The sequence below is a fragment of the Choloepus didactylus genome, chromosome 8 (assembly GCF_015220235.1).
Source record: "Choloepus didactylus isolate mChoDid1 chromosome 8, mChoDid1.pri, whole genome shotgun sequence".
Lineage (NCBI taxonomy): Eukaryota > Metazoa > Chordata > Mammalia > Pilosa > Megalonychidae > Choloepus > Choloepus didactylus.
In genome coordinates this window covers 8211735-8355913 of record NC_051314.1, presented here as the reverse complement: position 1 = coordinate 8355913, position 144179 = coordinate 8211735, and the positions used below count along the sequence as shown (strand labels likewise).

Below are 144179 nucleotides of genomic sequence, written 5' to 3'. Positions count from 1 at the left end.
TAGGCAATAAAGACCATTCCTCCAAAACCTAGGGGAGTGCCATCTGATTGTTGATCACTGCTTTGGGTCAGCTTCTTTAGATAGCTGTTGGGCCAGCTCTGAGGCCAGCTATTGCTCCAACCCTGCTCAGGGAAAAGTGGCAGAGAATTTTTAAATGGGCAGTACCTATTTTAAATTTTTCTCTTGCTCTTCACACTTCCCATTCCCCATTTGGCAGGAAAAGTAGTTTGGAAACAGTGCAAATTGACAGCTCCAGATGTCAACATCAATAACAATGGAAAAAACACTTGGGATCCTAGGGGACTGGAAGAACTAAATCTTCAGAGTTACAACAATATGATACTCAAAATGTCCAGTAATCAACAAAAAAGTATAAAACACATCAAGAAACAGAAAAGTATGGCCCATTCACAGGAGAGTAAGAATTTGCCGGTAATCACCTCTGAATGAGCTCATACATTGTAATTATTAGTCAAAGACTTCAAATATACCATCTTAAATATGTTCACTGATGTAAAGGTATCAATTTACAAAGAACTAAAGGAAATTAGGAAAATGTCATCTGAACAAAATACAGAGATAGAAATTGTTAAAAGGAACGAAACAAATTTTGGAGGTGCAAAGTACAGTAATTGAAATAGCAACTCTCATTACATGGATTCAACAGCAGATGTGAATAGGCAGAAGAAAAGATCATGAAACTTGAAGATAAGGAAATAGAAATAATCTAGTACAAGGAGCAGAATGAATAAATAATGGAGAAAATGGACAGAGCCTGAGGGACCTTTGAAACACCATAAAAATTAGCAACATAAACACCATTGGAGTCATAGAAGGACAAGGGAGAGAAAAAGGTACAGAAGAAATATTTGAAGAAATAATGGCTGAAAGCTTCCCCAGTCTGATGAGAGACTAATATAAATATCCAGTAGCTCAATCAACTTAAAGCAGGATAGACTCTGAAAGATCTACACCAAGACATATTGTAGTGAAATTGTCATACTCTAAAGCAAATTGAGGATTTTGAAAGTAGCAAGAGAGAAGCAACTTGTCACATGCAAGAGATCCCCAATATTAATAGTTGATTGCTCAAAAGAAACCATGGAGGTCAGAAGACAGTGGGATAGAATATTTAAATTCTTAGATAAAAGAACTGCCAACCAAGAGTTTGATATCTGTCAAAATTGTCTTTTAAAAATAAAGGAGAAATTCAGACATTTATAAGTAAATAAGAGTTGAAAGAGTTCATTGCCAGAAAAAATGTCCTATAAGAAATGTGAAAGGTAGTCCTTCAGGCTGAAACGAAATGGCATGAGACAGTAGCTTGAAGCCATAAGAAGAAATAAAGGACACTGATAAAGGTAACTACATGGCTAAAAATAAAATTCTGTATGTTTATTATACTTTTGGTTTGTAACTGTCTTCCCCTGTATATGATTTAACAGGAAAATATGTGAAAAAAATTATAAATCTGTGTTAATGGGCAGACAATGTATAAAAATTTATTCTGAGACACTACGGATATAATTGGGGAAGGACAGAGATATATAGGAATAGAGAATTTGAATACTCCTAAAATCGGTTGGTACTATCAACCTAGGTTCTTATTAGTTTAAGATGTCCAGTGTATTTACAAAGATAACTACTAAGAAAATATCTAAAAAATACAGAGAAAAGGAAAGAAGAAGGGAATCAAAATAGTACACTACAAAAAAGCAACTAAACATCAAAAAGGCAGTAAGGGAGAAATTGAGGGAAAAAAAACATAAAAAAGACATAGGGAAAACAAATAGCTAAATGGCAAAAGGAAATTCTTTCTTCTCAGGTATTACCTTAAATGTCCATGGATTAAACTGCCTCTTAAAAGGCAGATATTAGCAGATTGGATGAAAAAGTATGAGCCATCTACATTCTGTCTACAAGAGACTCACTTTAGGTACAAACACACAAAGATGTGAAAGAAAAAGTGTGGACAAAGATATCCCACACAAACAGTAATCAAAAGAGAGATACATTAGCTATAGTACTCTCAGACAAAATACATTTTAAGAAAAAAATATTATAAGAGACAAAAAAGGATATTACATATTGATAAATGGTTCAAGTTAGAGAAAAGATATAATGATTATGAACATATGCACATCACAAGAGAGCCCAAAATATATGAAGCAAAAAAATGTTCTATACTAGTTTTAAACTTTAATACACCCATTTCAATAATTGGTGCAACACTCTGTAAAAGATAAAAAAGGGAAATAGAGGACATGAGCATCACCACAAACCAATTAGACATATTGGACATAGATAGAACACTCCACTCAACAATAGCACATTACACATACTTCTGAAGTAGAAGATAGAACATTTTCCAGGATAGACCATGTGTAAGGCAACAAATTGCATCTCAATAAATTTTAAAATACTGAAATCATACAAAGTATCTTCTCAGACCATAATGGAATACTGCTAGAAACAACACAGAAGAAAAACTGTAAAGTGATCAAACATGTGGAAATTAAAAACACGCTATTAAATAACCAATTGGTCAAAGAAAAAATCAAAAGGGAAAGTAGGAAATATCTGAGGAGAATGAAAACAAATACATACAAAAACTTACTAGGTATAGCAAAATCAGTCCTCAGAGGAAAATTTATACCTCTAAATGCCTACATGAAAAAATAGGAAAGAACAAAAATCAGTAATCTAATTTCACACCTAAGGAAAATAGAACAAGAAAAGCAAAGTAAACCTCAAGTTTATAGAGGGAATGAAATAGTAAAGTTTAGAGTAGAGATAAATAAAAAAGAGAAGAGCAAGAGAATAGAGACAATCAAAAAACCATAATCTGCTTCTTTGAAAAGATCAATAAAATTGACACACTTTCAGCCAGACTGACAAATCAAAGGAGAGAGAGGACACAAGTAACTAAATTCAGGAATAACTGTGGGGAAATTACTACTGACCTCACAGAAATAAAAAGGATTATGAGAAAGTATTGTGAATAATCATATGTTAAATATTAGAAAATCTAAATGGAATGTTCAATTTATAGAAATATAGAAATTATCTAATCTGAAACAAGAAGAAATGGAAAATTGCAACAGATCTACATCAAGTAACTAGGTTGCATCAGTAATCAAAACCTCCCAACAAAGAAAATTCCAGGACCAGGTGGTTTCATTGCTGAATACAACTGAATATTTAACACAAAACTTTCTCAAATTCTTCCAAAAAAATAGAAGAAGAATGAACACTTTCTAACTCATTCTTTGAGGCCAGTATTACCCTGTTACCAAAGTCAGCTAATGAAAGCACTGAAAAGAAAAACACAGACCAGTATTCCTTATGAATAAGGATGCAAAATCCTATATAAAATACTAACAAACAGAATCCAACAGTATATTAAACAGTTGAATTACCATGTCCAAAGGGATTTATTCCAGGAATGCAAAGATGGTTCAACATTAGAAAATCAATCACTAAAATACACCACATTATTGGAATGAAGGCAAAAAACTACCTGGTCATCTGAATTGATGCAGAAAAGGCACTTGGCAAATTCCAACATCCTTTCATTTAAAAAAAAAAAATCAGAAAACTAGAAATAGAAGGGAACATTCTCAATATGATAAAGGGACTTTGTGAAAAACCCTCAGCTAATATCATATTCAATGCTGAAAGAGTAAATGCTTTCCTGCTAAGTAAGATAGGGAACAAGATGAGAATTCCTGCTGTCTCCATTGTTATTCAACATTGTACTGGAAGTTCTAGCCACAGCAATCAGACAAGAGAAAGAATTAAAAAACACCCAAATTGGAAAGGAAGAAGTCAAATTACACCTATTCACAGGTGACATGATCCTAAATGCCAAAGAATCCACAAGGCTATGAGAACAAATAAATGAATTCAGCAAAGTGGCAGGATACAAGATAAGCATACAGAAGTTAGCTGAATTCCTATATACCACTAATGAACAATCTGGGAAAAAATATTAAAAATCCATTTACAAAACCGTATGAAAGAATAAAACAACTTGGGATAAATTTAAAATATGTTATGGATGAATTATACAGTGAAAAGTACAAAATATTGTGGAAAGAAATTATGGAAGACATAAATAAATGGAAAGATATACTCTGTTTATTGATTGGAAGACTTTATATGGTTCATATGTCAATTTTGCCTAGAGCAATCTATAATCAATGCCATCCCTACTAAAATTCCACCAGTCTTTTTTCTTTTTTGCAGAAATGGAAAAGATTATTCTTAAATTCATAAGGAATCACAATTGCAAAGGACTTCAAATGGCCAAAACAATCAGGAAAAAGAGGAACAAATTTGGACAACTCTCACTTCTTTATTTCAAAACTTACTACAAAGCTATAGTAATTAAAAGAGTGTGACACTTGTATTAGAATAGACATATAGACCAGTGGAACAGAATTGAGAGTCCAAAGAAGCCAGCTGACTTTTGGCAAAGATGCCAAGTCCATTCAATGGGGATAGAATAGTCTCTTCAACAAATGGTGTTGGAGATAGTGGAAATCCACATTCAAAGAATGAATGTGTACATTAACCTCTCATTATATACAAAAATTAATTCAAAATGGACCAAAGACCTGGATATAAGAGCTAATACTATAAAACACTTACCAGAAAATATAGGGATATATCTTCAGGACTTTGTAGATGATATATTTTCAGATTTTAGACCAAAAGTATGAGCAACAAAAGGAAAAATGGATAAGTGGGAATTCACCAAAATTAGAACTTTTGTACCTTAAAGGACATTAGCAAGAAAGTGAAAATATAACCCATGGAATGGGAGAAAATATTTGGAAACCATGTATTTGATGAAGTTTTAACATCCAGAATATGTAAAGGACGCTTATAATTCAGCAACAGAGACAAAAAAGTAAATTTAAAAATGGGCCAAGGATTTCAACAGATATTTCTAAAAAGTTGATATTCTAATGGCCTCTATGTATAGGAAAAGATGCTCAACATCAGTAGCCATCAGTGAAATGAAAATTAAACAACAATGAGGCATCACTTTACACCAAATAGGATAGTTATTAATTAAAAACTGAAAATAACAAGTGTTGTCAAGGAAGCAGAGAAATAGAAACACATGTACATTGTTGGTGGGAACGTAAAATGGAGCAACCACTGTAGAAAACAGTTTGGCAACACCTCAGAAATGTAAATATAGAATTACCACATGACTCAACAATTCCACTCTTAGGTATAACCCAAAAAATTGAAGGCAGGGACTTGAACAGATATTTGTACAGCAGTGTTCACCACCAATAGCCAAAAAGGGGAAGCAACTTAAGTGTCCATCAAGAGGTGAATGGATAAACAAAATGTGGTGTATCCATGCAATGGAATATTATTTAGCCATAAAACAAAGTGAAGTGCTGGTACATGTGACAACATGGATGAACCTGGAAGACATAGTGTTAAGTGAAATAAAGCAGACAAAAAAGACAGATATTCAGATGTGGCCTCAGTCACTCTAAGCTCACTTGGCAGGTAACCTCACTGTCCTCCCCACTATGTGGGACCTGACTCCCAGGGGTGTAAATCTCCCTGGGAATGCAGTACATGATTCCTGGAGATGAGCCTGAACCTGGCATCAATCGAGATTGTCTTCTTGACCAAAAGGGGGAAGTGAAATGAAACAAAATAGTTTCAGTGACTGAGAGTCACAAATGGCATTGAGAAGTCATTCTGGATGTTATTTTTATGCACTAAATAGATACCCTGTGGGGAACTGAGTCTTCCATGTTGCCTGAGGCATATCTGGGGTGGTGGCTTAGAACGCTGAGCTGCAGGCCTGCATAGAATGCCATGCAGGCCCGCCCTGTAAAGATGTGTGTCTTGTGACTACCATTGTCTTAAACCTAGATTGTATGCACCTGATGTAAACATAAGTAATTGGTGGGCTCTCCCCCACCTGAGCACCTTTAGCATATACACCTGATCTTCTGAAATAAATAGCTGGAGCAAGGCTGCATTGTCGTCCACTTAGCACGAGATGCAAGTGGGCCCCCTGCTCCCTTAATTCTTGGCTTTGTGTCCGTGTCTCATTCCTGCGTCGCCCTGTCAGCAATAAGTGGCGCCCGAACAGGGACTCAAGAACCGGACCTGGTTCCTGACAGAAGAATCGCTTGAACGAAGGAGGTACAGCGGCGCTGGAACTCGGGTGGAGGTAACGGCCGTGTTTGTATGCGTTCCATTGTAGAACGACCCCGAGCATTATAAGCAGGGTAATGGGTAATGTTGAAGGACACAATAAATATGTTTTCTGTATTTCCCTCTTACGGCAGCTGCTGCGGGCCAGCGGTGTCAAGATGGGGGAGTCACAAATCTTAGAATTGCTACAGGTTATTGAAAAATACTGCTCTTGGTTTCCTACCCTTGGCTCCCTTGAACTGCATGACTGGGAGCGGGTAGGTAAGGAATTGAAACAAAAACATATGCAAGGAGTTGATTTACCTGTTACTGTTTGGTCTACATGGTCTTTAATTAAGTCTGTTCTTGAAACTTTAAAAACTGATGATCACGAGGAAGAATATGAGTCTGATGACAATACTGGTCACAATCCTCTTTTTGATGATGATAAGAGTAAAAAAGATCCAGTAAAATCTCAGGTTTTTTGTTCTTGTCGGTGCCCCGGGCCTCCTTCTGTGCCTTGCTGGGATGAATGGCCCCCGCCTCCTCTGCTGCCTCTTCCTGTACATAGCTGTACCCCGGTAGTTAAACCTGCCCACCTCTCTGGCATACAGCAGGGTCTGGCAGAAGCCAGGCGGCAAGGAGATTTAGAGGCCATATGTTGTCCTGTTGCCTTCCCTGTTATGGTTTGTGAGGAAGTGCCTCCTGGACAAGACGCTAATTATCCTGATGGAGTTTATACTTACTTCCATGAGCATGTCCCATTTGCAGTTCTTAAAGAATTGAAAAAAGCTGTACAAACGTATGGGGTTCATTCCCCTTTTTCAGTTGGCATATTGCAAAGTTTAGCTGAAGGTTCTCGTCTAATTCCCATAGATTGGACCACATTAGCCCGTACAGTCCTTAGCCCAGGAGAATATCTACAATTCAGGACTTGGTGGACTGAGCATGCAGAACAACAGGCTGCACATAATTGGCAACAGAAAGTAAATATAAATCTAGATCAATTACTGGGCCAAGGAGCTTATTCCACTGTTGAAAATCAGTCTGTTTATAATGATCAGGCAATTGAGCAGATTCGTCGTTGTTGTTTGCAAGCTTGGAACAAAATTGAAGCTAAGGGTAAAGCTGCACAATCCTTTCAAAAGGTTTTACAAGGGCCAAAAGAATCATATCCAGATTTCATTGCCTGGCTCCAAGAGGCAATACACCGGCAGGTTACTAGTTCAGAGGCTGCTGATGCTATTTTGCAGCTGCTAGCATATGAAAATGCTAATAAAGATTGTCAACGAGCCATTGCCCCATTTAAAGGTAAAGCTGATCTTACTGGCTATATTCGTTTATACCAAGATATTGGGACTGAAGGTTATAAAGCAGAAATGATGGCTCAAGCCATGGCTAACTTGAGAGTTGGCTCTTGTTTCCCAGGAAAATGCTTTTCCTGTGGAAAAGTGGGTCATACCAGAAAAGAATGCAGTCACTTTAAAAATAAATCTCCACAAAAGCAGCCTGGTATGTGCCCAAAATGCCAAAAAGGTTGACACTGGGATAACCAGTGCCGATCTGCTTTTCATAAGGACAGCACCTCCTTTTTGGGAAATGGCAATTGGGGCAGGCTCCCAGCCCCTCACAGAAAGGGAGCGCAGCAGTAGACCTCGCTGCCAATGCTGAGGTATGTCTTCTCCCCAATAATCCTGTTAAGGTCCCCACTGGCTATTATGGCCCCTTACCTAAAGGGACGGTGGGTCTTTTGCTTGGACGCAGTTCTCTCAATCTTAAGGGTGTTCGTGTACACACTGGAGTCACTGACTCTATCTATACTGGGGAAATTCAGGTGGTCATGTCTTCTTCTATTCCATGGACTGCCCATAAAGGTGAAAAAATTGCTCAACTCTTATTATTACCTTATGTACCTGTTGGTTCCTCCTCTAAAAATTGGGAAAATGGAAGTTTTGGTAGCACAGGAAAGGCAGGAATTTTTCTCACAGAGGCTCTGCAGGAGCTGTGCCCTATGTGTACTCTTACAATTCATGGGCATAGCTTTACTGGACATATAGATACAGGTGCAGATGTCTCTATTATTAGTCAACAACATTGGCCTTTGCAAAAGGCATGAATTACTGTTGTGGGCCTAGGCTCCCCTCAGGGACTTATGCAAAGTGTTCGTATTTTGCCTTGCCTTGGACCTGAGGGACAGAAGGCCACTTTACAACCTTATGTAGCTGCTCTGCCTCTTAATCTTTGGGGCAGAGACCTACTTGAACAATGGGGTGCTACTGTACATATCCCTCCTCCTAGTGGAGTGTACAGTGTTCAAAGCCACAAAATGATGGCAAATATGGGGTATGCCCCTAGCTGTGGGCTTGGTGTACATTTGCAAGGTACTCCTTCACCCACCCAAGTCTCACCAAAATGTGACCAATTTGATTTAGGATATAAACCTTTATAGTGGCAGCTGCTGTTCATTCACCTCCCCAACCTGTCCCATTAGTATGGACTACAACAAAACCAGTATGGGTAGAGCAGTGGCTGCTTACAAAAGATAAATTAGAGGCTTTACATAAATTGGTTCAAGAACAATTGTCCTTGCAACATATCGAAGAGTCTTTTAGTCCTTGGAATTCTCCTGTGTTCCCAATAAAGAAAAAATCAGGAAAATGGAGAATGTTAACTGACCTAAGAGGTGTTAATGCTGTCATTCAGCCCATGGGACCTTTACAACCTGGGCTCCCCAATCCTAGCATGATTCCTGAAAACTGGGCTTTAGTGGTCATTGATATTAAAGACTGTTCCTTTTCCATCCCTTTAGCTGATCAAGACAAGAAAAAATTTGCTTTTACTATTTTGTCCCTTAACAATAAAACCCCCTCTAAACGATATCAGTGGAAGGTTTTACCTCAAGGTATGCTAAATAGTCCTACAATATGTCAATATTATGTCGACTGTGCTTTACAGCCTGTCTATTTAAATTTTCCTAAAGCTTATATAATCCATTATATGGATGATATTTTGTGCTCTGCACCTCAGGAGACTGAAGTAGAAGCTTTGTTCTATGCTGTTCGAAAAGCTTTACAGAATGTAGGATTGCATATTGCTACTGACAAAGTGCAAAATACCTGTACAGTATTTGGGTTCTAGTATCAATAGACTTACAATTCAACCCCAAAAAGTACAACTCCGCAGAGATGCTGTTACCACCTTAAATGATTTACAAAAACTACTAGGGGATATTAATTGGTTTTGCCCCAAAGTAGGTATAGCTAACTATGAGCTTTCCAACCTATTTTCTCTCCTTTGTGGAGATTCTAAATTAAACAGCCCTAGATCTTTAACTTCAGCTGCAGAGAAGGAATTACAATTAGTGGAAGCTAAAGTTAGACAAGCTCAGATATCCTGTGTTGAGCCTACACAACTTTTATCTCTACTTACCTTTTCCACTCCCAAATCCCCCACAGGCTTGCTTTTGCAAAATGATAAGCTTGTAGAATAGATCTTCTTGCCCAATTCTTCTGTAAAATCCATTTCCCCTTATCTAGAACTCTTAGCTACTTTAGTTGCTTGAGCTAGAAAAAAGGCAAAACAACTCAATGGTTTTGACCTTTGTTTAATTGTGCTCCCTATAACTGCTAAAGAACTCTCAGTTATTTTGCAACAACATCTAGCCTGGCAAATTGTTCTAGCTGACTATGTTGGCCAGGTGGATAATCATTATCCAAAAAATGATCTTTTCCAGTTCATTCGACATACACAATGGGTACTTTATTAACATGGGGAAGAGGTTATGCTTGTGTTTCTCCACGTGATGGACAAGCACCACTTTGGATACTGACCCGATGACTGAAGCCGTACCATGAACCCAGCAAAGAAAAGAAAATTCCTATGGGACATCGAGCCACCAGTGATGCAGTTCCAGGGTCTGACACTGAAGACAACAGTGATCAGGCCAAGACCCCGAACTAGGGAAACCCAACATCCAACTTGGGGGCAGATAAAGAAATTATGTAGGGATGCTGAAAAACAAGTCCAACAAGACAAGCTGCCTATGACAGGTTCTAACCTAATGGCAGCAATGTTGGCCCTTATTGCTATTGCTGTGAGTATATCTCTGGCATGTGCTCATTCTGAAAATTATACCTATTGGGCTTATATTCGTAACCCCCCATTGCTGCAACAAGGCAACAGTTCGTTCAGCTTTCCCTCCTCCTTATTTTGGCTGCCTAGGTCCAAGCCATTGTTGGACATGGAGGCCACGGGGCATAGGCTGTCAAGGAGACAAAACTAACCCTCTTGGGGGGCATTGCCCCTCCCTTACATCACCCTGTATGGCCCCAGAGGATGGCTGGTTAGCCAGAGACAGGTAAGATTCCTCAGGGAAGGAACAACCTAAGACAGGCACAGTTGCAGAGGGGCCATCAGGAGAAAACTTGGGGGCCAACAGAGGTGGGGCACAGAACCTCACCCCCCCAGCTTTGTGAGGGTCTGAACCCTCACCCCTTTATAAGGGAGGTCTCCTGCCCCCGTGGCTACTTTGTTTCCCATGCCCAGCTCAGATCGGAGCCCAAGTGGCAGACAGAGATCTGGCCAGCAGCTAAAATAAAAACGGGGATATGTGGGGAACTGAGTCTTCCATGTTGCCTGAGGCATATCTGGGGTGGTGGCTTAGAACCTTGAGCTGCAGGCCTGCATAGAATGCCATGCAGGCCTGCCCTGTAAAGATGTGTGTCTTGTGACTACCATTGTCTTAAACCTAGATTGTATGCACCTGATGTAAACATAAGTAATTGGTGGGCTCTCCCCCACCTGAGCACCTTTAGCATATACACCTGATCTTCTGAAATAAATAGCTGGAGCAAGGCTGCATTGTCGTCCACTTAGCACGAGATGCAAGTGGGCCCCCTGCTCGCTTAACTCTTAGCTTTGTGTCCATGTCTCATTCCTGCGTCACCCTGTCAGCAATAATACCCCTTTGTAGTTTTTTACTGTATTGGAATAGCTAGAAGGAAATATCTGAAACTGTTGAACTGCAACTCAGTAGCCTTGATTTTTTAGATGATTATATAATTATATAGCTTCCACTGTGTGACCATGTGATTGTGAAAACCTTGTGGCTCACCCTCCCTTTATCCAGTGTATGGACAGATGAGTGGAAAAATGAAGACAGAAATTAATTGAGAAATAGGGTGGAATGGGGAGGATGGGATGTTTCAGGTGTCTTTTTTAACTTTTACTTTTATTCTTATTTATATTTTCTTAGAGTAATGAAAATGTTCAAAAATTGACAGTGATGATGAACCACAACTACACAATGGTGTTGTGAACAACAGATTGTAAACTGTGGAGACTGTATGGCATGTGAATATATCTCCAAAACACTGAATTTAAAAAAAAAGGCAGATATTGTGTGATCTCACTAATATGAAATAATTAGAATAAGCAAATTCATAAAGACAATGCAGAATAGAGGTTATAATGGTGAGGGGACAGAGAATGGAGAGTTATTGCTACAAGAGTATGATTTTGAGTTTAGGATGATGAAATAGTTTGGAAATAGTGGTGAAAGTTACACAGTATTGTTAATGAAATTCATGTCAATGAATTGTCCATTTAAAATGATTAAAATGATTTTTAGGTTATGCATATTTAACCACAATTTTAGAAATAAATTTTAAAAAGTGATATAAATAGTTTAATATTGTAAAATATTCCTCAGACTCCGGGTACAGATGTTGCCAATACCACCATATATCATGGATTCCTGAGGTTCCATGAATGAGAACAGGAAGGACCCTTGGCCTGCCTGGGAAACAATGATGCAGCAGCAAGACTCAACTGCACTCCCTTTATCCAGCATATGGATGGATGAATAGAAAAATGGGGACAAAAAAACTGAATGAAAAATGGGGGTGGTGATTTGGGTGTTCTTTTTTACTTTTATTTTTTATTCTTATTTTCACTTTTTCAGGTGCAAGGAAAATGTTCAAAAATAGATTGGGGTGGTGAATGCACAACTATATGATGGTAGTGCGAAAAATTGTACACTTTGGATGATTGTATGTTATGTGAATATATCTCAATAAAATTGAATTAAAAAACTATTTGGGGAGGATAAGGTACTGATTAAATAATTATTGGTAATTTATAGTTTCTATTTCTTCTTAAGTCAGTGTTAGTGTTATTTTTAAGTACTATAAATGTTTTTTTTTTTTTTTTTTGTATATTGTTTATCTATTGAATTTCTGCAGTAATGTTCTGGTAAAAAAAAAAATAGTATTCCTTAAAAGAAAGTCTCAGGGCATACATATGATTTCTGGAAAATTTACTTTAAAAATAGCATATTTACTCCAATTATGAAAGTAATACATAATTCTTTAAAGAGAATGGAGACTTCTTCTTTGGCTTCCCAGTGAAGCATTTCCTGAGGAGTTCATCGAAGTTGCCGGTTCATTTCCTGAGGAGTTCATCGGACATCTTCCTTGTAGTTGACAGTTTGTTGACTGCTCTACAGAATTTGGACTCATGCATACCCACAGTTGTGAGCGAGGCAAGATGGCAGAGTGGTAAGGAGCAGAATTTCATCTCTCCCCTAGAGCAGCTGGCAATTACCCAAGAACTATATGAAATAGTGTTTTCAGGGTCTCCAGTAACCAGTCACACATCAGGCACAAGCTTAGAATTAGAGGAAAAGCTGAGATCGCAGCGAACATTGTAAGTTCCCCGGACCAGGAGTCTGGCGCCCATCCCCACCCAGACCTCATGGACTGTCTTGCTGCTGGCTCCCTGAAAGGGGGGGAGAGGACCAAAAAACAGCAATCTGCTTAGGGCAAGAAGGGAGGCTCAACCCAGCCTCAACTGCAGAATTAACAAATTAATTAACTAATTTTAGGAGCTGGGGTGCTAAAGAAGGGCTGAGCTCTGAGAAGTGGGGGCACGTAAAAGCGGGCACCCATTCCCAGACTCCAAAAAAGCCATTTTTTTTTCCCTACATTTTGTCCCTTCTGGCTTCTCACTGATAATTTATCTTTTTGCATTTCAATAGCCCCCAGCAGAGGTGTAACTGAAGCTGTTGGAGAGTAATTATCAGACAACAGCCCAAAGCACATCTTTAAATGCTCTACTCTGACACTGACAAAACTTCCAGGCTGGGGAAAGACTTTTAAAAGAGACTCTCTTTTTTTCTTTTTTCTTTTTCTTGTTTTTCTTTTCTATTTTTTTTAACTCTAAAAGTAATATATGTGGTTATTTTCTAACAGAAAGCCCAGGTTGAGGCACTAGGCTGGGCTTGGGTGGAGACAGACTACCACAGTGTCTTTGAGTTCTGTATTCACTACTGAAGGTCTCCACCCCCGTCTTTAATTGACAACTCAGGCTGACCAATGAATCTACCTTGAGAGGCCCCAAAGAGGAGAGGGGAGAAGGGAATAGTGCTCCTGAGAGACAACTGGAGTTCTGAGGATTGGGAGAGTGGAGGGAGGTCCAGCTCAACTGGCAGTCCTCCTTTTGGGAACTGAGACCCCAGGGGCTGGAATTCAGATTCCAGCTTCAGTCAGCTATGCCCCTGACAGGATCAGAGTCACCAGGAGAACTAAAATCTCCATACCTCCTTACACTGGTGGGGGAGCTGCGGGCTGGCAAGAGCCACCTGCTGGACAGGAGAGGAAAAGCACCAATTCTAAAGGCCTCATAGGAGGCTCTCATTCTCAGGAAAACTCCATACTCTCCCAATGAGACCTAGGCCTCACTAGACTGGGAAAATCTGACTAGGGTCAACCATATCTGAGGAGACCCACTCACAAAAAGGTTACATAGAGGCAGAGGAAGAAACAGAAAAAACAAGAGGGGAAAAATTCTGATCAACTAAATAGAACCTAAGTTAGAGGTCTAGAATAAGTTCAACTGAATAATAGAGACCAGAGAACAAAGCCAACCAACAAGAAAACCACTAGGTAAAAGATAGAAAACAAGCTCCAAAATAAACTAATCAAGAAAATCAGATGCCTAGACAACTTAAGATAACAAGCCATAGCAGGAAACATGAAAACATGGACCAGCCAAAGGAACAAATGAAAGCTCAGCTGAGATACAGGAGTGGAGGCAACTAATGATAAATAAATTTGATGAAATGAAGGAAGATATAGCAAAAGAGCTGAAGGATATAAAGAAGATACTGGCTGACCATAAAGAAGAATTCATAAACTTAAAAAAACAAATGGCAGAACTCACGGGAATGAAGGCCACAATGGAGGAGATGAAAAACACAATGGAAGGACACAACAGTAGATTTGAACAGGCAGAAGAAAGGATCAGTGAACTGGAAGACAGGTCATTCGAATTCATACACACAAAAGAACAGATGGTGAAAAAAATGGAAAAGTATGAGCAGGGTCTTAGGGAGCTGAGTGACAACATGAAACGCACAAATATACATGTTATGGGTATCCCAGAAGGAGAAGAGAGGGGAAAAGGGGCAGAAAGAGTAATAGAAGACATATTCACTGAAAATTTCCCAACTCTTATAAAAGACAGAAAATTAGAGATTCACGAAGTACAATGTACCCCAAATAGAATAGATCCCAATAGACCTACTCCAAGACAATTACTGGTCAGATTGTCCAATGTCAAAGACAAAGAGAGGATTCTGAAAGCAGCAAGAGAAAAGCGATCCATCACATACAATGGAAGGTCAATAAGACTATGTACAGATTTCTCTGCAGAAACCATGGAGGCAAGAAGACAGTGGCATGATATATTTAAGATACTGAAAGAGAAAAACTGCCAACCAAGAATTCTATATCCAGCAAAACTGTCCTTCAAAAATGAGGGAGAGATTAAAACATTTTCAGACAAACACAGTGAGAGAGTTTGTGAATAAGAGACCAGCACTACAAGAAATACTAAAGGGAGTTCTACAGGCTGATAGGAAAAGACAGGAGAGAGAGAGTTGGAGAAGAGTGCAGAAATGAAGATTATCAGGAAAGGTAAAAGGAGAGGAAAAAATAAGATATGACATATAAATTCCAAAAAACAAAATAGTCATGGAAAGTACTGCCCTTACAGTAATAACACTAAATGTAAATGATTAAACTCCCCAATAAAAAGACACAGGCTGGCAGAATGGATTAAAAAACAGGACCCATCTATATGCTGTCTACAAGAAACTCACTTTAGGCAGAAGTACAAAAATAGACTGAAAGTGAAAGGTTGGAAAAAGATATTTCATGCAAACAACAACCAGAAAAAAGCGGGAGTAGCTATATTAATATCAGACAAGTTAGACTTCAAAAGCAAAAACAATTAAAAGAGACAAAGAAGGACACTATATATTAATAAAAGGGTCAATTCATCAAGAAAACATAACAATCATAAATATTTATGCACCAAACCAGAATGCCCCAAAATTCATGAGGCAAACACTGCAAAAACTGAAAGGAGAAATAGATACCTCTACAATAATAGTTGGAGACTTCAATACACCACTCTTATCAATGGATAGAACATCTACATAGAGGATCACTAAAGAAACAGAGATGTTGAATTGTATGATAAATGAACTAGAATTGACGGACATTTATAGAACACTACATCCAACAACAGCAGGATACAATTTTTTCTCAAGTGCTCATGGAACATTCTCTAGGATAGACCACATGTTGGGTCACAAAGCAAGTCTCAACAAACTTAAAAATATTGATATTATACAAAACACTTTCTCAGACCACAATGGAATGAAGTTGGAAATAAATAAAAGGCAGAAGGTCATAAAATTCACAAACATATGGAGGCTAAACAATGCCCTCTTAGAAAACCAGTGGGTAAAGTAAGAAATTACAAGAGAAATTAGTAAATACCTAGAGGCAAATGACAATGAAAACACAACTTATCAAAACTTATGGGATGCAGCAAAGGTGGTGCGGAGAGGGAAATTTATTGCCCTAAATGCCTATATTAAAAGAGAAGAGAGAGCAAAAATTGAAGCATTAACTGCTCACCTGGAGGAATTAGAGAAAAAGCAGCAAACTAACCCCAAAGCAAGCAGAAGGGAAGAAATAACAAAGATTAGAGCAGAAATAAATGCAATTGAGAACAGGAAAGCAATAGAGAGAATCAACAAAACCAGAAGTTGGTTCTTTGAGAAAATCAATAAAATCGATGGACCACTGGCTAGGCTAACAAAAAAAAAAAAAGAGAGAGAGCAGATGCAAATAAATGCAATCAGAAATGGGAAAGGAAATATAACTACAGACCCTGCAGAAATTAAGGAGATAATGAGAAGATACTATGAGCAACTATATGCTAATAAACTAGACAACTTAGATGAAATGGACAACTTCCTAGAAAAGCATAAACAACCAACATTAACTCAAGAAGAAATAGATGACCTCAACAAACCAATCACAAGTAAAGAGATTGAGTCAGTCATCAAAAAGCTCCCAAAAAGGAAAAGCCCAGGACCAGATGGTTTCACATGTGAATTCGACCAATCATTCAAGAACAAATTAGTACCAATCCTGCTCAAACTCTTCAAAAAAATTGAAGAAGAGGGAAAGCTACCTAACTCTTTCTATGAAGCCAACATCACCCTAATACCAAAACTAGACAATGATACTACAAAAAAAGAAAATTATAGACCAATTTCTTTAATGAATATAGACACAAAAATCCTCAACAAAATACTCGCAAATCAAATCCAGCAGCACATTAAAAGAATTATACACCATGATCAGGTAGGATTTATTCCAGGTATGCAAGGCAGGTTCAACACAAGAAAATCAATTAGTGTAATACACTACATCAATAAATCAAAGCAGAAGAACCACATGATCATCTCGATTGATGCAGAAAAAGCATTTGACAAAATTCAACATCCTTTCCTGATGAAAACACTTCAAAGGATAGGAATAGAAGGGAACTTTTTCAATATGATAAAGGCAATATATGAAAAACTCACAGCTAACATCACCTTCAATGGGGAGAGACTGAAAGCTTTGCCTCTAAGATCAGGAACAAGACAGGGATGCCCACTATCACCAATGTTATTCAACATTGTGCTGGAAGTTCTAGCTAGAGCAATTAGGCAAGAAAAAGAAATAAAAGGCATCCAAATTGGAGAGGAAGAAGTAAAAGTTTCACTATTTGCAGATGACATGATTCTATATGTAGGAAATCCAGAAAAATCTACAGCAAAGCTACTAGAACTAGTCAATGGATACAGCAAAGTAGCAGGCTACGGGATCAACACGCAAAAATCTGTAGTGTTCCTATACACAAGTAATGTGCAACAAGAGGAGGAAATCAAGAAAAAAATCCCATTTACAATAGCAACCAAAAGAATCAAGTATTTAGGAATAAACTTAACCAAGGACACAAAAGACCTTTACACAGAAAACTATAAGAAACTGCTAAAAGAAATTGAACAAGACCTAAAAAAATGGAAGAACACACCATGTTCATGGATTGGAAGACTAAATATAGTTAAGATGGCAGTTTTACCTAAACTGATTTACAGATTCAATGCAATACCAGTTCAAATCCCAACAACTTACTTTACAGAAATAGAAAAACCAATAACTAAATTTATTTGGAAGAGTAAGATGCCCCAAATAGCCAAAAATATCTTGAGAAAGAGGAGTGAAGTGGGAGGTCTCACACTACCTGATTTTGAAGCATATTACAAAGCTACAGTGCTCAAAACAGCATGGCACTGGCATAAGGACAGATATACTGATCAATGGAATTGAATTGAGTGTTCAGAAGTAGACCCTCGCATCTACAGACAACTGATCTTTGATAAGACAGTGAAGCCGAAGCAACTGGGAAAGAGCAGCCTGTTCAGTAAATGGTGTTTGGAGAACTGGATATCCATTTCCAAAAGAATGAAAGAGGGTGTCCATCTCACATCTTGTACCAAAATTAACTCAAAGTGGATCAAAGACCTAAACATTAGCACCAAGACCATAAAACTCTTAGAAGAAAATGTAGGGCAATATCTTAAAGATCTTGTGATAGGAGGTGGTTTCTTAGACCTCACACCCAAGGCACGAGCAACCAAAGAACAAATAGACAAGTGGGATCTCCTCAAAATTAAACACTTTTGTACATCAAAAGACTTTGTCAGAAAAGTAAAAAGGCAACCCACACAATGGGAGATGATATTTGGAAACCACATATCAGATAAGGGTTTAATATCCCAAATATATAAAGGAATCCTGCATCTGAATAACAGAAAGACAATCCAATTAAAAAATTGGCAAAAGACATGAACAGACATTTTTTTGAAGAGGAAATACAAATGGCTCATAAACATATGAAAAAAAAAAACACTCAACTTCACTGGCTATTAAGGAATGCAAATCAAAACCACAATGAGATATCATCTCACACCCACCAGAATGGCCATTATCCAAAAAACAGAAAATGACAAATGCTGGAGAGGATGTGGAGAAAGAGGCACACTTATTCATTGTTGGTGGGAATGTAGAATGGTGCAACCACTCTGGAAGACAGTGTGGAGGTTCCTCAGGAAGCTAAATATAGATTTGCCATATGACCCAGCTATTCCATTTCTAGGTATATACTCATAGGAACTGAAACTTAAGACACAAACAGACATTTGTAAACTGATGTTTATTGCAGCATTATTCACAATTGCAAAGAGATGGAAACAGCCCAAATGTTCATCAAAGGACGAGTGGATAAACAAACTGTGGTATACACACATGATGGAATACTATGCAGCTGTAAGACAGAACAAAGACATGGATCATGTAATAATGTGGATGAACCTTGAGGACATTATGTTGAGTGAAGTTAGCCAGAAACAAAAGGACAGATTCTGTATGGTCTCACTAATATGAACAGACATTAATGAACAAACTTTGGGAGTTAAAGGCTGACAACACAGGTGACCAGGAGATAGAAAAAGGATAGAGACCAGCCATTTGACGCTGAAGGACTACAGAATGTTTAGGGTTGATTGCACAGATCCGGAAATAGATGGCATAATACTGTGTGATGGTAGCATGGTATTGTAAGTACACTGAACAAAGATGTCTGTGAGTAAAGCTGAAAGAGATGGGATAGGAGAATGTATGACACCAGAGGTAAAGATAGATGATAAAGACTGGGACTGTATAACATGGCAAAAACTGGAGTGGCCAATGACTATTACTAAATATACAAATATAAAAATGTTTTTGCAGGTGGGAAAGCAAATGAATGTCAACCATGTAGAGAGCTGAAAAGGGGATGGTATTCGGGAAAAAACATAATCAAAGCAAACTGAAGTCTATGTTCAACAGTAACATTGTAATATACCTCCATTAAATTTAACAAAGGCAATATGCCAATGCTAAATGTATATGAGAGGGGAATATAGGGGAGGAATGTGGGATTCTTGGTAGTGGTGTTATTTGCTGTCCTTACTAGTATATTGTATTGTATGACATGTTATTTTTCTTTTCATCATTTTCTTCTTATTGCTAAAGAAAACAACTTTTCTTGTAGTAATCAATATGTTCAAGTGCTGATTGTGGTGATAAATGTACAACTTTATGATGATACCATGAACAACTGATTGTACACTGTGTATAAATGTATGGTATGTAAATATAACTCTATAAAATTGTAGGAAAATATATATATAGGAGTAAAAGTGTTGGAGAAAACATGGTGAGAGGGATGGTGCCTCACCAATATGGACTAACTATAATGTGTAAAATCAGAATTGAATCTTAGAACATAGCCTAATGTGGAAATAATTATTGTAATAGTCCCTAGCTTGTAAGCTCATACAGCAGTTAATTCTATCCCTGAATTTTAATGCCTATCTCTAAACTTTGAGATGCTGATCCCCTAGTGTATAACCCGATTGGTCTCTGGAACAATGCATATCTCTGAGACACCTGAAACTCAGAGCTAGAGCTCGGCAGATATGAATGTTAGTATTAGTGCATACAGCCACTGTCAAAAAAAAAAAAAAAGCTGAAAAAGAGCCCAGACTTCAGTTAGTGATATGAATGAAGCAGGTCTGGTTAAGACTAGGGCAAGCCAGGCCAAAGGGTAAAGGTTGAAACTGATTGTGTTTTAAAACTTCAAATTCCATATGACACCAAGGGAAAAGATATCTATTTGGTACAGGATCTAAATTTTCTAAACAGTACAACTCTACAGTTGATTTGTTCAAACATCACAATTGCATGGAACTTTGAATAGGAAGTGAGATACGGTAGGTTAGTATAGGCTGGAGTGAAATAGTGACACATCCCAGAGTAATTTGGGCAGATAATAAAAAATATATTTATAGACTTCCCCTCCCCAGCCCTGAGGATCTGGGGGAAGTTGCGGATGTGTTGGACATCCTCACCTGGGCTGGTGTTGATGTCACAAACATTGGGACTGGTGGTTTGATGTGCTGAGCCCTCGATCATGGGACTTGCCCTTATGAAGCTCCTTACTGCAAAGGAGAGTCTAAACTTGCATGTCTAAAGTTGTATGTAATGGTGCCTAAGAGTCTCCCCCTGAGTACCTCTTTGTTGCTCAGATGTGGCCCTCTTTCTCTCTAACTGAGCCATCTTGGCAGGTGAACTCGCTGCCCTCCCCCCTACATGGGACCCAACTCCCAGGGTTGTGAATCACCCTGGCAATGCAGAATATGACTCCCAGGGATGAATGTGGACCTGGCATCGTGGGACTGAGAGTATCTTCTTGACCAAAAGGGGGATGCAAAATGAGACAAAATAGTTTCAGTGGCTGAGAGATTTCAAATGGAGACAAGAGGTCACTCCGGTGGACATTCTTATGCACTATATAGATAACACCCCTTAGGTTTTAATGTATTGGAATAGCTAGAAGTAAATACCTGAAACTATCAAACTCCAACCCAGCAGTCTGGACTCCTGAAGACAATTATATAATAATGTAGATTACAAGGGGTGACAGTGTGATTGTGAAGACCTTGTGGATCACATCCTCTTTATCTAGTGTATGGATGAGTAGAAAAATGAGGATAAAAACTAAAGGACAGGTGGGGTGAGATGGTGGGATGATTTGGGTGTTCCTCTTTCACTTTTATTTTTTATTCTTGTTCTGGTTCTTTTTGATGTAAGGAAAATGTTCAGAAATAGATTGTGGTGATGAACACATAAGTATATTATCATACTGTGGACAATGGATTGTATACCATGGATGACTGTATGGTGTGTGAATGTATTTCAATAAAACTGAATTTAATAAAAAAAAGAGAATAGAAAAATATGAAGAAAAAATCACCCATAATTCAGTCATCTGAAATAAACCACTGCTAATATCATCATGTATCTCCAGTCTTCTTCCCCATATATGCATTTAAGGAAACAAATTTGATATTATGCTTCACATACTGTTTTATATCCTACCTTTTTTAAACTTAACAATGTCATAAGCATTTTCCCATGACACTGCTTTTCTGAAGATGATTAATTGCTCATAGTATTTGTGTATTGATGTCACCAATCCCCAATTAATGGGTATTTTAGGATACAACCAATATATATATATATATATTTGCTATTGTAAAAAACCAATGAAATAAACAGTCTGATACAATAAAAAACAATCCATTGTATCCACACTCTCTGATAAGGATCTGATGAGTCAGACTTTTTTCTTCCTTAAGTGTGTCAGCTGCCAGTCCTCCCCCTTCTTCAAAGCAAAGTCTGTCGAATGTGATCAGAGGATCACACCAGGGAAGCAGTGGATCATGCCAAGTGCAGCCGACTGTGAATAAGTGTCAGAACACAAAGGCCTGGGGACAATGGCAGGGCCACCAATCTGGGGCCAGCTGGCACAGCCTCAAATTCCATACTGGAGACCTGAGCCCACTATCCTTAGTCCTAAGGAAAGCCGTTCTCAGCAAGAGGGATGGGTGAGGCAGGATCAAGAAGTCCCAGGTTGGGAGATGGAAGCCAGACACCTGCCCCCAGCCAGCCCTGCCCCCAGCCTTTGCTGCATCCAATACGTGTTGATATTGTGTTACTGTTTTCATTCGACTCAAGATATTTACTGATTTCTTTTATAATTTCTTCTTTGACCCACTGATTTTCAGAGTATGTTCTTTAACTACTGTATATTTGTAGATTCTCTGCCTGTTGATTTCCAATTTCATCCAATTATGATCACAGAAGATGCTTTGTATAGTTTGAATCTTTTTAAATTTATTGACATTTGCTTTGTGACCCTATATGTGGTCTGACTTGGAAAATAATCTATGTGCAGTGAAGAATGTATATCCTGCTGTTTAGGGGTACAATATTCTGTATATGACTCCTAGGACTAGTTCATTTATCATATATTCAAGTTCACCATTTTGTTATTAATCATCTGCCTTGATGGCCTATCTATTGCTGAGAGTAGTGCACAGAAGTCTCCTACTATTATTTTAGAGTTGTCTATTCCTCCCTTCAATTTTACAAAAGTTTGCCTCATGAATTTTGGAGCAATGTTGTTAAGTGCATAAATATATATGATTGTTATTTTTTCTTTGTCCACTGTCCCTTTTTTTTAAATATATAGAGTCCTTCTTTGTCTAACAGTTTCTGACTTAAAGTCTTCTTTGTCTGATATTAGAAAAGCTACCCCAGCTCTTCCTTGGATAATCTTTGCATGGAATATCTTTTTCCATCCTTTCACTTTCAACAAAGTTGTGGCTTTCTGTCTAACGAAGTCTGTTGTAAAAAACATAGAGTTGGATCAATCTTTTTCATCCATTGTGCCAATCTGTGTCTTTTGTTTTGTGAGATTAATCCATTAACATTCAGGGTTATTAACATAAAGGCAGAACTTACTTCAGCCATTTTATCCTTTGGTTTTTATATTTCATATTTTTTGTTATCTCTCCATTCTTTCTTACAACCTCATTTTCTGTTGATATTTTGTGATGTATCTGACTGATCCCTTTATCATTTCTGGTTCTGAGGATATTATAAGTACTTTATATGTAGTTATCCTGGGGTTTATATTATAAAATCTACATCTATAAGCTATCAATTTTAAGACATACCAATTTAGTTTTAATAGCATACACATTCTCTACTCCCATACCCATATGGTTCCCACATTACCTCTTTATATTTTGCATGCCTATTCTCAGGAAATATGCCTTTTTCTTGTTCAGTTGTGTTCTAACTCTTATAAGAATTAAAGAGTAGAGTTGTACATTAAAGATAGAGTACTATTGGGTTTTAAATTTACCCTTTAAGTTACCCTTACTGAAGAGCTCACTTCTTCACACTACTCCATGCCAATATCACGTTTCTTTTCTTTCTATTTGTGGAACTCCCTTTAGTAATTACTATTGGACAGGTCTTTTGTTGGCACCCTCACTCATTCTCTGTATCTGGGAATATTTTAAACTCTCATTTTGAAGGACAAGTTTGCCACATAAAGAATTTTTGCCTTGCAATTTTTCTCTTTAGATACACTAAATATATCACAACTCTGCTGTCTCACCTCCATGGTTTCCAATGAAAAATGGGCACTTAGTCTTATTGAGGATCCCATGTAGATGATGAATTGTTTCCTTCTTCCTGCTTTCAGGACTCTCTCTCTTTGGCATTTGACATTCTGGTTAGTATGTGTCTCACAATAGGTCTATTAGGATTTATTCTGTTTTGATTATGTTATACATCGTGGACTAGTCTAGTTAGGTCTTTCATAAAAATTAGGTAATTTTCAGCCATCATTTCCTGAAATAGTCTTTATGCCCTTTTCCTCTTTTCATCTCCTTCTGGAATACCCATAACACAAATGTTTGTGTGCTTCAAATCCCTGAGACACTGCTCAAGTTCTCTAATTCTTTTTTCTGTCTGTTCTTCTAAATGAATGATAGGATTTTCTTGTCTTCTAGTTCACTGATTCTTTCTTCTGCCTGTTCAAATCTGCTGTTGGATGCTTCTAGTTTATTTTTAATTGCTATTAGGGTGTATTTCATCCCCACAATTTCTGTTTTGTCCCTTTTTAAATGTTTAAATTCTTCCTAATGCTCTTTTTAATATCCTTTAGCTCTATATCCCTATTTTCCTTCAACTGTTTGAACTGATTCAGGAGATTTGTTTGAACTTGTTTGATTAGTTCTTCCAAATACAGTGTCTCCTCTAAAGTTTACTGTGTTCCCTTGACTGAACTATATCTTCCTGTTTCTTAGAATGGCTTATAATTTTTTGCTGAAGTCTTGGAATCTGACTATTTTGATGCATTAACTTTTTATTTATTTTTTTATTAAATTCAGTTTTATTGAAATACATTCATATACCATACAATCATCCATGGTATACAATCCACTGTCCACAGTATGATAACATAGTTATGCGTTCATCACCACAATCTATCTCTGAACATTTTCCTTACATCAGAAAGAACCAGAATAAGAATAAAAATTAAAAGTGAAAAAAGAACACCCAAATCATCTCCCCATCCAACCCCATTTGTCCTTTAGTTTTTATCCCCATTTTTCTACTCATCCATACACTAGATAAAGGGGATGTGATCCACAAAGTCTTCACAATCACACTGTCACCCCTTGTAATCTACATTATTATATAATTGTCTTCAGGAGTCCAGACTGCTGGGTTGGAGTTTGATAGTTTCAGGTATTTACTTCTAGCTATTCCAATACATTAAAACCTAAGGGGTGTTATCTATATAGTGCATAAGAATGTCCACCAGAGTGACCTCTCGACTCTGTTTGAAATCTCTCAGCCACTGAAACTATTTCATCTCATTTTGCATCCCCCTTTTGGTCAAGAAGATACTCTCAGTCCCATGATGCCGGGTCCACATTCATCCCTGGGAGTCATATTCTGCCTTGCCAGGGAGATTTACAACCCTGGGAGTCGGGTCCCATGTAGGGGGGAGAGCAGCAAGTTCACCTGCCAAGATGGCTCAGTTAGAGAGAGAGAGGGCCACATCTGAGCAACAAAGAGGTACTCAGGGGAGACTCCTAGGCACAATTACATGCAAGTTTAGACTCTCCTTTGCAACAACGAGCTTCGTAAGGGCAATTCCCATGATCGAGGGCTCAGCACATCAAACCACCAGTCCCAATGTTTGTGACAACATCACCCGTCCAAGTGAGGATGTCCAACACATCCGCAACTTCTCCCAGATCCTCCAGGCTGGGGAGGGGGAGGCTGTAAATATATTTTTTATTATCTGCCCAAATTACTCTGGGATGTGTCACTATTTCACTCCAGCCTATACTAACCTACTGTATCTCACTTCCTATTCAAAGTTCCATGAAATTTTGCTGTTTGAACAAATCGACTGTAGAGTTGTACCATTTAGAAAATTTAGATTCTGTACCAAATAGATATCTTTTCCCTTGGTGTCATATGGAATTTGAAGTTTTAAAACACAATCAGTTTCAACTTTTGCTCTTTGGTCTGGCTTGCCCTGGTCTTAACCAGACCTGCTTCATTCATATCACTAATTGAAGTCTGGGCTCTTTTTCAGCATTTTTTTCTTTTTTTGACAGTGGCTGTATGCACTAATACTGACATTCATATCTGCCAAGCTCTAGCTCTGAGTTTCAGGTGTCTCAGAGATATGCATTGTTCCAGAGATCAATCAGGTTATACACTAGGGGATCAGCTTGATGCATTAACTTTGAAGGTCAGTTTTTCTCTCCTTTCTTGAGTTGTTGATTAGCTTTGGGTTAAGGCTCTTCTCTATTAGTTTAACTTATTCTGGACCTTCAGAGTAGCATGTTTTAAAACATCCACAGTTTCTCAGGTCTTCATCATCTTATTCTTGTCCTAGATATTTGGTACAATTTTTAAAATTGTTCTTTTATGCAATCATTTCATGTCCAGGAGAAAGCTTCCTTTCCTCACTTCCTTCTCCAGTGATCTTTATGTGTTCTGATGATATTGTACACAATTTTCTCCCAAGTTAATATGATTTGCTTAAATTCTTTCCCTCCTTGGTGGCCCATTTTCCTTACAATTTTTTGATTCTGGGATGTTTCCTACCTTACAGGAATTCAGTTACACCTCCCACTGATTATTTTTTATTTTCCTTTAAGACTTTTTGACCTCCAGTTTTTTCTGTTAAGGTATCCCACCTTGGGAACACAGATATGGTCAATCCAGAAAGGTAGGTCAGTAAAAGAAAGTTCATTTTGAGTTTAGGTGTTTTAGCAAACAGAGGCTGGACTCACTGTGTACACCTCTTTCCAAGTGTTCTGCCTCAGTTTCCTGTTTTATTTATTATAGATTTTTTGTCCGGGGCAGGGGTACCTTTTGTATGCAGCACTCCTTAGCTGCTTGTGTTTCACCCTCAGTCTCTGCAGACTTGGGTCCCTATGCCTGGATAGCATGGGGTTCTAACTCACTGCTATGAGTGACTCATATTCTGCACCTGTGGCTGAAATACCTTGGGCTATGCTGCCACTGTGAGACTCCCAAGCTGTGCAGGACCAAGGAGGGTCACAATCTGAACTGGCAGATCAGGAAGGACACCTCCTGCTAATCATGGAGATTACATTTCTTCTTCTTTGATTCATAGTTTGGGGGCATACAACTCCAGTCTCTATCACCCTTTAGAGTTCCAAGCAAGTGGATACTGAGGGAACTTTTACAGGGGATGCTTTATGTCTCCAACATGATTTTTTTTTGCCAAGATTTTGAAATCAGATGCACATTTTACACATCTAAGTTTGGTCTAGACATGTAACAAGGGTTCATTGGCCACATCTGGCTACTGATGACTGTATTAGACAATGAAGGTGGAGACAAAGGCTGTCAGTCTCCTCAATGTTTGGCTTTAACTGCCATAAAGCATACCATGTCTCCTGTGTGGTACATTTTTCTCTATAATTGTCTCCCACCACCAGAATGTACTATACACATACTGACAGACCTAGCCCAGAGAACCAGGAAAAGGAAACTTAGCATCTTCTACCCATCCTTCAACCTAAGCAAGAACCGTAGAGAGTATCTCCAGGAACACCTCCCAACCAATGTCCACCAGCTTGTCTCTGGAAAACTGCACCACACTCACCAGACTGGCTGACTGGGAAAGTGTGCTGGTGTCTGATTTTCAGTCAAAAGCTGAACTTGTGGATGCAAGTTGTTTACTTCACTGGGTGTTGCTAAGTTACTCTGTGAATTAACACAGAGTGGGATGTCATATTTACCTGATGTCTCTCATGAGATGCAAAGGGATTTCTCTGCATGTGATGATGATTTCGTGCATGACTCAGAGCTGTGTGGAACCTGTGTGCCTCAGGTGGTACTTTCTGTAACATCTGTAAACTCTGAATATTCCAGGACAGATTCAATTTAAAATAATCCATACCCATCCTTCAAGACTAGGTTCATGACCACCTCCTCCAGGGAAAGTTTCCAGACTGTGTCGCTCACTCTGACACATTTTACACATGTTCCATCATGAGGAGGACTTCTAGAGTGAGGACCCACAAGTGTGGGATCATATCTACTTTGCCTCTGTCCCCAGGGCACAGCACAGAGAAGATAACCTGCAATATCAAACTGCCGTTTAATTTGGCTGATGGTTGTTAACATTGGACTCTACAAGACAGCAATCTTGCTTATGGAACAAGCATCCCAGAAGCCCTCTTTTGTCCTTTCTTGTGTACAGAATCTTTTGCTAGGCAGCCCACACCTGTCCATTCCCATAGACTACCTATCAGTGAATCAGTGTCCTATTTTGCTTACTTCTTTCCATCACAGTATGACCCAAAGCCTGGTCCTTCCGTAAGCAGCAGCAACATCACTTGAGTGTTCTTAGAGATACACGCTCTATGGCAACCACCCCAGAACTCCTGGGAGGAGCCTCGAATCTGGCTGTCAGCAAGCTCTCCAGATGTTTTCATGATCATCAGCATTTGAGAAGCCCGCAGTCTAGCCCCTTCTCAATCTGTTAATGAGCCAGTAACACTTGGTCCTGTCTCCAGTGGCTAGCAAGGCTCTGTTTGGGGAAACAGAGGCTGGAAGTTTAAGGCCAACACAGGCAATGTTGTTAAGGAGCTTATAGTGTAGGGACAACCCAAATATCTAAAATCCAAGTCCAACATTGGTTCATCATTCACTCAATCCATTGCTCAAAGCACCTCCTCTGTGCACACAGGACTTTAAGCTTCATTGCCTGCTTGTTTGGAGAAGGATTATAAGAGGCCCAGGGAAATAAAAGGCAGGCAGATTCTGTTCTCACCAGTGGATTCACTGCCTTCTGTCTTCACAGGTCTTGGTTTGTTCCTGCTTCATCCCTTTCTACAGTGGCTTAATCCCTCCTACCTTCAGAAGTGTGGTAAGTCTCCCCTACAGGGGTTGCTAGTGCTGATTCAGGGTCCCTGGGCTTACACTTAAAGGTGTGATTGCACATCTCCTTCCTGCAAGGCACCAGGCTCAGCAACTCCTACCCATGCCCTACCCCATCCTAGTCCCCAAAAGGCAGAACCTTGTGCTTCTCAGCCTTTCACAGGAGAAGCCATAGGTGGCTCCCTTCCCAGCCTCCTGGGCAGAAAATGCAACTTTGTGTATAAAAATTAATTACCTGGGTACCTGTTGGGTAAGTTGGATGATTTAATTCATGTTTACTGAAGCATCAAAGATTGGTTCCCAGTGGTATACTTAAAGTATAAGATGCTTTCCAATGCATTACACATGTAAGGGATAGCTTGGTTCTTAGAGGCAATAAAATAATACATTTTCTTAAGCAAAAAGTCTGGCCTTACATAGGTTTGTGTCTTAATTTGTTTTGCCATTATGGGTTGTAAGACATGAAGTTTAGTCTCTACAATATTAGCATTTATAGCTGGCAGTGAATTCATGAGAAGAGTAGAATACTTGATAAAAATCCTGTTTGTAGTGTAAGCAGAACCAGGTTGCAAATAGAACTCATATTTATGAACTACCTAGTATAAGCCAAGTATATTCAATTCTCAACACTCACAGTAGTTATGTTCTATGAAGTCTCTGGAGAAGTGAACTGGCCAGTAATAAACCACTGCCCCTATAAGAAATGGAGAGATAGGTTCCCGGGGAGCCTCTGGTTACAATAATCCCTCAACTTTAACCTAGTTTTATGTGTTTTTTGTTTAAAGTCACCTTATCCCTTTTGCTTCCTCCTTAAATGTACATATAGTGATTCCCTGGAAGTTCTTTGATTCACTGCCTTTTGGAGACTGTCCCACCTTGAATCCAATCTACAAACAGTATTATTGCTCTCAGGACATTTTAGAGCAGCATTTGAACAAGGCCTCCAAATATAAATTTAAGAAAGTTTAATCATCAACCCCAAGGGGAGGGGGAAGGTAATTGGAGTCCTTTAAATAAGATATTGATTCAACACTGAACTCACAGCCAACAGCACTGAAATTCAGGACTGAACAAAGCTTCTGGTTCACATGTATTTTCTCCAAAGAGCACATCACAGCTTTCTTGTACTCAAGAACACTAGAAAGCATTTCAACACTAGGCTGGGGATGGGGGGCTTATAAAGAGGAAATACCCAGAAAATGAACAAAAATGTGAAAAATGTCACTAAATACTCTGTGGAAAGACACTTGATTACACTATGAAAGCTGAGGTAAGGAAGCCGAGTGCCAGCTTCCTCAACCTCAGCTTGGGAACATGCACATGGTCAATTTGCCTGCTCTCTGCATATCCACAAATGACCACAAAAGTTCCAGGAACAGGAAACCATGATTAATGAGGATTGACACTACTTCATAGGAATTATCTTATTCATTCCATGCCACTAAAAAGAGATGCGTTTACTAATTCCATGTTACTGGTATAAAAACTGAGAATGTTAGGATCCTGTTTAATAGTGTACAGGGCACAGGACAGCCCCAAACACATTTATCTGACCCAGAAGACCATAGTGCCAAGATGCAGAAATGTTGTAGTAGGGAGAGAACTCATGAAAACTCATTGTGTGAGAGCATGAAAGCACTTCAGAAGCCCTCTGTGTTCCCACTTTAATAGAGACATAGAATACATAGGCATTGTCTTGTTCAGTTCTCTCAATTAAGGGGAAATGCAATTTTTTATCCCATGTGACTTGAGGGGGAAAACTGAGAATCAGGGACACCCAGTGACTGACCACAGTCCAGGCCCTCAATCAGGAAGACTGGAGCCTGTGCTCCACCCCTAAACAGGATGAGGCCTAAATTAGTCCATGTGGAGGGCAGCTGGTCTCCTCTGCTCCCAGTCCCAGCAAACATAGGGCTCCACAGGGAGTGTCCTCCACAGAGTGCCCAAAGCAATGTCTAGCTCCTGTTGTTGTCATGACATGGCCTGGCCCAAGCACAGTTCCTTTTTCTTCCAGTGGCTGCACATGAATGTTGTTTCTTCCCCAGATCTAGAAACCAGTGTCCCAGTAGCCTCCTGCTGGTGGCCTCTGACTGCTCAGTGCCCAGTTCTGGCCCTTCCTCCTGGTTGAGATTTTGAGTCCCTTCAGGATCTGACTCTGCTTTTTTTAATCAAAGGTTTTGATTAGAAGCTGCTGGTAGTATTTGAATTTGGATGAATTCAATAACTAGATGTACAGGCTGATTCCTGGGCCATACCAGGGACAAGGAAAGAGGAGTCCATTTGAAATCCAGGTTGTGGACTAGGCTTAGTGTCTGTGCTGGGCTACTTGGCAGCATTCTTCCAGGCAGTGGTTGTCAAGTGCAGATGATTCTGTACCTCCCACTACAGCTGCCATGGCCACTGGATTGTCACAACTGAGGGACTGCAACTAGCATCTAGTGGATAGAGGCTGGGGATGCTGCTCAACATTCTGCAGGACACAGGACAGCCCATACCACAGGCTTACATGACCCAAATGACCATAGTGCCAAGACCAAGAATCCCTTTTAACTCTGTTCCAGGGACAGGTCATGAAATCCCACTGTCCAAGAGCAGGAAATCACTTTAGAGACCCTCTCAATTCACACATTAATACAGGTATAGGCCATATGTCTGCAGAACAGAGACATTTATTTACACTCTCAGAGCTCCACTCATGGCCCAGATGCACTCTCATCCCCATTTACAGGGAGGAAACTCAGGTCTACCAGGTGGATGTGGCCATCCCAAACCTTCACAGACTCTGCATGACACACAAGCCTAGAACTGAATTCCTGCTCTCCCACTTATGAGATGGGCCACTTCGGACAAGTGTCTTAACCTTTCTGAGATTGACTTGCAAGGTGTGGATTTATAGTAGCACAATATCATGGAATTGTTTTAGAATTGAATATGATAAGGCAGATAAAGTGCTTCACACAGAGTCTGGTATATAAGTGTTTGGTAATGCAGGTTATGATGTTATTACCTTTCTTTTCCTCCAGGCCACTCTGGCCATAGCTGTTACACAATCACCCATCCAATATACTCACTTAAGCCCTGCTGAAAAGTACAACAGGTCATTCTTGAGTGTCCCCTGAGCATTCTCAGATTATTAGTGCAGAAAACTTCAAAATGGAAGGAAAACTTTTATGAGGCAGAGAAACAATTAGATTTTGGAATATTCCTTAAATGAAAAATTGTCCACATGGCCTTCTGCCTCCTCAGTCTTAATAGGGATTTCTTACATCTAATTCAAAGTTCTTTATGGCAGTGAGATTTCAATACTTTCCTCCAGCTTCCATAGAAATTGTGTGGCTATGATTTTGAAGATGTTACTGTGTATCTATCTGGTAATTGCTGGATTCAAGAGAAGTCTCCTTTAATGGCCAAAACATGACTAATAATAGCTAATAGTTTATGGACATGTTTTCAGCCAATGTCTGGAAAGTTCTGAAATTTGGAAGGAAGAACATATTCCCTTCTTAGTGTTTTGAAATCATTCTTCTGAGGGCATCCTGACAAGAAAGTGGGCTGGCTGTGGTTTGGGAATCATTCTGGACACCAGTTGCCCAGGTTCAAATTCTATCCAAATTGTAACAGCACTTGCCTGTCCCAGCTTGGCTGTGGACAGCAAGATTATTCAGGATATAGAAGATGGAAAACTCATCCTCAGCATAACTTGTTCAAATGCTGCTTTTGAAGTTGGAGGATAAAAGGACATCTCCTGCAGGGCATCTGCACCAGAGTCACTATTTCATATAAGTCTCAGTGTCTCTCAAGATGATTATCTCCATTTTTAATTTATGGAGGGAAATACTCACAGTGGTTAAGTGTCCTGTCCAAGATTTCCCAAGCACCAAGGAGATTTGCATTTGAAACTGTGACCACCTGTCTCCTCTAGGGCAGTAGCCAGGTCTCCATCAACTCTCTCCCCAGTGCCCACAGGACCCCTCATTTACATGCCACCTTTATGCACATTATAAAAGGCACTCACATGGGCACCCACCTGGGCATAGGACTTGGCTAGCAGATGGTGGGTGGCCTCCAGCCTCCATCTTGCCTCTTGGCCAAGCACCTTTGTACACTGAACAAACTACACAACAGCTCAAGGCAGCCCTGGGTGCCTGGCATGGTAATACTCAACAAAGATTTATTGAAAGATTGACTTAAGTGTGATTCCAAAACCCCTAGTCTCCCACTGCATCACCTGCTGGCAACTCTGAGAAGCCTTTATCCATAGTAACAAAAACATATGAAACTCTTGCACAAAACATCCATCAATATGTGCCCTGGTTTCATCCTTTAACAGTGATACATCAATGGAGGTTTGACTGACAATCTGCCCTTCTCTGATGATAAAACAACCATCTCTGTGTCCGCATTGTTTGGGGAGCACTACATCTGCCCCAAGGTCAAGTCAACAAGCTTTCTTCATTTGAACATGTTCAAGTTCAGTATGCATGTCTGCTCAGAAAATGCCTACCTTATTTTCAGAGGATTCTTCCCCTTGGATCCCAAGGTGAGTGGTGCAAGAAAGAGTTGTGTTTGTGGTGTGCACATATGTCTGTGCAGGCCTAGTTCAGTTCTCCTGCCTTCCTGCCTGCAAGGAGATTTCAGTGGTTCCATATACAAATGAACAGAAATAGTCAATGAAAAGATGAAAAACAAATAGCTTGTCCCAGAAGCTCAGAGATTATCAATCCTGCTGCCCATTGGAAGCACCTGAAACATTTAAACACTACTGAAGCTCAGACCCCACTCCCAGTGATTGTGATGTAATTGGCCAGGAATGAGGCTTGGGAATCAGAATCTTTGTTTCAAGTTATGCAGAAGATTATTATTTGAAGCCATGGTCAAGCACCACAGAATTCAGTGGTTTAACCTCTTTAGGTCATTTTTGTTTGATTGTGACTTCCATTTGGACATAGGGCAAGGTGTAGACTGTGACCACTGACTGTAGGTCTTCTGGAAGAGAAAGAGGTTTGTGCAATTCTCTGCATACCACCAAGAGCTGACACTCCCAGTAAGAAGGAAGAATGTCCAAAAGAACTGTTTTTCTTGTGTGGTTTATAGAAGTCAGTCTTTAATAGGACCTCACCCCCACAGTTGCTGTTCTTGGCTGCAGAGAGCAGGGGAGTGTCATTCAATCAGAAGAAGAGACAGCTACTGTTGGACCAGTGATAACTAGGACAGGTTCTGACATGTTTCAAAAGGGAGGCTTGTCCCAGGGAAAAAAGGGATCCCAGAAAAACAGCACCTGTCCTGCCTGGGCTTCCACCAAAGGCTCCATGGAGGAGGTGACATCTGTGCCATGTGTGCAGATTAGAGGAAATGCTGTCTCCCAGGAGCACAAAGCCCTCTTTTCAGCTTCACTGAGAACCTGATAGGCACTCAGAAGGGCTCAGGAATTAAAGGGTCCTTCACTGCATCTCAACTGTCTTGAAGTGGTGTTTAATAAATGGCACTTTATAGATTCCTCTGTGCAATTACTTTATTTGATTTGCTCCCAGGAACTTGGAGAGATATGCTTCCAAGGATATTTGGACACCCTTAGATTCTTGGAAGAGCAGGGAATGTATGGGGCAGGAGGTCAGATGAACCACATTAGCAGGCTCTTTTGTTGGTGGTCTTTGGTATCAGAAGATTGAACCTCAGTTACATCTGCTGGGACTCAGCACTTTCACATCACTCTTGCTCAATCCATGCATTGCTAAATGAAATAGGAAAACATTTCCCACTTTATAGATGAGGAAATGGAAGCATGAAGAGATGAAAAAAGACCACGTGGCACTAAGGGGAAGGGCTGGAATTCACCTCAGAGTGCCTCCTCCCACAGGGTCACCTCATCTATAGGCTTTTATGATTATTTTGCTCTTCTGCTTGAACCAGAATGAACCTTTCATTTAACAGGGAAAGAAATTGGAGAGAGTTAAATTCTGTTGCAAAAATGATGTAATCAGAATGGTTATCTCCAGCCAATTTGTGGTCATGCCTGGTAAACTAGTTCTCCTACCCAGGGCAGGATGGTACCTTTGAGTCATCCCAGCTCTTACAGGCTGTAGAGGCACTAGAACAGAGTCCAACATTGGATGTCTTTGGAGCTACTTTTCTGCAGTACTAAAGGTTGGTTGGATTGTTTATTGATTTACTAGTCCTCTGGGTTAGTTTTTGGCCAAAATAAAGGAGGCACTGTGGTTAAAATGACCTGTAAACAATTTGCATTCTCCATGGATTCTGAGTTTGCAAATTCACCTGCTTGCTAAAATGTGCTAATAACCTGAAAAGCACTACTCATGACACTTTAGAGGTCATGCATGGCACAAGAGTTGGAAGATTTGAGTGGACTAATGCACATGATCCCAGCTGAGTTCAAGCAAGGTGATGCTTGGCTGTCTTCTCACCTCATAGTGCAAACAAGTTTCCTTTTCATGGTCTTTTAATGCCAAGTCTTATGCATTTTTATGCTTATTTTGGAGATTTCACTGTTTAAAATTTCCCCAAGTGTAGTGCTGAAGAACTGTCTAGACTACTGAATGTGCACCTTCTGTGATGGACCTTATAAGGAAAATACATGGTTTAGATCACCCTTGTTCAGGCATGAGTTCTTATGTGGTTGGCCATGAGTGCAATGTTAGCAAATCAACAATATATATTGCATAATGTCTTTAAAGAAAACCAAACATAAAACAATCTTATGGATTGATCTGTTGATGAAATTGTTGTGAGTAGAGACTTGCGTGGACTTAAGCCTGTACTTCCCCAGGAGCAAAGTTTCAATATACACTAATTCTGTGCCATCAGCAACTTTATAGAACTTTAATGTGAATAAAGAAAATCAACTGTGTACCTATTTCTCCACTCAGGAAATAGTCTATCCCTGTGGATTGCTAAGCAAGTGGCTATGTGCTAGGGTTACCCCAGTGAACAGAGGGAAGTGGCCCCTGCCTTCACCTTGCACTGTTATGGGAAGACAGGTAGATAAGACAGTAGAATTGTGATAAGAACTTGGGCAGGGAGATGCAAGACTCTCACAGAGGAGGGATCTCACAAGCAGGGGAACTAAGGCTTCCAGGAGGATGTGATATCCAAGTTGAGAACTTGTAGATGAATAAAAGAGTTTTAGGCACAGGGACATGGGTGTAAGACCTGCAGGCAACATTATGTGGCCTGTTAGAGGGAAGGAAAGAAGCCTTGTTGAGCAAGTGGCAGGGAGTGGGGAGGCACAGAGAGAGATGGACAGAGAGGAGGCAGGACAATGATGAGTGGAATCAGAGGGCCAGGCAGGACCCATGAACATGGCACTTTCCTTTCCAGAGCAATGGGAAGCCATAGAGGGTTGATGGCACAGGAGTAAGAGCATCAGATGAGTGCCACATCTCTGCTGCAGTGTGGAGAATGCTGGGAGAGGGTGAAAGAGGCATCCAGGAGGTGAATGGGGAGACAAGATGCTTAGCCAGGGTCAGCAGGGAGGACAGCAACAGAGAGACAGGTTCATTGGGGCCCAAGCAACATAACTTGGGGAAAATCAGAGGCTCAGGAAGAGGGAGACTCAAGGGTGGAGTCCCCACTTCTGGCTCCAGCAGCTGTAGGCCCCTCAGAAGGGAGCAAGTTTGCAAAGAAACATGATGTGCTCTGTGTGGTATGAATGGAGAAAGAGGTGCCCCAGGAGTATCCTTGCATGACAGGTATTGGAGTCTGGAGTTAGGGAAGGAAATCAGGGCTAGGGATGAAATTAGCATTACAATGCAAGTGGACTCAGCTCTGCTGTTTCCCAACTCAGTGACTTTGGACAAACCTTTCCCTCCCTGGGCCTTGGGGGCCACATCACAGAAAAGGAAGTTTGGAATAAGGATGTATCAGTAATTCAGAATAATTGTGGAGACTGACTGGGGACCAAGCCCACATAGTCTGAGCTCAGTTTGGGTATAATGATCAAAGCAAGATTCCTGACCAGGCTGGCCTCTGCTCTGCAGAGGACAGACAGCTGCTGTCCTGATGACCCATCCCTCTGGGGGTGGAATCTTGAAACATATCTGCAGGAAAGTGATATCTCAGAGGGTGAAGAGTGTGGTTAACAGAGTCCCAGGAATGTCTAGGGGGAAGCACACAAGTGTGGTGTAATTTGGGGAGCAAGGTGTGGGCATTTGGGAGCAGCCCCTGGTATATTGACCCTGAGGCTGCATTGGAGAGATGAACCAGGTGCAGCCTTGGGCATTTCTGACTACCTGTCAGTAAGCACTTCCTGGTGTTGGCTGCTGGGCCTCAGCACCTAGGACAGTGCCTGTCCTGCACACTGCTCCCTTACCTACTGCTCCTTCCATTTATTTCATCAGTAGGTGACTGAGTGACAAGGCAGTGTGAAAGAATAACATTGTATCAAGGATGTCAGTCCTGGGTTTATTTCCTGGCTCTGCCACCTACTAGCTGTGTGGTCTTGGACAAGTCACTTAACCTCTCTGTTTTTCTGAGTCTTCAGCTGACATGAAGGTGATGGTAATGATAATAGTCAAATGGGTGCTATCAAGCCTATGATGTTCCTAGCTTAGGGCCTGAGACAGCTTAACCAGTGGGTCAGTTATTAGAAATTAACTATAACACCTATCTTTCAACTTCATGAATCCAGGTGTGGATATGGAGCCCAAATGGCTGATGAGTGAGGGAGTCAGGAGTTGAGCTCATAACTGTTTGGCTTCAAAGACCTTCATTACTTTCTTTTCATCATAAATGTCTGCCCATCCTTGAATTTCAGCTAAGAACAGGACTGCACTTTCCCTCATGTTTGCTTCCTTATGCTCTAGCTCAGTGGGTGAGAAGGGAAAAATCTCTGTTTCCCAAATTATCCTGATGGGTTTCTTGTCCCATGCCCTAAGTAGGCATCTGTGTCAGTCCAGTGCCAAGTCTGAAATTAACCTCTGAAGAGAGAAAGTCTGAGGTCACTCCTCCCTGCAGGGAAAACATGAGCCTGGAGGCTCCCTTGGAGGCAGGTGCCTTTGAGATGAAACCCAAGGTAGCTGAGCTGATGGAGACCCTGTCCCCCAAGCTTGCTAAAGGTACTGGCTGATTGGGAGGTGGGGACAGGTGAAGGAAGTTGTTTTCTGGGATGTTTTGAGGAGAAAAGGGTTTTTTTCCTGTGTGTTGTGTAGGAGGATGATGCAGCCTAGTTGGGAAGAGATGGGGCAAAGCAACCAGGGACAAGGTTAGCTTATGGCCACCACCTCCCACTGGCACAGGCTAAGCTCAGAGATGCCAAAGCACACTAGACACAAGCCAGACCCCGGGCCACCACTTCTCACAGGCACAGACTGAGCTCAGGGCAGCCATCACACACCAGCACAGTTGTCCCCCTGTCTGGTTTCCTTGGCTTATAAGGACTTCAGCCTCATTGGATTAAGGTCACCCTCATTAAGTTTGGACATGTTGACTAATGACAGCATCTTCACAAACACAGGGCTGGGAGTTAGGATGTCAACATGCTTTTGTGGGGATACATTTCAATTCCCACCAGGCCTTCAGGAATATTTCATAGAAATTTCAAGCATTACTAGCTAAAAGGGCTTGGTTTTCACACTGCTGGGAGACATATCTTACATGGAGTGACCTTATTTCTTGTTCAGCACTGAGAGAAGCAAAGAAGGACAGAGGTGGCTACATGAGCAAGATGGGGAGCTTTTTCCCCTTGAGGATAATGTCCTGTATGATGCTGCCCTGCACACTGTCTCTGGAGTCTGCAGTTACTCTTATCCAGAGGTGAGAATTTCATGTGCTATGTGTCTTCCTCAGGGGTTGATGTGAGGATGAAATGAGATAGCACAGGTCAGGCCCTCAGCCAGGTGTGGCTCCTGGCCCATCAGGACAGACAGAGTCCCTGCTGACCAGAGCACACAGTCTATATGGAAGTCCCTGGAAAGTGGCCCTCTTGCCCTCCTGGCTACCATGAGCACCCTGTCAGCTGGCACAATCTCAGAAATCAAATGGAAGGCTTGATGAACCCAGTTGTGACCACACAGCATCTGCTCCCATCCCTCATTATAACCTGGGGAAATTGAAGCTCAGAGAGGTTGGAATCACAACTCTGAGGGCATAGTGCTGACAAGAATGTTAAACCAGGCTAATGTGTCAGAGTGCAGGCAATCCTTCTTTCATTCTAGGTATAGCTTATGTGATTCACCATCAGCAAAGGAGATGAAAAGGTTAAAGAAAGATGCCCCTAGAACTTGCTGCTTGGACATGGTCAGGCATGTAGCTCAGGGGTGGAACTGCCCAGCTTCAAATCCTGGCTCCACCACTGACAAAGCTGTGTGATCCATGAGAGCTGAATTTACCTCTCTGTGCTGCAGTTTCTTCAAGTAGAAATCAGGGGTGATAAGAGAACACCCTTTGACCAAGCTTGGTCAAGAGAAAAAATGGGTTGGGAGGTGCAAAGTTTGTATCATTGTAGTTGATTTTTATTTTCATATAATAGTAATGATAGCAAAAAAGCAGGCAACAAGAGAGTATGGGCTTTAGATATATATAAGTGTGCTGCAATATGACCTCAGAGAAGTTAACTCACCTTCAAGTATCTGTTCTTTCATCTGTGGTACCTGGATAAGAAAAACTACCTTGAGGGCTTGCTTGAAAACAGAAAGCACTTGATTTAAAAAAAATCTATTGTTCTGACTGACTCCAAATCTTAGAAATAGCAAGAATAGGGGCAGGGGGTGTGGTGGAACTATATGCTGTGGGAATCCAGGAAAGGGAGACTAAAGACCCTAAAAGTATGAAAAGGTGGAAGTGCTGTCTGCCTATTGGGAAGAGCCTGCCAGACCAGTGAGCTTTCAGTGGACTTGACTTTTAGAAATCTAACAGGTAACCAGTTAATCTCAGACTTAGGCTCCTCAAGGAGTAGGGACTTGGGAGTCCTGAGAAAATACTCCTGAAAGAGAGAATAAGCCGACCTAGCAGCAGGATTTTGAGGACCACCTGGAAGTTCCAATTCTCCCATTTGTCCTGGGACCTCTCTCCCAGCACCCTCTGACCTCTGGCTCCAATCTGGCCCCTTGGTCTGTGACACAGCCTTATCCTGTGCTCTCGTGAGTTGGAATCACTGTTTCATGGATCCCAGTCTTCCTTTTTCTTGGATTAGTCCCTCATTTTTCTGGAGTAGGGACTCAAGCAAGAAAATATTTTGAAATTGTGTATATCAGGAAAGGTATTTATTTTCCACCACATTTGGCTGATAGTTTGGCTGCGTATCAAATTTTAGGATGAAAATAATTTCCTCAAAGAAAATTGAGCCATTGTTTCATCCAGAATTGCTAATGAGTAGTCTTGATTTTAGGATTTTTATACCCATTATAATCTGAAATTTCATGAAGTATGTCTTAATGTGGCTCTTTTTTTTTCCATTCATTCAGCTGGATATTCACTGCAAAATTTCAATTTAAACTCTTTTGCCTATTCCTCAGTTCAGGGAAATTATCTTCTGTTATTTCTATAATTTTCTCTTCTCCATCTGCTTTCTTTTCTCTCTCAGGTCTCATATTATTAACACATTTAATGGTTTGTATTAGAAACCTGCCTCTGTCTCTGATTTCCATATTTTTCACTTCTCTTTATCACTTTAACTTTGTTCTGGGAGTTTTTCAAGTTTGATTTTCCAATTGCTCCAAATAGATAACTTTTAATTTCAGTAAACATAATTTAGTCTCTAAGAGTCCCTTATAGTCACTGTTTCTTCCTTTTTCTTAGCATTAACTACTTGTTTAATGGATATAATATTCTCCTGGAGCCCCTTTTGCTGTTCTCTGAATTATCTTTTCTCTTTATCTTTTCTTTTTTTCTTCTTGGATCACTTTTTCTGCTTATAATCATCATTCTCTTTTATGCTACTTGTTCTCTGTGTGTGCCTGGTGATTCTCAGTTGACATACACACACAGAGGAATGTCTGTCTAGAGTTTACTGTGATGACAGGTCTGGTTTCCAGTGATAGAGTTTGATGTGAGAATATTTGGGGTGCCACTTTGCAGAGTTCTCTTTGGTGGGAGGAGTTAGGCAGTGACCCACAGGCTGAGGGCCTCCCACTGACATCCAGAGGGAAATCTATTCAAGGTACCACCTTCGTACTAGAAGCCTTGCTTTTCCCCAGATTGTTGGGTGGTTTCTACAGAGAGGAACTATCAGGCTTTGACCTGGCATTAAATGCCAGCTCTCTGTGATTAGTGCAGAGGTTGGCATACAGGGTTCTTGCTCTGCATGTTTCACTGTCAGTGCCACACCTACTGTGTGGGTTCTGGTGATCTATTGAACTTTCTTGCTCATTGGTGAGCCCTTGTCCACCCACCTCTATTATGTTTTGCAATTATAGATATGTCCCTTCTTTTGAGTCTGCATTTTCATTTCAGAATGAACATAAGGCAATGAAGTGTACATTTTAGAACATGAGCATTTATTTTCCCTCAGATTTTCTTCAAATTTTCATTGGTGTTTGCTTCCTTTTTTGTAAGCTGGTTAGTCTGGGATATCCTGCAGTACATTTCTAGATTCCATGCCCCCTTCAAATTCCAACTCAATTCTCTTCCACTTGGTAAATCTTCCCAATCACTTCCTCACCCCCACAGAATAAGCTGCCTTTGTGCTACAATTGGCTTCCTAGGAGTTGGGGTGGGGTGGGTCAGGCATTTATTGAACATTGCCATGTGGGGCTTTTGGTGTTTGGGGGTTGAGATCCTGTGGAGGGTCAGGTCAAGCCTTCCTCATGGGTTGCCTTGGTGGGCTCACACAAGATCATTCAGGGTTTGAAGAAGGGGGTAGTATTTTGACTACAAGATACTTTCCATCAGCTGCCATCTTGCCTCATTTCTCTTTAAGAAAGTTAGAAACCAGCAATGCCCAGGCTTTTTTCTTTTATTTCCATGTAAATCCCTTGTCCTAACTTGTATCAAAGTGGCCTAACTTTGTTTTAGGGCTTTCTGTTGAGGCTTATCTTTGGCTTCAAGTTGCAAATTCAATCTCTGGGAACTCATTGGATTATGGTTAGAGGTGACTCTGACAATTTACCCAGACTGATGGTACTGTTGTAAGAGTGCTGCACTTGATTTGGGGTGGTTGTTTTCTTCATTTTGTTTTTTGGTTTTTGTTTCCCTGACTTTTTTAATGCTGATATGGTGCACTTTGTGTGTGTGTGTGTGTGTGTGTGTGTGTGCGCGCGCGTGTGTATGAATGTATATGTACATGTTTGAGTGTGCTGGTGACAGTTTATTCCCATAGGTTGGTGAAGTGGTTGTGTCTTTGTGCATGTGTGTGTGGGTGTACACACATGAGCAACCTACTGATGCTTTGGGCTTTATTACCTCAGGCTGGTAATGTGCTTCCTATATATTCCTGATGGCATCCAGTGGCTGCAGTGGGCAAATGCCCAAATTTATTTCTGTGATGGCTTGTCTGCTCCCCACTTCCAGGTAAATCATCTGATTGTGAGTGTGGGGCTGCACAGACATCCTGTTCTTCTGATCAGACCACCATGATAATCCTGAAAATTTTGCTGAGCACTGATTGGCAGTGAGCACCCTGTCCTCTAGTGGAGGGAGCTTCTGCCTTAGAGTGGCATCTGAATAAATCAGAGGTTACAGTGCTGAAAATGAGAATCAGGAGGGCACAGGGTGCATAGGAGTCCACAGAGAGGTGTGGGAAGCCTTCCTATAGGAGGAGCCCTATTAAGCACAGAGTAGGGTAGAGCAGGGAGATAAAGCAGGGAGAAGGCCATCTCAGGCAGAGGGAGCAGGATGAAGGTCAGTGAGTTTCAACAGCCTGTGCTTTGCTTAGATGATGCAGCCCTAGATGCCTGCAGCTCAGTGAGTGAGGTGTGAAAGGGAACATGCCAGGCTTCTCAGGATGGGTGAGGGGGAGCCAGCTAAAGTGGAACCTGGCAAACTGAATCCTTAACAAGTGGCCTACCCAGGCAATGCTGCCATATTCTGAATTCAGAAAACTGCTGATGTAGAGCAGGAAGGCCCTTGAGATTTGGGGCCTGAACCTTATCCTGAAAATTGTGGGCTTCTATTCCTTACCTGAGGAATTGGAGACTTATTGCTGTTGTCCTTGTTGTTTTTAGTATTATTGGCATCCATGAAAGGGTTTAAAAAGGGGAGCATGAGGATTTGGTTTGCACTGGAAGTGGAGGGTGGATTACAGGGCCCACCTGGCAGCAGAGGCCCCAGCAAGGGGGCTGCCACCATGCCTGGTCTGCATAAAAGGATGGGGGAGGCTGCCATAGACTTTAGGGACAGCCTTGGGGCAGTTGCATTCTGAGGGAGTGGGGACAGCCAGCCAGCAGGAATCTGGGGTGGTGGTGGATGGTGGCAGGCTGCAATGTGGTACCTGCTGGTGAGCTGGTTTGTGTGGATGCAATGGATGGACCCTGTCAATTACTGGGGATGCCTGTGGATATTCAGTGGGTGATGTCTAGGGACTGAGAGAATGGAGATGGTGCTGTCACCCCAGCAAGTGTGGTGGCAGGAGATCTGGGTGGGGGCTCAGCCTCCCTGCACTACCCAGAGTGTGCATGGCCAGGAACTCAGCTCCCAGCAGGTTGGCTGACTCTGTGATGGAAGACATCAGAGCTGCAGGAACAGTGGCTAAGCTATCTTTCTTCCTGTGGTTCAGATGCCGAACTCCACCACCAGAACATCAGGCTTTCACACAAGAACTGAAACACGACTGATGCTGATGGCCTCCCCATATCCCCATATCTCTGGACTGTCCAGGAGGGCTCAAGCTGAGGTCACCCAGTGATCCATGCTCCAGCCTGGCCTGAGCTTCTACTCAGGCAGCAAAGTAGCTGCCAGGGTGGGATGACTGGAATAGAGTTTCTCAGTCATTTTGGGAGAAGAGTTTCAGAATTTCTTTAAAGGGTGATAAACCTACCCAACCTTTGTGATGTTACCTATCCTGGGCCTTTTAATGAGCTGATGCTTCAGATGTACAGAACACTGGCTTCTGCACTCAATTTATTGTTTATTGAAGACACATGTAATGGAGTTCTTTATATTGAAAAATAGGAAGATATTTTGTTATAAGTGGAAGTCTATCTTTTCTGGAAAGCTAACATGTAAGTGTGCATGTCAGTTGGGTCAGTTGCTTGGAACATGTCACCTGGGGGGCAAGAAAGGAGGGTCCATTGTTGGCTTTGCTTCACAGCCATCTTAAAGGACTGTCCAGTGTGAGGGTCCTGAATGGCTAGTGTTTGAAGTTGGGGTCTGCCTGGCTGGGGACTGGACTGTCCCTGGCTTTTGTGTACTCCTGGATTTGGAAGGAAGAGAGTGGCATGATTCTACCTTCCCATATAGGAGAGGCTCTGGGCAGCATGAGGGGTTGTGATGCTTCTCCAAGTAGGGCTGCCTGCAAGTCAGAGTCCTGTCTGTCAGGGTGTATTAAAGAGACAAATTATTTACATTTGAGAACACTTATTTTGACCTAGCCAAAATATTAAAAGATTTTGTATAAAAATTTAAGGAAATTTTATGATATGTTGGGTTGTGTATTTGTGAAGCATGAAATGTTAATTGAGTAAGACTTCAAAAAACCTTATCAAGCAGACAGTCATCCTGGCATGCCAAGCTTAAGTGAAATACAAGCAAACCATCAACTCTGCTTTCCATTTGTCCTCTAAGATGTGAAACTGGCTCAATTCCCATGCCTTCTGACCTGTGTCCTTTTCTTCCCATCTCATCCTCTCATAGCATAACCTTCTCTCTGTTCTCACTAGTCCTCCAGGTTTATTGGCAAAGAACACTTGAGTCAGCGAACACACCTTTGCCACAGGTGTAATGAATTATTAGCAAACTTAAGGTAATATTACTCAAGGTGAAGTGGGTGTGCTTTTTCTTATTTATGCACTTGAGTAGAACAATTAAAAAAGGACACACTTGAACTCCTAGGTATTGGCAAAGAGAGTCACAACTCTCACTTGTATTGTGTAACAAAAGAAAACCAATTGGGAAATTCCAAAGCAAGAGGTTCTGATAAAGGTGTGGTAGTACATGTTCTGGAATATTCCACTATTAAGATTAACCAACTTCTAGTACATTTGAAGTCAGGCATCAATAGTTTTTGTTTGGTTGACAAACAGATTGCAAAACTTGAAGAAGGATATTGGCCCTGTTTTGTTAAAAATAAAATAAAATAGAATTTTATTGGTGCCTATCTATATATGAGGGTATATAGATAGATAAAAGACTAAAAGGATATATTCTGGAATATTTACAGTGGTTATCATTTTGATTACTCATATTTTACCCTTGGCCACTTTAATTGTTTTCTAGATTTCTATAATGAACATGTATTACTTTTATAATCAGAGTATAACTCACAATAAATGTTTTTTTAATAAAAATAATTGTTTATTTATTGAACCTGGGGTATATTAGATATACAACCAGTTTCAAATTCACATCTTTAATTCAATTTTGATGTGTTTTCACACAGTCAAAAATAATTGGCATCCAACCGTTGTCCTAAGGTGAAGCAACAGTCACCTTATCAAAAAACTGTTGCAATTATTTTCACCCAAGTGAAAAAAAATGTTTATCCTGTACAAGAAAACCTGTAACAAATTTAAATTAATTATATATAACTTATTGGTTATATATAATTAATATATATTAATATATAAGTCACCCAGAACACCTTGCAAAGATGCAAAAAATATTACAAGTAACTAATAAACATCAGTCACAACATAATCCAGTATCATCCCCAGACCAAACCAGATCCTCCTTTAATTTTAAACCCATCATCAGAGACCAAGAGAGTCATTTCATTTTATGCAAATTCCATGTGCCAATAATGAAAGACCCAAGAAAAGCAAAAACAAAACCCTAGGACTCACACTAGTGTCCAGTATGCCAATTAAATTGTGGCCAAAATGCCTCTGGTCAAAAATAAAATAGTGGCTGTGTATCAGTGAAATTAAATCCAAGAGGTTTTAATTTAATTTAATCCTTTGGCATTAGAAATCCAGATTTTCCAATTACATGAATACACACTTCCTATATGGCAAGAGCAAGTGGACATGCCAGCACAAAAAGGAAAAGAGCTACCATTTGCTGAAACACCAAGAGAATTGGCTTTAACAGGGATTTCTTATAAGGTTAGGCAGAAACCAAAAAACTGGTTACTAGCTGCTTGTGTCATCAATTTTAGTGGAGGTGACTGAGACTTAAAGTTCAATTTAAAAATTTAGGAGGGAGGAATGTATGTTGCAGCAAGTCTTATCTTTAAAGCAAAACAAGAAAGAACATATAAAAGTACCCAGCCATGGTTATCTACTCCATAGTCAGAAAGCTGTGACATTAATGTGGGCAGAAAATGCCCAGATGCAGACTGGTTGTTTCTTGTAAGAAGTCAACAAAACTACTTGAACTGCAGGAGAGTGTACCAAAGAATGCAGTCATTTTAGTGGAGTATTATCAGCCCCTGTGCTGATTTCTTGAACAAACCACATTCTATTATGAAGACAAAAGAAAAAGAAGACATAGAAAGGACCGTACTCTTATGTTTCATTTATAGTGTTTGAGTTCTGGAAGGACTGTATAATGGAAGCAGAAATCAAATAAGAAATGATGCCAGAGGGAGATCTAAGATGGTGGCATAGAGAGGAGTGAAAGCCAAGTAGTCCCCCTGGAACAACTAAAAACAAAACAGAAACAACCAGTAAATAAACTAGAATAACTGTGGGGGGACAAATGTGACCATCCACTCATCATGCACCAACCTGAAATGGGAGGAATGCCCAAGATCACAGCATAAAATCTGTAGTAAAAACTTTGGACCCAGATTTCTGGAAGATGGTGGTTAGGAGAGACAGGGCAAACAAACACCTCTGTGAAAAATACTAGATAAAAGCCAGAAAGTCACCCAGAACACCAGTTCCAGTGATGCACCAGCTGGACAAGGTCTGCTAAATCCACAGGGACCATGCACTTGGTGAAACCAGGAGCCTGCATTCTTTTTTTTTTTTTTTTTAATCTTCATTTTATTGAGATATATTCACATACCATGCAGTCATACAAAACAAATCGTACATTCGATTGTTCACAGTACCATTACGTAGTTGTACATTCATCACCTAAATCAATTCCTGACACCTTCATTAGCACACACACAAAAATAACAAGAATAATAATTAAAGTAAAAAAAGAGCAATTGAAGTAAAAAAGAACACTGGGTACCTTTGTCTGTTCGTTTGTTTGTTTCCTTCCCCTATTTTTCTACTCATCCATCCATAAACTAGACAAAGGGGAGTGTGGTCCTTATGGTTTTCCCAATCCCATTGTCACCCCTCATAAGCTACATTTTATACAGTTGTCTTTGAGATTTATGGGTTCTGGGTTGTAGTTTGATAGTTTCAGGTATCCACCACCAGCTACCCCAATTCTTTAGAACCTAAAAAGGGTTGTCTAAATTGTGTGTAAGAGTGCCCACCAGAGTTACCTCTCGGCTCCTTTTGGAATCTCTCTGCTACTGAAGCTTATTTCATTTCCTTTCACATCCCCCTTTTGGTCAAGAAGATGTTCTCCGTCCCACGATGCCAGGTCTACATTCCTCCCCGGGAGTCATATTCCACGTTGCCAGGGAGATTCATTCCCCTGGGTGTCTGATCCCACGTAGGGGGGCAGGGCAGTGATTTCACCTTTCAAGTTGGCTTAGCTAGAGAGAGAGGGCCACATCTGAGCAACAAAGAGGCATTCGGGAGGAGGCTTTTAGGCACAATTATAGGGAAGCCTAGCCTCTCCTTTGCAGCAACAGTCTTCCCAAGGGTAAAACCTATGGTAGAGGGCTCAACCCATCAAACCACCAGTTCCCTATGTCTGTGGTCATGTTAGCAACCATTGAGGTGGGGTAGGCCAATACCCTGCATTCTCCACAGGAGCCTGCATTCTGAAATGAGTGAGTAAGCCTACTAAATATCTGGCAGCCATACTGCAATGTGGGGGAACCATGGGTTGGTGTTTGGAGTCAGACTAGCTCTTTTTAAAAACCCAAAAGCAGCTGTGAATATGGCAGTGAGAACCACACAGGGAAGCATGGCAGGAATGGCATCTCCACAACCTGTGAGTATACCTCAATATCTGGCTTGGATGATAAACTTTCATGCACCCACTGCTAATTGTCTCAGAGGTAGGAAGGCAGATGTGAGGCCAAAAGATGGCCTCTTAGCCATCTTTCTGGTGGGCTGGGAATGCTCCTGCCCAGCACCAGCAACACAGCCCAGAGCTGTGCCAAAAAACCCAGTGTGATGGAAAGTGTTTCCAGCAATGCATGCACATGCCACAATATCTAGCATGGACAATAGCCTTTCATGCACCTGCAGCTAATTGTCCAGGAGCTAGGAAGGCAGAGCAGTGTGAAAAGAGGGAGATTAACATGCCCCATTCAGCCATACTTTCAGTAGGCTGGGAATGTCCCTACATGGCCCTTGGCCCAGAACTTCCCTTGACGGTTGGTGCACACTTGTGATGTAGCACAGCCTTCCCTCAGCAGAGGACTTAGAAGGGCATGGCTTGGAAGAGGGACCCACTCAGAAATCCCAGGGACCATACACCACCTTAGTTCTTTGTTCTTTAACTGTTCAACTCATTAGCAGAGGCTCACCAACATTATTGAATCTTTACTAAAAGTCAACTGATTGCAGATGCTAGTCCCATATACAGAATGCCTCCACATCAAGTGGACTCCAGGATTGGGATATGCTTGGAGAGTGAAGCCAACAGGTGAAATAAGCTAACACAGGGTAGGTGTTTGCACAGACCACAGCACAAAAGAAGTGCTTGATAGCTTTCACTGTCATTGTTATCATGGTCAGCACCTTGGTTACTTGTCTTGCTGTCATCTCTCTCTCTGCACATGGGGAAGAGGCAGCAATGACTTTCTCTGGAGCCACATTTTAATGACAGTAAGGGATTTGTAGGCCCAGTTTGTGTGAAGCCCACCATGTAACAAGTCAGTTTTGGCCAAGGGGGACCCATGTGTTGGGGAAGGGGTAAAGGTAGAAGAGCAGGGATGGGCACTTTCCAAGAAATGGGAGGACATGAGCAGATCATCCTTAGCATGGATGTGGGGTTCGCCATGTGGACCATGGACATCCTTGGGCAGAGCTGGACAGAGCTTCCCTGAAGATGCTTTCACAGACACCAGACCCAACATCATTCTCAGGTCATAAGGGGAAGGAAGGCCACCCCTGGGTCCACCATGAGAGGTAACAGGAATGTTGAAGTGATCCTTGGGAGCAGGTGAAGCCAGAGCAGAAAAGAGGAACAGCTAGGGTTCAAGTTCATCAAGATAAATAGGGTCAACACTGAAACTGCCTTTCCACCTATGATTGGGTCATGTCAGACTCCATTAGCCACATCCTTAGGAAGACTGGTTTCTCTGCAGATGTTAGTGGGTGGTTTTTATAACTTAGGATAGGCTTAGTTCTGCTGCATTAACAAGAAGATCCAGAAGGATTTCTTCTCACTCATGCTCCACGTCCATCAGACCTGCTGAATATCTGCTTTATGTTGTCTTTACTCCCAGACCACCATATAGAGGATCACATATCACTGTGGAGGGGTGAAGGGAATATGGTTCTTAAAGCTTTTCACCCAGAAGTGAAACACATCACTTCTGCTCATGATGTGTTCATGAGAGCAAGTCCCAGGGCAGGGTCATGGAAAGGCAGTTCTACCCTGTGCCAAAGAGGAGCAACAGAAGTGCTGGTGAACAGCATGACTGAGGGCCACAGACAACTTGCAAACAGAAACAAGGAAAGGATCTATGATCCCATAAATTCAAGAAATACCAAGTTAAGCCAAGGTAAACAGAGATATCTACAGCAGGACTTTAATATGCTAATGTACACTGGGACCCACAGAAGACAGGGTTTGCTTGGGGGTAAAGCCCATGACTTTGTTTTACTGATGTCCTCTACCACCCTGGCCTGGTGTCAGGAACACAGCACACGCACATATATTTGCCTCAGGCTCCTGTCTTGATCTGCAAGGCAACCTCAGTAGTTTACAAGAGGCATACTTGACAGAAGAATGCTGAGACAAAAGTGACAAGAAGATCACTTGGGGAAAGAAATCTGTTTTCTGTGTGTGATCATCATGTGCTGGCCCCATGATTTATCTCACTGAATCCTCAGTATAACATTATGCCTTAGGAACTGTTCCCATTCTCATTAGAAAGACCAGGAGATTGTGGCTCAGGAATGAATTTTGAATAAGTATCCAACTTATTTCCCTTGTGCTTAAAATTTATCAATTTCTAGATATTCAGTGCAAATCTTTTTCAGAGTTTTCACACCTAATATCACCTTTTGAGTATGAGTGGGGATCAGTGGGACAAGAAAAGCCTCACTTTGGTGGCCAACCCTCACTAGACCCCAGGAGCTGAGTGTGTGGGCACTGGGCCAAGCACTGGGTGGGCTTTCAAAGTTCCAGCCTGTGGAATTACTTATAAATGATCCAAAGGGTCCTACCAGGGAGCAGCAGGGCAGCAGTTGAACTCTCTTGTGCAGATACATGGCAGCTGAAGCCTTCTGTGTGTGCCAGTTCCTCACCCCACCCCCACTCCTTTAAAATCACCCTATGAGGGGAATCCATTGTAGAGAGGCTGCTGAGTCATCATCTACTTTAACCTCTGCCTGATCCCTGTGACACCTGAGCAGTATTTGGAGGTAGCAAAGTGTGGCCAGTGTCAGATACTCCTGGGTTCAGGTCCCACCTGGTTTGCAAGCTGTGGGACTTGGGTTGAATACCTTCTCACTCTGAGCCTCAGTTTCATCCTCTATAAAAGGCTGGCAGTAAGTCAGAACCTAAGATGGCGGCTAGGTGAGACAGGGCAGAAAGAGACCTCCATGAAAAATACTAGATAAAAACCAGAAAGTGACCCAGAATACCAGTTCTAGTGATGCACCAGCAAGAAAAGTTCTGCTGAATCCACAGGGACTGTGCATTTTGTGAAACTGGGAGTCTGCATACTGAAATGAGTGAGTGAGTCAGCTGAAAGTCCCTCACTGCAGTGTAGGGAAATGGTGGGTTGGAAAAAAAAAAAGCCCGGGAGCAGCTGCGGTTGTGACTGGGAGGGCCACACAGCAAAGCACAGCGGGAGCAGGCTGGCCTAATGCCTCAGTGTCTGGCATGGAGGGTAAACCTTCCCACACCCGATACTGGGTGTCTTGGGGCCAGGGGAGCAAAGGGGAGCCAAAAGGAGGAAAAACTGCATGACTGGCAGCCATCATCCCAGTGGGTGTGGGACACTCCTGCCTGGGGCCAGGCCCACAGCCCAGAGCCACACCGGGAAACCCAGTGTGATGGGGAGTCTTTCCTGCAGCACTGTGCACATGTCACAATATCAGCCATGGACAGTGGCCTTTAATACACCCATGGCTGACTGTCCTGGAGCTGGGAGGGTGGAGCTCTGTGAAAAGGGGGAAGTTAATGTGTCCCATTCAGCCATCTTTGAAGTGGGCTGGGAATGCCTGTCCATGGCCCAGCAACCCAGGGCTTCCCTTGAGGCCATTGCACACTTGTGATGTGGCACAGCCCTCCCTCAGCAGAGATCCTGGAAGAGCATAGCAGGGAAGGGAGACCCGCTCGGAAATTCCAGGGAACCTGCACCAATACCAAGGACTTGTGTGTCAGTGGCAGAGATGGTCAGTGGCAAGACTGAAATGAGAGCTTAGACTCTTGCAACAGCCTTGAATCTCCAGGAACACCTGGGAGGTTTGATTATTAAAGATGCTCCCCCTCACTAACTTCTCAGACACACAGCCCTCATTCAGGGCAGACAGCACCAACACACCCAAATTTAGTGCACCATTGAACCCCATGGGAATTGGATCCCTGCATACCACAGGGACAAGGTTGGGGAAAACTGACTTGAGGTGAATAGGTGACTCATGGACACCATCTGCTGGTTAGTTAAAGTGTATGCCACCAAGTTGCAGTTCTGACAAATTACAGATCAAGTAAAACAAATGCCGAAAGGCCAAAAACAACAGAAAATCTTAAAACATATGATAAAACTAGACAATATGGAGAACCCAAACCCAAATACCCAAATCAAAAGATCAGAAGACACACAGTACTTGGCACAATTAATCAAAGAACTACACACAGGCAACAAGAGCATGGCACAGGATATAAAGGACATTAAGAAGAGCATGGCACAGGATATAAAGGGCATAAAGAAGACCCTAGAAGAGCATAAAGAAGAAATTGCAAGAGTAAATAAAAAAATAGAAGACCTTATGGAAATTAAAGAAACTGTAGGCCAAATTAAAAAGACTCTGGCTACTCATAATACAAGATTAGAGGATGTTGAACAACAACTCAGCTTCCTTGAGGATCACAGAACAGAAAATGAAAGAATAAAAGAAAGAATGGGAAAAATTTTGAAATTAATTGAAATGGATCTCAGGGATATGATAGATAAAATAAAACATCCAAATATGAGACTCATTAGTGTCCCAGAAGGGGAAGAGAAGGGTAAAGGTCTAGAAAGAGTATTCAAAGAAATTGTTGGGGAAAACTTCCCAAATCTTCTACACAATATAAATACACAAAGCATAAATGCCCAGTGAACTCCAAATGGAATAAATCCAAATAAAATCACCCCAAGACATATTCTGATCAGACTGTCAAATACTGAAGAGAAGGAGCAAGTTCTGAAAGCAGCAAGAGAAAAGCAATTCACCACATACAAAGAAAACAACATAAGACTAAGTAGTGACAACTCAGTAGCCACCATGGAGGCAAGAAGGCAGTGGCGTGACATATTTAAAATTCTGAGAGTGAAAAATTTCCAAGAATACTTTATCCAGCAAAACTCTCCTTCAAATTTGAGGGAGAGCTTAAATTTTTCACAGACAAACAAATGCTGAGAGATTTTGCTAATAAAGACCTGCCCTACTTCAGATACTAAAGGGAGCCCTATCGACAGAGAAACAAAGAAAGGAGAGAGATAGATAGATAATTTTAACAGATATATATATATAGAATATTATATCCCAGGTCACTGGGACACATTCTTCTCTAGCGATCATGGATCTTTCTCCAGAATGGACCATATGCTGGGGCATAAAAACTAGCCTCAATAAATTAAAAAAAAAATGAATTTGTTCAAAGCACATTCTCTGACCACCATGGAATACAAATAGAAGTCAATAACCATCAGAGACTTGGAGAATTCACAAACACCTGGAGGGTAAAAATGAGGAGAGATGAAAACATTCCCAGATAATCAAAAGCTGAGGGACTTCATCACCAGTAGATCAGTCCTATAAGAAATGCTAAAGGGAGTTGAGCAGGCTGAAAGGAAGGGACACTAAAAAATTGACTGAAACTACATGAAGAAATAAGGATTTCCAGTAAAGATCACATGGTAAATATAAATACCAATACTTCTGCATTTTTGATTTGTAACTCCACTATTTACTTCCTACAGGATCTAAAATACATAAACTGGAATGATAAATTTGGGGCTCAATGTAAAATATGTAATTTTTGACAAGAACTACATAAATGTGGGGGAATGATGGAGTATAAGAACATAGTTTATATGTCATGTTGAAGTTAAGTGGTATCAAAGAAAAACAAGAATGTTATAAATTTAAGATGTTAAATTTAATCCCCACGGTAAACACAAAGAAAGTATCAGAGAACATGACCATAGAGATGAGAAGTAGAGTATGGGTGACAAGAAGTGGGGGAAGGGGCAATGGGGAGTTAAGAAATGAGTGTAGGGTTTCTGTTTGGAGTGAAGGGAAACTTCTAGAAATGGATGATGGGAAGGTGATAGCATTGCATCATTCTAAATGTGATTAATCCCACTAATGGAATGCTGGGGGGGGGGGTGGAATCGGAAGATTTAGGCTGTAGATGACAATTAAATGCCAAGGATGATCCTGGATGGGATCTGAGGATGGAAGAGAGGAGGCTGAAATGGACACAGATGGGACATAAGGAGAAAAGGAAATATAGAATGTAACCTTTGTATCGATGTTGAATTTCTTCAACTTCTTAGCTGCACTTAATGGGATTGCATAAAAGAATGTTCTTATCCATGGAAAAGGTATACATGAATTATATTGTTTGTTCAAAGATATATGCAGCTTGCTCTCATATGTTCAGAGGACAGAGCAATAGATGATGGATGATAGATAGGGACGGAGGGAGCGAGAGAGGGAGGGAGAGAAGGAAAGAAAGAAATGGTGTGACAGGATGTTAAAGGTGGTGGATCAGGGTATTGGGAGGGGGTGTTGGGGTATGCTGGAGTTCTATGAATGGGGCTTGTACTGTTTGTTTGAATTTATTTCAAAATAAAATTTATTAAATAAAAAAAGTAAAAAAAAAAAAAAGGCTGGTAATAATAGTTCCCTCCTTACTGTGATGGTAAATTAGACCATTTATGAAAACCACTCAGCATGGTTCCTGGCTCATGGTTTCAGAGACAACAGTGCCCAGGTTTTCTCAGAGCCAGGTTCATCTTTTCCTATATCAACTCAGTGATCCTCCAAGCAACCCCAAGAGGGAGAGACTGTTACTACCCCCATTTCATGGAAAGAAAACTGGCCCAGAAAAGCGTGAGTCTTGTCCAGAGCCACAGAACTTAGAAGTGGTAAAATCACAACTAACATTCATAAGTCTATCTATAAAGCCCATTTTCAAAACTGCTCAGTTTTGAAAGCCCATTTTCAAAAAAGCTCATCTCTTTTTACCTTGACAATTGACTATCCTGTATGTGATAAATCCCTGTAGATACCAAGGACTTATTACTTGCTAGTGCAAAATCTAATCAGATTTTTTAAACCATTCTAGAACCAGCCAAGAACTCAGCAATCCCATCCCATTATTTTGTTAGGGAGAACACTGACACTCAGAGAGGGTGTGACTTTCCTGGGCTCCCACAGCTACCTGATGGCCCAGTTCTTCCACCTCCTGGCAGTGCATGCTCCTGCCACCTGCCTCTCTAGCCAAGCCCAGTCCCTGATGCCTCTCCCCAGAGCTGGCCCTGCACACCTTTCTGCTTTTGTGCAGGCTGTCCAGACTGCCTTTATCCATCCTGTATCCTAGTCCCACACTACCTGGTGCCACCCTGGCTGCCTCCACCCCTTCCTCATCCCCCTTCTGCTGCTCTGCACCCTTTCCACCCCATTTCTGACCAGGTTCCTCAAAGGCAGGTTTGGAGACCTCTGTTTTCAAAGACTCTGGAAACTAGATAAACAAAGGGGCTTCATTCATTAATCCAGTCATTCATTCAGCAGACAGTGTGCAAAGTCTGGTGGTAAAGAATGATGTGGAAACAAAGAGTGAAACAAGCCAGGGATTCTTAAAGCTTGTGGCCCAAAGAATTACTCATATACTTCTTTAAAATACAGATTTCTAGATTATATTTTCTAGGTATTTTGATTCAATATGTCTGGCCAAAGGCCCAGGACTCTGGGATTTTTTTTCTTTAATTTAGAGAAATTGTGGGTTTACAGACTAACCATGCAAAAGATACAGGATTACCATACACCACCCCCTACCAAAGCCTTGTATTGATATGGAATATCAATTGCAACTAATGATAGTATACTTTTACAACCATACTATTAAAATTCATGATTTTAGTTAGGGTTCACTATATACTGTAATTCCATGAATTTCCTTAAAAAGTTTTTATTTTGTTACTGTATGTACAATCTTACATTTCCCTTTTCATCATATTCAGATATATATTTCAGGGTTATCTCACTGCATTCAAAATGTTATGGTACCATCATAATCATCCATTACCAAAACATTTCCATCATTTCAGATAGGAAACCTGTACACTGAAAGTCTTAACTTCCCATCCCCTATTCCCCCATCCCCATCCCCGGTTAACCTATATTCCAGATTCTGACTCTATGAGTTTGCTTATTCTAATAGTTTAAAAAAAATAAGAGCATATAATATTTGTACTTTTCTGTCTGACATATCTTTCAAAATGATGTCCTCGAGGTTCACCCACATTGTTACATTTTACAGGAATTCATTTTTTTTGTGGCTGAACAATATTCCATTGTATGTATATACCACATTTTGTTTGTCCATTCATTGCTTTGCAGACACTTGGGTTGCTTCCATATTTTGGCAATGGTGAATAATGCCACTATGCACACTGGTATGCAAATATCTATTCAAGTCCCTGCTTTCCACTCTTTGGTGTATATACCTAGTAGTGGGATTGCCAGGTCATGGGGTAGTTCTATACTTACCTTTCTAAGGAACAAAGAAAATGCCTTATAAAGCAGCTGCACCATTTAACACTGCCACCAGAAATGAATGAATGTTCCTATTTGTCTGCATCCTCTCTTATTCTGGTTATTTTCAGTCTTTTTAATAGCAGCCTTTCTTATGGTTGCAAAATATTATCTCATTGTGGTTTTGGTTTGCAATTCCCTGATGGCTAATGATGTTGGACATCTTTTCATGTGCTTTCTGGCCATTTGTAGATCTTCTTTGGAGAGATGCACTTTTACATTTTTGACCATTATTAATTGGACTATTTGTCTTGTTTTTAAGTTATGGATTTCTTTATATATTCTGGATATTAAAACTTTTTCTGGATATTAAAACTTTTGTGAGATATGTGTTCCAAATATATCTCCCATTGTGTAGGTTGTATTTTACTTTCATGATAAAGTCCTTTGAAAACAAAAATTTTTAATTTTGATGAGGCCACACTTAACTATGTTTTATTCATTGCCTGTGCTTTGAATCTAGTCTAAAAAGTCATTTCCTAACACAAGGTCCTGAATATATTTTCCCAAGTTTCCCTCTAGGGCTTTGATTGTTCTAGCTTTCTATTAAAGTCTTCAACCATTTTGTGTTGATTTTTGTACATGGAGTGAGGAAGGGGTCCCTCATATTTTATTGGCAATGGGATGCAGTTTTCCCAGAACCATTTGTTAAAGAGAGTATTCCTTCCCAACTAAGTGGTATTTGCCACCTTGTCAAAAATGACTTGGTCATAAATGTGAGAGTTGATTTCTGAGCTCTTGATTCTATTCCATAGGTCTATAAGTCTACCCTTTTGCCAGTTCCATGCTGTTTTTTAAAATACAATTTTATTGAAATATAATCACATAACATACTATCATTCAAACTGTACAATCAGTTGTTAGTTTTTCACAGTATCATCATATAGTTGTGTTTTCATCACCACAATCAAACTTTGAATACTTTCATTACTCCAAACAATAAAATTAAAATTAAAATAAAAAGAACACCCAAAATATCCCTTTCCCCTCCTGCCCCATTGTTTATTTACTTTTTCAATACGGTTTGATTGAGATATATTCACACACCCTGCAGTCATCCACAGTGTACAATTATTCACAGTACCGTTATATGGTTGTGCATTCATCACCAGAATCTATTTTTGAACTTTTACCTTACTCCAAAATAAAAATAAAAGCAAAAAAAGAACATTTAAATCTTTCTATCCCCTCCATCCCACCCTATTCTTCATCTAATTTTTGTCCCCATTTTCCCACTCATCTGTCCTTATGCTGGATAAAGGGTGTGTGAGCCATAAGGTTTTCACAGTCACACAGTTACACTATGCAATCTACCTAGTTATATGATCACCTTCAAGAATCAAGGTCACTGAGTTGCAGTTTGACAGCTTTGGGTATTTTCCTCTAGCCATTCCAACATACTAAAGAATAAAAGGTGATATCTATATGGTGCATAAGAACACCCTCCAGAGTGACCTCTTGACTCCATTTGAAACCTCTCAGCCACTGGAGCCTTATTGTTTCATCTCTCTTCCCCCTTTTGGTTGAGAAGTTCCTCTCAATCCCACCATTGCTGGGTCCAGGCTCATCCCCAGGGGTCATTTCCCACTTTGCCAGGGGGATTCACACCCCTGGGAGTCACATCCCACATATGGGAAGGGCAGTGAGTTCACCTGTTGAGTGGGCTTAGTGAGAGAGGGTGCCACATCTAAGCAACTAAGAGGCTCTCTGGGGGGGGGGGCATAGGCACAATTTTTTTATTCAATTTTATTGAGGTATATTCACAATCCATACAATAATCAAAAGTATACAATCAATTGTTCACAGTACCATCATATAGTTGTGCATTCATCATCCCAATCTATTTTTCTTAAATTCATTCTATTGAGATATATTCACATACTATGCAGTCATACAAAACAAATCATACATTCAATTGTTCACAGTACCATTACATAGTTGTGCATTTATCCCCAAAATCAATCCCTGACACCTTCACTACCACACACACAAAAATAATAAGAATAATAATTAAAGTGGAAAAGGGCAATTAAAGTAAAAAAGAACACTGGGTGCCTTTGTTTGTTTTTTTCCTTCCCCCACTTTTCTACTCATCCATCCATAAACTAGACAAAGAGGAGTGTGGTCCATATGGCTTCCCCAATCCCATTGTCACCCTTCATAAGCTGGATTTTTATACAATCATCTTCAAGATTCATGGGTTCTGGGTTGTAGTTTGATAGTTTCAGGTATCCACTGCCAACTACCTCAATTCATTAGAACCTAAAAAAGGTTGTCTATATTGTGCATAAGAGTGCCCGCAAGAGTGGCCTCTCAGCTCCTTTTGGAATCTCTCTGCCACTGAAGCTTATTTCATTTCCTTTCACTTCCCCTTTTTGGTCAAGTAGATGTTCTCCATCCCACGATGCTGGGTCTACATTCCTTCCTGGGAGTCATATTCCATGTTTCCAGGGAGATTCACTCCCCTGGATATCTGATCCCACATAGGGGGGTGGGCAGTGATTTCACCTGCCAAGTTGGCTTAGCTAAAGAGAGAGGGCCATATCTGAGCAACAAAGAGGCATTTGGGAGGAGGCTCTTAGGCACAATTATAGGCAGGCCTAGCCTCTCCTTTGCAGCAACCATCGAGGTGGGGCAGCCCAATAACCCTGCATTCTCCACCAGCTCCTCAAGGGGTCGCTGCATATTATTTTTTCTTCTTTTTTTAGCTAACTCTTTTTTTAAATCAACTGTATAAAAAATAAAAAATAAAAAAAAATTTTAAAAACATACACTAGAAGAACATTTCAAACAGACCATAACAAAGGAGTAAGAAAAAGACAACTAACCTAAGATAACTACTTTACTTCCAACATGTTCCTACTCTACCCCAAGAAAGTAACCTAATATAGCAACATTTCTGTGAACTTGTTCCTACTATACCCATCAGAAATTAACAGACCATAGTCATTCCTGGGCATTCCCGGAACATTAAATTTACCCATGATAGCTTATCTGTTCTAATTGGATTATCATTCCCCATTCCTTAATTGTGCTCTATCACTAGTTCCCCTACATTCTACATTATAAACCATTTGTTTTACATTTTTCAATGTTCACATTAGTGGTAGCATATAATATTTCTCTTTTTGTGCCTGGCTTATTTCACTTGGCACTATGTCTTCAAGGTTAATCCATGTTGTCATGTTTCACAACATCGCTCCTTCTTACTGCTGTGTAGTATTCCATTGTGTCAGTTTGAATGTATTATGCCCCCTAAATGCCATTATCTTTGATGCAATTTTGTGGGGCAGACATTTTAGTGATTAGATTGGAATTCTTTGAGTGTTTCCATGGAATGCACCCAACCCAACTGTAGGTGATAACTCTGATTAGATGTTTCCATGGAGGCATGGCCCCACCCATTCAGGGTGGACCTTGATCAGTGGAGCTATATAAATGAGTTGACAGGCAGAGGGAACACAGTGCAGCTGTGAGTGATGTTTTGAAGAGGAGCTATAGCCAAGAGGGACACTTGGAAGAAAGCACAGGAGCTGCAGATGAGAGACAGTTTGAAGACAGCCATTGAAAGCAGACTCTTGTTCCAGAGAAGCTAAGAGAGGACAAATATCCCAAGTGCAACTAAGAGTGACATTTTTGAGGAACTGCAGCCTAGAGAGGTACATCCTGGGAGAAAGCCATTTTGAAACCAGAACTTTGGAGCATATGCCAGCCAGGTGCCTTCCCAGCTAACAGAGGTTTTCAGGACACCATTGGCCATCCTCCAGTGAAGGTACCTGATTGCTGATGTGTTACCTTGGACACTTTATGGCCTTAAGACTGTAACTGTAACCAAATAAACCCCCTTTTATGAAAGCCAATCCATTTCTGGTGTTTTGCATTTTGGTAGCATTGGCAAACTAGAACAGATTTTGGTACCAGAGGAGTGGGGTGTTTTGTTGCTGAGTTTGCAAACACCAAACATGTTGGAATGGCTTTTTAAATGGATAAGGGAAAGGTTCTGGAAGAATTGTGAGGAGCTTGATAGAAAAGGCCTAAACTGCTTTGAAGAGACTGTGGAAATATGGACTCTAAAGATACTTCCTATGAGGCCTTGAGCAGAAATGATGAATGTGTTGTTGCAAGCTGGAAGAAAAGCTGTCCTTGTTTTAAAGTGTCAGAGAATTTGGCAAAATTGAACCCTGGTGTCACATGGAAGTAAGAATTTGGAAGCAACAACCTGGAATACTTAGCTGAGGTGATCTGCAGACTATGTGTGGAGGATGTACCCTGGCTTCTCCTTGCAGCTTATAGTAAAATGTGAGCAGAGAGAGATAAACTTGGAACTGAACTCTTGGGTTCAAAAAAACCAGAAGCTTATGGCTTGAAAAATAATGGGCTTCCAGGGGTTAGAATCCCAGAAGCTACAGCCCAGCATGAGGATGTAACCAAACATGGAACCCAGCTGCCATTTCAGTATAAGCCAAGATTGGAAAAGGAGTTAAGCAGAAAGGATTTGTGGAAAGTCCTATTGTCTGATGGCTTTGACCCCTGTGTGCTTCATGTGAAGCCAGTAGAATTTTTGCTAGATCTTTTTAGACAGAGCCATTGCCAGTCTAGACTGGAGGACACAGACAAAGAACAAATTGAAGGAAAAATTTCTTCAAAGACAGAGCCATAGAGGTTGAGGTCTGGAGTCAAGAGGTCCCAGGCTGGGAGAGTGGAGAATCCCATATGCATGGAAAGGTTGAGTTTGCCCCAGAGGTCAAGGGTGGGCCTTCCACCTCGATGCTCCAGAAGGGTTTTGTCACCCCTTGCTCCAAAAAAGGTGGAGCATATTCCCAGGGAATTGGGGAGAGCCTGGCTGCTATTCCACTGTTCTGAAGGGATTGAGCATGTGCCCCAGAGATGGAAGGGAATCTGGGTGCTGCCCTGATGTTTGAGGAGGATGGAGGAGAAGAGAAGGTGGTCTCCCCAAAGTGTGGATATGTTGGATAACCCACCTCAGCATTTGGAGAGGAAAGAGCTGCCAAAAAGGCCCTTAGGCAGGGTTAGACTCCCCTCTTTCAAGCCTCAAGGATGCAACATTGTTCTGTTAATGACTCTCAGTCTTTGAAATCTAATGGAATTTGTCCTGCGGGTTTTAGGAACTGTTTTTGTCCTGTTGATCCCATTTTCCCTACTGTTTCTTGTTATGGCAATGGGAATGTTTATCCTATGAATGTCCCTACTTTTTATATTGGAAGCACATAACTTGTTCTAAGTTTACAGGTCCACAGTCAGAGGGGAATTTTGCTTTTGGACAGACCACACCTGTAACTGATTTAATGGGATCTTAACTATTGTCACCAAAATGATTTAAGTTTCTGTGATATTGTTGTGGGATGAATGTATTTTGTATACGGAAAAATAATGTCATTTTGGGGTCCAGGGGGTGGAATGTGTCAGGTTGAATGTATTATGCCCCCAAATGCCATTATCTTTGATGCAATCCCATGGGGCAGACATTTTAGTGATTAGATTGAAATTCTTTGATTGTTTCCACGGACTGCACCCCACCCAACTGTAGGTGATAACTCTGATTAGATAGTTCCATGGAGGCATGGCCTCACCCATTCAGGGTGGGCCTTAATCAGTGGAGCTATATAAATGAGTTGACAGGCAGAGAGAACACAGTGCAGCTGTGAGTGACATTTTGAAGAGGAGCTATAGCCAAGAGGGACACTTGGAAGAAAGTTTACAGGAGCTGCAGATGAGAGACAGTTTGAAGATGGCCATTGAAAAGCAGACTCTTGCTCCAGAGCAGCTGAGAGAGGACAAATATCCCAAGTGCAACTAAGAGTGTCATTTTTGAGAAACTGCAACCTAGAGAGGAACGTCCTGGGAGAAAGCCATTTTGAAACCAGAACTTTGGAGCAGATGCCAGCCACGTGCCTTCCCAGCTAACAGAGGTTTTCCAGACACCATTGGCCATCCTTCACTGAATGTACCCGATTGTTGATGTGTTACCTTGTACACTTTATGGCCTTAAGACTGTAACTGTGTAACCAAATAAACCCCCTTTTATAAAAGCCAATCCATCTCTGGTGTTTTGCATTTCAGCAGCATTAGCAAACTAGAACATCCATCATGTGTATATACCACATTTTGTTTATCCGCTCATCTGCTGAAGGACATTTGGGTTGTTTCCATCTCTTGGTAATTGTTAATAATGCTGCTATGAACACTGGCATACAGATATCTGTCTGTGTCACTGCTTTCAGATCTTCCGGATACATACCAAGAAGTGCAATCTCTAGATCAAAGGGTAATTCTATATCTAGTTTTCTAAGGAACTCCCAGACTGAATTCCAGTGTGGCTGAACCATTATACAGTCCCACCAACAATGAATATGAGTTCCAATTTCTACACATCCTCTCCAGCATTCGTAGATTCCCGTTTGTTTAATGGCAGCCATTCTAATTGGTGTGAGATGGTATCTCATTGTAGTCTTAATTTGCATCTCTCTAATAGCTAGTGAAGCTGAACATTTTTTCATGTGTTTCTTGGCCATTTGTATTTCCTTTTCAGAGAAGTGTCTTTTCATATCTTTTGCCCATTTCATAATTGGGCTGTCTGTACTATCATCATTGAGTTGTAGGATTTCTTTATATATGTAAGGTGTCAGTCTTTTGTCAGATACATGGTTTCCAAAATTTTTTTCCCATTGAGTTGGCTGCCTCTTTACCTTTTTGACAAATTCCTTTGAGGTACAGAAACTTCTAAGCTTTAGGAGTTCCCATTTATCTATTTTTTAATTTGTGGCTTGTGCTTTGGGAGTAAAGTCTAGGAAGTGGACTCCTAATACAAGCTCTTGAAGATGTTTCCCTACATTATCTTCTAGGAGTTTTATGGTACTGTCTTTTATATTGAGATCTTTGATCCAATTCCTCAATAAGATAAAAAGCATGTATGAAAAACCCATGGCCAGCATAGCATGCAATGGTAAGAAACTGAAAGCCTCCCCTCTAAGATCAGAAATGAGACAAGGATGTCTGCTGTCACCACTGTTATTCAACATTGTGCTGGAAGTGCTAGCCAGGGCAATCTGGCAAGACAAAGAAATAAAAGGCATCCAAATTGGAAAAGAAGAAGTAAAACGGTCATTGTTTGCAGATGATATGATCTTGTGTCTGGAATACACTGAGAAACCAATGATACAGCTAGTAGAACTAATAAACAAATTTAGCAAAGTAGTGGGATACAAGATTAATGCACATAAGTCAGTAATGTTTCTATATGCTAGAAATAAACAAATTGAGGAAACACTCAAGATAAAGATACCATTTTCAATAGCAACTAAAAAAATCAAGAACCTAGGAATAAAGTTAACCAAAGATGTAAAAGGCCTATACAAAGAAAACTACATAACTCTACTAAAAGAAATAGGAACGGACCTTAAAAGATGGAAAAATATTCCATGTTCATGGATAGGAAGGCTAAATGTCATTAAGATGTCAGTTCTACCCAAACTCATCTACAGAATCAATGCAATCTCAATGAAAATTCCAACAGCCTAATTTGCAGACTTGAAAAAACTAATTATCAAATTTATTTGGAAAGGGAAGATTCTTCAGATTGCTAAAGGCACCCTAAAAAGGAAAAACGAAGTGGGAGGACTTACACTCCCTTACTTTGAAGCTTATTATAAAGCCACAGTTGTCAAAACAGCATGGTACTGACACAAAGATAGACATATTGATCAATGGAATCAAATTGAGAATTCAGAGATAGACCCTCAGATCTATGGCTGACTGATCTTTGATAAGGCCCCCAAAGTCAATGAACTGGGTCATAACAGTCTTTTCAACAAATGGGGCTGGGAGAGTTGGACATCCATATCCAAAAGAATGAAAGAGGACCCCTACCTCACACCCTACATAAAAATTAACCCAATCTATTTTTTGAAATTTTCCTTGCACCAGAAAAAGTGAAAATAAGAATAAATAAACAAAAGTAAAAACAAACACCCAAATCATCCCCCCACCCTATTTTTCATTAGGTTTTCGCCCCCATTTTTCTACTCATCCATCCATACAGTAGATAAAGGGAGTGTGATCCACAAGGTTTTCACAATCACACTGTCTCCCTTGTAATCTACATTGTTATACAATCATATTCAAGAGTCAAGGCTACTGGGTTGCAGTTTGATAGTTTCAGGTATTTGCTTCTAGCTCTTCCAATACATTAAAACCTAAAAAGAGATATCTATATAGTGCATAATAATGTCCAGCAGGATGACCTCTTGACTCCATTTGAAATCTTTCAGCCACTGAAACTTTATTTCATTTCATTTTACACTTCCCATTTTTCAATCCTATGTCAGGTCCAGATTCATTCCCAGGAGTCATATCCTATGTAACCAGGGAGATTTGCTCCCCTAGGAGTAATGTCCCATGTAGTGGGGAGGGCAGTGAGATCACCTGCCAAGGTGGTTTAGTTTGAGAGAGAGAACCATGTCTGAGCAACAAAAGGCACTCAGGGGAGACTCTTAAGCACAAGGATAATCAGGTTTAGCCTCTCCTTTACAGTAATGAGCTTCATAAGGGCAAGTCCTGTGATAGAGGGCTTGGCACATCAAACTGTCAGTCCTCAATATTTCTGGGAACATCAGCAACAATCCAGGTGAGGAAGCCCAATACCTCTGCATTTCTCCCCAGCTCCTCAGGGGGGCTTTGCATATATAATTTCATTGTCTGTCCAAATTACTTTGAGATGTGTCTCTATTTCACAATAACCCATGGAAACCTACCAGGTATCACTTCTTATTATATGTTCCATGTAATTATGGTATTTGAACAAACTGTATGAGTTAAATTGTTTAGGAAATATAGATCTTGCACCAACTAAACATCTCTTCCCCTGGTCTCACATGGAATTTGAAGCTTCAAAACACAGTCAGTATTGTCCTCTACCCTTTGGTCTGATTTGTCCATGTCCTAACCACATCTGCTTCATTCATATCTCTAGTTGAAGTCTGGACTCCTTTTCAGGTTTTTTAACAGTTGCTACATATTCTAATACTGACATTCATATCTGCCAAGGTCTAGCTCTGAGTTTCAGGTGTCATACATATACCCAAAGTCCAAGGGATCGATCAGGTTATACACAAAGTGATCAGCATCTCAGAATCTGGAGATAGCCATAAAAATTCAGGAATAAATGTGACTGCTGTAACAGCTTACAATCTATGGACCATTACAATAAGCATTCCCCTGATAAGCTGTGTTCTAAGGTTCAATTCTGAGTTTACAGATTGTAGTTAGTCCATATTCTGAGGCATTATAGTGTTTGCCTTTGTTTCTGGTGTAATTCACTCAAAATGCTGTCTACAGGTTCCATTCACCTTGTTGCGTGTCTCACAGCATCACTCCATCTCGCAGTTGCTCAATATTCCATTGTATGTACACACAAAGTTTCACCATTCTGTTCCTCAGTTGGTGTACCCTTAGGCCATGTTCACCTATTGCAAATCATGCATACACTCTCCATAAACACCAGTGTCCTAGGCACAATTTTAAGTGGGCTTAGCCTCTCCCTTGCAGCAACTAGCCTCACAGGGGAAGGCCACCAGATCATGGACTCAGCCCACTAAATTGGCAGTCCTCAATGTTTGTGGGAAAAATCAGCAATAGCCCAGGTGGAGAAGTCCAACACTTCTGCATTTCTCTTAAGTTCCTCATGGGGCTACACAAATGCACCTGTACTCTGTGCCCATATCACTCTTGGATATCTCAGGATTTCACCCTAGCATGTACAAACTCACCCAATTCCTCTTCCTGTTCAAAGCTCCATGCATCTATGAATTTCAAACAAACTGATCACACAAGTTAAATTATCTAGTGTGTTTCAGAAAATATAGATCCTGCACCAGATAAACATCTCCTCCCTTGGTCTCACACACAAGCTGTAGTTTTAAAACCCAGTCAGTATCATCCTTTATCCTTGGGCCTGATTTGCCTTAGTCCTAACCAGATTCTCTTTGTTCATGTCTCTAATTAAAGTCTGAATTCTGTTTCAGCTCTTTCAACAGTTGCTATGTGGGGTAACACTGACATTCTTAGCTGCCAAGCTCTAGTTCCAAGTCTCATGTGTCACACAGATACCCAAAGTTCCAGAGACCAACCAGGTCATACACAAGGAGCTCAGCATCACAGGATTTAGATATAGCCATTATAACTCAGGAATAGATGTGACTGCTGTAAGAGTTTACCATCTAGGGACCATTACAATAAGCATTTCCCTGATAAACTATACTCTAAGATTCAGTTCTCAGAGTTTACACATTATAGTTAGTCCATATTAGTGAGGCATTATAATGTTTGTCCTCCCATTTTTGACATTCTTCACTGAAAATGCTGTACTCAAGATCAATTCACCTACCTGCATGTCTCACAGCTTCATTTCTCCTTGTAGCCACTCAATATTCTATTGTATGCATACTCTGCAGTTCACCATTCTGTTCATCAGTCAATGTACACTTAGGGCACCTCCATCTATTGCAAATATTGAGTACTGCTGCCCTACATACTAGTGCTATATGTCCATTTGTGTTCCTGCTCTCTGATCTTCCAAGAATACACCCCAGGATTTCACCCTAGCCTGTACATGTTTCAGGACCTTGAATCCTACACATATGTAGCTTCTTGTGGGACCACTGTACAGTCCTCCAGATAGGCTACAGCCACTCTACTTCCCCAACAACAGTGAATACAAATGTCTCTGTCTCCAAGTTCTCTCCAGCACTTGTGTTCCTCTATTTTTCCCCTGCAATTTTATAGTTGTATATTCAAATGCCATACAATCATCCACAGTGTACAATCATTTACAGTATCATCATATAGTTGTGTATTCATCACAATTGGCACTTAAACATGCTCATTACTCAAAAAAAGAGAATTGAAACAAAAGAATAGTAAAAAGGATAAAACTAAAAGTAAAAGTAAAATAAAATACAGCAATAGGGTCAGTCAACAACATCACTAGCCAGAATCCCATACCCCTCCCTATACCCTTCCCTCCCAGAAATTCAGCTTTGGTATATTGTCCATGTCATATTTAGTGGGAGCATACTAGTCAATCCTGTTGAACATTCTATAATGCTTCAGCATGAAATGCCTGATCTCTACCAACTTTCTATCTCCTGATAACCTGTGTTCTCAGATTTAACCATCAAAGTTTGCTTATTAATATTAGTTCATATTAGTGAGACCATACCATATTCATCCTTTTGTTTTGGGCTAACTTTGCTCAATATAACATCCTCAAAATGCATCCATGTTATTGCATGTTCCATGAATTTTTTCTATCTTACAGATGTGTAATATTCCATTGTGTGTATATACCACAGTTTGTTTATCTGCTCATCTGTTGATGGACATCTGGAATGTTTCTATCTCTTGGCAGTCTGAATAATGCCACTATAAACATTGGTTTACAAATGTCTGTTCATGTCTTAGCTTTCATTCCCTATGGGTATATGCCTAGTAATGGAATTGCTGGGTCATATGGTAGTTCTATACTTAGCTTCCTGAGGAATGGCCACTCTGCCTTCCAGAGTGGCTGTGCCATTCTACATTCCCACCAACAGTGAATAAGTGTGCCTCTTTCTCCATATCTTCTCCAGCACTTGTAATTTCATGTTTTTTTTTGTTTTTTTTTGATAATGGCCATCATAGTAGATGTGAGATGATATCTCATTGTGGTTTTGTTTTGCATTTCCCTGATAGCCAGTTAAATTAAACATCTTTTCATATGTTTTTGAGCCATTTGTATTTCCTCTTCAGAAAAGTGTCTATCCACAACTTTTGCCCATTTTTAATTGGGTTGTTTGTCTTTCTCTCATTGAAGTGTAGGATTTCTTTATATATTCTGGATATTATATCCTTACCTGATATGTGGTTTCTGAATATTTTCTTCCATTGAGTAGGCTGCCTTTTTACTTCTCTGAAAAAGTCCTCTGATGCATAAAAGTGTTTAATTTTGAGGAGATCCCATTTATTTATTTCTTTGTTGATTGCTCATGCTTTGGGTGTAAGGTCTAGGACGCCACCTCTTATCACTAGATCCCTAAGATATTTCCCTACATTTCCTTCTAAAAGTCTTATGATCTTAGCACTAATGTTTAGATCCTTAATCCCTTTTGAGTTAATTTGTGTATCAGAGAAGGTCCTTCTTCATTCTTTTGGATATGGATATGCAGTTCTCTGAACACCATTTATCGAAGAGGCTGCTCTGTCCCAGTTGATTTGGCTTGACTGCCTTATCAAAGATCAAATGGGCGTAGATGAGTGGGTCTATTTCTGAACACTCAATTTGATCCCATTTTTTAGTGTATCTATCTTTATGCCAGTACCATGTTGTTTTAACCATGGCTGCTTTGTAGTATGCCTCAAAGTGATGTAGTGGGAGACCTTCCACTTCCTTTGTCTTTCTCAAGATATTTTTGTTTTTTGGGGCAGATTGCTCTTCCAAATAAATTTCGTTGTTCATTTTTTCTATTTCTGGAAAACAAGTTGATGGGATTTTCATTGGTATTGCATTGAATCTACAAATCAGTTTAGGTAGAATTGACATTGTAACTATGTTTAGTCTTCCAATCCATGAACACAGTATGTTCCTTCATTTTTTTAGGTCATGTTCAAATTCTCTTAGCAGTTTCTAACAGCTATTTCTGTATAGGTCTTTTGTGGTCTTGGCTAAATTTATTACAATTACTAGATTCTTTTGGTTGCTGTTGTAAATGGATTTTTTTTCTTGATTTCCTCCTCCTGTACCTCATTACTTGTGTATAGGGTAACTACTGATTTTTGCATGTTGATCTTGTAGCCTCTGTCTTTGTGGTATTCACTGATTAGGTGTAGTTGCTTTGCTATAGATTTTTCTGGATTTTCTACATAGAGGATCATATTGCTTGTAAACAGTGAAAGTTTTACTTCTTCTCCAATTTGGATAACTTTTATTACTTTTTCTTGCCTAATTGCTCTAGCTAGAAATTCCAGCACCATGTTCAATTACAATGGTGACAGTGCATATCCCTGTTGTCTTCCCAAACTTAGAGTGGAAGCTTTCTGTCTTTCCTCATTGAGTATGTTAGCTGTGGGTTTTTCATATATTGCCTTTACCATATTGAGAGTGTTTCCTTCTATTCCTATCCTTTGAAGTATTTTCATCAAGAAAGGATATTGAATTTTGTCAAAAGCCATTTCTTCCTCAATCAAGATGATTGTGTGGTTCTTCCATTTCCATTTATTGATGTAGTTCATTATATTAATTGATTTTCTTATGCTGAACCAGCCTTGCATATCTGGAATAAATCCCACTTGACCAAGATGTATAATTCTTTTAATGTGCAGCTGGATTCTATTTGTGAGTATTTTGTTGAGGATTTTTGCATCTATATTCATTAAAGAGATTGGTCTATAATTTTCTTTTTTTGTTGTATATTTGTCTCACTTTGGTTTTAAGGTGATGTTAGCTTCATGGCATGAGTTAGGTAGCTTTCCCTCATCTTCTATTTTTTTTTTTTGAAGCATTTCAGTAGGATTGGTACTAATTCTTTTTTGAATGTTTGGTAGAATTCACATGTGAAGCCATCTGGTCCTGGACTTTTCTTATTTGGGAGCTTTTGGATGACTGATTCAATTACTTACTTGTGATTGATTTGTTGAGAGCAACAAAAGTTTGTGAAGACTTCAGAGAACATAACTCCTGTGAATACTGAGAATTGACTATACTTGGCTCATACTAGCTGGTTCATAAATGTGAACTTCTCTCTGTAAGTTGGTTCTGTTTATTCTGCAAAGAGGATTTCATCTCATATTCTGCTACTATTCCCATAATCATCCCTAAAATGTGGAATCATGGGTTCTTGTTTTCATATATTCCTTTCTTAATTCATGTCAATAAATCCATTTTTATACTTATATTTAGGCATAGCATACATACATACAGTAAATTGTTATTTAGGTATAACATGCATACTCAAATCTCAAGTGTATAACAATAATATTTACATACATATCTATAAAAAATTTGTGTGGCCTGGTGCAAAAATAAAATGTTGGGTTTCTTGTTTAACAGGCTGGGAGAAAATGCCATTAAAGGTACTCAAATATAAAGCTTTTCCTTTTTACCCCATGGTCTCTCTCTCAACAGTCATTTCAATTTTTTACTTAAGGTCACATTCTCCTGTACATTGGGATGGTCATGGGATGAGTGCAGACCCTCACAGGAGTCTAGGGGACCTGTCCTGCACCTCTAGCAGCCCGGAGGCTTCCCATTTCCCATTCTGTCACCTGGGAGATGGAGCAGGGAAGTCAAACCAGGGATCTCCCCTTCCCACAGGCCTGCTGCCCCTACAGTATTGTGACCTCCACTTCTGGATGCACTATATAAATGAATTGGATGTGGGCCAGAGGTCTGTCTTTGCTGATTCACATGCAGAATGTGCTGTGATGCTGCCACCCTGGGACAAGGATGGTTCAACCTTGCCCCAGTCTAGATGACATGGGGCATGAGTGTCTTCTCTGACTCTCTTTGCACCTGTGTCCAGGCCCCCATGGTTGATGGGCAGGGATGAGAAAGGGTATGATGGGCAAGGCTGGACACCAGAGGATATGGAAGTGTGCAGCCAAGACCTTGTCCTAGAGAGATGCATGAGTTGGGATCAGTCATTAGCTGAGGCTCCAAGCCCCAGGTGTGTGCTTGATTGTCCCATCCAACATCATTCACAAAATACAAATTCAAAGATAAAATTATTAAGAATTTCAAGATGATGCCCACCGAGTATTAAACCCCCAGTATGAAGCCTGGGTGACTGTCCAGTTGCAAAACCAAGAAGCTGGCCCTGCACCTGTATCTGTATCTGCATCTATATCTATATCATCTATAACTATGTTTATATCATTATATTTAGGTCTGTGTCTATGCCAATGTCTATGTCATGCCACTCCCAGCAAAAACAAGATAAAGTATTTCCAACACACTGGAGGATATCTTGTGTCTACTCCAACTCAACCCTCCTCCCATCTGGAATTCATCATTATTCTAACCTTTATCAGCATAGATTAATTTTGCATTTCCTTAAGTTTTATATAAATGGAATCACACAACATATACTCTGTTGTATTGGGCTTCCTTTGCTCATCATTTTGACTATGATACTCATCCATGACTTTGCATGTAACATTAATTCTTTTTTATTGCTTTGTAGTAAGTATTCCATTGTATTGATGCTGCCCAATCTATCCATTCTACTGCTGGTGGACATTTGGTTTTCTTTCAGTTATGCTGATTTGGACTGTGGGAACCCTTTTAAGCTGTCACCTGTGTCCTTTTCACCTATCCCAAAATTTTTTAGCAGTTCCTTCCTTTTTGTCCCCAAAAGATATTTTAGGCTCCTTTTGTGCTTTTCTTGCTCAGCCCTGGAATCCATTTCCCCCCCACACCCGCCCCCCCCCAAGAAGTCCTGGTTCCTTTGGTGGGAAAATATTGAGAAATCAAGATGTAGATGCTAGGTGTGCCTGGTCCTCCTGGGATATATTTGCCTAGAGACTTTTGCAATCAACCTAAGAAATACATAATTTTAAATCCATGAATTCATTGTGATGTCTCTAATTCCAACCCCAAACCACAGGGCTCTTCCTTGCCTTCTCCCATAATTACAATCCTCACTGAACCCATCAGCATATACATTCATGTGCTCAATCCCTCTAGCCTCTCTCTAGATGCCCTTGTGCCATTACAATGATTGTTTTTAATAATGTGTGGGTGCTTGAAATGCCCTCTGCCCATGTCCTAGTTTTGTTTGGCATCCACAAGTGTCCTGTGCCAGTGTTAACTGCTTCCTTTCCTCTCTGCTCATGGAGGACACATGCCCAAGCCCTTCTGTGTCTCCCTTGCCAACTTGCAAGAGTCTGAGTCTAGAGCAAGAAGGAAAGAAAGCAAATAGGTCCTGTCCACGTGCTTTGCTCCAGGTTCTTGTTGGTGTGGTTATCTCCTCTCAGACTTCCAAATCCAGGACTTTGAGGTAGAGAATACTGTTCTCGGTTGATTAATCAGAGATTAAGACCAGGGCTGTATCTGTCATCAGTGGGTTCCCCCAGTCCCAGGCATGCATTAGTATCTTAATACATGTTTGTTGAGTGAACGATTGGATAGGGGGTTTTACTAAAATCTCTTTCAAATTTATTTGTTCCTAAATTGTTATTTGCATCAGAAGAATAACATTAAATGCAAATTTCTGGGCCCTATCTCGAGATAAGCTGTCCCTAAAGAGTGTGGGTTGCCTCTAGAATCTGCAATTCAAACATCTCCCCACCCATGATCCTCATGATTGTGAAGCATCGTTTTCATAGCACCAATCACGACCTGAAATCATCTTGGTTAGTTATTTGTCATCTCTCTGCTCTAGTCTAATGTAAGCTCCCAGAGGGCCAGGCTTTCTCCTGTCTTATTCCTGGATGCATCTCAGGAATCACGTTCAGATCAGGCATTCCACAAATATTTGCTGAATGAATGAATGAATCTCCATGGTCACTTTTTGTTGGAAAATTTCATGAGCCTGTGTCGTCTGCTTGCTGAAATTCAGAACCAGTGAATTGTATGAATGAAAGGGTGAGCGGAGGGCCTGCTATCAGCGCGCTGGAAGGAGGAAAAGAACAAGGTGTCTGGGAGTATCAGTGGGGGGCAGCAGCAGTGTTCAGGAGTGGGGCGGGGTTTGAGGCGCCCTGATGTCTTCTCTACAGAGAGCAGCCTCCTCGCATAGGTCGGTGCCATGACGTCATTCCCGAGGCGCACTGCTCCCATTGGCTGGCTCGGGCGGGGCTCCGCCAGGGGGCGCTGTGACGTCACAAGGGCGGAGGCCTGAGGGGCGACTTCCAAGCGCCAACCCGGGTGGGCGGCGCCAGGACTCCGCGCCTGAGGAGCCTGAGCCCCGCTCGAGGTGAGGCGCTACCTGGGCGCTGCCGTGACGCCATGCCTGAGGGGCGTGGCTCCTCCCGTCCGCCCGGGCCCGCGGCGCCATGTTGTCCCGCTGCGAGGCCTGAGGGGCGGCGGGGGCGACCTGGCGGAGAGAGACCGAGACCCCCAGCCGCCAAGTCCTTCCAGCACCTCGGCGGGCGGCTGCCGCCCTTCTAGGCGGGAACCTGGAGGAGATCCCCAACCTCCCGGTGTGGCCCAACGACCCGTGGATCCTCACCTGCCCCAAGTCCGGTGAGCTCTGCGAGGCCGCGTAGTCGCCGAGTCACTGGATTTCTCAGAACCTCAGTTTTTTTCGCGAGGTATGAGGGGATTGCACCCAGTTGGTTCATTTAAGTCAAGTTCCCTGGGTTCTCCAGCCGTTGGCTTTCGTGGCCTTGGACAGTTAATTCCTCAGCGGTATCTTGGTGTGTTTAGTTGGATGATAATAGCAGCTACCTAAGCAATCATTAAATAAGTTGATATTACATTGCCTGTAAGCATTTTACAAACGTTGGCTGTTGAGGTGTATTCGTTTGGGCACCGTTGTGTGAGCAGCTCTCAATGCTGAGTCTCTGAAAGCTGGGATCTTCACCTTGGTTTCTCCATCTGCTTACCAGTGCATGACTGTGAACTGCCACTTTCCTCTTTGAGCTTCCATCCCCTCATCTGAATGATGGGGATTATTCTGAGAACTGGAAGACAGTGTATGTGACAGCACCTGGGATGGTGGACCACTCCAGGAATACTCAACACGAGGTGGCTTCTCTGTCCTATGTCCTAGGGGCTTCCTTAGTGTCTGCTGGGAGAACACATCCCAGCCCTGATGTGGGCCAGAGCTACAGGTGGGCAGTGGTCCTACAGGGAGCCCCCAGGTCCTGTACAGTGGATCCTGCTCTTTTAGGTTGCATTTTCAAAGCTCTGCTGTTGCTGTTTTAGATGAAGCTGGCTAGATTCTGGCTGTAAAATGTTGATGTCCTGTGGCTCTAGAATCCTGGTGGGGGGTGTTTGATTCACTGAGGCACATTGAATACATGTGCTTGTCTCTGCTTCCTCTTGAAACCTCAGAAAGCTCTGCCCCCACGAGAATGAGACAGTTGTGACTGAGCCTTATATTTGTGGAAGATCACTTGCAGGTGGATGAGGGTAACCTAGCAGGGTGAGAACCTATGTGCCTGCAGAGGGGGAGAGTGGCAGGCAGGTGGAGCAACTCCAGCTGCAGAACTTCAGAGGCAAGAACTACAAGCATCTGATACCTGAGAATGTGGTAACCGAGGTGTGGGTTTGAGAACAGGAGGCTTTTTCAAGGACAGGTTTCTTCTTTGAGGAAGTTGATCAGAGAGGCTGTGGATTTGGGGATTTGAGCACAGCAAAAGGATGGCATCAAATGCATTCTTGCAAAAGTGATGTGAAAGCAGCACATTGCAAGGTGAGATTCCTGCCCCTTTTCCTACCTGTTGGAGGCCCAGTCCATATTTCAGCCCCCAGGCAGGAGACTGGAGGCATCCTCTCTGGAGAAACTGACATTTACATTTGGAGTCTCCCATGGAAATGCCTGGACCATCCCTAAGAAACCAGCTGGGATGGGTGCATGTGCACACACATGCAGCCCTCTGGTCAGCAAGCCCCACTCACCCACTGAGGCTGCTGCCAGTGTCTATTCTTACCTGTGAATGGACATTCAATGACCACCAGGTACTAAAGCGTGCAGTGGGAAGGACAGAGACTCATCCAAACAAAACAAAACATTATAGCAGGAATAAGGGACTCAGGAATCAAAGATGGTTTCAGGAGAAGAAGAAATCCTAAGATACCAGAATGACATCAACTAAAAAGCCTACCCCCACTCATACTTCTCAGTAATGTCCTCAGAGAATTGAGACAGATGATACTTTCACCAAAGAGAGGAACAATAAAAGATCATGAGTTGAGCTTTGGGAATCACAAATATAGCTGAAATTTTTAAAAAGTCAGTTGTAAGGTTTGGATGGTCAACTAAAAAAATATCCTAGGAGGCAGACCAAAAAAGATAGCATGAGAGCAACTAGGAACAAAAAGGTAAGAAAATTAGATTGATCTGGTAGTTCTAGAATGAAAGAATAGTGAAAACAGAAAAGAAAGAGTATTGAAACCAAATTCCTAGAACTCAAGGACATGACTTAAAAGGCCTCTCCTATTGTACAACACAGGGAAAAAATAAAAGACCGCAGTGAATCATGTTGTGAAATTTCAAAACTGAGGGTAAAGAGAAGATCTCCAACTTACAGAGAGAGAAAAATATGTCACAGTCAAAGAAATGACAAACAGGAGCTCAGAATTCCCAAGAGCAAAATGCACAGCTGTAATACAGTAGCAGTGACTTCAAAATTCTGGTGGGAACATGATCTCCAGCCTGGAATGATATACTCAGTCACATGGTCAGTCAAGGGTGAGGTGGAAATACAGTTGGATTCATAGAAGGTCTCAAAACTGTCAGTTCTGGTACTCTCTCTCTATGGAAGCACCTGGAGGTCAGACACCCCTTGCCCCCCAGAGTGGATCAGGAAAATAGTATCTAGGAAGGTACGGATAAAGGAAATGGGGTACCCACCTGAGCAAGGTGGAGGGGACCCCAAGAATCTGCAGCACAGTCAGACACAGCTCCTCCAGGCAGGAGTGTGGGAGCCTGTGTGCAAGGGGCTGTCCCCAAGAAATAACTGGAATTGAGAGGTTACCCACTGTATTTGATCCTATTGATAGGGTGTTTTACAGAGTTGTGGAATGAACATTAATAGCCACCTAGAAAACCACACAAGCAAACAAAGGCAGTTATTCACTCTAGATAATAACAAAATGTTGTACAAGAAAGGAAGTGTAACCACTACATGGTGAACATTATACAAAACACTAACTTAAACCTGGTATTAGATCAAAACGTGTATTGGTGGTGTCTTGGGGGTCTGCATAGGAGGATGTGGAAGAGGAAGGCTTGGGTGTGAGGGAGAATGGCCAAATTCTCATTTTCCTTCCTGGAAAATCAGTTGACCATTTAAAATGTACAGATCATGCAATAATGGTATAAATACATCAGAAGAATCAGCAGATGGTTTTCCATAGTCACTCTGGGGTGTTACTTAAAAATTCACATTCCTGGGGGCAAAGGGGTAGTGTAATGAGCTCTGGGACTTAGTCTATCCATGAAAACAACTGTTACACAGGCAGGAATTGTCTAAAACAACTGTTTTGAAACTCCAGAGGTAGAAGAACACTGTACAGCCTCCAAGAAATAATGGGAGGAAAAGGCAGTTAAATTATGGTAAAGAACAGTAAATTGCTCTGATGGTGTGGCAGCTGCTGGCATCCACCTCTAATCTCATGGCAGGTTGCCATGGGGTCCAGCTACTGGCAGGACAGTGAGCTCTGCCTGGGCCAGGCCAAGTTGTGGCAACACCAGGATCCAAACCATGCAGAGCACTCGGTGCCAGGCGTGAATGGCTCTGTGCAGCCCTGTGCTTGGTGGGACTGGGAATGGGGGAGATGAGCTGCCATCCAGGTGGACTAATTCAGACCTCATCATGTCCTAAGGTGGGGCACAGGCTCCAGCCTTCCTGACTGTGGTCCCTAATGGTGTGGCAGTCTCTGCATGTCCCTGATTCTCGGTTTTCCCACCAGTCACATGGGATGAACAATCGCATTTCCCTTTAGTTGGGAGGACTGAATAAGGTAATGCCTGTGAAATATAGTTGATCCTCATTAGTCAGGGATTCCTCTTTGCTATCATGGTCATTTGTGGATATGCGCATAGCAGGGGTAACACCTGGTGGGCTCCTTCCCAGGTGAGGTTGAAGAATCTCATACTGTAAATAAGTGTCCTCATGATATCTTTAGTGCCACATTTTTAACATTTTTGTGATTTTGCAGGTGAGTTTGCTGTCTAAAAGGCCACCCAGCCTAGTGCTGAAGTGCTGTCTAGTGTCCCTGTGCGCAAGAAAGCTGTGATGTGCCTTTCAGGGAAAATATGTACCTTAGATAAGCTTCCTTTAGTCCTGTGTTCTAGGGCTGTTTCCTGTGAGTTCTGTATTAATGAATCAACACCTAGTTTAATTAACTCCAATTACCTCCCACCAACATGCAATTGATGATTAAACTTGCTTAAATTTACATTCAGAGTCTTTGCCAAATGTTGCTGTAAAATATCCTGTTTCTTGATATGGATTTAGGGGTCCACTGTGTAAAATGGAGTGAGACAAAGAACTTCCTAGGGAATCATTGTATGCAAATTTGATGAAGTAAAAGATATAAGGTATCTTGAAACAGACACACACCTAAAATAAAGTTAATGTGGGACTGTTGTGACCAAAGGCTCCCTGCAACCTAACCCCCATTTCCTCTAGGGGCAGTGGTTTAGTCCTGGCCACTTCTGTGTTCTGGAGACTTCAGAGAACATAACTCCTGTGAATACTGAGAATCGACTATACTTGGCTTGTACTAGCTGGTTCATAAATGTGAGTTCTTTCTGTAAGTTGGTTCTGCTTATTCGATTTCATCTAATATTCTGCTACTATTCTCATAATCCCTAAAATGCAAAGATTTTAGTGCTCAAAGTTTGTCTTGCACCACAATATGGAGAAAGAAAATGAGATAAAAAGCTGTGGGAGGCCAGATTTATAGTCTTTTTTTTTTTTGCTTTAGAAAACATATTACTGATGTATTTCCCCTTAAGAATCAAGCTCCACCTTATACATGTAGCACATTGGAAAGCATCTTTTACCATAGGCCACTGGGAACCTGCCTTTGGCCCTTGGGTGATGATTAAATAAACTGTTAATTATACACAATGTTGGCTTTCCTGCCCTGGTGGCCTGGAAGGGGTACGGCTGTGGCTTCTCCTCTGCAAGGCTGAGAAACACAACACTCCACATTTGGGAACTTGGGGGTGAGATGGAGGGAGGGATTGAGCTGGTGCCTGGCAGGAAGGAGCTGTGCAATTACACCTTTAAGGGAAGACCCAGGGACTTGGAACTTAGCACTAGCCACCACCAAAAAGCAGACTTACACCTCTGAAGGAAGGAGGGATTAAACCACAGTAGAAGGGGACAAAACAAAACCAAGTCCTATGAAGACACAAGGGAGTGAATCCACCATCCAGAATGGAATCGGCCTGCCTTTTATTTTCGTGGCTTCTTGTAAACCTTCTCAAAAGAAGCAGGCAACAAAACTGAAAATTCTTTTTGCACAGAGGACATGCTTTGGTCAATGCACTCAATGAATGATCAACTGTGAGAAACAAGCAAAAAGGAATAAATGCTCACCCAATTGTGAAGGAAAGACTTTATTTATGATCTTGCAAGAATGGATGCACAGCCAGAAATGAGGCAGGGGCACTGAACAATAGAACACAGCAAAATTTATCCTAAGCTTAACATGCAAGGCCCTCCCCTGTTTCTCCATTGGCTGGATATTCCAGAGGGTACAGCCTTGTCTGAGAGGGGAGCTAACTATTTCACCTTTGGGATTTTAAATTGTACAGCCTATCAGAGAGAGTTAACTAGTTTAAATTTCTCGCTGAGAGCTCCCACCTTTGATTATACCCCACATCCCTTTACATTCCAGTAATCCTGATTATTTTTCCCATATAAGGAGCTGGTGCTGATTCTAGGCTTATGTCATGGCTCTCTTGCTCTCCTTCCTCTTGCCACAGAGCCAGTTTTCGCCAGTTCTGCTGCTGAATCTCCATTTTCCCTATTCTATGTTGCCTTTGTGTGAAAGCTAAACTTAACCCTTTCTTACAGATTCCCTCCTCTTTTTAAACTCTTTTTAGTTTTCACATTCTAGTTTTTCAAATTTGCTAAGAGCTTTTTCACATTCCTTATCATAGAAATCTTTCTCTTTGAGGGGGGTATAGATTGTTAGGGTGGTTTCAATGATCTCTGAACTAACCCCCGGGTACATGGGATAATGCAACATCTAACCATCGTGAGCACTCTGGCTGAAAAGAGAAGGGAAGTTAAAACAGGCATTGCAACTCCTTTTCATTTTCTGAACCAATTTTCCAACCACCCCATGAATGGGTTGTTAATGTTAGAATTTTCTGCTAGTTTTTGAGATAAGGCTGTTAAGCCTTGTAAAGCTTTGGTGATAGTTCCATTAGGTGCCATATTCTTGGGGATGAACATGCAACAGCTTCCCCCAGTTATTAACACAGACACCTCCCTTTTCAGCTAGCATTATGTCTAGGGCCATCCTATTTTCCCATGCCATTTGGCTAATGGCATCTAACTGTCCTGCTATTCCCTTAATGGCATCACTGGTACAGTTCATAAGTCTTTGCTGATTATAATAGATATAATTGATTCAATCCACATTTTTATTGATGGTGACCCACCAGAATAAGAATGACTCAAATCCTGCAGCCACTTGATTTCTAGCTTTAAACTCATCTGGGACTCCGTGGGGAACCCTTATACTATCTAAATGGATTCATTCATTAAAGGAACTGGGTGCATTTCTTACATTTCTTTTATCTCTTTTGCCTTGCCTTGGTACTTTTACTTTACTTTCAAATGCCAGGGTGAATGGGATAGCCAATTGAACAAGAGCACAGGTTCCTCCCCACTTTTCGGGTAGTGTTGACCAGAGGACGCCCTTTTCACAGGACCGCCAGAGGTCTGCTTGGGGTATAGCTAAGCTGGAGAAGTTGCCAATACTATCCTTACTCACATTCCACACCCACGTACACAAGGCCATGGTTTCAAGATCCTGGAGCTCTTCCTCCCCTCTGGAGAGACAGGTGGAGTGGTTTCCAGGACCAAGGCAAGAAGCTGGTATGGCCTTGACATCTCTCTTCTGTACTGGAGGGAAAAGGGAGGACAATGTACTACAACTTTCACTAGGAGTAGCAGTTTGAAAGAGGAGTATCATACACTTAAACTCCTTTTTATGCTTTTCCATACCCAAGGGGAAGGGCACAATCTGAGCAGTGGGTTGGCCTGTTGCACAAGCATAACAGTCACTTTTATTTAGACTCTGGATGGTATATTTGACCCATTCTACCCAGGCATTTGTATTTCCATAACCTGTCTCTATTTCTATGGTCTGCTTTAAATTTCTGCCCTCAGTACTCTAATGACCTTGGGGTCATTTTGAACTGGAGAGTTGGATTCCAGCCAGGTTTCCCTTAATGGTTTTCCCTCTGATGTGGGTGAGACCCATCTCTTATACTGTGTTGTCCACCGAACAGTGTTCCAAGAGTAACAGGGATTAGGTGACTCATAAGTTATACTCCCAAATGTGCACCCTCCCCCCCAAAAAATCTTGCTTTCTATTTGGACAGTAAATTCTTATATTCCTCCCTCAGTTGTTGCTGATGTTGTAAATTCCCACAGTTAATTACCTGACAAGCATTGAACTGCACAGTTTGGGATTTTAAGCCCTTGATTACATTTACAACCAATTTGATGGAAGTTGTTACAATTTGAACACAGAACATTACAACTAATATAATAATGTCATGTTTAGGTTGAAAATAAGGTACTACACAAGCACAAGATTTGACCCACACCCCTCTTCCTTTCCAATATGCTTTAGTTTTAGAGTGATTCTCAGGGCATCTGAGGTAGGATTTACTTTCCAGGACTTGGGCTGAGTGGTTGGGTACTTATCATCTGGTTCAGGCACTGGTCCCTTTCCTTGGGTGTAATGAGTCCAGCCTCTTTCTGCTGTTTGGACTGCCATTTCAGTCATCAGCAAGACTTGATAGGTTACTTCCCAGATCAGCTGAAGTTTGGATTCTTTCCATTACTTGATTAGGACCCAGCGCTGGGTTGGTGTGAATGTACAGCAAATTGGAGAGGCAGGGTCTGAGCCAGCAAACCACAATGCCTGAGGTATGATAAAGTAGAAGACAAGGCCAGTATATAATTTTTAAGCAACAGATTTTTTGTGTCTAGGAAAGGGAGTTCTTCAGTCTTCCTGGGAAAAGGCAAATGAAAAACCATTTCATAACAGGGCTATAGGTAAGCACTTGATCTAGGGTAACTTTGTTTCCAAGACTAATTTAGAAAGATGTTTTTCTTAAGGTTTGATTCATTCTCTTCACTCTCCCAGAGGATGGCAGATGCTAGGGACTATGGAAGTCTCAAGTGACATCTAGGCTTCCCATAACATTCTACAACACATGGGAGGTAAAGTGGTTACCATTGTCAGAACCTATATTCTCCACTAACCCATATCAGGGAATGATTTGTTTAAGGATAATTTTAGAAGTCACTAATTCTGTAGCTGAGGCTAGAGGACGGGCTTCTACACATTCTGTTAGATGGTCTATAATTACCAAAATATCCTTTAGCTGACCTATTGGGGGCATTTCAGTGTAATCAACCTGAATGCTTTGGAATGGTCTAAGGCCCAGCTCTCTTCCCCCTTGTACCTGCTTTCTTAAGACATTTTTATTAATCTTTTAACAAATTATACACCATTCACATATTTGTTTAGCAACTGTATAAAGGCCTACACATCCAAATTGCCTAAGTACTAAATTACACATGGCTTGTACCCCCCAATGACTCCCCTAGTGTAAAACTGTTAATACCTCCTTCAGGTACAGATACTCTTGAACTCATTTGCATGAAGAACAGCAAGAATTTACCAACATTTAAGGCTATTTACTGGTCAAAAAGGATGGAACAATTAGACTAATGGACAAATAATTTAGAATAACCCAAGATTAATGAACACAAAAAGGCTCATCATTCTTAAACACCCCTCAAAATCCAGTCTTTAGTACACCTAGTTTAGTGATGCCTGAATATACTTGATTTACATACACCTTGAACACACATACAAGGTTTGCTGTTAGATGAGTAATAACCCACTCTTCAGGGAGAGGAGGACAAGTCTTGGTGTGTGGCATTTGACAATATATGTGGTGTCTCTATTCTCACCAGGGCCAATTTCAAGCTAGTAATCTGGCATCACCAAACACAGAGCTGGAAGGAGATATGCACCATTTACTGTCTGTCCCAAGTTCATTTGATTCAGCTTTAGTGAACCTCAACCCCTTTTACAGGAACATGTGCATATAATCCACTTGTACTTTGAGTATGATCCTTTTGCTTTTGTCCAAAATATATTAGCAAAACCATACCATGAATCACAAGAACACATGACCTCTTATATATCTGGAACACAGACACATACAATTTATATACACACCTATAACCATAAAAAACATGCACACATTATGCTTATTTACAAGCATGTATAGCTAACACACTACTGTTATGTATACACAGAAAACCTCTAAACAAACACAGTCTTTCTCACTTTTAAGTAAAGAGTTTCATTCTCCACACTATTGTGAACCTGCACACACTTGCCCAGCTCTAGAGTACACACAAACTAGTATACACTACAAAGACAAAGAAATATCTCCAGTTTACTATAGATGAATACACAGGAAATTTCTGCCAACTCCTAAATTATACACTGACAAACTCCCACAGTTCCAAAGACTCCTACAAAATTATATTACATGCCTTTATTACATACAAATACAATTATTGCACATCCCTGTATAAACATACAATCCAAACTTCCATTAGATACATGAATTTTCAACTCTCAGAATGCATCCAAATACACAGTCCTAGAAAATGTGCATACAACTTCCCGTGCACCCTGAATACATACATTAAGGAAATTTAAACACAACTTCCAAGTGCCTTAAATAGACTTAAACAATACACTAAAATATGCAAATGTATTCACCAATACCTATTCAGCCCCACATTACTTAAGTATACAAATAGAGAATTACACAATCCCCATGCTACAAATCCCCCCTCTTTCAGTCTCTGGGTCTGGGGTTTTAACTTTCTGCACAGCCAGCATATGGCATAGTCAGATTCCTTCTTGGAAAAAGGTTTCTTTTCATTAACATAGCACATGAGGTTGGCACAGAGACAACCGTTATCTGCCCCATGTTTTGGCCAGAATACATTGGGCAGCAAAATGCTTTCTTTTGTCTAAATGTAACAATATTTGATCATTTTTCTTTTATCCTTCTCTTGGTCTGATCACTTTTGGTCCAATGTTTCAACATCTTCCCTAATGGACTATTCAGAGGAATGTTCCTGGGGGACCAAAAAGGTACCCCCTTCCCTTTATCCCCAGCCAGCCTACTGCCTCTATTCCCCAATCTGAGTCTTGTCTGGGCATTTTTCCCTTAGGATCAGCCTCAGACTCATCAGAATGTTTCAACCCCAAACCAATACTTAATAGTCTTTTTTTTTTCTTACCTTGGTCTATGCATAGAGTCACCTGGTTGCTGTGAGGCATGTTTTTCCTTACCCTTATCTTGTCCACAATTGGCAGACCTAAGCATCTGATTGTGGGTCTTATAAGCAGTCAGAGGTGTTCCCCCAACAATGGAGTCCAAGACCACTCAAATGGTGGGGCATGCCTTCCCTTCTTCCATCCTGGGGGTCCCTCTTGTTGCTTTGGATCTCAGATGAGCCCCCAAGTTGTGAGAAACAAGCAGAAAGGAATAAATGCTTACCAAATTGTGGAGAAGGAAAGAATTTATTTATGATCTTGCAAGAATGGATGGACAGCTAGAAATGAGGCAGGTGTGCTGAACAATAGAATACAGCAAAATTTATCCTAAGCTTAACATGCAAGGCCCTCCTCTGTTTCTCCATTGGCTGGGTACTCCAGAGGGTATGGCCTATCTGAGAGAGCTAACTAGTCTGCCTTTGGGATATTAAATTGTACAGCCTATCAGACAGAGTTAACTAGTTTAAATTTCTCACTGAGTTCCCACCTTTGATTATACCCCACATCCCTTTACATTCCAGTAACCCTGGTTATTTTTCCCATATAAGGAGATGGTGCTGATTCTAGGCTTATGCCATGGCTCTGTCTCTCTCCTTCCACTTACCACAGAGCCAGCTTATACCAGTTCTGTCACTGAGTATCCATGTTTCCTATTCCGTGTTGCCTTTGTGTGGAAGCTAAACTTAACCCTTTCTTAAAGAACCAACATAGGACTTGGATTTCAGGATGTGTAAGTTCCTTAGCAACAGCATCTGTGCTGGACTTAGACTTCCAGCCCCTTTTCTCCACAAGAGAGCCATGCTGGCCACTGCTTATTGATGGATTGGGAAGGGGCTAGACTAGGGGCTTCTAAATCACTGATATTCATCAGAATAATCTGGAGAGCTTGTTGACACCAGGATTTTGGGTTCCACCCTTGATATACTGATAGAGCAGGTCTGGAGGTTTTGCCCTAGACTCTGCATTTCTAACAAACTCCCAGGTAAGGTTGCCTCTACATGGACCACACTTTGAGTCAAACTCAAAGTGTCACTTTGAGAGAATTAAGGAAGATGGAGCACTGATTCATGGAGAGCTAGCCATGTGGGAATGGACAGGTGCTGGCTGCCTTGCAAACACTTTGGGAAACAGAGGACAAACACAGGCTGCTGAGGTGCTGTTGGGCTGCTGGTTAGGGGCAAGGCTGCTGTCTCAAACAGACCTGTTAAGCATCCTCCAGATTAAATGTTACTTTGATATTGCAGGTGATCTTCTCTGTCTAGGCCCTGGATCAGAGGCAAAGTTATGATCCCACTCTTGTGGGGCCTCAGTCTCGAAGGCCTCCTCATGACAGAGCATACATAGACTGTGCCAAGGTGAGGACCATACCCAGGAAAGGTTCCCTGGAAGAGGTGGTCACCAGCCACATCTTGAAGGATGGGTAGGGATTACTTGAAGTTGAAACTGTCCTGGTATATTCAGGGTTTACAGATGCTATGGAGCACACCACTTGATGCACACAGAGTTTATGCTGCTCTGGGGTGTGCATCAAACCAGCATCACACACAGCCAACTTCCTTTTAATCTCATGAGGTGGGGTAGGGAAGCTAGGACATCCTTCCCTGTACTGCTTCCAGGATTAAACTTGACAATACCTGGAGAAGTAAACAGATTGTGTCCATGGCTTCCTCTTTGGACTAAAAATCAGACACCAGCATGTTTTCCCTGTGAAATATTCTGTTGAGTGAAATGCACATTTTGCTGGAGATGAGCTGGTGGATATTGCTGGGAGATGTTTGTGGAGGTCCTCTCAATGTTAATTGCTTATGTTGAGGACTGGAGCAGAATGCTAAGGTTCTGTTTCCTGAAGCTGTGGACAAGGTCCACAAGTATCTGTAAGGTCCAGTCTGGTGGCAGACAACAAATACACACAGAAATGTACCACAGGTGAAGGCTTAGAACAAGGAGGCATCCTGGCCTTTTCTCCACCTGTGCTGTCCAAGACAGTAGCCAGTGCTGAGCCCTTAAAATGTGGAAGTCCAAACCAAGACATGGAAAACACGTACCTGATTTCAGAAGCTTGGCACACACCCCAAACAATGTGAAAAATCTCATTAATCATGTGTCATATTGATTACATATGAAAATGATAACATTTTGAATATGTTGGGTTAAGCAAAATATATTAATTGCTGTGTCTTTTACTTAAGTCAATGTAACTAAAAAATATATAATGATGTATGATGTGCTCTGTATTTTCTATTGGAAAGAGCTGATCTAGATTTGTCACTTCCAGGGGCCCACGTATACTGTCCCCATCCCCATTCCCCACAAGCCACAAGCCAGGAACTCCTTGGTCCCAGAGCTTTGTTTAGCACCACAGGGTGCAAGAGAAAGAATGCAGGCTTGGACCTGAGTTAGAATCCCAGTTCCACCAGCTCATTAGCTGAGTGCCCTCAGCAAGTGATGTCACCATCTCTCTAAGGTTCAGATGCCCTCTTTAAGATGGAATAATATTTATCTACCATTTGGGTTTAGAAAGGATTAGATAAGATGCTTTCTGTAAGGTGCATGACGCAGTGGGGCCTCCTCGACACTAACTGGTGCTAACTGAAAGACTCTGACACCAGAACCAGCAGCCTGTCGAGTGGGCCTGAGGCATGTTCAGCCTCCCTCTGAGCCCCCTCACTGGCCTGGCCCCATTTGCCTGGACTGCAGGGCCCCTCTCCAAGCCTGAGACCTGGGGTGACATAAATCCTGGGCTGCAGCAGGACACACCTCACCTCCCTGTCCTGATTCAAGTCTGACCTCCTCTCCCAGCTCTCCCTCCATGCAGGGCCCCACTGAGCTGGGCAGAGGAGAGAGAAATGCCCACAGCTGGTTCTGCCAGTCCTTACAGGCCACATCAGCACAGCTCAGGTGCACTCTAAGCCACAGTCCCTGGGAAATGCTCCTCAGTGGTACCCAGGAGTCACCTGGATACAGCCCTCTTAGAGACAGGTGGGTGAAGCTGGGAACCTGGGTCTCCTAGAACACAGGGAGAAGCTCCTGGCAAAACCTACTGAACCAATCTCCAGGGACTTGGTGGTTCTGAGCCTCCCCCAGGCCCTGCCAGGCTCAGTTCCAGCCCTCTCCTGTTATCTGCCCAGTTAGGAGTCTCCCTGCCCTGCAGTAGACCCTGGGACCAGTGTCTTAGCTCCTGGGTCAGCCAGCACATGAGAACCATGTCCTAATTAAACACTGTCCATATGGGTGCTTGCAGGTCACCTTGACCTAAAAGGTTGGCTGTTATTGCTAAAGCCCGGTGCACACAGACATGCCTTGAGGCCAGGCTAACCCTCCCCTGAGGTCACACTTCCTGCCCCTTGCTCTTTATCCTCTGGAAGACACTGAAGGGTCACCTGTTCCCAGAGGGATGGTACACAGTGACTGTGCTGAGCAGGGATGGCCCCAGGCCCTCCAGGAGGTGCCCATCCTGGGACCCAGGCTTATCCCCTCCCAGTTGGAGCCTGGGCAAAATGGCCTTTCAGCATCCCAGCCTGCACAGAGGTTCCAGAGTGGGTGCTGGGCCCGCTGAGACAACAGGGACTGGCCTCATCCCAGTCCCCACTCCCTCCTCCTTATTGCTCCTGATAGGCTGGGATCCTGGTCCTGGAGGTGGATGCTGGGGAAAGGCCAGCGCATCCCTGATCCAAGATGAGTCCATGACCATGCAGGGTTCCAGCTGGGAAGAAATCACCCCCCAGGCATGCTCCTCCCAGGCTGGCTTCAGATGGCCAGGCTATAGGCGAGAGGGTGCTGTGGAAGACGCCTCTGTCTGGGAGGGGCAGCCCTGGGAGCTCCCTCTGTTCCCTCCTGCAATCCCAGCACCACCGTGCACCCCAGTCCTGGGCCCTGGAGGCATTCTGGGTGCATCCAGCAGGATCCCAGAGAGAGGCAGCACAGTGCAGCGCCCCGGCCTAGGAGCTGAAGAACATGCAGGTGTTGTGGAGGAGGTGCGGGGCACACTCGCTTAGGCAGCTGGTCACTCCGATGTGGTAGAGACCCAGGAAGCCACAGCCTGAGGATAGGCTCCAGCCATGCTCAGGTTCATACATGGTGGGGACAGGTCATCCGGGGTCTTGTTCTGCTGCTGCTCAGTCTCGCATAGGTGCGCCCTGAACCTGGAGTCCCGCCAAGGCTTGGGGATTCCCAGGCTGAGACCCTTATGGGCACCAGCTTCTGCCCACCCCATGCAGTTGATCTCTGTCCCACACCTAACTTAAAAGAACAGGGAAGGTCCTGGAGAGAAATACTTTCCCTTTAATCCCCTGAATCAGGGTGAAAGTCTCAGCTGGTGTCAGGAGTTCCTTAGCATCCCTTTGACACTTAATCTCCCTTAAACAGGCACCAGTATTGAAATAGAATTTAAGGTCTTTGCTTTGCTTCCTTGTAGTTTTGTTGTATGATTGTCTTGGATTCATGGCACATGGTAAGGCTTTTTCATTTATGATAGTGACAGGAAGGTTCCTCTTTAGTGAATCACTTGTAAGCAAGCACTGTGAGTATCACGTGCTGGGGCTGTGTGTGCAGACAGGTGGGGAGTTTTGGAGGCTCAGGACTAGTTGACCCTGGTTCCCTTAGCAGATGCCTACATGCCACTCACCCTCTGTGCACACACTCCTGCTGTGACCCACTCAGCAGCCATGTGGAGAAGTTAATCTTTGCCCAGAGTGTGTAACCAGTGGGTGCAGCATTGGAACCCAGCACAGGGTCTGGGTCCACACTTCTCTGGTATGAACTCCTTCCTCCCCTCTCTGTCACTCTGAATCTTTGTTTCTTTCTCACACACTCATGCATCCACCATGACATTTTATGAAGAGTCACCTGGCACCACTTGTGTTGGGGTCCTGCCCTCGGTGCTGTCACAGTGAACCATAAACATCCCCTTTTACTTCACTGTCACCCAGCAAAATACTTCTCCACATCTCTTGAAATTTTGCCTCAGAAGAAAAGGTGAGAGCCAATGACATGTGTGGGTTGTGCCACTGCTCACATCAGACAGATATTGCTTTGAAGAAGGGGGAGGATTGGCAGCTGACACAGTGTGTGCCAGACACTGGGACAGGGTGGGAGAGGCAAACACTGTCCTGAGGGTCCCAGTGTACACTAGCACACTAAAGGCTCTGAGAAGTCCTGCTGTAGCTATCTCTGTTTAATTTGCCTTAACTTGATATTTCCTGAATTTATTGGATCATAAATGTTTTCCTTGTTCCTGTTTGCAAGTTGTCTGCGGCCTTCAGTGGTGCTGTTCACCAGCATTTCTACTGCTCCTCTTTTGCTCAGGGTAGAACAGCCTTCCTGTGACCCAGCCATGTGACTTTCTCATGAACACATCATAAGCAGGAGGGATGTACATCACTTCTGGATGAAAACCTTAAGAACCATATTCCCTTCATCCCTCCATGGTGATCTGTGGTCCTCCAAATGATGGTCTGGGAGTGAAGACAATTTAAATCAGCTCCAGCCAGGTCTGATGGACACAGAGCATGAGGGAGAAGTAAACTTCTGGAGCTTCTTGTTAATGCAGCTGAACCATATCCTATGTGATAAAAACCACCTGGTAACATCTGCAGGGACACCAGTATTCCTGAGAATGTGACCTGGCCCAATCAGAGGTGGAAAGGCAGTTTCAGTGGTGACCCTGGTTCTCTTAATGAACTCAAACCCCAAGCCTGGGAGGCCATGGGTAGGGGAGGCTGGATCACCTGGTCCTTCCTCTATTCCACTCTGACTTCACCTTCTCTGCAAGAATACCTTCAAAATTCCAGCTGTCTCTGATGCAGCTTCAGGGGTGTCATCCCTTATCGCTCTGACCCAAGGTTGGTGTTAGGTCTGGTGTCTATGACAGCACTTCTGGGAAACTTCTATCCAGCTGTTCCTGTGTATGTCCTTCATCCACATGGCCAACCCCATGACATGCTCAGAAACACCTCCCCATATGCTCCCATTTCTTGGAAAGTGCCCATCTCTTTTTCCCCATCCTCAAACCCTCATCAACATATGGGTCTCCCTTGGTCAAAACATAGTAGTCCACTGGTGGGCTTCACAGAAGCTGGGCCAGTGAATCCCTTCCTATTGTTAAAATGTGACTCCAAAGTCCTTACCACCTCCTCCCCATATGCAGAATGGCAGATGGCAGGGAGAGAAGTAACCAAGGTGCTGACAATGATAAAAATGACAGCTAAGGTTATCAAGCACTTTCTTTGTGCATGGTCCGTGCCAAACACCTTCCATGTGTTAGCTTATTTCATCCTGTTGGCTTCACTCTCCAAGTATATCCCAACCCTGGTGTTCCCTTGTTGCAGAGGCATTCTGTAGATAGGATTGGCATCTGCAATCAGTTGACTTTCAGTAAAAGATACAGTAATGGGGGTGGGCTTCAGCTAATGAGTTGAACACTTACAGAACAAAGAACTGAAGTTTCCCAGAGTACAATTTCTCCTTTAAGTCTTCCCTATCAAGTCCTGCCTGCATTTGCAGCCTACTGACCTGCCTTACAAACTTCAGACTGTCAGCCCCCACAATTGCATCAGCCATTTTCCTAAACTAAATCTCTTAATAGATATACACATTTATCCTATTGGTTCTGTTTCCCTGGACAACCCTGGCTGGGACTTGAAATGGATATAAAGACAATGGAATGATTTTTAAAAATAACATTTATGGAGGTGGTGGTGGCTGAGAAGGCAGTGATGGTGGTGGCAGCTGCTCTGGAGGCCACATTCCTGGTTCTTTGAGTGGGTAACCTTGAGCACCAAGAAGGTCCTCATCTTTGAGGTGGTTGAGGGTGGCTTCTTGGACATCTCATGGGGATTACAAGGCCTGGCAATAACAGAATTTATAAAGGAGACCAAGAATCCAGTGGGAAATACAGATTTGCTGCTCACATGGATGGAACATATGAGTATTGTTTTAGCAACAGGATGTCCACCAATACTCCAAAGAGAGTGATGTTCTCCACCAATATTGGGGAGGCCCCAAAAAGATAAGACCTGGAAACTAAAGCTCACCAGAACAAGCTAGAAGAAATGATTACTGAACTAGCAGTGGCAATGACAGCTGTAAAACAAGAACAGGAGTACATGGGAGTTTGGAAGAATATACACAGAGTGATCAATGAGAACACAAACAGCAGAGTGGTCCTTTGGTCCTTCTTTGAAGCTCTTGTTCTGGTTGCCATGACACTGGGAGAGATCTACTACATGAAGAGGTTTTTTGAAGTCCAAAGTGTTGTTTAAAAACCTTTTTTTCTTATATCTCACTGTTTACTAAATATCTTGGTCACAATAATGTCAGTCATTTCTCTGTTTTTGTTTTCTGATCTGTACCTTCACAGCTTGTGTTTCTTTGTTATTAATAGTTATATAGGGGAAAACAGCTTTTTAGGAAAGTTATAATGAGAATTTGACACTTGATTGGCATCATTTCTTATTTGAATTCTTCTTCCATTATACAGTCCTTCTGGAACTCAGACACTGTAAATGAAATATAGGAGTATGGTCCTTTCTATGTCTTTTTCTTTTATTTTCCTAATAAAGTGCAGTTTGTTCAAGAAATCAGCACAAGGGCTGACAGTACTCCACTAAAAGTTATATTCTGATATTCTGCATTCTTGGGATCCTTCCCCTGCACTTCAAGTAGTTAAAGATACATTTTGTTGACTTCTTATGAGAAAAAAACCAGTGTGCATCAGGATATTTTCTGCCCATCCTAATGGCACAGCTCTCTGACTATGGTGTAGGCAAGCATGTGTGGGTACTTTTATACTTTCTTTCTTGTCTTTGCTTTTAGATAAGACTTGCTGCAACATACATTCCCCACCCCCCTAAATTTTTACATTGAACCTTAAGTCTCAGTCACCTCTACTTAAATTGATGACACAAGCAGCTAGTAACCAGTTTTTCTGGTTTTTGCCTAAACTTGTAAGAAGTTCCTATCAAAGCCTATTCTCTGGGTGTTTCAGCAAATGGTAGCTCTTTTCCTTTCTGTGCTGGCATGCCCACTTTCTCTGCTCTTGGCACACAGGTAGTTTGTATTCACACAATTGGAAAAATCCTGATTCCTAATGCCAAAGGGTTAAAACCTCTTGGATTTCATTTCAATGATATATAGCCACTATTTTATTTTTCATCAATGGCATTTTGGGTGACTATTTAATTAGCATACTGAACATTGGTGTCAGTCCTGGGGTTTTGTTTTGGTTTCGCTTGGGTCTTTCGTTTTTGGCACAGGGAAATTTGTATAAAATTAAATGACTCTCTTGGTCTCTGATGATGGGTTTAAAATTAAAGGAGCATCTGGTTTGGTGTGGGGATGATCCAGGATTATGTCACGACTGATAAATATTAGTTACTTGTAAATTTTTTTTGATCTTTGCAAAGGGAAAACTACAAGTAATGAGTTTTATATAATTAAATTTGTTACAGGTTTTCATGATCAGGATAAACATTACTTTTTAACATGGATGAAAATATTTGCAACAATTTTTTGATAAGGCAACTTGTTTCACCTCAGGACAACTGTTGGATGCCAGTTATTTTTGTGTGTGTGAAAACATATCACAATTGAATTAAAAGATGTGTATTTGAAATTGGTTGTGTATTTAATATGCCCCAAGCTCAATAAATAAACAATTCTTTCTATTAAAAAATCACATTTATTCTGAATTATATTCTGATTTTAAAAGTAATACATGTTCATCATAGAAATCTAGAAAACAAAGTGTATGAGTAAAATATAATTATGAGTAATCATAAAATGATAACCAGTGTAAATATTCCAGAATATATCCTTTTAGTCTTTTTTCTATCTATATACCCATATATATATAGATACATATAAAATTTTATTTATTTTTAACCATACTTGGCCAATACTCTTCTTCAAGTTTTGCAATCTGTTTGTTAACCAAAGACTATTGATCCCTCATGTCAAATATATTAGAAATGTTTGTTCTTGATAGTGGAATATTCCAGAGTGTGCATGTACCCTTATTAGAAGACGCCTTTATCTGGGAAGGTGGGAGAAACCAAAGAATATTTGGATTTTCTGAGGAGAGATGCTGCAGTCCAGGAGGGGTGGAGGTGGCAGGACAGAAGAGACTCATGGGTCCAGCTGGAGGAGGTGGGATGGGGTAGCATTTAAGGCACAGGTGCAGAGGGAAGTCTTGGCCATTTCTCAAAGAGTATGATACTTCCTTGTCTTAGTGCACATTTATAAAAAACATAAACCATATGCCCATTGTAAAGAGTATTTCAAAAACCAGAAAGAAAATGAGTCCCTTCAGTACTATCAGCCATTTAATGTCTTTCTTTCCTGATAACCTTCACAAAGCTAGTGTATATATCTGTCTATACATAAACAATTTGCTTATTATAAATACTCATAAATTTAGTTACACCTGCTAGTGACCCATGATGAGGTTCTAAAAGAAAAAAATCTGCTGGGAAATTCCAGAGTAAGAGTTTCCAATAAACATGTGAGGAGATGTTACAAGCACTTAGGCCGTGGGCTCCAGGAGGTGTCAGTTTTGACTGATGCTCACCCCCTGTCCATCCCAGAGAGGTGACAATTGCTTTATTCTGGGGCCTGGGTAGCTTGGAGAGCCTGGCCCCTCACTCAGACCATCATAAAATAAGGAGCCAGAGTTGAAACTCAGACTTCTGCCCCTGAATGGGAGGCTTTTAGGCCCCTGTTTTTACAAGTAACCCATGCATTCAAGGAGTCCAAAATCTAATCACAGAAAAGAGGATGTGCTCTCAATTGTTTACCCTGGAACCACTTTGAATTTAAATTATGTGGCTTCTTGATGAAGGTCTTTCTAAGAACTTACTTTTTCTTCAATGCCAGGATACTTACACAACTAAAGGTGAGTATCCCCTACCTATGGCCTAAGCTCTTGCAGAACCTCTTACTCTGGAATTTCCCACTATCAAGAACAAACATTTATAACTGGTTTTCTTTTGTTACACAATGTAGGTAAGAGTTTTGACTTTGCCAATACCTAGGAGTTTGAGTGTATCCTTTTTTAATTGTCCTACTCAAGGACATAAATAAGAAAATCCACACCCCCTTCACTTTGAGTAACATTACCTTAAGTTTGCTAATAATACATTATACCTGGGGCAAAGGTCAGTTCCCTGAATCAAGTGTTCTTTGTCAATAAAGCTGGAGGACTAGAGAGGACAGAGAGAAGGTTATTGTTTGGGAGTATGGGATGGGAAAATGACACAGGTCAGAAGTCACAGGAAATAAGCCAAGTTCACATCTGAGAGGACAAGTAGAAAGGAGAGTTGTTGCTTCATTTGTATGTGGTTTAAGCTTGGCATTCCGAGATGACTCTCTGCTCAGTAGGGATTTTCAATCTCCTATTCTATTAACATTTCACTGCTTTAAGCAATACACAACCCAACAGATAATAAAATTTCCTTTTTTTTTAATACAAAATCCTTTAATATTTTAGCTAGGTCAAAATAGATGTTTTTGAATGGAAGTAATTTATTTCTTTAGTACTAAGTGTCAGGCAGGAATCTGACTTGCAGGCAGCCCTACTTGGAGAAGCATCACAACCCTCATGCTGCCCAGAACCTCTCCTATATGGGGAAGTAGAATCATGCCACTCTCTTCCTTCCAACCCCAGGGGTGCACAAAGACCAAGGCCAGCCCAGTCCCCAGGAGGAGGACCCACCTGTCCAAACACCAGCCATTCGAGGAACCTCACACTGGTCAGTACATTAACAGGGCTGTGATGTTGAGCCAGCAATGGACCCCTCTTGCTTGTTCCCGAGGTGGCATATTCCAAGCAACTGACCAACTGACACACACACTTACATGTTAGCTTTCCAGGAAAGGTAGACTTCCACTTATAATAAAGTATCTTCCTAGTTTTTCATAAAAAGACTTCCATTACATGTGTCTTTGATAAACAGTAAATTGAGTGCAGAAGCCAGTGTTCTGTATATCTGAGGCATCAGCTCATTAAAAGGCCCAGGATAGGTAAAATTACAAAAGTTGGTTAGATTTATCACCCTTTAAAGAATTTCCTAAACTCTTCTCCAGAAATGACTGAGAAACTCTTTTCCAGCCCTCCCACCCTGGCAGCTACTTTGCTGCCTAAGAAGGTCAGACCACATTGGAGGATGGATCACTGTGTGGCCTCAGCTTGTGCCCTAATGGACAGTCCACAGGACAGGTGTCCAGGCTCACAGGGGTCTTGGGAGGCCATCAGTCAGTCATGTTCTGGTTTTTGTGTGAAAGGCCGGTGCTCTGGTGCTGGAGATCGGCATCTGAACCACAGGAAGAAAGCCAGCTTAGCTGCTGTTCCTGCAGCTCTGATATCTTCCATCACAGATTAGATCGACCCACTTGACACTGAGTTCTTAACCACGAAAACTCAGCCCCCACACAGAGCTCCTGCCACTCCATGTGCTTGGGTGACATGGCCATCCTTGTCCTCTCAGTCCCCTAGACATCACCCACTGAACATCCACCAGCAAGCCCACCAATTGAATGGGTCTATCTATTGCATCCACACAAACCAACTCACCAGCAGCATCACATTGCAGCCTGCCACCACCCACCACCAACACAGACTACTGCTGGCTGGCTGTCCCCACTCCCTCAGAATGCAACTGCCCAAGGCTCTCCCTAAAGTCTATGGCAGCCTCCCCCATCCTTTTATGCAGACCAGGTGCTTCTTGCCCTTGCCCAGGCATGGTGGCAGTCCCCTGGCTGGAGCCTCTGCTGCCAGGTGGGCCCTGTAATCCACCCTCCACTTCACAGTGTAAACCAAATCATCACATTCACCATTTAAACCCTCCCATGGATGCCAATAATCCTAAAAACAACAAGGAAAACAATCAGGCCCCACTTCCTGAGGTAAGGATCCTCCCCATTGAAGAGGTCAGGAACAGACACCATGATTTTCAGGATAATGTTCAGTCCCCACATCTTCAGAATGGACTTCCTGCTCTGCATTGGCATTTTTCTGAATTCAGAATGTGGCCGCATTGCCTGGGCGGGCCACTTGTTAAGGATGCAGATTGCCAGGTTCTACCCCCAGAGGGGAATCCACATTAGCTGGCTCCCCCTCACCCATCCTGAGAAGCCTGGCTGATCCCTGCCACACCACCCTCCCTGGGCTGCAGGCATCCAGAGCTGTGTCCTGTAAGCAACACACAGACTACTGACAATCTCTGACCTTCATCCTGCTCCCTCTGCCTGAGATGTCCTTCCCCTGCTTTATCATCCAGCTCTGTCCTATGCTGCCATCAAGACTGGGTTCAAAATACTCCTCCTATAGGAAGTCTTCCTACATCTCTCTGCAGGACTCCTTGGCACTCCATGAGGTGCTGATTACCATTTTCAGCACTGTGACCTCTGATTTACCTAGCTGCCACCCCAAGACAGAGGATCCTTCCACTAGCAGACAAGGGTCTCACCACCAATCATGTGCTCAGCAAAAGGTTTCTGGAATGTCAGGGTCTTGTGCCCAGAGGAAGGGGGTGCCTTTGTAGCCCCCACACTTACAGTCAGATGATTTACCTGGAAGTGGGGAGCAGAAAAGCCACCATATGAGAATAAATCTGGCAGGTCACCCACAGCAGACACTGGATGCCCTCAGGAATATCCGGGAACCATGTCACCAGCCTGTAGGAATAAAGCCCAAAGCCCCAAAGGCAGGAATGTGGGAAGTTGGCAGTGTACGTAACTCCAGGGCTCAGTCCCACCACCAAAACAACTATTAATCAGGCTGGAACTGTTTGGAACAACTATTTTGAAATTCCAGAGGCCAGAAGAACACTGTATAGCATCTAGGGAAGTGAAGGAGGAAGAGGCTGATAAACTGCAGTGCCCATCCCCCACTCTCACAAAAGACACCGCCTTGGGGTCCAGTCCCTGCCTAAATCACTGATGACAGAAAGTGGCATAAAAGTCCTTTTCCTCATGATCAGGGGTGAGCACAGCTGATTACTGATCACAGCTTCTTAGCAAATTCACATCACTGGGAGACCAGCTTTAATGGCAGCTGTTATTTCAACCCACCCCAACAGGGGCTGTGGTGGTGAAGACTTGGAGAAGCTGTTCTTCCCCAGGGCTGAGGGGTATAATTAGTTGAATGGCTGCCTCTACTGAGAAGGCCAGGAGAGCTCAGCTTTGCAGAGCCATTGGGGAAACTCTTAGCACCCTTCCTGATCCCATCCCTAGGGCACGTTGGAACTGGACTGCACTCATTTGTGGGTTCCTGGACATCTTTTGGCTAGGAAAGACTGGCTTGGGAAAGTCCTCTCCATTGTATCCTCCTCCCAAAATTTGCCCTCCAGGGAAAAGGAGCTTGAGACAAACAGGGTAAAAAACTACAGAGATGGACAGTCCAGGAGGAAAGACCTGTGGGCTTCAGACATCCAGGAGAGCTCTGTTCCATGGGAAACAGGGGAACTCCAAAACAACTAACAATCAAAAGCCCAGGACTACATAGAGGCCATGAAAGATAGCAAAACCCTGCATACATTGCATTCATCTTAGGCAGACTTTCCTGATAGGAGGGTTGAAGCTCAAGAAAATTCCTATCTTATTACCAGCTGGTTATAAAACCAAGAAACAGGCATTAGAGGGGATAAATCCCAGAGTAAACATTTTAAAATATTAAAATGTACAGTGTACAAAAAAAAGTACAAACAATAAAACAGGAAATGAAGGTCCATCCTGTGGAAGAAAATAAAAATCCAGAAAACACCTAAGAAGAAGACAAGAATGTGGCACACCAAACTAAAGGTTTAAGAAAATGATGTTTAAAATATTCAAGGAGAGGCGGGGCAAGATGGCGGACTGGTGAGCTGTATGTTTTAGTTACTCCTCCAGGAAAGTAGGTAGAAAGCCAGGAACTGCATGGACTGGACACCACAGAGCAATCTGACTTTGGGCATACTTCATACAACACTCATGAAAGCGTGGAACTGCTGAGATCAGCGAAATCTGTAAGTTTTGTGGCCTGGGGACCCGCACCCCTCCCTGCCAGGCTCAGTCCCGTGGCAGGAGGGGCTGTCAGCTCCAGGAAGGAGAAGGGACAACTGCAGTGGCAGCCCTTATCAGAAACTCATTCTACTGATCCAAACTCCAACCATAGATAGACTGTGACCAGACACCAGAGAATCTGAGAGCAGCCAGCCCAGCAGAGAGGAGACAGGCATAGAAAAAAAACAACACGAAAAATTCCAAAATAAAAGCGGAGGATTTTTGGAGTTCTGGTGAACATACAAAGGGGAAGGGCAGAACTCAGGCCCTGAGGCTCATATGCAAATCCTGAAGAAAAGCTGATCTCTCTGCCCTGTGGACCTTTCCTTAATGGCCCTAATTGCTTTGTCTCTTAGCATTTCAATAACCCATTAGATCTCTGAGGAGGGCCCTTTTTTTTAATCCTTTTTTCTTTTTCTAAAACAACTATTCTAAGAAGCCCAATACAGAAAGCTTCAAAGACTTGCAATTTGGGCAAGTCAAAAGAAGAGCAGAACTAAGAGAGCTCTGAGACAAAAGGCAATAATCCAGTGGCTGAGAAAATTCACTAAACACCACAACTTCCCAAGAAAAGAGGGGTGTCTGCTCACAGCCATCATCCTGGTGGACAGGAAACACTCCTGCCCATCACCAGCCCCATAGCCCATACCTGCCCCAGACAACCCAGTGGGACGGAAGCGCTTCAAGTAACATGCACACACCACAAAACTGGGCAAGGACATTAGCCTTCCCTACAACCTCAGCTGATTGTCCCAGAGTTGGGAAGGTGGAGCAGTGTGAATTAACAAAGCCCCATTCAGCCATCATTTCAGCAGACTGGGAGCCTCCCTACAGAGCCCAGCAGCCCAGAACTGCCCTGGGGGGACGGCACTCACCTGTGACATAGCACAGTCATCCCTCAACAGAGGACCTGGGGTGCACAGCCTGGAAGAGGGGCCCACTTGCAAGTCTCAGGAGCCATATGCCAATACCAAGGACTTGTGGGTAAGTGGCAGAGACAAACTGTGGCAGGACTGAACTGAAGGATTAGACTATTGCAACAGCTTTAAAACTCTAGGATCACCAGGGAGATTTGATTGTTAGAGCCACACCCCTTCCCTGACTGCCCAGAAACACGCCCCATATACAGGGTAGGCAACACCAACTACACACGCAAGCTTGGTACACCAATTGGACCCCACAAGACTCACTGCCCCACCCACCAAAGAGGCAAAGCAGGGGAGAACTGGCTTGTGGAGAACAGGTGGCTCGTGGACGCCACCTGCTGGTTAGTTAGAGAAAGTGTACTCCACGAAGCTGTAGATCTGATAAATTAGAGATAAGGACTTCAATTGGTCTACAAATCCTAAAAGAACCCTATGAAATTCAGCAAATGCCAAGAGGCCAAAAACAACAGAAAATTCTAAAGCAGATGAAAAAACCAGATGATATGGATAACCCAAGCCCAAGCACCCAAATCAATAGATCAGAAGAGACACAGCACCTAGAGCAGCTACTCAAAGAACTAAAGATGAACAATGAGACCATAGTACGGGATACAAAGGAGATCAAGAAGACCCTAGAAGAGCATAAAAAAGACATTGCAAGACTAAATTAAAAAATGGATGATCTTATGGAAATTAAAGAAACTGTTGACCAAATTAAAAAGATTCTGGGCACTCATAGTACAAGACTAGAGGAAGTTGAACAACGAATCAGTGACCTGGAAGATGACAGAATGGAAAATGAAAGCATAAAAGAAAGAATGGGGAAAAAAATTGAAAAAATCGAAACGGACCTCAGAGATATGATAGATAATATGAAACGTCCAAATATAAGAATCGTTGGTGTTCCAGAAGGGGAAGAAAAGGGTAAAGGTCTAGGAAGAGTATTCAAAGAAATTGTTGGGGAAAACTTCCCAAATCTTCTAAACAACATAAATACACAAATCATAAATGCTCAGCGAACTCCAAATAGAATAAATCCAAATAAACCCACTCCGAGACATATTCTGATCACATTGTCAAATACAGAAGAGAAGGAGCAAGTTCTGAAAGCAGCAAGAGTAAAGCAATTCACCACATACAAAGGAAACAGCATAAGACTAAGTAGTGACTACTCAGCAGCCACCATGGAGGCGAGAAGGCAGTGGCACGATATATTTAAAATTCTGAGTGAGAAAAATTTCCAGCCAAGAATACTTTATCCAGCAAAGCTCTCCTTCAAATTTGAGGGAGAGCTTAAATTTTTCACAAACAAATGCTGAGAGAATTTGCTAACAAGAGACCTGCCCTACTGGAGATACTCAAGGGAGCCCTACAGACAGAGAAACAAAGAAAGGACAGAGAGACTTGGAGATAGGTTCAGTACTAAAGAGATTCGGTATGGGTACAATAAAGGATATTAATAGAGAGAGGGGAAAAATATGACAAACATGAACCAAAGGATAAGATGGCTGATTCAAGAAATGCCTTCACAGTTATAACATTGAATGTAAATGGATTAAACTCCCCAATTAAAAGATATAGATTCGCAGAATGGATCAAAAAAAATGAACCATCAATATGTTGCATACAAGAGACTCATCTTAGACACAGGGACACAAAGAAACTGAAAGTGAAAGGATGGAAAAAATATTTCATGCAAGCTACAGCCAAAAGAAAGCAGGTGTAGCAATATTAATCTCAGATAAAATAGACTTTAAATGCAGGGATGTTTTGAGAGACAAAGAAGGCCACGACATACTAATAAAAAGGGCAATTCAACAAGAAGAAATAACAATCGTAAATGTCTATGCACCCAATCAAGGTGCCACAAAATACATGAGAGAAACACTGGCAAAACTAAAGGAAGCAATTGATGTTTCCACAATAATTGTGGGAGACTTCAACACATCACTCTCTCCTATAGATAGATCAACCAGACAGAAGACCAATAAGGAAATTGAAAACCTAAACAATCTGATAAATGAATTAGATTTAACAGACATATACAGGACATTACACCCCAAATCACCAGGCTACACATACTTTTCTAGTGCTCATGGAACTTTCTCCAGAATAGATCATATGCTGGGACATAAAACAAGCCTCAATAAATTTAAAAAGATTGAAATTATTCAAAGCACATTCTCTGACCACAATGGAATACAATTAGAAGTCAATAACCATCAGAGACTTAGAAAATTCACAAATACCTGGAGGTTAAACAACACACTCCTAAACAATCAGTGGGTTAACGAAGAAATAGCAAGAGAAATTGCTAAATATATAGAGACGAATGAAAATGAGAACACAACATACCAAAACCTATGGGATGCAGCAAAAGCAGTGCTAAGGGGGAAATTTATAGCACTAAATGCATATATTAAAAAGGAAGAAAGAGCCAAAATCAAAGAACTAATGCATCAACTGAAGAAGCTACAAAATGAACAGCAAACCAATCCTAAACCAAGTAGAAGAAAAGAAATAACAAGGATTAAAGCAGAAATAAATGACATGAGAACAAAAAAACAATAGAGAGGATAAATATCACCAAAAGTTGGTTCTTTGAGAAGATCAAGGTTGACAAGCCCCTAGCTAGACTGACAAAATCAAAAAGAGAGAAGACCCATATAAACAAAATAATGAATGAAAAAGGTGACATAACTGCAGATCCTGAAGAAATTAAAAAAATTATAAGAGGATACTATGAACAACTGTATACCAACAAACTGGATAATGTAGAGGAAATGGACAATTTCCTGGAAACATATGAACAACCTAGACTGACCAGAGAAGAAATAGATCTCAACCAACCCATCACAAGCAAATAGATCCAATCAGTCATCAAAAATCTTCCCACAAATAAATGCCCAGGGCCAGATGGCTTCACAGGGGAATTCTACCAAACTTTCCAGAAAGAACTGACACCAATCTTACTCAAACTCTTTCAAAACATTGAAGAAAATGGAACACTACCTAACTCATTTTATGAAGCTAACATCAATCTAATACCAAAACCAGGCAAGGATGCTACAAAAAAGGAAAACTACCGGCCAATCTCCCTAATGAATATAGATGCAAAAATCCTCAACAAACTACTTGCAAATCGAATCCAAAGACACATTAAAAAAATCATACACCATGACCAAGTGGGGTTCATTCCAGGCATGCAAGGATGGTTCAACATAAGAAAATCAATCAATGTATTACAACACATTAACAAGTCAAAAGGGAAAAATCAATTGATCATCTCAATAGATGCTGAAAAAGCATTTGACAAAATCCAACATCCCTTTTTGATAAAAACACTTCAAAAGGTAGGAATTGAAGGAAACTTCCTCAACATGATAAAGAGCATATATGAAAAACCCACAGCCAGCATAGTACTCAATGGTGAGAGACTGAAAGCCTTCCCTCTAAGATCAGGAACAAGACAAGGATGCCCGCTGTCACCACTGTTATTCAACATTGTGCTGGAAGTGCTAGCCAGGGCAATCCGGCAAGACAAAGAAATAAAAGGCATCCAAATTGGAAAAGAAGAACTAAAACTGTCATTGTTTGCAGATGATATGATCTTATATCTAGAAAACCCTGAGAAATCGACGATACAGCTACTAGAGCTAATAAACAAATTTAGCAAAGTAGCAGGATACAAGATTAATGCACATAAGTCAGTAATGTTTCTATATGCTAGAAATGAACAAACTGAAGAGACACTCAAGAAAAAGATACCATTTTCAATAGCAACTAAAAAAATCAAGTACCTAGGAATAAACTTAACCAAAGATGTAAAAGACCTATACAAAGAAAACTACATAACTCTACTAAAAGAAATAGAAGGGGACCTTAAAAGATGGAAAAATATTCCATGTTTATGGATAGGAAGACTAAATATCATTAAGATGTCAATTCTACCCAAACTCATCTACAGATTCAATGCAATCCCAATCAAAATTCCAACAACATACTTTGCAGACTTGGAAAAGCTAGTTATCAAATTTATTTGGAAAGGGAAGATGCCTCGAATTGCTAAAGACACTCTAAAAAAGAAAAACGAAGTGGGAGGACTTACACTCCCTGACTTTGAAGCTTATTATAAAGCCACAGTTGCCAAAACAGCATGGTACTGGCACAAAGATAGACATATCGATCAATGGAATTGAATTGAGAATTCAGAGATAGACCCTCAGATCTATGGCCGACTGATCTTTTATAAGGCCCCCAAAGTCACTGAACTGAGTCATAATGGTCTTTTCAACAAATGGGGCTGGGTGAGTTGGATATCCATATCCAAAAGAATGAAAGAGGACCCCTACCTCACCCCCTACACAAAAATTAACTCAAAATGGACGAAAGATCTCAATATAAAAGAAAGTACCATAAAACTCCTAGAAGATAATGTAGCAAAACATCTTCAAGACCTTGTATTAGGTGGCCACTTCCTAGACTTTACACCCAAAGCACAAGCAACAAAAGAGAAAATAGATAAATGGGAACTCCTCAAACTTAGAAGTTTCTGCACCTCAAAGGAATTTCTCAAAAAGGTAAAGAGGCAGCCAACTCAATGGGAAAAAATTTTTGGAAACCATGTATCTGACAAAAGACTGATATCTTGCATATATAAAGAAATCCTACAACTTAGTGACAATAGTACAGACAGCCCAATTATAAAATGGGCAAAAGATATGAAAAGACAGTTCTCTGAAGAGGAAATACAAATGGCCAAGAAACACATGAAAAAATGTTCAGCTTCACTAGCTATTAGAGAGATGCAAATTAAGACCACAATGAGATACCATCTCACACCGATTAGAATGGCTGCCATTAAACAAACAGGAAACTACAAATGCTGGAGGGGATGTGGAGAAATTGGAACTCTTATTCATTGTTGGTGGGACTGTATGATGGTTCAGCCACTCTGGAAGTCAGTCTGGCAGTTCCTTAGAAAACTAGAAATAAAGTTACCATTCGATCCAGCGATTGCACTTCTCAGTATATACCCGGAAGATCGGAAGGCAGTGACACGAACAGATATCTCCACGCCAATGTTCATAGCAGCATTATTCACAATTGCCAACAGATGGAAACAACCCAAATGCCCTTCAACAGATGAGTGGATAAATAAAATGTGGTATATACACACGATGGAATACAACGTGGCAGTAAGAAGGAACGATCTTGTGAAACATATGACAACATGGATGAACCTTGAAGACATAATGCTGAGCGAAATAAGCCAGGCACAAAAAGAGAAATATTATATGCTACCACTAATGTGAACTTTGAAAAATGTAAAACAAATGGTTTATAATGTAGAATGTAGGGGAACTAGTAATAGAGAGCAATTAAGGAAGGGGAAACAATAATCCAAGAAGAACAGATAAGCTATTTAACGTTCTGGGGATGCCCAGGAATGACTATGGTCTGTTAATTTCTGATGGATATAGTAGGAACAAGTTCACAGAAATGTTGCTATATTAGGTAACTTTCTTGGGGTAAAGTAGGAACATGCTGGAAGTTAAGCAGTTATCTTAGGTTAGTTGTCTTTTTCTTACTCTCTTGTTATGGTCTCTTTGAAATGTTCTTTTATTGTATGTTTGTTTTCTTTTTAACTTTTTTTTATACAGTTGATTTAAAAAAGAAGGGAAAGTTAAAAAAAAAAAAAAGAAAGAAAAACAAGGAAAAAAAGATGTAGTGCCCCCTTGAGGAGCCTGTGGAGAATGCAGGGGTATTCGCCTACCCCACCTCAATGGTTGCTAACATGACCACAGACATAGGGGACTGGTGGTTTGATGGGTCGAGCCCTCTACCATAGGTTTTACCCTTGGGAAGACGGTTGCTGTAAAGGAGAGGCTAGGCCTCCCTATGGTTGTGCCTAAGAGCCTTGTTTTAGTTTGCTCATGCTGCAGAATGCAAAACACCAGAGATGGATAGGCTTTTATAATACGGGGGTTTATTTCACTACACAGTTACAGTCTTAAGGCCACAAAACGTCCAAGGTAACACGTCAGCAATCGGGTACCTTCACTGGAGGATGGCCAATGGCGTCCGGAAAACCTCTGTTAGCTGGGAAGGCACGTGGCTGGCGTCTGCTCCAAAGTTCTGGTTTCAAAATGGCTTTCTCCCAGGACGTTCCTCTCTAGCAAGCTTGCTCTTCTTCAAAATGTCACTCACAGCTGCACTCTCTTCAGTCTCTTTGAGCCAGCACATTTATATGGCTCCACTGATCAAGGCCCACCCTGAATGGGTGGGGTCACACCTCCATAGGAGTATCCCACCGAAGTCACCACCCACAGCTGGGTGGGGCACATTCCAAGCAAATCTAACCAGCACCAAAACGTCTGTCCCACAAGACCACAAAGATAATGGCATTTGGGGGACACAGTACATTCAAACCGGCACATTCCACCCCCTGGACCCCAAAATGACATTATCTTTCCAAATACAAAATACATTCATTACATCACAATGTCACAAAAACTTAAACCATTTCGGTAACAAAAGTTAAGTACAAAATCCCATCAAAATCAAATATAGGCGTGGTCAGTCCTAAGGCATACTTTTCCTTTAGCTTTGGATCTGTGGACTTAGAACAAGTTATATGCTTCCAATATACAAAGGAGGGACATTCATAGGATAAACATTCCCATTGCCATAAGGGGAAAGAGTAAGGAAAACAGGGTTAACAGGACCAAAACAGTTCCTAAAACCTGCAGGACAAACTCCATTAGATTTCCAAGTCTGAGAGTCATTTACAGAACAACGTAGCATCCTTGGGGCTTGAGAGAGCAGGAGTCTAACCCTTCCTAAGGGCCTTTTCGGCAGCCCTTTCCTCTCCAAACGCTTAGGTGAGTGCTCCAACATATCCACACATTGGGGAGACCACCTTCTTGGCCCCACCCTCCTCAAACATTGGGGCAGCTCCCAGATTCCCTTCCACCTCCGGGGCACACGCTCAACCCCTTCAGAACAGTGTGGTGGCAGCCAGGCTCTCCCCAATTCCCTGGGAATGTGCTCCAACCTCTTTGGGACCTGAGGTGGCAAAACTCTTCCAGAGCACCGAGGTGGAATGCCTGCCCTCGACCTCCGGGGCAAACTCACCCTTTCCATGTGTGTGGGCTGCTCTGCTCTCCCAGCCCAAGGCCTCTTGACTCCAGACCTCAACCTCCATGGCTCTGTCTTTGAAGAAATTTTTCCTGCAATTTGTTCCTTGTCTGTCTCCTCCACTCCAGACTGGCAGCGGCTCTGTCTATAAAGTTCTCTCAAAAATTCTGTTGGCTTTGCATGAAGCACACAGGGGTCAAAGCCATCAGACAATAGGAGTTTCCACAAATCCTTTCTGGATAATTCCATCTCCAATCTTGGCTTGTACTGAAATGGTGGCTGGGTTCCATGTTTGGTTACATCCTCACGTTGGGCTGTAGCTTCTGGGATTCCACCCCCTGGAAGCTCGTAATTTTCCAAGCCATCAGCTTCTGGTTTCTTTGAACCCAAGAGTTCAGTCCTAAGTTTATCTCTCTCCACTCGCATTTTACTATAAGCTGCAAGGAGAAGCCAGGGTATATCCTCCACATGTAGTCTGGAGATCTCCTCAGCTAAGTATTCCAGGTTATCACTTTTAAATTCTTCCTTCCATCTGACACCAGGCCTCAATTTTGCCAAATTCTCTGCCACTTTAAAACAAGGATCGCCTTTCTTCCAGTTTACAACAACACATTCACCATTTCTGTTCAAGTCCTCATCAGAAGTATCTTTAGAGTCCATATTTCCATAAACAGTCTCTTTAAAGCAGTTTTGGCCTTTTCTATCAAGCTTCTCACAACTTTTCCCGAAACTCCCCATTATCCATTTAAAAAGCCGTTCCAACATGTTTGGTATTTGCAAACTCAGCAGCAAAAGCACCCCACTTCTCCGGTACCAAAATCTGTTTTAGTTTGCTAATGCTGCAGAATGCAAAACACCAGAGATGGATAGGCTTTTATAAAACGGGGGTTTATTTCACTACACAGTTACAGTCTTAAGGCCACAAAACGTCCAAGGTAACACGTCAGCAATCGTGTACCTTCACTGGAGGATGGCCAATGGCGTCCGGAAAACCTCTGTTAGCTGGGAAGGCACGTGGCTGGCGTCTGCTCCAAAGTTCTGGTTTCAAAATGGCTTTCTCCCAGGACGTTCCTCTCTAGCAAGCTTGCTCTTCTTCAAAATGTCACTCACAGCTGCACTCTCTTCAGTCTCTTTGAGCCAGCACATTTATATGGCTCCACTGATCAAGGCCCACCCTGAATGGGTGGGGTCACACCTCCATAGGAGTATCCCACCGAAGTCACCACCCACAGCTGGGTGGGGCACATTCCAAGCAAATCTAACCAGCACCAAAACGTCTGTCCCACAAGACCACAAAGATAATGGCATTTGGGGGACACAGTACATTCAAACCAGCACAAGCCTCCTCCCGAATGCCTCTTTGTTGCTCAGATGTGGCCCTCTCTCTCTGGCTAAGCCAACTTAAAAGGTGAAATCACTGCCCTCCCCCCTACATGGGATCAGACACCCAGGGGAGTGAATCTCCCTGGCAACGTGGAATATGACTCCCGGGGAGGAATGTAGACCTGGCATCATGGGATGGAGAACATCTTCTTGACCAAAAGGGGGATGTGAAAGGAAATGTAATAAGCTTCAGTGGCAGACAGATTCCAAAAGGAGCCGAGAGGTCACTCTGGTGGGCACTCTTATGCACAATTTAGACAACCCTTTTTAGGTTCTAAAGAATTGGGGTAGCTGGTGGTGGATACCTGAAACTATCAAACTACAACACAGAACCCATGAATCTCGAAGACAATTGTATAAAAATGTAGCTTATGAGGGGTGACAATGGGATTGGGAAAGCCATAAGGACCACACTCCACTTTGTCTAGTTTATGGATGGATGAGTAGAAAAATAGGGGAAGGAAACAAACAGACAAAGTACCCAGTGTTCTTTTTTACTTCAGTTGCTCTTTTTCACTCTAATTATTATTCTTGTTATTTTTGTGTGCGTGCTAAGGAAGGTGTCAGGGATTGATTTAGGTGATGAATGTACAACTATGTAATGGTACTGTGAACAATCGAAAGTGTGATTTGTTTTGTATGACTGCGTGGTATGTGAATATATCTCAATAAAATGATTAAAAAATATTCAAGGAGATGAGAAAAACTACAGAGAAAGAACTAAAGGATATCAGGAAAACAATGAGTCAGCAATATGAGAGTCTAAGTAAAGAGACAGAAATTTTTAAAAGAACCAAACAGAACTACTTGAGTTGAAGACAACAATAATTGATAAGAAAAAATGCCCAGGAGGGTTTCAAGAGCAGACTGGAGCTGGCAGTAAAGGTAACCATTTGAGTAACTGTAAATGCCAGTGTTATTGTAGTGTGTTGTTTGGTATGTAAGTCCACTTCTTACTTCCTATGGGTGCTAAAATGCAAATGCATGAACAGTAATGATAAATCTATGATTTTGGACATACAATATACAAGGATATAAGTGGTAACAAGTACAAAAAACCTGATGGGGGATAGAGGAGTACAGGAAAAATATGCTGTTGAATTTGTTTTTATCAAACTAAATATGATTGTTAAATACTTAGGATGTTAAATTTTAACCCCATGGGTACCACAAAGAAAATAGATGTAAAATATATCCAGATAGAAATGAGACAGCATTCAATAGGATACAACACAAAAAATTCAAATAGATAAGTAGGCATTAATGGAAGTGAGGAACAAAAGAAGTATAAAACTTACAAAGGCTAAATACCAAAATGGCAGAAGATATCCTGCATTGTCCATAATGACTTGACATGTAAATGGATTAAACTCTCCACTCAAAAGGCAGAGATTTGGAGAATGGATAAAAAAGCATGACACAACTACACACTGTCTGCAAGAGACTCACCTTAAAATCAAATACACAAGTAGGATGACGGTGAAAGGATGGAAAAAAATACACCATGCAAGTAATAACCCAAATAGAGCTGGGTGGCTATTTTACTATCAGATAAGTTAGATTTTTTAAAAATTCATTTTTATTGAGGTATATTCACATACCACGCAGTCATACAAAGCATACATTCAATTATTCACAGTACCATTATATAGTTGTGCGTTCATGAGCAAAATTAATTTTTGAACATTTTCATTATTACACACACAAAAATAATAAGAATAAAAATTAAAGTGAAAAATAACAATTAAGGTAAAAAAGAACACTGGGTGCCCCCTTTTTTTTTTTTGCTCCTATTTTTCTACTCATCCATCCATACACTGGACAAATGGGAGTGTAGTCCATATGGCTTCCCCAATCACAGATAAATTAGATTTTAAATAAAAAACCATTATGAGGGCCAAAGATGGTCATTACATACTGATAAAGGGGACAATTCAAAAGGAAGCTGTAACAATTATAAATATATATGCACCTAAGGGCAGGGCCCCAAAATATATTAAGCAAATAGTGACAAATTTGAAGGGATAAATTGATGGTTCTTCATTAATAGTAGGAGACTTTTATACACCACTCTCATTAGTGGATAGAACATCAGAAGATCAGTAAGGAAGTACAAGGTTTGAGTGATACTCAAAACCAACTAGACCTATCAGACATATATAGAGCACTTCACCCAACAAAAACAGAATACAAATTCTTCTCAAGTACACATGGATCATTCTCCAGGATAGACCATATATTGGGTCACAAAACAAAAATCTATGAATTAAAAATACTGATATCATACACATATATTCTCCAACCACAATGGAATGAGCTAGAAATCAAAAACAGAGGGAGAAATGGAAAATTCACAAATATGTGGAAATCAAACATACTCTTAAACAACCAATAGGATAAACAGGAAATTGGAAGAGAAATTAGGAAATATCTTGAGGCAAATGAAAATGAAAATACAACCTACTAAAACTCCTGGGATGTAGTGAAGGGAGTGCTGAGAGGGTAATTCTCACCTCTAAATGCTTATATTGAAAAAGAAGAAAAACTTTGAATCAAAGACTTAACATTAAAGCTGGAAGAACTACAAAAAGAAGGGCAAACTAAACCCAGAGTAAGCAGAATGAAGGAAATAACAAAGATTAGAAAACAAAAAGACAATAGAGAGAATCAACAAAACCAAAAGTTGTCTCCTTGAAAAGATCAGTACAATTGGCAAACCTTTAGCTAAGACAAAGAAAAAAATAGAGAGGATACAAATAACAAAAATCAGGAATGAAAAGGGGGGACTACTACCAACCCTGCAGAAATAAAAGGACACTAAGAGGATACTATGATCAACTGTATGCCAATAAATTAGATAACCTAGATGAAATGGACAAATTCTTAGAAACACACCAAGTACATACATTGACCCAAGAAGAAATATAAGATCTCAACAAACCAAATACTGTAGAGATTGAGTCTGTAAGCAAAAAGCTCCCAGCAAGGAAAAGCTCAGGACCATGTGTATCCACATGGGAATTAACTTTAATTCTGTTCCACCTCTTCCAAAAAATTGAAGAGGAGGGAACACTTCTAATTCATTCCATGACACCAACATCATCCTCATACCAAAGCCAGATAAGGATACCTTAAAGAAAGGAAAACTATAGAGAAATATATGAATATAGATGCCAGAAGCATCAACAAGCTAGCAAACTGAATCCAACAGCATGTTAAAAGAATTATACACCATGACCAAGTAGGATTTATCCCTCATATACAAGGGTGGTTCAACATAAGAAAATCACTTAATATAATACATGGCATTAACGAAATGAAGAGGAAAACCCACATGATCATCTCAATTGATGCAGAAAAGGCTTTTGGCAAAACCCTTCATGATAAAAACATTTAGAACACTCAGAATAGAAGGAATTTCCTGAACATGAGAAAGGCATATATAAAAATTCCACAGATAACATTATACTCAATGGTAAAATATCACAAACTTTCCATCTAAGATCAGGAACAAGACAAGGATGCCCATTGTCACCACTGTTATTCAACATTGTACTGGAAGTTCTTGCCAGAGAAAATAGGCAAGGAAAAGAAATAAAAGGTATCAAAAGTTGGAAAGGAAGGAGTAAAATTTTCCTATTTGCAGATGATATGTTCCTAAATACAAAAAATCCTGAGAAATCCACAGCAAAGCTCCTAGAGCTAATAAATGAATTCAGCAAGGTGTTGGGGTACAAGATCAATACCCCCAAATCAGCAGTGTTTCTAAACATAAACAATGAACACATGGAAGAGCTGTGGGCCACTCCTCCTTACACCAGTCTGGAGCTGCAGGCTGACAGGCACCACCTGCTTGGCAGAAAATCACAGTGACTAGAGGCTTCACATGGTGTACCAGTCTTCTAAGACAAACCCTAATGGAGATTTTATACTATTGCCTCCTGCTGAGACCTGAGCCCATTCTGGTCTGGGAAAACCTGGTTGGGTAACCAAGGAAATCAGATGAGTAGACAACAGAACACTACAACTTACACTAAGAGAAACAAAGTTATGGCCCAGTCAAAGGAAAAAACTTACACTTCTGAGATACAGGAATTTAAGCAATTAATACTAAATCAATTCAAAAGGTTTAGGAAGGTATGGCAAAAGAGATGAATGATAGAATGAAAACACTCGGCATACATAAGAAAAAAATTGAAAGTTTGAAAAAACAACTGGCAAAATCTATGGAAATGAAAGGCACAACACAAGAGCTGAAAGACACAATGCAAACATACAACAGCAGATCTCAAGAGGCAGAAGCAAACACTCAGGAACTGGAGAACAATGTGCCTGAAAGCCTACACACAAAAGAACAGATAGAGAAAAGAATGGAAAAATATGAGCAACATCTCCAGGAACTTAAGGACAAAATGAGATGCAGGAATGTATGTGTCATGGGTGTCCCAGAAGGAGACAAGAAGGGAAAAGCGGCAGAAGCAATAATGGAGGAAATAATCAATGAAAATTTTCCATCTCTTATGAAAGACATGAAATTGTGGATACAAGAAGAGCAGCATACCCCAAAGAGAATAGAACTGAATAGGTCTACAACAAGACAATAATCAGATTATCAAACATCAAAGATAAAGAGAGAAACCTGAAAGCAGCAAGAGAAAAGTGATCCATCACATACAAAGGAAGCTTGATAAGACAGTGCAGATTTCTCAATAGAAACCATGGAGGCAAGAAGGAAGTGGGATGATATATTTAAGACACTGAAATAGAAAAACCACCAACCAAGAATCCTATATCTGGCAAAACTGTCCTTCAAATATGAGGGAGAGCTTAAAATATTCTCTGACGATGACTGAGTTTGTGAAGAAGTTACCTGCTCTACAAGAATCACTAAAGGAAGCACTGCAGACAGGAAAAGACAGGAGTGAGAGGTTTGGAACACAATTTTTGGAGATAGTAGCATAGCAATATAAGTACACTGAACAAAGATGACTGTGAGTATAGTTGAAAGAGGAAGGTTAGGAGCATATGGGACACCAGAACAAAAGACAAAAGATAAAGACTGGGAATGTATAACTCAGTGAAACCTAGGGTGCTCAACAACTGTGATAAAAGGTACAATCATGTTTTTACATGAGGTAGAATAAATGAATGTCCACATTGTAAGTTGTTAAAAATAGGGTGAGATTGAGGGGAAAATACAGTCAATGCAAACTAGAGACTATAATTAAAAGAAACATTGTATTATGCTTCCTTTAATAAAACAAAGGCAATATACAGAAGCTAAATGCATATGGGAGGAGGGGAGATAAGGGAAGGGTATGGTGCTCCTGGCATTGGTGATGTTGTCTGACTCTTTATTCTACTTTAGTTTAATGCTTTCTTTCCTTTTGTTGGTTTCTAGCTGTCTTGTTTCTTTTTCTCTCTCTTTCTTTTTTCTTTTTCTTTTGTCTCTCTACCTTGTTTGACTCTTTCCCATGAAAGAAATGGAAATGTCCTCATATAGATAGTGGCAATGGGGCTGAATACATAAATATGTGACTATACAGGGAACCAATGATTGTTTACTTAGGATGGAATGTCTTAAAAAATGGTTTGATGAAGAAACCTTGAGGGCACTATATTGAGTGAAATAAGACAGACACATAAGGACTAATATTGCAGGGTCTCACTGCTATGAATAATAATATGTAAACTCATAAACATGAAATATCAGTTACCAGGATATACAATGAGGCTAAAGAATGGGGAGTGGTTGCTTATTATGAGCAGAATGTTCACCTAGGGTGAACTTAAACATTTGGAAATGAACAAAGGTGATGGTAGCATGTTGTGAGAATAACTAACAGTGCTGAATGGTGTGTGAAGGTGGTGGAAAGGGTAAGCTCAGAGACACATATGTCACCAGAAGGAAAGTTAGAGGCTAAATGAGGGGAATGTATAAAATAGTGAATCTTTTGTTAGATAATGTCCATGATTACACAATATTAGAAATTCCTCTCATGAACTAGAACAAATGTATGACACTATAACTAGAAGTTAATAATAGAGGGGCATATAGCAAAAAAAAATATATACCTATTGCAAACTATATACTACAGTTAGTAATATTTTAACATTATTTCATCAACAGTAACAAATGTACTAGAGCCAAACTATGAATCAATAATGGAGTGAGGGTGGTTAGGGGTATTAGAGGATTGGAGTTTCCTTTTTTGTCTTTATTTCTTTTCTGGAGTAATGAAAATGTTCTAAAAATTGAAAGAAAATATTAATTGTAGTGATGAGTGCACAGCTGTATGATAGTACTATGGGCAATTGGTTATATACTTTGGTTCTTTGGATAGTTGTATGGTATGTGAACAATCTCAATAAAAACTAAAAAACAAAAAAGAAACCCACAGAAAATAACAAGTGTTGGAGAGGATGTTGTGAAACTGGAACATTCATTCATTGCTGGTGGGACTGTAAAATGGTGTGGCTGCTGTGAAAGACAGTTTAGGAATTCCTCAGAAAGTTAGTTTAGAACTACCATATGATCTTGCAATCCCATTAATGGATATATATCTAAAACAATGAAAGCAGGGAAGTAAACAGATACTTGGATACCAATGTTCATAGTGGCATTATTCACAATAGCCAAAATATGGAAGAAACCGAGTGTGTATGTGCTGATGAATGGATAAATAAATTATGGTATATAAACAAAATAGAATATTATTCAGCCATATAAAGGAACGAAGTCCTTGAAGACATGATGTTGAGTGAAATAAGCCAAGGACAAAAGGACAAATGCTGTATGATCTCACTGAGTTTTAACAATTACAATGAGCAAACTCATAGAATCAGAGCCTAGAATATAGAATGTAGGTTACAAAGGGACAGGGTGGGGAAAGGGAATGGGAAGTTAAGGCTTAAAATGAACAGGGTTCCTATCTGGAATGATGGAAATGTTTTTGTAATGGATGGCCATGATCGTAGCACAACACTGTGAACATATTAGCAGCACTGAAGTATATATCTGAATATGATTAGAAGGGGAAATGTTAGATTGTATATATGGCAACAGAATAAAGATTGAAAAAAATCCATGGAACTACACTACACTGTAAGACTTAAGTTAAACTTTAATTAATAGTACAACTATAAAAATGTATGAATTGTAACAAATGTTCCATACCAATGCAAGATGGTGGTGGTGGTGTGGTGTATGGGAATCCTGTAGTTCATGCATGATTGTTCTATAACCTGCAAATTCTCTCTAAAAAATTTAAAAAATAAACAAACCTATAAAAAGAACCCCCAAACACCACAGCATGCTCATGCGTGCACACAGAAGCATGCACTCAATGTGTATACATTCATAACCACATCACTGGCCTATGTGTATAAATCCAAAACCACTGCTAGCATGCTCTCACTTGCACACACATGTGCACACATGCATGAGCTGTTCACTGTATCAGCATGAAGACAAGCCAAAAACAAAAAGAAGACAACAACCCAAAATCAAATGCAGACTTCTTTAAACAGTACCCTTAGTCTGGGCAAATTGCCAGTACCTCTAACCCAAATCCAAGAAGGTGAATTTGCAGTTAAATGACAAAGATAAGCCTAACAAAAAGCCCTAAAGCAAATTTAGATCACTTTGATACAGGAAATTCACTGTATTTACATGGAAATGAAAGAAAAAGTCCTGGGCTTTCCTAGTTTCTACTTCTCTTGTAGAAAAGTGTGGCAAGATGGCAGCTGGTGGAAAGTACTTGTGGTCAAGATACCGCCCCCCTCTTCAAGCCCTACTTGGTCATATGCGAGTCCAGCAAGGGAAGCCAACTGGAAGGCCTGACCCCTGCCCTGCACAGGGCACAAACTTCCAGGCGGTCCTTGAGATCCTGCTGAGGGGTCAGCTCATTCTCGCTTTCAGCAGCATTTCCCTAGGAATGAGTCCCTACTCCTTGGGGAGCCCCGAGTCTGAGATTTTAACAGCTTAAATGTTAGTTATCTAAACGGCAAGTGCACTGGAGGCCCAGGGTCCAGCAGGCTCTTCTCTGCAGGTGGGTCAGCACTCAGACCTCCTCCAACTTTTATGCTCATTTGCTCCACATTTCCTGGACTCCCAACAGCCTCCCCATCTGCACCCCAAATTCCTAATATTTCTAAGCTCAATTTCTATTTCAGTCAGTCAGAAAAATTGCTCCTTTAAAAAAAAATCAAGTGTTTTCCATATTCTAGCACCCCAAAGAGGTAAGGTTTCTTATCCAGCTGTCACAGATGAGAGAACTGATACTTGAGACTGATTAACTTCCCTGTAGCACCATGGTCTGCCTATTTCTAAGGCCCAAACTCTCTTATCTATCAGCAGCTTTTTGCTGTCATTACTATTATATGAAAATTAAAATTCACTACAACAGCATAAACATCATGCATCTTACCCATTGATTCTCATGACTGCCCTTGATCTAGGGGAGTCCTCTTATCACCCATGTTTTCTTGTTGAGGAAACTGCAGCACAGAGAGGTAGATTCAGTTGTCTCAGGTCACACAACTGTGGTCACTCATGGAACTAAGATTTGAACCATGGCTGTCTGACTCCTGAGCCATGTGCCTGACCATGCTGTCACCCTGTTCCTGAGGGAGCCCCAATAATAAGTTCTATCCACATCTTCCTTTAACATTTCCATGTCCCTTGCTGAGTATGAATCACATAAACAAATTACACCTAGAATGAAAGAAGAGATTGTGTATACTCTACCATGTTAATGTGATTTAACATTCTAGTCAGCTCTGTGCCCTAAGAGCTGAGGCTCCAACATCTCTGGGCCTCAGTTTCCCCAAGTGGTGATGAGGGGCTGGAGCAGATGTTGCATGAGGCCATGGCCAGTTTATCATGTCTCCAGGAAGTTTCTGAGATTGTGACAGGTGATAGGATACTCATATCTCCAGGAGGACAGTTAGGCACCTTTCTGGGGCCTTCCATATAGACTGTGAGCTCCAGTCAGCAGAGACTTTGTCTGTCCTGCTTGGCTGGGGGCCATGCCTAGGCTGAGGGCCTAACCTGTGCTATCTCATTTCATCCTCACACCAACCCCTGACGGAGACTCAGAGTACATGAAATTCTCACCTCTGGACAAGAACAACCACAGTCTCCCGAGGTGGCATGAAGGGTAGCACCATATAGGACATTATCCTCAGAGGGAAGAAGTTCCACGTCTTTCTCATATGGCCACCTCCATCCTTCATTGCTTCACTCAGTGCTGAACAAGAAATTGGGTCACACCATGTAAGACATGTCTCCCACCAGGGTAAAAAACAAACCCTTTTACCCTAGTAGTGCTTGAAATTTCCATGAAATAGTCCTGGCATCCTGAGGGGAGTTAAATTGTATCCCTCACAATAGTCATGTTCAATTCCTAACTACCAGTCCTCTGGGTGTGAAGATGCTGTTACTTCTTAAGGTGCCCAAACTAAGTACAGGTGACCTTAATCCAATGAGGCTGAAGTCCCTATAAGCCAAGGAAACTGGTCCCAGAAGTAGAAGGCAGAAGTTAGCAGAAGTCAAGGAGCAAACACAAAGAAACAGAGAAATAGCCAAAGCTAGAGGATTGACAGAACAATACAGATTCTGGGGGAGAAAGCAAGGCCTGCTAACACCTCAATGTCAGGCTACTAGTCTCAAAAACTGAGACAAAAAATTCCTGTGGAGGAACCCATCCAGTCTCTGGTGTCTGTCATAGCAGAGCTGGCAAGGTAAGGCAGAGCCCAAGTCAGAAGCATTCCCAGTGAGAAATGGGCTGTTCACACTCATGGCAAGGGCTTGTCTTGATCAAACTGGGAACACAGCCCAGAAGAGCGCCTAGATGGCCTCCAGGTTTCCAATGAACAACTCTCTTTCACACTGACAAATGGCTTTGGAGGAATAAGTGAACTTCTCTCTCAAATACTCCTGCTTTATAAGCTTCTCCTTGTACCTCTCACCTGTATTGATCTCTTTCTTCCCAGAGCCCCCATTGTTTTTTATTTCCAGTGATCACCTCATGATGCCTCAAATCATATTACCCTGAGCAGTTGCTGTTTCTCATCTATTAGATCATTAGAGCCTCAAGGCAAGGAATTGTGCCCAGTGCATCCTTTTCTTTCTCCAGATGCTGACATGGAGGCTGGCTTATACATCCATGTACCAGTCCATCCAATATTTGCTGACATTATGAAATATCTCACCTTTCCATGGACGTTTAAAAGTGCATTTGGAGGAAGGGGGAAATTAGAAGAGTCATCTTGAGGAAAGAGGCTCTGGGATGGGTCAGCAGGCAAAGAGCAGTGACTGGAGCAGCACTCAGAAAGAATGAGCCAGGCCCCAAGACAGAACACCCATGGGTGCAGAGCAGCTGGAGCTCAGGAGCCATGGGTGGTGCTGGCAGGAAGGGGAGCAGAGGGCCAGGTGGGGAGGATGTGAGTGTCCTCATGGGTGAAGACAAAATGTGCTCAGCTAGTGTGAGTTTTCCTTCAAGTCAGGACTCCATGGGGAGACTCAGCCCATTACCTGGACAGGTGGGAGGCCTGTGCCTAAGGTAGGTGGTGGTCTGGGACCCTGCCTGTGCCTGTGGGAGGTGGTGGCCCAAAGTCAGCTGGTCCCTGGTTGCTCTGTCCCACCCCCTTCTGACTTGGCAGCATCACCAACCTCCACAACACACAGGAAACTGTTTTTGCCTCCAAACATCCACAGAACACAGCGTCCTGTGCCTGTTCCCAGCCCCAGAACAGTTGGTACCTATAAGGAGCTTGGGGTACAGGGTCTCCAGCAGCTCATCTCCCTCAGGCCACATCTCCAAGGCAGCTGCCTCCCAGGGAGCCTCCTGGCTCATGTTTTCCTCACAGGGAGCAATGACCTTGGACTTTCTCTCTTCAGGGGGTAAATTCAGGCTTGGCCCTGGCCTGGTCCAGATGCCTGTAAAGGGAGTGGGACAGCAAACCCATCAAGGTAATTTGGGAAACAGAGACTATTACCTACTCACCCACCCACTGAGCTAGAGGGTAAGCAAAAACACATGGGGAAGTATTAACTGAAATTTCTAATAACTGACCCACTGGTTAAGCTGTCCCAGGCCCTGAGCTAGGAACATCATAGTCAGGCTTGATAGCAGCCATTCAGCCTCTATCATTATCATCATCTGCATCTGTCAGCCAAGGAATCAGAAGCAGAGAGAGGTTGTGTGACTTGCCCACAGCCACACAGCCCATACATGGCAGAGTCTGGAAATGAACCCAGGACTGATGTCCAAGGTGGTACTCTTCTCTTGCCACTCAGAGCAACCTGCTGGGGAAATAAACAGAAGGAGCCCTAGGTAAGGGGGCAGCCTGCAGGCCTGGCACTCCTAGGTGCTGGGACTCAGTAGCCAAGACCAGGAAGTGGTCCCTGACAGGTAATTAGAGATGTCCAGGGCTGCATGTGGTTCAACTCTCCAACCAGCCTCAGGGTCAAAGACCGGGGCTGCTCCTGAGTGCCATCACCTTGTTCCCCAAGTCACACCTCATGTGTGTGCTTCTCATTACTATAGAACATAAGTTCTATAATGTCACCACCAACACTGAGTTAGCAAACAATGAATTGCTGCTCCTGGGGATACACAGGCTTAGGTTCCTGAACAGATCAGTCCAGAAACTTGTTTTGTTTCTGATAAAAGACACCTTATTTAATTTATATCATTGACTTGCTAACATTAACTAACATTAGCTAACAGCCAACAGCTCAAGAACTTGTGCCTGAATGAGGCTGATCTAACACAGTTTCTCTGTAAGGCTCATCACAGTCTGCTTGCACTCAGGGACACTAGACACCTCTACAGCACTATGCTTGAGGGTCATTTTAAACAGTGAACTCTCCAAAAGTAAGTACAAAGATGCAAAAACACATGGCACTAAATAAACTGTGAAAAGGACACTCATTTGCATTATGAGCTGAGAGAAGGGTGCTGAGTGCACCTTGTTTGACCTCAGCTGGGAAAGTGCAAGCTGGGCCACTCAAATCTTTCACCTCTCTGCACATCACCATGCATGACCACAAAAGTGTTGCTAGTGTTGCTTTCAGGGTTACCTGCTCATTTGAATGAGTAGGTGAATTTGCAAACACAGAATCCATGGACATTGCAGATTGGCTATATGTCCTTTTGATCACACTGTGTCCTTTATCTTGGCCAAAACCTAATCCAGAGGAGCAATAAATCAATGAGTAATCTACCCAACTTTTAGTATTCAAGAATAGTAGCTCCAAAGACATCTAATAGTTGCCTCCACTCTAAGGCTACCAGATTCTGGAAGAGCTCAGATGACTCAAAGTTGCCATCTTGCCCTGGGTAGGAGAACTAGTTTACCAGGCATGAACCCCACCTGGCTGGAGCCAGCCATTCTGATTACATCATTCTGGCAACAGACTAGAAACTCTGTTCAATTTAATTCCCTGTTAAATGAAAGTTTCCAAGCAGGAAAGGAAAACAAGCATAAATGCCTGCAGATGAGGTGACCCACAGGAGGAGGAAGAGACCTTGGGGCCTAAGTTCCTGGGGTCAAATCCCAGCCCTGCACCTCAGGACCATGTGGTCCTTGCTCACCTCGCCATGCTTCCATTTACTCATCTATAAAGTGGGGAAAAATTTCCTATCTCATTTGGTTAATACATGAATAGAGCAAGACCAGAATGAAAGCACAGAGCCCTGGGAGATGTAACTGAAGTTCAGTCTTCTGTTTCCAAAAAACAGCAACCAGAGAGCCTGCTAAAAGGGCTCATCTGACTTTGGCTGCATACATACCCTGCTCTTCCAAGAATCTAAGGGCATCCAAATATCCTTGAAGGCATATCTCTCCAAGTACCTGGGAGCAAACCAAACAAGGTAACTGCAGAGAAGAATGTGTATACACCATTTATTAAGCATCACCTGAAGACTGCAGTGATGCAATGAAGAACTCTTCAAATCCTGAGCCCCTGCATGTGCCTAGAGGGCCACCACAAAGTTGAATGAATGACTTTGTGCTCCCAGGAGACAGCACTTTCTCTAATCTGTGGGACTTTGCTCAGATGTTGCCTCCTCCATGGAGCCTTTTGTGGGAGCCCAGGCAGGACAGCGGCATGTTTTTCTGTGCTCCCTTTGTCCCTGGGACAAGCCTCTCTTCTGACACGTCAGAACCTGTCCTAGTTATCACCCATCCAACAGCAGCTGCCTCTTCTCCTAATTGGATGACCCTCCCCTGCTCCCTGAGGGCAAGGGCAGCAACCATGGGGTGTGGTTCCATTAAGGGCTGATTTCTATAAAATAAACAAGGAAAACAGTTCTGTTGTACAGGCTTCCTTCTCCCTAGGAGTGTCAGCTGTTGGTATATATTGTATTGCCCTAGGCTTTTTCTCTGGGGGCACTGTCAGTGCCCTACTCTGTTCAGGTGGAAATCATGCTCAAACAAAAATAATTCAAAGGGGTTAAACCACTGAATGTTGTGTCTCTTGACCATGGCCACTGTGTGGGTTTGAATCCATTATGTACCCCAGGGAAGCCATATGCTTTTAATCCAATCTTGTGGGGGCAGGCCTATTATGGGTGGAATATTTTGATTAGATAATTTCCATGGAGATGTAACCCTGCCCAGTCAAGGTAGATCTAAATTAGCTTACTGGCATCCTTTATAAGAGCATAAAAGACAGAGACATTCTGAAATGAGCTCAGAGACACTTAGAGAGAAAATGCCCAGAAACATTTTGGAGACAGTCATTGAAACCAGAACCAGGAGTGAAGCCAAGAGATGAAATCCAAAGTTTGACCCAAAGAAGCTAAGAGAGGACCCCCAGTTGCTTAAAGAGAAATGCCCTGGGAGAAACAAGCAAGGATGCACAGGAGCTGAAAGCAACACAACCTGGGAGCAAAGGACCAGCAGACACCAGCCCTGTGCCTTCCCAGCTGAAAGGGGGTATTCTCGATGCCATTGGCTTTCTTCAGTGAAAGTATCCTCTTGTTGATGCCTTAGTTTGAACACTTTTATGATCTTAGAACTGTAAATTTGCAACCTAATAAATTCCCATTGAAAAAACCAATTTCTGCTATCTTGCATTTTGGTAGCTTGAGCAAACCAGAACAGCCAGAAATAATAATCACCTGGGTAACTTAAAAAAATTCTAATGCCCAGGCTTTACTGCTGGCCAATTAAATCACAATCTTTAGGAGTGGGGTCTGAGCTTTAGTTGTGTCTAGGTGTTTCCAGGTGATTCCAATGGGCAGTGGGGTGGAGAATCATTGAGCTTCTGAGACAAGCATTTGTTTTTCACCTCAGCATTTCAATGATTGTTTCTATTTATTTGAATATACAACAACTGGTATCTCCTGGCAAATAGGGAGGCAAAAGCACACACATGTACACACTCACATACACCACTCACCTTGACTTCTGGGGGAAATAATGTTCTGAACAAAAGGTAGGCATTTTCTGAGCAGATGCAGAGACTGAGCTTGCAGATGTTCACATGAAGAGAGTTCATGGACTTGACCTTGGGGCAGATGTCATGCTCCCCATAGAAGGGGGACACAGTGATGGTTGTGTGGGCATCAGTCAGAGGCACATTGTCAGACAAACCTCCATCCAGGTATTGCTGTTAAGGGAGAAAATGAGGACAGGTATCAGGGAAGTTGGGGCTAGAGATTCATATGTTTTTCTGACTATAGAGGCTTCTCAGAATTGCCAGCAGGCTGATGTGGTGGGAGACCAGGGGCTTTGAAATCACACTTAATCAATCTTTGAACAAATCCTTACTGAGAATTTCTGTGCCAGGCAGTCAGGGCTGCCTTAAACTATTATGTAGTTTGTACAATGCACAAAGGTGCTTGGCCAAGAGGCAAGGTGGAGGCTGGGGGCCATCCACCATCTGCTAGCCAAGTCCTATGCCCAGGGGGGCATTCATTCAAGTGCCTTCTGTAATGTGCCTACAGGAAGCATGTGAATGAGGGGCCCTGTGGGCACTGGGAAGAGAGTTGATGGACACCCAGCCACTGCCTTAGAGGAGACAGGTGGTCCTTGGTTCAAAGGCAAACCCCCTTCATGCTTGGGAAATCTTGGTCTGGATACTCAACCTCTATGGGTCTTCTATACAGATGACCATCACCTTGAGACATTGAGACTTAAATGAAATAGTGAACCCAAGACCCAGATGACCCCTAGAAAATGCCCTCTTATCCTCCAACTAAGTGGCATTTTGAGGATGACTTTTCCTTCATCTACATCTTTAAATAATCTTATTGCCCACAGCCTAGTTGGGACAGGCAGTTGCTGTTACAATTGGACAGAGTTTCCACCTGTGGAATTGGTGTCTAGAATGATTCCCAAACCACAACCAGCCCACCTGGTTGTCAGGATGCTCCCAGAAAACTGCTTTCAAACACTAAAACTAGAACATGTTCCTCAGCTTGTCCTTCCGAATGGAGAAGGGCAGAGCTTGGCTGAAATGAGGTCCAGAAAAGAACTTGCCATAATTTCACATTTTCAGCATTAAGGGAGACTTCTCTTGGGTATCAAAATTATCAGATATGTACCCAGTAACATCTTCAAAGTCATAGCCACCCAATTTCTATGGAGGATGGAGGAAGGCATCAAACCTCACTGACCTAAGGGAACATGGAACCAAATATCAGAAATCTCTAGTTGGCTCTGAAGATGGAGGAAGCAACATTTACTACTTTTTACTTAAGGCATATTCCAAATCCAGTTTTTCTACCACATAAAAATTTTCCTTCCATTTTGAAGTTTCCTACAGTAATGTTCTGAGTTTGCTCAGGAGATTCTGAAGAATGGCCTGTTATACTTTTCTGCAGGGTTTACATGACTATCTTTGAATGGTGATTGCATATCAGCTCTGGCCAGAGTGGCCTGTGGGAGGGGAAAGGTAATAACATAGCCTGCATTACCAAACACTTATATATGCCAGACTCTGTGTGAAGCACTTTGTCTGCCTTGTCGCATTCAATTCCAAAACAATTCTGTGATATTGTGCTATAAACCCACATCTGACAAATCAATCTCAGAAAGGTTAAGACACTTGTCCAAAGTGGCCCATCTCATAAGTGGGAGAGCAGTAATTCAGTTCTAGGTTTGTGTGTCATGCAGAGCCTGTGAAGATTTGGAATAGCCACATCCTCATGCTAGACCTGGGTTTTCTCCCTGTAAACAGGGATGAGAGTGCATCTGGGCCATGAGTGAAGCTCTGAAAGTGTAAATAAATGCCTCTGTTCTGCAGACATGTGGCCTATACCTGTATTAATGTATGAGCTGAGAGGGCTCTCTCAAGTGCTTTCCTGCTCTTGGACAGTGGGATTTCATGACCTCCCTCCCTAGAACAGGGTTAACAAGGCTTCTTGATCTTGGCACTATGGTCATTTGGGTCATGTAAGCCTGTGGTGTGGGCTGTCTTGTGCCCTGAAGAAAGTTAAGCAGCATCCCCAGCCCCTATCCTCTAGATGCCAGTAGCAGCCCCCCACTTCTGACAACCCAGTGATGGTGGTGGGAGTAGAGGATACAGAATCATCTCTGGTTGAAAACCACTGCCTAGAAGAATGCTGCCAAGTAGCCCAGCACAGACCCAATGCCTAGTCCAGCCTGGAGATCAACTCAAATCCTGTTTCTTCATCCCTGGCATGGCCCAGGAATCAGCCAGGACACCTATTTATTGAATTGAACCAAATCCCAACACTACCAGCATCTTCTGACCAAAAGCTTGGGCTGAAAAGGACAAAGTCAGACCCTGAAGGGACTCAAAACTCTCAACCAGGAGGAAGAGCAGTGGGAAGTAAGGGTTCTTAAGCAAGAGGCTGCTGGGTGCCCTGGAGCCTAGTTCTAGGGGAGATAAGAACATCCATGTGCAGCCACTGGCAGAACATGGGGCTGTGCCTGGGCCAGGCCATGTTGTGGCAACACCAGGATCCAAACCATGCTTTGAGCCCTCTGTGGCTGGGTCAGTGCCCTGTGGTGGCCTGAGCTTGGTGGGACTGGGAGTGGAGGAGACCAGCTGCCCTCCAGGTGGATTAATGCAGACCTCATCGTCTGGGAGTGGTGGGGCACAGGCTCCAGCCTTCCTGACTCCAGGCCAGTCCTGGGTACCCTTGATTCTTGATTCCCCCCACCCCCCATCACATGGGATGAATAATCACATCTCCCTTTAGTGGCAAGGACTGAATAAGATACTGCCTGTGAAATGCAGCTGATCCTCCTTATTCTTGGATTCCTTTTTGGTGCTTTGGCGATGTCTGATGTGCTCTTTCCCAGGGGAGGGCCAGGAAGGCCATGCTCAGCCTCTGTTTCAGGTCTCACACTGTAAACAAGTGTCTTTTTTTATGATATATTTAGTGCCACACTTTTTGCATTTCTTGTGCTTTTGCAGCCTAGTGCTGAAGTGCTGTCTAGTGTTCCTAAGTAGAAGAAAGTTGTAATGTGCCTTACAGAGAAAATATGTGCCTTGGATAAGCTTCCTTCAGGCTGGGAGTTCAGTGTTTATGAACCAGCACCTAATTTAATGAGCTCCCTTTACCTCCATCTAATTGTGGCTGCTGATTAAATGCACTCATCTTGACATTCAGAAGCCTTCTTCAAATATTGCTCTACAGTGTCCTGAATGCAATGACACTGTTTGAAGATGGGGTTCAAGGGGGGCAGTATCTAAAATGCAGTGAATCAAAGAATGTCCTAGGGAATCATTCCATGCAAATTTCAGGAGGAAGCAAAAGATATAAGGTGTCTTTAAATAGATACACACCTAGGACAAGGTTAAGGTGGAGAGAAAGTTGTGACCAAAGGATCCCAGGAACACAACCCCCCATTTCCCCTAGGGACAGTGGTTCAGTCCTGGCAAGTGCAATGTTCTGGAGACTTCAGAGAACATAGCTCCTATGAATTCTGAGATCGGCTATACTTGGCTCATAATAGCTGACTGATAAATGTGAGTTCTCTCTGCAAGTTGGCTCTGCTTATTCCACAAACAGGCCTGTATCTGCTATTCTGCTACTATTCCCATAAGTTCATAAATGTCCCTAAAATTTTAGAGCTTAAACTTTATTTTGCACCATAATGTAGAGAAACAAAATAAGACTAAAAGCTGTGTGATGCCAGACTTACAGTCCTTTGGTTTAGAAAACATATTACTGTTATGTTTCCCCTTAAGAATGAAGTTCTACCTTACACATGTAGCATATTGAAAAGCATCTTATACTTTAAGTCGGCCACTGGGAAACTATATTTACAGCTTGGGTAAAAATTAAGTAAATCAGCCAGCTTACCTGACATGTAGCCAGGTAATTAATGATACCAAATGTTGGTTTTGCTATCCAGGAGGCCTGGAGGGGGAACAGCTGTGGCTTCTCTGCAATGCTGAGAAGCACAAGGCTCCATGTCTGGGAACTGGGGAAAGGGTGGGGTGGCATTGAGCCTGGTGTCTGGCAGGAAGGAGCTGTGCAATCACACCTTTAAGGAAAAGCCCAGGGACCTGGGACTCAGCACTAGCAACCACCAAAAAGCAGACTTACCACACCTCTGAAGGAAGGAGGGATTAAACCACAGTAGAAGGGGATGAAGCAGGCACAAACCAAGACCTATGAAGACACAAAGGAGTGAATCCACCAGCCAGAACACAGTCTGCCTGCCTTCCCCCCCACCCCGCCCCAGCTTCTTATAAGCCTTCTCCAAACAAGCAGGCAACAAAGCTGAAAACCCTCTTTGCACATGGGAGGTGCTTTGTTAAATGGGTTGAGTGAATGATGAACCAACATAGGACATGAATTTCTGGTGAATGGGTCCTCCCTACAGTGTCAGCTCCTTAGCAACAGAATCTATGCTGGACTTAAACTTCCAGCCCCTGTTCCCCACAAGACAGCTGTGCTGGCCACTGGAGACAGGATCAAGAGTTACTGGCTCATTGGCAGGTTGAGAAAAGGCTAGACTGGGGGGCTTCTCAAATGCCAGTGTTCAACAGAATCATCTGGAGAGCTTGTAGACAACAGGCTCCACTCCCAAGATTCTGATCAGCCAGTCTGGTGTGGGTGCTGGAGATTCTGCATTTCTAACAACTCCCAGGTGATTCTGCTGCTACAAGGACTAACTCTTTGAGTTGTACCATGTTAGAGAGAATTAAGCATGATGGAACACTGATTCATGTAGAGCTTGCCATATAGGAATGGACAGGTGCTGGCTGTCCACCAAAAGCTTCTGGAAACAAGAGAGGGCAAAAATGGGCTGCTGACATGCTACAGGGCTGCTACAGGGGGCAAGGCTGCTGTCTCAAAAAGATCTATTAAGCATCCACCAAATTAAATGGTATTTTGATATTGCAGGTGATCTCTGTTCTGGGACCTGGGAACAGAGGTAAAGCAGAAATGCCCCCACGCTTGTGTGGCCTCAGTCTAGAAGGTGTCCTCATGATGGAGCATGTGTAGACTGTGTCATGGTGAGGACCACACCCTGGAAAAGTTTCCTGGATGCGGTGGTCATGAGCCAAATCTTGAAGGATAAGTAGGGATTACTTGAAATTGACACTGTCCTAGAATATTCAGGGTTAACAGATGCTACAGACCAGACCCCCTGATGAACACATAGTCTATGCCACTCTTGGACAAACAACAACCCAGCATCACATGCAGCCAACTTCCTTTGTGTCTCATGAGATGAGGTAGGGGGCCTAGGACATCCCTCTCTGTGTTGTTCCCAGAATTAAACTTCACACCACCCAGGGAAGTAAACAGCTTACGTCTACAACTTCCTCTTTGGACTGAAAATCAGACACCAGCACATTTTTCCCATCAGACATTCTGGTGAGTGAGATGCACATTTTGCCAGAGATGAGCTGGTGGATGTTGGCCGGGAGGTGTTTGTGGAGTTTCTCCCGAAGGTACTTGCTCATATTGAAGGATGGGTGCAGAATGCCAAGGTTCCATTTTCTGACATTCTGGACAATATCCACGAAGATCTGTAACATCCGATCTGGTGGCAGAAGACAAATACACACAAAAATGTACCACAGATGAAGCCTTAGAGCAAGCAGGCTGCCCCACTTTTCTCTCCACCTGTGCTGAGCAATACAGTAGCCAGTGTTGAGCCCTTGAACTGTGACTGGTCCAAACTGGGATGTGTAAAACACATACCTGATATCAAAGGCATAGCACACTCCCAAAAGAGTGTAAAATATCTCATTAATCACATTTTAAGTTTGATTACATATGAAAATGATAATATTTTGGATGTATTGATTTAAACAAAATATACTACTAATATTAGTTTCACTTGCATCTTTTAGTCTTTTAGTTTTGTCAGTGTGGCCACTAGAAAATGTACAGTTATCCACATGGCCTGCACTGTATTTCTATCAGACAGGGCTGCTCTAGCTCTTGCCACAGGAATGAGCCCCCACTGCCACAGGCCCAGGTAAGCAGCCCCCATCCCCATTCCCCACAAGACAGAAGCCAGGGACTCCTTGGCACCAGAGCTTCATTTAGCACTGCAGGGTGCAGGAGAAAGAATGCAGGCTTGGACCCGACTTAGAATCCTGATTCCACCAGCTCATTAGCTGAGTGTCCTCAGCAAGTGATGTTACCATCTTTCTAAGGTTCACACTGCCTCTTGAAGATGGGAGAGTATATCTACTGTTTGGGGTCAGAAAGGATTAGATAAGATGCTGTCTGTAAGGTGCTTGTCCCAAAGGGGGCTCCTCGACACTGGTGCTAACCGAAAGCCTCTGACACTAGAACCAGCAGCCTGTCCAGTGGGCATGGGGCACGTTCAGCATCCCTCTGCCCTCCCTCACTGGCCTGGCCCCATCTGCCTGACCTGCAGGGCCCCTCTCCAAGCCTGAGACCTGGGCAGCCATAAATCCTGGGCTGCTGCAGGACAGACCTCACCTCCTCCCTCTCGTGACTCAACTCTGACCTCCTCTCCCAGCTCTCCCTCCATGCAGGGCCCTGCTGAGCCTGGCAGAGGAGAAAGAACTGCCCACAGCTGGTTCTCCCCGTCCTTCCAGGCCATGTCAGCACAGCTCAGGTGCACTCTAAGCCACAGCCCCTGGGAAATGCTCCTCAGTGGCACTCAGGAGTCCCTTGTGCACAGTCCTCTTTGAGACAAGGGGTGAAGTTGGGAACCTGGTCTCCTAGAACACTGGTAGCAGCTCCTGGTCAAAACTGCAGATCCACTCTCCAGGGACCTAGTGGTCCTGAGCCTCCCCCAGGCCCTGCCAGGCACGGCCTCATCCCACCAGTCTTCTCTCCATGTAGGAGCCCCCCTACACTGTAGGGGACCTTTGGAACTGTCCTCCTGCTCCCAGCACTTTCAGACCTTGTCCTAATTAAACACTTGTCCAGGTGGGTGCCTGTGGGTCACCCTGGGATACAATGGTGGGTGTTGTCATTGCTAAAGCCCAGGTCATGCAGACATGCCTTGAGGCCAGGCTAATCCTCCCCTGATGCCACACTTTCTACCCCTTGCTCCTCTCCCCCTGGCTGGGGAAGGCTGACAGCCAGGGCAGCCTCTCCCAATCCCCACCTCTGGGTCTGCCCAGGGTCTGCTCACTGCTCTTGCCCAATGGCAAGACTGCACATCTGCCCAGGGGACATCCTGGGACCAAAGTCGCTCCCTGCTGGCTGTGCCTTCCTCCATACAACAGTCACCAGCCAGAGCAAAGAATACATTTGTTAAGGAAGCCCAGATAAATGGGGGCTAACAAGGGACATTATCCTCCTGCCTGGGACCACTGGGTGCCAAGAGCTGCACCCTGCCACTTGACGCAGGCGTTGCCCCCTGTCATCCGGCAGACCTGTGGCACATCTGCCCTTGTTTGCGGGAGTGGGGTGGGGAGAGTCCCCCTAGTAGCTGGGCCAGCCAGGCGCAAACCCCACACCCGGGTCAGTGGAGATTAGAGGAGACAATGGGGGATATCCAAGGACCCCCAGGAAGGGTCCCTCAAACTTTTGAAGGAGGGAGAGGAGACAACTTTCTCTCCCAATTCCCTACCTCCCCCACAATTCCCCAGTGGTCACGACCCCAAATCCCAAGAGTGGCCCACTTCCAGTAGCTGCTGGGCCTCAGGAAGGGGACGACCGCGTGGGGCAGGGGTGACTCCAAGCCCTGCAGTCCCCGGAGGAAAGGAGGTGCCCACCGTGGGACCCGGGCCAAACTTCCCTCCAGTCGGACCCAGGACAGGGCGGCCTTTTGGCAGCTCAGCTGGCCAGCACTTCCAGAGTGGGTGCCAGAAGACCCGGGTTTCCGTCCTGGGGCGGGGGTAAAGCGTGAGCGTCCCTGACTCCTGCAGCCTCGGTGCTACCCGGACCACTCATGGATTCCGGACTCGGAAGAACCAACCCTCCAGGCGCCCCCCTCTCTGGCTGGCGACAGAGCGCCCCGCGCGAGGCGGGAGGGCACCGCGGAGGATGCGTCTGTCCGGGAGGGGCAGCCCCGGGAGCCCCCGCTGTGCCCTCCTCCAATCCCGGCCCCACGGGGGGCCCTCTCCCGGGGAGCCCTCTTCCCTGGGAGCCTTGGCGGCGGCCCAGACGCACCCAGCGGAATCCCGGCGAGGAAGGCGGCGCAGTGCAGCGTCCCGGACGAGGCGCCAAAGAACTTGCGGGCGTCGCGGAGGAGGTGCGGGGCGCGCTCGCTCAGGCAGTGGGTCACCCCGAAGTGGTAGAAGACTAGGAAGCCGCTGCCCGCGAAGGACAGGCTCCAGCCGCGCCCAGGGTCGTACATAGCCGGGGCAGGTCAGGGCCGGGATCGGGGTCCGCAGCTGCTTGTCTGGGCGCCCTCGCGCTCTGAGCCCGGGGTCCCTGCGGTGGCCCAGGGATTGCTGGGCTGAGACCCGCCCAGCCCCCTCGCCCCACGCAAATGAGTCGGCGGGAGGCCCAATGGGCGGTCAGGACGCGCTCTGGAGGGGCGGACCTGCGGGGGGTGGGCGTCAGCCTGTCTCCCCCACCCCCACCCCGCTGCTCCCCCAAGTCAGGAGAAACTCCAAAGGACAAGGAAACTCCTGGTGAGAAATACTTTCTCATTCATCCGGTAACTCGGGGACAAAGTAAGGGCGCCACCGGGTCCTTGGCATCTTTTTTTTTTTAAACTTTTTTTGTGAAACATAACAGATATACAAAAAAGTGATAAATTTCAAAATACAATTTAATACATAATTATAGAGCAAATTTCAAAGTATAGAATGGAATACAGAGCCACAATTTGGGTTTTTCCTTCTGGCTTTTCTAATACACTAGGAAAAGAAATATCTGTGTAATGATTAACTAGACAATCATTTGTTAAGTCTAAACCTCTCTGTTGCAACTCCTCCTTCTCATTTGTTCATTTTCTCAATCTTCAAGGATATTTGGGCAATGACCATTCTGATTTCCTCATGTTGAAAAGGGAGTTGATATTATGGGGTAGGAGAATCCAACTGGTTGATGTTCTGGGAGAGACTAGGGAGGTTTTAAGTTTCTGGAAAATAAACTTAATAAGTGAAAGATTTATTGAGTCTTAGATAGACCCCTAGGTTTTCTTTAGGGTTTTCAGAAATACTATTGGTTGGGACTTGACATACCCTGACAATTTGTAATGTCTGGCTGAAGCTTGCATAAGAGTAACGTTGGTATAAACACAGAGCTAGGGTTACATGGCCACAATCAATTTTAGAACATTTCCATTGCTCCAAAAAGAAAAAACCCATGCAACTTTTATTCCCCTATTTTTCACACTTTGCTTCAGAGTGGTACTTGTTACATTTGATGGAAAAACATTCACATATTACTGTTAATTGTAGTTCATAGTTTGATTAAGTGCATTTCCCCCTATATATCACTTTATTACTAACACCTTGTAATTGTGACATTTGTCCTAATTCATGAAAGAACATTCTTGTATTTGTACTATTAATCACCTTCATCACTACAACAGGGTTCACTATGTGATAAGGTCCCTTATTTCATCCTCTGTCTTTCCTTCTAGTGATATACATGACTCTAAACTTCCTCTAGTAATCAGAATCACATGCACAATTCGGCGCTGTTATTTACATATACAATAATGTGCTATCCTCACCTCTATCCATTCCCAAGCATTTATAATCAACCTTATTTTAAAATTCTGTGCAAATTAAGCCTCAGTTATCCATTCTCTGTCCTCATTCTGCCTTCTGGGAACCTATATTCTAAGTAATAACTCCTTGAGTTTGCTAATTATATTTAGTTCATATTAGTGAGATCATGCTGTATTTGTGCTTATGTGTCTGGCTTATTTCACTGAACCTAATGTCCTCCAGGTTTATCCATGTTGTGGCATGCATCAAGACGTCCTTCTGTCTTACAGTTGAATAATATTACATTATATGCATATACACATTTTGTTTATCCATTCATTGGTTGTGAATAATGCCTCTATAAATATCAGTGTGCAAATATCTGTTTGCATCCCAGCTTTTAATTCTTGGTATATACCTAGTGACAGGTTGCCAGATCATATGGCAGTTCTATTCTTAGCTCCCTGAGGAAGTGCCAAACTGTCTTCCACAGTGGATGTTCTATTTTACATTCCCACCAGGAATAAATAAGCTACCTATTTTTCCACATCCTCTTCAACACTTGTAGTTTTTTTGTTTGTTTAATAGTGTCCAGTGATTGGGAAAGCCGTATGGACCACACTCCCCTTTGTCCAGTGTATGGATGGATGAGTAGAAAAATAGGGGCAAAAAAAAAAAAAAGCACCCAGTGTTCTTTTTTACTTTAATTGTTCTTTTTCACTTTAATTTTTAGTTTTATTATTTCTGTGTGTGTCCTAATGAAAATGTTCAAAAATTAATTTTGGTGATGAATGCACAACTATATAATGGTACCTGTGAACAATTGAATGTACACTTTCTTTAACTGCATGGTATGTGAATATATCTCAATAAAATTGAATTTAAAAAATAGTGTCCTTTCTAGTAATTGTGAAGTGATATTTCATTGTGCTTTTGATTTGCACCAAACAGGTCACTTGGTTATTAAAATCTTCTTCTGCTGAAGTCACCTTCTGGTGAGCATTTACATGGGACACAAATATCTTCATGTTTTTTGCCCACTCAGAGTGGTCTACCCACATACCCCTTCTCCAGACTTCTTTGTCACCAGTCTTCCAATCATGTTCCTTCCAAGTCCCTGACCATCCAGCCAAACCATTAGCAACAGCCCAGGAATCAGTATACAAAAGCATTTCTGGCCAGTTCTCCTTCCAGGCAAAGTGAACAACCAGGTGCATTGCTCAAAGTTCTGCCCACTGGGAGGATTTCCCCTCACCACTGTCCTTCAGGAACATCCCAGAAAGGGGCTGTGGTGCTGCAGCTGTCCACTTTTGGGTGGTGCCTGCATATCGTGCAGAGCCATCTGTAAACCAGGCCTGAGTTTTCTCTTCCTCAGTCAAATGATTGTAAGGAACTCCCCAAGATGCCATAGCTGTGGGCTGGGAAAGAGAAGGTAAGGTGGAAGGAGTGGGGGCCATGGGCATTTGGGCCACTTCCTCATGTAACTTACTTGTACCTTCAGGACCTGCTTGAGCTTTATCTCATATATACCATTTCCATTTTATGATGGAGTGCTGCTGTGCACGCCCCACTTTATTGCTTGGTGGGTCAGACAATACCAAGCTCATGATAGGTAACTCAGGTCTCATGGTAACTTGGTGGCCCATGGTTGTGTTCTGTCTCTACTAAGGCCCAATAGCAGGCCAACAGCTGTTTCTCAAATGGAAAGTAGTTATCTGCAGAGGATGGTAAAGCTTTACTCCAAAATCCTAAGGGCCTGCATTGTGATTCTCCTATAAGAGCCTGCCAAAGGCTCAAAACAGCATCTCTATTTGCCACCAATGCTTCTAGCACCATTGGGTGAGCTGGATCATATGGTTGAAGTGGCAGAGAATCTTGCACAGCAGCCTGGATCTGTTGCAGAACCTCATCTAGTTCCAGTCCCCACTCAAAACTAGAAGCTTTTCTGGTCACTTGGTAAATGGTCTAGAGTAGCACACCTAAATGAGGACAATGTTGTCTCCAAAATCCAAAGAGGCCAACTAAATATTGTGCTGCTTTTTCAGCCATAGGAGGGACCAGATGCAACAGCTTATCCTTCACCTTAGAAGGAATATCTCACCAGTCCCCACACCACTGGACACCTAGAAATTTTACTGAGGTGGAAGGCCCCTGTATTTTTGTTGGATTTATCTCCCATCCTCTGCCATGAAATACCTTGCCAACAAATCTAGAGTAGTTGATATTTCTTGTTCACTAGGTCCAATCAACATGATATCATCAATATAATGGAACAGTATGATGTCTTGTGGGAGGGAGAAATGATAAAGATACCTGCAGACAATATTATGACATAGGGCTGGAGAGTTGATATAACCCTGAGATAGCACAGTGAATGTAAACCTCTGGCCTTGCCAGCTGAATGCAAACTGTTTCTGGTGGTCCTTGCTGATAGCAATTGAGAAAAAATCATTTGCCAGATCAAAAGCTTCATACCAGGTACCAGGGGATGTATTGATTTGCTCAAGCAATGATACCACATCTGAAACAGCAGCTGCAATTGGAGTGACCACCTGGCTAAGCTTACGATAATCCACAGTCATCCTCCAAGACCCATCTGCTTTCTGCACAGGCCAAATAGGAGAGTTGAATTGGGATGTGGTGGGAATCACCACTCCTGCATCCTTCAAGTCCTTAAGAGTGGCATTAATCTCTGCAATCCCTCCAGGAACCCAGTATTGCTTCTGGTTTACTATTTTACTAGGCAGGGGCAGTTCTAGTGGCTTCCACTTGGCCTTTGCTGCCATAACAGCCCTCAGTCCATAAGTCAGGGAACCAATGTGAGGATTATGCCAGTTGTTGAGTATGTCTATTCCAATTATGCATTCTGGCACTGGGGAAATAACCACAGAATGGGTCCAGGAACCCACTGGACCCACTGTGAGATGGATTTGAGCTAAAACTCCATTGATAACCTGGCCTCCATAAGTCCCAACTCTGACTGGTGGATCAGAATGACATTTTGGGTCTCTGGGAATTAATGTCACTTCTGAACCAGTGTCTAATAATCCATGAAGTATCTGATCATTTCCTTTTCCCCAATGCACAGTTACTGTGGTAAAAGGCTATAGGTCCCCTTGGGGAAGGCTGGGAGGAAGATTAACAGTATAAATTTTTGGCAGTGAAACAGGGTCTTTCCCCAAGGGTACCCGGCCTTCCCTTCATTCAAGGGGCTCTGGATCTGTAAACTGTTTCAAGTCTGGGATTTGATTAAGAAGCCGTAACTCTCTGTTTTTGTAATTCAAAGGAGACTTTTGTTCACATGAGCTAGAATTCTTCTGCCATATAGTTTAAACAAGAATTTAGTTGATTGCCCATCTATTTTACTGCTTGGCACTCCATGATCCACCAGCCAATGTCAGAATTCTCTGTGAATCATATTATTTTGATTGCTGCTTTGAGCCTGTTTTCCATTATGGTAACCATGCCCACTTTGTCTGTGGTGATTAACTACAGCCACCTGGCTTCTGCTGACTCAGGACCCAATTATCCCCATTGTGTTTAAGGATTCCAGTTCAGTGACAGCAGTTCCTACAGTAATATCTGACCTACAGAGGGCAATTACAGAGCTCTTCAGGGATGATGGAGCTAGTCTCAAAAATTTATTCCTCACAGTCCTGGTAAAAGTTGTGTCCTCTGGATATTCCAGGAGTGTGTGAGCAGGTCTTCCATGATAAATCCACTCTAACATTCCAATCTCTCTAAGCCTTTGAATCCCCTCCTCCACAATGTACCAGGAAATTCTGGCATTTCAACCTCTGGAAATGCTGACCACCTTTTGATCCATGTTTCTGCCAACCACCCAAACAAACTGTTAACACCCTTTCTAACCCATCGAGGTACAACACTGAATGCAGAATCTCTGCTTATTGGGCCCATATCAGTAAATTCAGCCTGATCCAACCTTATATTTCTTCCACCATTATCCCATACCCTTCATATCCATTCCCACACATATTCCCTGGGTTTTTGTCTGTATAAGTTGGAAAACTCACACAGTTCTTTTGGAGGATACCATACTTCTTCATGGGTCATACTTTGTACCTCATCCTTTGGGACCTATTGGGACTTTAGTCTAGTTATAGGTCTTGAAGTGGGGGTGGGTCATGAAAAGAGTTAGAATTATCCCTCAAGGCATTTACCTTAGGACATTCTGTTGCATTTCCATCTTTTAAAACAAGATTTATCTCTCCAGACAGAGAAGTGAGTGCTGCTTCCTCAGGGAAGGTGATTACAGGATTAACAGGCACTGAAGGTTTAATCTCTTTAGGTGGAGTTTGGATGGCAGGCTCCTTAGGGCAGACTGGAGGTGGGGAAGCTGTTTCCTCAGGACAGCCCTCTACAGGTAAATATAATAATGAATCAGTAGAATCCAGGGTTCCAATGTCCTGACTGCCATTATTGTCAATCCATATGTCCCCATCCTGTTTCCAGATACCATTCTTATCCAATCAATGCCTTTACTTTTACAGCAGACACCCTGAGAGGTTGAGATATTAGTTTATGTTGTAAATCTGCTGCTTATACAATGAGAGTCTGCATCTGGTTTTCTGAAACCTCAAGTCTGTGGGCACAGGAAATAAGATTTTCTTCCAGGGCACACATAGAAACATTTACATCTGTCATACAGCATTTAAGTTTTGAATTTGAAGCCTTTAGCTCGTCCCTTTCTCTTACAATTTTATCCAAAGTATCTAAGAGCAGCCAGACAAAATCATTATACCTCTTAATTCTGCAAAAGTCTGTGAAGGTGTCAAAAACACCGTCACCCAGATCCTTGTTTCATACTAGAATATGATTAGGAGAATCAAACAATGCTATTTTGCGTATCTCCTTTGCCAACTCATGCCATGGACTGTCAGTGCCCTCTTGATTATTGGAAATAGAGTCATTAGTGCCTTTGAATCTAATCGGAGTAGAAAGCAAACTGTAAAAGCCCATTTTAAGATTCTGTTTCTCAAGAACCATTCCCAGTACCAAGTTGTATTAGTTAGGGTTCTCTAGGAAAACAGAATCAATGGGAGGTATCTATGAGTATAAAATTTATAAAAGTAACTCATTCAACTGTGGGTATGCACAAGTCCAAGTTCTGTAGGGCAGTCAGCAAACTGTCAACTCCAAGGGAGATGTGTGATGAACTCCTCAGGAAATGAACCAGCAACTTCAACAAACTCTCAGGAAATGAACTGGGATCTTCAACGAATGTGTTCAATGAACTCCTCAGGAAATGAACCAGCAACATCAATGAACTCCTCAGAAAATGCTTCTCTGGGCAGCTGAAGAAGAAGTGAAGGTCTTCTATCTGTGTTGCTTATAAGACTTCAAGTGATTAATTTGATTAAATCCAGCCAATTGCATTCTCTCATCGTGGAAGCCATGCCATTTGGTGAGTAATCAGTCACAGCTGCAGTCAATTGACTAAAGATTTAATAAACCAGACTGTTGGGTTATTAACCAGCCACAAACATCCTTGCAGCAATTGTTAGGCCAGTGCTTGCTTGACCAGACAGCTGGGTACTATCACCTGGCCAAGTTGACACATGAACAAAACCATCACAGGGAGTTTATTCCATTAATATTTGGTGTTATTACTGTAAGGGCAGTACTTTCTTCTACCATTTTGTCTTTTAGATTTTACATGTTATGTCTTATTTTTTCCATCTTTCTCCTTTTACCATTCCTGATCATCTTAATTTCTACATTCTTCTCCAAAGCTCTCTCTCCTGTCTTTTCCTATCAGCCTGTAGCACTCCCTTTAGAATTTGTTATAGCACTGGTCTCTTATTCACAAACTCTCTGAGTGTTTGTTGGAAAATAATTTAATCTCTCCCTCATTTTTGGAGGACAGTTTTGCTGTTCATATAATTCTTGGTTGGCTGTTCTTCTCTTTCAGAGTCTTAAATATATCATACCACTGTCTTCTCACCTCATAGTTTCTGCAGAGATATCTGTACATGGTCTTATCGAGTTTCCCTTGTATATAATGGATTGCTTTTCTCTTGCTGCTTTCAGAATTCTCCCTTTGTCTTTGACATTGGGCAATCTGATCAGTAAGTGTCTTGGAGTAGGTCTATTGGGATCTATTCTCTTTGTGGTACACTGTATTTCTTGACTCTGTAATTTTCTATCTTTCATAAGAGTTGGGGAATTTTCAGTGAATATTTGTTCTATTATTCTTTCTGCCCCTTTCCCCCTTTCTTCTCCATCAGGGACAAATGTAACACATATATTTGTGTTCTTCATGTTGTCACTCAGCTCCCTAAGACCCTGCTTGTATTTTTGCATTCTTTTCACCATCTGTTCTTTTTTTTTTTTCCCCTTTTTAATTTTTATTGGGATTGTTCAGATACCATGCAATTATCCAAAGATCCAAAGTGTACAATCACTTGCCGATGGTACCCTCATATGGCTGTGTATCCATCACCAGACTTAATTTTTGTTCAATTTTTAGAATCTTTTCATTACTCCAGACAAGAAATGAAGTGAAAGATGAAAAAAGGGAAAAAAAGGAAAGGAAACTTGAATCCTCCCATATCCCTAACCAACCCCTCTCAATTGTTGACTCACAGTGTTGGTATAGTACATTTGTTACTGTTTACGAAAGAATATTGAAATACTACTAACTGTAGTATATATTTCTTCCCTATATGCCCCTCTATTATTAACTTCTAATTGTATTGTCATACATTTTTCTGGTTCATGGAAGAGATTTCTAATATTTGTACAGTTAATCATGGGCATTGCCCACCATAGGATTCAGTTTTATACATTCCCATGTTTTGACCTCCAACTTTCCTTCTGGTGACATATATGACCCTAAGCTTCCCCTTTCCAACTTATTCATTCACCATTCAGCACTGTTAGTTATTCTCACATCTTGCTACTGACACCTCTGTTCATTTCCAAACATTTAAGTTCACCCTAGTTGAAGATTCTGTGCATACTACGCAACTGCTCCCCATTCTTAAGCCCCATCCTATATCTTGGTACCTTATATTTCATGTCTATGAGTTTACATATTATAATTAGTGAGACCCTGCAATATTTCACCTTATGTGTCTGGCTTATTTCGCGCAGTATATTGCCCTTGAGATTTTGTCATCAACCCATTTTTTTAAGATGGTTTTGTTCACACACCACACATTCCATCCTAAGTAAACAATATTTGCCCTTATGTGTCTGGCTTATTTCATGCAGTATATTGCCCTTGAGGTTTTGTCATCAACCCATTTTTCTTAAGATGGTTTTGTTCACACATCATACATTCCATCCTAAGTAAACAATCAATGGTTCTCTGTATGGTCCCATATTTATGTGTTAACCACCTTCACCACTATCTATATAAGGGCATCTACATTTCTTCCACAAGGCCAGAGGGAGAGGCAAAGAAGGTAGAGAGGCAAAACAAAGGAAAAAAAATGACAGCTAGGAAGTAGCAAAAAGAAAAATAACCTTAAATCAAAGTAGAGTAAAGAGTCAGACTACACCACCAGTGTTGTGTCTGACATGCCTTCCCTATCCCCCCCTTATAGGTATTTACCTTGGTATATCCACTTTGTTACATTAAAGGAAGCATAACACAATGATTCTGTTAGTTACAGTCTCTAGTTTACATTGATTGCATTCCTCCCCCAATGCCTCCCCATTTTTAACATCTTGCAAAGTTGGCATTTGCTTGTTCTCCCTCATAAAAGAACATATTTATGCATTTTATCACAATTGTTGAACACTCTAGATTTCACCAAGTTACACAGTCCCAGTCTTTATCTTTCCTCCTTTCTTCTGGTGTCTCCCATGCTTCCAACCTTCCTCTCTCAACTGTATTCAGTTATCTTTGTTCAGTGTACTTACATTGCTGTGCTACTGTCTCCCAAACTTTTCTTCCAAACCATACACTCCTATCTTCTCTTATCACTCTGTAGTGCTCCCTTTAGTATTTCCTGTAGGGTGGGTGTCTTGTTCACAAAGTATCTCATTGTCTGTCAGAAAATATTTTGAGCTCTCCCTCATATTTGAAGGACAGCTTTGCTGGATACAGGATTCTTGGTTGGTGGTTTTTCTCTTTCAGTATCTTAAATATATCACACCACTTCCTTCTTGCCTCCATGGTTTCTGCTGAGAGATCTGCACATAGTCTCATTAAGCTTCCTTTGTATGTGATGGATTGCTTTTCTCTTGCTGCTTTCAGGATTCTCTTTTTGTCTTTGACATTTGATAATCTTATTATTGTCTTGGCATAGGCCTATTCAGATCTATTCTGTCTGGAGTATGCTGTGCTTATTGGATCTGTAATTTTATGTCTTTCATAAGAGATGGGAAATTTTCATTGATTATTTCCTCTATTATTGCCTCTGCCCCTTTTCCCTTCTCTTCTCCTTCTGGGACATATATGATACATTCATTCTTGTACTTTGTTTCATCCTTAATTTCCCAGAGACGTTGCTCATATTTTTTCATTCTTTTCTCCATCTGCTCCTTTGTGTATAGGCTTTCAGATGTTTTGTTCTCCAGTTCTTGAGTGTTTTCTTCCACCTCTTGAGATGTGCTGTTGTATGTTTCCATTGTGTCTTTCATCTCTTGTGTTGTGCCTTTTATTTCCATAGATTCTACTTGTTGTTTTTTTGGATTTTCAATTTCTGCCTTATGTATGCCCAGTGTTTTCTTTACTGCCTCTATCTCTTTTGCAAAATCTTCTCTAAACTTTTTGAATTGATTTAGCATTAGTTGTTTGAATTCCTGTATCTCAGTTGAAGTGTACATTTGTTCCTTTGACTGGGCCATAACTTTGTTTTTCTTAGTGTAGTTTGTAGTTTTCTGTTGTCTAGGCATCTGACCTCCTAGACCACCCCAATCAGGTTTTCCCAGATGAGAACAGGCTCAGGTTCCTGAAGGAGGAAATACTCAGTATCTGGTTTCCCTGATGGTTTTTGTTAGAGAATTGATACACCTGTGCTTTTCTGCCCAGCAGGTTCACCTGTCAGCCTATCACTGGCTGGTGTAAGAGGGTGTGGCCTGTGGCTCTCCTTCCCCAGGCTTTGGGGTCTGGTTCTGGTAAGGCATGCAGTAGAACTGGGTCCCTCCCTTTCCTCTTGGGAAGCTATGTCCCCTCCAGAGAGGTCATTTGCATAACAGTAAGTTCTTTGTTTTTCTGACTCTGCTGATCAAAGTGTTTTGATTTTAAAATGGCTGAAGCCATCTTTACTGCAAAGCGCTGCAGGCTGAAAATGGCTGAGACTTTCTCCACACAGAAAGAAAGAGACAGAAAGCTCCTAAATTCACCCATCAGCCAGAGATAGCACCTGATCCTCTGGACTCCCCATCCTGAGACAGATATGTCCCCCAACTCTTCCAGTGTCAGTTGTCACCAAAAGTCTCTGTGTGCTTGTTGAGGATTCACTGTCTGTATTGAGCAGTTAACATTAAAATCCCATTTGGAGCTGGGCTGAGAGAGTGCTGCTTTCTAGCACTGTGCAGCTTCCATGAGGGAGGGGCTCTCAGCTCTCGGCTCTCAGTGCAGGTCCACAGTTTTTACCTACAGATTTTATGCTGTGATCTCGGGCATTCCTCCCAACTTAGGTTGGTGGATGATGAGTGGACAGTCATGTTTGTCTCCCTGCAGTTATTCCAGGTTATTTACTAGTTTTTTGGTCATTTATGAATTGTTCTAGGTGGGGACTAACAGTCTTCCACTCCTCTCTATGCTGCCATCTTAGCCCCTCCCTCCACCATCTGTTCTTTTTTGTGTATGAATTCAAATGTCTAGTCTTCTAATTCACTGTCCTTTCTTCTGCCTGTTCAAATCTACTATTGTATCCCTCCATTGTCTTTTTCATCTCTTCCATCATGCCCTTCATTCCCATATGTTCAGCCATTTGTTTTTTCAAGTTTATGAATTCTTTATGGACATCCACTGTCTTCCTATATCCTTCATCTCTTTTGCTATATCTTCCCTCAGTTCATTGACTTGATTTTTTGAATTAATTTTGGAGATGTGTTTGAGCATCTTTAATTAGTTCTTCTTTCAGTTCATTGAATTGATTTAGCATCAGTTGCCTCAACTCCTGTATCTCAGTTGAACTATTATGTTGTTCCTTTGGCTCATCAATATTTTCATGTTTCCTAGTATGGCTCATTATCTTGGGCAGTCTAACCATCTGACTTTCTTGATTAGTTTATTCTGGAGCTCATTTTCACTCTTTTACCTATGGTTTTCTTGTTGGTTGTATTTCTTTTCTAACCTTTGATGTTAAATTCAGCTTAGGCCCCCAACTTAGGTTCTATTTAGTTTACTGGGGTTTTCCACCTCTTGTTTTTCTGATTCTTGCCCTGCCTCTACGTAGCCTTTTTGTGTGAGGGTCTCCTCAGATATGGCCAACCACATTCAGGTTTTCCCAGTCCAGAGAGGCCCAGGTCTCAGGAAGAAGGTATGAAGTTTCCTTGAGAATAAGACCCTCCTGTGAGGCTTTTAGATTCTCTGCTTTTCCTATGCTGTCCAGCAGGTGGTGCTTGCCAAACTGCTGCTTCCCCACCAGTGTGAGGAATTGTGGAGCCTTTAGTTCTCCCAATGTCCCTGACCCTGTTGGGGACATGGCTGACTGAAGCTGGCTTCTGAATTTCAGCCCCTGGGATCTGAGTTCCTGAATGGGGTCTGCCACTGGAGCTAGGCCTTGTCCCCCTTTTCTTGGGGTAGATATGGTCTTTAGTGAATTTTCTCCCTCACTAGACTTATTACTTTGTCTCTCAGAGCTATCTTAGCTCTGCTCTTGCCTGGGCCCAAATCACAAGTCTTTGAAGGTTTCTGTAATTGGTTACTCAGAATAGTTATTTAAAAAAAAATAGAAAACGTAAAAAAAAAAAAATTTTAAAAAGGACCCAGTATAGACTGTTTAAAGAAAAGCCCTTTAATTCAATCCTTGCAGTTGTTATGGGCTATTGAAATGCAAAAAGACAAGGAGTTGTAGAGCAATTGAGGAACAATCAAGAAACCAGAAAAACCAGCTTTTCAAAGAAGGGCTCTGGCCCCCTTTGTTTCCATATTTCCCTGATTCTGTTTGAGCCTAGCCCTTCTCCATATTATGTTCATTCTCAAACCAACTCCAAAAGTCTCTGGTTGTACTTATTTATTTATTTATTTATTTATTTATTATTCTTTTTTTTTTTTTTTTTTTTTTTTTTTTTTTTTTTTGCTGCTTGTTCTAGCCCTATCTCCTTTCTGCCAGGCTGACTGCTCCCAGATTCTCCAGTGTCTGGTCTCAGTTTATCTATGGCTGGAGTTTTTGTCAGCATTCTGAGTTTGTTAATGAGTTCCACAATTGCAGTTTTCCCTCCTGGTTCCCAGCACTGATGGCCCTTCCTCCCTCAGGATTGTGCCTGGCAGGGAGGGGTGTGGGCCCCCTGGCCATGAGAACTTACAGATTTCACTGATCTCAGCTGCTCCATGTGTTTGTGAGTGTTGTATGATTTGTGTCCAAACTCAAATTCCTCTGAGGTGTCTGTTCCACACAGTTCCTGGCTACCTACCAGCTGCTCCAGAGGAGTAACTAAAACCCACCCTTCACCACTCTGCCATCCTGTCCTAACCACCTCTCTCTATTGTTTGGAATTCTCAATTTCATTTATTTCTGCTCTAATCTTTGTTCTTTCTTTCTTTCTTCTTGATTTTGGGGTTAGCTTGCTCTCCCTTTTCATGGTCCTCCTGTTATGTAGTTATTTCATTGGCTGTAGTGCTTATTTTTTAATGTAGGCATTTAGGGCTATAATTTTCCCTCTCAACATTGCCTTCAACATTATTCTCAGTTAGGGCTCTCCTCTTACTCTATTCAAAGAAAAGTTTGAAACCTGTGAGTTGGAGTCAAAGAAACTTGCCCAAGTGATGTAATCCAGGTTATCATGATTTCCATAGATGTTTGAGACAGGAAAATAAGGTGGGCAGATAACTGGATGAATATCTTGCCTTTTTCATTCTGCAGCTATGGGTTGCAAATGCTGAAGGAATCTGTTCATTAGGGTCTATGGCATGCCTTGGCCTAATAATAAAATAATTTAGTATGTAAAGGCTCAAATACTCTATATATGAATTACTCCAGTTAAGATTAATAGGCAGGTGTGTAGGTTCATTCAGCAGGTGGGCTATGATTGAGATCCACAGGATGGAAAGTTTGATCCAAATGAGAACACATGCATTTATTATAGGTGTGAAAGGCTAAAGAAATTACCTACTGCAGAAGAAATATTAAATGATTTAATAGTCTCCATGTGTGTTAACATTTCAAATGTATTTGTATCATAATGTGTAACATAATTGTGTAACAAAAATGTCTACAATAAATCTTTTAGTATTTGTGATGGCAAAAAAAAGAGTGTATTGTTTAACCTCCATATATTTGTGAGTTTTCCAATTCTTCACCTGTTATTGATTTCCATCCTCATTCATTTGTGGTCAGAGAAAGTGCTTTGTATAACTGCAATCTGTTTAAATTTATTGAGACCCATCTTGTGACCCCAAAACATTCTCTATTCCTGGGTATAATACATGAGCACTTGAAAAAATGTCTATCCTGCTGTCTTGGAATGCAATCTTCTGTATATCTCTATGAGGTCTAGTTGGTATCATATTATTAATGATCTTTGTTTCCTTATTGATCCTCTGTTTAGATTTCCATCTATTGATGAGGGTGGTGTTTTGAAGTCACCAATTATTATTGTAGAGAGGTCTATTTCTCCCTTCTATTTTGCAATTATTTGCATCATGTATTTTGGGGCACCCTGGTTAAGTGCATAAATAGTTATGATAGTTGTTTCTTCATAGTGAATTGTCCTTTTTGTTAATATATAATATCCTTCTTTGTCCCTTATAACAGCTTTGCATTTAAAGTCTTTTTTTCTTTCAGATATTAGTATGGCTAATCCAGCTCTTTTTTGGTTACTGTTTCCTCAGAATATCTTTTCTCAACCTTTCACTTTCAACCTATTTGTTTCCTTGCATCTAAGTTGAGTCTCTGGTAGACAACATATAGATGGATCATATTTTTTAATTCAATTTGCCAATCTGTGTCTTTTTTTGGTGGGACAATTCAATCCATTAACATTGAGTGTTATTACTGTAAAGGCTGCATACATTGACCACTTTAGCCTTTGACTTTATATGCCATATCTTATTCATATTTTTTTACCCTTTTAGTTACACTTATTGATAATCTTCATCTATACATTCTCTTCCAAGTCTCTATTTTCCTGTTTTGTTTTGTGTTTCCTTTCAGCCTGCAGAGGTCTCATTAATGCTTCTTCTAGGACAGGTTTCTTGTTGATACACTCTCTCAGTTTCTGTTTATCTTTGAATATTTAAACTCACCCTCATTTTTGAAGGGCATTTTTTCCAGATAAAGAATTCTTGGTTGGTGGTTTTTTCTCTTTCAATATCTGAAATATAACATACCCTTGCTTTCTCACCTACATGGTTTTTGATGACAAATTTCCAATTTGTCTTATTAAGCATCT

General features: G+C 41.9%; 1 protein-coding gene and 2 pseudogenes across 1 annotated transcript; 2 read left to right on the top strand and 1 right to left on the bottom strand.

The window, feature by feature from the left end:
• Positions 1 to 26991: 26991 nt before the first annotated feature.
• Positions 26992 to 72575, top strand: LOC119542517 (annotated as a pseudogene).
• A 290-nt stretch (positions 72576 to 72865) lies between these two features.
• Positions 72866 to 90373, top strand: LOC119542516 (annotated as a pseudogene).
• Positions 90374 to 91995: 1622 nt separating this feature from the next.
• On the bottom strand, positions 91996 to 129334 carry LOC119541677 (1-acylglycerol-3-phosphate O-acyltransferase PNPLA3-like). The gene is made up of 9 exons (XM_037845782.1): positions 129148 to 129334; positions 126354 to 126586; positions 125137 to 125202; positions 121011 to 121220; positions 119398 to 119458; positions 117363 to 117539; positions 115716 to 115848; positions 95679 to 95783; positions 91996 to 94420 (listed from the first exon to the last, which is right to left on the bottom strand). Exons 1-9 carry the CDS (start codon positions 129332 to 129334, stop codon positions 94363 to 94365), a joined length of 1230 nt encoding a protein of 409 aa, XP_037701710.1. The 3' UTR covers positions 91996 to 94362.
• Between the last annotated feature and the right edge of the window lie 14845 nt (positions 129335 to 144179).

Excerpts from the sequence above, each read along its gene's own strand:
- LOC119541677 (XM_037845782.1), bottom strand. The coding sequence starts at position 129,334 with ATGTACGACCCTGGGCGCGGCTGGAGCCTGTCCTTCGCGGGCAGCGGC. Across the intron at positions 126,587-129,147 it reads CCTCGCCGGGATTCCGCTGG|ATCGGATGTTACAGATCTTC; the intron begins GTGCGTCTGGGC and ends TTCTGCCACCAG. Across the intron at positions 95,784-115,715 it reads GTGGTTGTTCTTGTCCAGAG|GCTGGTGACATGGTTCCCGG; the intron begins GTGAGAATTTCA and ends TTATTCCTACAG.